Source organism: Miniopterus natalensis, chromosome 11, assembly GCF_054644295.1.
Source record: "Miniopterus natalensis isolate mMinNat1 chromosome 11, mMinNat1.hap1, whole genome shotgun sequence".
Taxonomy (NCBI): domain Eukaryota; kingdom Metazoa; phylum Chordata; class Mammalia; order Chiroptera; family Miniopteridae; genus Miniopterus; species Miniopterus natalensis.
In genome coordinates this window covers 27,786,984-27,892,404 of record NC_142091.1, presented here as the reverse complement: position 1 = coordinate 27,892,404, position 105,421 = coordinate 27,786,984, and the positions used below count along the sequence as shown (strand labels likewise).

General features: G+C 40.1%; 4 protein-coding genes and 1 pseudogene across 4 annotated transcripts in view; 3 read left to right on the top strand and 2 right to left on the bottom strand.

The window, feature by feature from the left end:
* The first annotated feature begins 6,590 nt into the window (after window positions 1-6,590).
* Window positions 6,591-15,474, top strand: LOC107532372 (tripartite motif-containing protein 43-like). Its single transcript, XM_087822156.1, is given in 6 exon segments — window positions 6,591-6,874; window positions 6,876-6,965; window positions 7,652-7,788; window positions 9,670-9,756; window positions 10,875-11,083; window positions 15,259-15,474. Coding segments are annotated over 6 exon segments (1,023 nt in total).
* Window positions 15,475-20,689: 5,215 nt separating this feature from the next.
* Window positions 20,690-21,813, bottom strand: LOC107532371 (heterogeneous nuclear ribonucleoprotein D-like pseudogene; annotated as a pseudogene).
* A 2,807-nt stretch (window positions 21,814-24,620) lies between these two features.
* LOC107532370 (upstream-binding factor 1-like protein 1) lies at window positions 24,621-45,160 on the top strand. Its single transcript, XM_087822155.1, is given in 5 exon segments — window positions 24,621-25,351; window positions 25,353-25,465; window positions 25,468-25,530; window positions 43,139-43,247; window positions 45,064-45,160. Coding segments are annotated over 5 exon segments (1,113 nt in total).
* A 3,510-nt stretch (window positions 45,161-48,670) lies between these two features.
* NAALAD2 (N-acetylated alpha-linked acidic dipeptidase 2) lies at window positions 48,671-87,477 on the top strand. The gene is made up of 19 exons (XM_016206808.2): window positions 48,671-48,752; window positions 49,432-49,543; window positions 57,438-57,624; window positions 59,834-59,935; window positions 60,865-60,990; window positions 62,983-63,169; window positions 63,755-63,848; window positions 65,061-65,159; window positions 68,890-68,975; window positions 69,235-69,354; window positions 69,458-69,540; window positions 71,487-71,550; window positions 72,419-72,486; window positions 74,439-74,530; window positions 75,554-75,644; window positions 77,059-77,323; window positions 78,498-78,579; window positions 78,677-78,769; window positions 87,092-87,477. The coding sequence occupies exons 1-19, from the start codon at window positions 48,671-48,673 to the stop codon at window positions 87,279-87,281; spliced, it is 2,223 nt and encodes a 740-aa protein (XP_016062294.2). The 3' UTR covers window positions 87,282-87,477.
* A 7,951-nt stretch (window positions 87,478-95,428) lies between these two features.
* The window catches only part of CHORDC1 (cysteine and histidine rich domain containing 1), a 21,977-nt gene continuing 11,984 nt past the window's right edge, over window positions 95,429-105,421 (bottom strand). The window contains exons 7-11 of the mRNA XM_087821613.1: window positions 102,404-102,474; window positions 101,427-101,532; window positions 98,890-99,009; window positions 98,382-98,444; window positions 95,429-98,127 (exon numbers count right to left, since the gene is read on the bottom strand). Of these exons, the coding sequence (XP_087677739.1) occupies window positions 97,981-98,127; window positions 98,382-98,444; window positions 98,890-99,009; window positions 101,427-101,532; window positions 102,404-102,474 (507 nt within the window). The 3' untranslated portion in view covers window positions 95,429-97,980. The remainder of the gene's footprint in view (window positions 98,128-98,381; window positions 98,445-98,889; window positions 99,010-101,426; window positions 101,533-102,403; window positions 102,475-105,421) is intronic.

The following is a 105,421-nucleotide window of genomic DNA, read 5'->3' as shown; positions in this document are numbered from 1 at the left end:
GAATCTACACTGACACTCTCCCGGGACCAAACTGGAATTACAACTAAAATATAGAAAAACCATCCTGAATAATCATCTGAAGACTAGCTGCAGAGCACCCTCATAACCAAGGACGTAAAGTGGAGACCGCATAGAGACTGGTAGGAAGTGTGGAGGCAAGAGAGGGCCGGCTGGGCTCCCACAGGCAGCAGCTGAAGGTCTGGAGGGAGATCTCAGCTAGGGGGGGTTCCCACTGAGAGCTCTGGGGTCTAGATCCCCAGCACCAGAACTGAGAAAGGTGCCCACATAACATCTGGCCGCGAAAAACAGCAGGATTTCTGTCTGACAGGGAGAGATGGCTGGAAATACAGGCACCCTCTTAAAGGGCCAACACACAAAAGTTTTGTGTGCAGCCACTCACCTTGGCCTCTGGCGGAGGGAGGGCAGACTGGACTAGAGCTGTGTGAGGAGAACCTAGGGGTACTGGCTCTGGGGATAGAGCTAGGAGGGCGCCCATCTGGATTCCTGTGCTGAGTCATTACCCCATACTCCAGAGGACATATTTCTCAGGCAAATCTTTACTATCCAGGCAGCTTTTGCCTGGGGGTGGCGGGGTGGAAGAAGCAATTGCCCCACCCATTGGAAAACCTCCTGCCCCACTCTGTCTACAGCCTGAATCTCATTAACAGACTCATATTAATCAGCCTGCAGGCAAAGGCGGTTCTCTGGATGCTTTGAGTCTTAGCCAGATCTGCATCTGGGCTTGGAAAAGCAGACTTGATCCTGTCCAAATGCATACAGCCCCAACAGAGAGAGCCACAAGCTATGGAACATTGTTAGCTCCAAATAGGGTACCCAAGGCCAGTCACAAACAGCGTCTGTCATTGGCCTGCATCAGAGACCATCAAAAAAGACTGGGGGTCCTAGCAGATCTACCTAATAAATAGAAACAAGCCCAAACAGGCAGCCAAAATGGGGAGACAAAAACAAGCCCCAAGTGAAAAAATAAGGGAATTCTCCAGAAGAAGAGCTAAATGAAATGGAGATAAGCAATCTATCAGATATAGAGTTCAGAATACTGATTGTAAGGATGTTCAGCAGCATGAGAAAAGATATGGAAACTATGAAAGAAGTTAAGAATGATATAGCAGAAATAAAGGATACATTGGAAGGGATAAACAGCAGATTAGAGGAAGCCAAGGATCAGTGAATTAGAAGGTAGGGTAGAAAAAAGCACTCAATCAGAGAACCAAAAAGAAAAAACAAAAAACAGGAGGACAGTCTAAGGGAGCTGTGGGACAACATGAAACATAACAATATTTGCATCGTAAGAGTGAACCAGAAGATGAAGAAAGTGAGCAAGGGTTAGAGAACCCGTTCGAAGAAATAATGGCAGAAAACTTCCCTAACCTGGTGAAGGAAAATGTCACACAAGTTTAGGAGGAACAGAGAGTCCCAAGCAAGAACTCAGAGGCCCATTCTCAGACACATCATAATTAAAATGCCAAGAATTCAAGACAAAGAGAGACTCTTAAAGGCAGCAAGAGAAATGCAAGTTGTTACCTACAAAGGAGCTCCCATAAGGCTGTCAGCTGATTTCTATAGGCCAGAAGGGAATGGCATGAAATATTCAAGGAAATGAAAAGCAAGGATCTGAAACCATGACGACTCTATCCAGGAGGCTATCATTCAAAATAGCTGGTAAAATAAAAAGCTTCCTACACAAAAAAATAGCCTAAGCGAGTTTATTACCACCAAACCAGCATTACAAGAAATGTTAGCCCGGCCAGGTGTGGCTCAGCGGTTGAGCATCGACCTAGGATCCAGGCAATCGGGGTGCGATTCCCAGTCGGGGCACATGCCCAGGTTGCTGGCTCAGTCCCCAGTCGGGGGTGTGCAGGAGGTGGCCGATGGGTGACTCTCTCGTCATTGATGTTTCTGTCTCTCTCCCTCCCTCTCCTTTTCTCTCTCTGAGATCAGTGAAGATATATTTAAAAAGAAAAAGAAATGTTAAAGGGGATGTTGTAATAAGAAGAATGCTTGGTAGAGCTTCCTTTTGAAGCCATCTGGACCATGACTTTTGTTTGCTGGGAGTTTTTTGATTACTGCTTCGATTTCATCAGTTGTTGTTGGCTTATTCAGGTTTTCTGAATTCTTCCTGATTCAGTTTTACATGGTCTTGCTCATATGTGAAATCTAATGAACAAAATAAACTGATGAACAAAATAGATCCAGAGACATAGAAGCATGGAACAGATTGATGAACCTCAGGGGGAAAGCGGGGGTGGGTGAGTGGGTGGGAAGATATTAATCAAAGAATTTATATGCATATATGCATAACCCATGGACACAGACAATAGTGTGGTGAAGGTCAGGCAGGGGCAGATTCGGGATGGAGGGGATGAATGCGGAAAAAGAAGGGGACATCTGTAATACTTTCAACAATAAAAATAAATTTAAAAAATAAGGTGAAATAAATGTTTTAATGAAAAAAAAGAAAATATGTTTACAGATTAAAAGGCAGAACATCTTCAATTACAGTGACAATAATCCCAAATCAAAATATCACTCTCTAGTTGATATGACTTTACACTAATCCTCTAATGTGATTTCAGGGAATCATATACAGTATATATATCTTAGACCAACAGTATTTCAGCCTGATAGCTTTCATTTATGCATGACTTCTACTGATTGCCTGTTCTCAATAGTTACCGGCTAAATATAAGTATTATTATTAATCCATGTTAAGAGTCTCTAGTTTAGAATTTTTCAACATCATAAATACTGATATTGGGGGCGAAGGGAGGGGCTGTCCTTAGTCTTGTAAACTGTTTATCAGAACCCATGGTCTCTCCTAACTAATGCTCATAGTAGGCTTCTAGTTGTGACAACTAAAAATGTTTCCAGACATCAATAAATACCTCTAGAAGGGGAGGAAAAGCACCCCAGTTGAAACTACTGCACTAGTTACTAGAAAAAATAAATATGAGAGATGTATAAGATCCATAAAATACTTTAGATAGGCTAACTGGTTTTTAAAATCTTACAATCTGTAGAATAATAAGGCAACAAATAACATATAAAATAGTAGAAAACTTGCTTATGAAGTTACCTCAAAAAATTAAAATGAAACTGCCTATTACCCAGCAATTCTACTTCTGGGAAAATATCCAAAGAAACGCAAAACACGAATTCAAAACAATATATGCACCCCTGTGTTCACTGCAGCATTATTTACAATAGCCAAGATTTGGAAGCAGCCCAAGTGTCCGTCAGTAGATGAGTGGATAAAATGCTGTGGTACAGCCCTGGCCCGTGTGGCTCAGTCGATTGGGCGTCAACCCTGGGTTGCCAGGTTTGATTCTTGGTCAGGACACTTATCTGGGTTACAAGGTTGATTCCCGATCCCTAGAGTGCATCCAATAAGCAACTGATCCATCTCTCTGTCTCTCTCTCACTGGGCTCCGTTCCTTCTGCTCTCTCTAAATATCAATGGGAAAAGTATCCTAGGGTGAGACTTAACAAAACAACCCCCAAAAGAGACAAAGCCAGTCAATCTGTCAAAGGAAGCACTCCTCTATGCAGAGTATATTTAAACAAACCTCAGGAAACATATTTCCAAGTTTTCAAAGACATCTGCTAAAGTCACCAACTCATAAAATAATCCTTTCTATCTTTTTGTAAGTCAAAAATAAAAGTCCTGATTATAGAAATTTAGATAGAAAAACAGCGCGTGGGGGCTGGTTTGTTGTAAAATCGGTGGCTCTTGATTAGATTGTGTTGGTAGAGAGAGATCTTTAGGGAGATTAGCAAAGGTGTGAAATGAACCCAGTCCTTAGGTTTAAAGAACTTAACGTTTCATTTTTAACATCTACATAAAGAGATCTGAAATTTAATGAAGAAATGGGAGTGGTCTTTGGAGACTCAATATAAGGCTATTCAGGGAGCCAAACTCAACCTCCTCCAGAACCAAGAGTGTTTTGGGAGCTCACCGGGCCGAGGAGACTTCCGAAAGCCACTGCTGCTACACTTAAAGGCTTGGTCGCTGGACCGGCCTCTTCCTATTTTTCCCTCCACCGAAAGCACTGGAGACCATGGATATGCTCCTTAGGTGAGTGCACAATGGCCCATGTTGAAGTTTCTGCAACTTTCCCAAAGTAAAACAAAAAAATTTCCTAATTTTAATTAATTACCAAGCTGAGTTTGTTTCTATCAAATGACATGGTTTGTCCACTTAGTTAAAATGATTCCATTTCTGTTTTGGCATCCTGTTTTGGTAAGTGTGCTGGAATTAATACAATTAACTTTAGTTTTCTTCTATAACCCTTAGTTGTTCCTGTGTATTATAAGGACTCAGAAAGTAGTGCCCAGGTATCTTATAGACTTGTACTTGGCATAGATTTAAAAACATTTTTTAGGAATATTTGATTCTATATGTAGTGTACATTACAGTCTACTCTAAATGTACATGTCTATATGCACGAGAGAGGTAACATTTATAATATATAATTAGATAAAACATTCTGTGATTTGAGAAGAATATTGTTTTATTTTTTGTTTTGTTAATCTTCACCCGAGGATATTTTTTCCATGATTTTTAGAGAGAGTGGAAGGAAGGTGGAGAGAGGGAGAGAAAACATCAGTGTGAGAGAGAGACATCGGTTGGTTGCTTCCCCCACACACCCTGACCGGAGCCAAGGATCAAACCTGCAACCGAGGTACATGCCTTTGACCCTTTGGTGTGTGGGGGGGGCAACACTCTAACCACTGAGCCACACCAGCCATGGAGAGAATCTTGTTTTAAAGTGAAGTAAATGTCTCTGGAGCAGCATGAGTTTTCTGACTTACATTTTAAAGGAGGTAGGAAATGATTGGGGCATCGGAAAAGTGGCACTTGTGAGCATATAAGAAATGTGAGAAGTTTGGGGATGACTCTAACTAGTATGGGCATGAGGACCCAGTTTTAAGCAAAATGCCCAAGAGATGAAAGAGGGAGGAGAGGTTTGGAGTATGCTAGAGAGAGGGAGGGGCAGAAGGGGGTGGGGAAAGGTGAGGCTGTGCTCCATAGAAAGAGCCATGCTGGGGCCCGGAGGTGTTGCTCAGTGGCTGAGCGCCGACCTATCAACCAGTAGGTCACGGTTAGATTCCCAGTCAGGGCAAAAGCCTGGGTTTCAGCTGGATCCCCAGGAGGGGGCGTGCAGGAGGCAGCCGATCAATGACTCTCTCATCATTGATGTTTCTCTGTCTCTTTCCCTCTCCCTTCCTCTTGCTGAAATCAATAAAAACATATTAAAAAAAAAAAAAAAAGAGCCATGCTGGGACCTCCATCCTGAGGACTGTTATATCAGATCTCAGTAGAGAATCTCAGTAGAAGATTCATCAGCTTTCCCAGTGTGTCTCCTCAGGGTCCTGGTCTCCACTGATCGGTCGGCACCAGAGGGAGGGGTTATTAGTCATTGTAGCTCATTGTAGCTGGTTCTGGTGTCAGCCATGGCTTGGCTCTGCCTGGTTTTGTAGCTTTTCTGGGCCTGGAGCTGAAACACAGCTGAGGCCTAGATGTCTTCTCCAGGGGTTAATGCTTAAGGGGGTGGTGTGCAAGGGCTTGTCGCTTTTGCCCATTGCTAGCTCTCTGCCCTGGTGACCCTCTGCACCTGGCCCAGCATTCCTGCTCTGCTCATGCCTCCGCCTACTACAATCCACCTACTGGAATATATCCAAATTACATCTTATCACAATGAAAAGAAGTATTCAATGATCATTTTTGAAGACTTTAAATATACAGCCATTCTAATTTTTGGCTGCTTTGATTAAGTGATATAGATAATAGAGGACAAATGAAACATGTTAGTATAATCATGTGAGTGGATTCTGGTTAGAATCTGATCTTTTTGACAATGTTTAGTTTCCTCTTTGTTAACTCTTAATGTATTCACGTACTGTTTTAAAAAAAAAAAAAAATAGGGGCCTTGGCCAGTGTGGCTCAGTTGGTTGGAGCATCATCCTGTGCTCCAAGATATGGCAGGTTCGATTCCCGGTCAGGGCACATACCTGGGTTACGGGGTGGATTTCTGGGGTACATGGAAGAAGCAACTGATCAATCTCTAAATAAATAAATAAATAAATAAATATAAGTTTTGGGATGTGGATTCTGATTGAGATAAAAAGGGACATCCAGGGTCAAATGCCTGACAATTACATGAAATAATGAAAATTGAAGTCAAATATCTTGAGCTAAATCAATGACTGGCATTGAGAGTTAGATGGAATTTTAGAGCATTCAGGACCCAGCACCTAGAGCTATAAATTTGGGTCAAATACCAGAAACTCAAACTATTTGGAGAAAGAAAGAACTCAACAAAACTGGGGTTCTGTTCTGTGCAGAGGAAAAGGCGACAGGAGGTGGATAGTGTTGGCCAGAAAGCCAGGCATGGTTTCCACAGGTGGTGAGAGCTTTCCTTGCGTCTGCTTTCCACTTGTGTCCTGTGCCTTATCAAACCTGTTCTGCTCCAGGCACACTGTTACTGAGTCACAACCTGAGTCAAATTTTGCTTAGATCTTTGTGTCTCCTGCGCAGAGGAATAAACTCCTGATTTTCTTCCTTGAGCAAAATGGACTCAGACAGCCCACAGAACTTCCATAAAGAACTCACCCGTGTCATCTGCCTGAGTGACCTTATAGATCCAATCAGCGCTGGCTGCGTGTGCTGGGAGAAAGTCGAAAGCCCTGCCTGTCCTCTGTGCAGGGAGCCATCGAAGCAGACAAACTTCAAAACCAGTATTCTTCTGAAAAACCTGGTGTCCACGGCCAGAAAAGCCACTCTGCGGCAACTCCTGAGCTCTGAGGAAAACAGGTGAGGATGCACAAGGAGACGAAGCAGACCCTCCGTGAAGACACTGGGGCCTGCTCGGCTGGCGCTGCTCTAGCTCTCAGGAGCACGGCGATCACAGGCACTGCCCCACAGAAGGGGCTGCTGAGCAACACGGGTAAGTGATGCCCCTGGAAGCGCTTAGAAAGCTGGGGGGTGATTAAATACTCTCTTTATGCTGACTGTGTTGGTACCTACTTCAGTCCAATAACGAAGCTGTGAGAACGCGCTGGCACAGCGGCCTTCATGGAGGTTGCATTTAATGCGGGAGTAATTAAGTTAATGACCATCATTGTTTTGATGATAGAGCACCGTGCTCAAGGCACTGGAAAGCCCTCATTCGAGAAAGCGTCTCTGGTGTAAAAACTGGAAATGCAAAAAGGATTTTCTAATGGATACGTATCTGCCAACATGGGACAAAGGAGTAGGATGAGGTATGTTGGAACCAGCAGGAGACAAGTATCACTAGCTCCAAATGTTGATGTAAGATGCCTCTATCTGAGAAGCAGTCTCCATGGCTAAGTAAAATCCTGATCAGCTTCCCTGGACAAATGACTACGTTGCATTCTGTGGTTCTACAGGCTGAAATCTTCTAAACTTTATCATTAGCGAGGCCAAACAGGGATACGTCATGACCCTTCTCTCCCTAAAGTACTTTTTATCTAACATCCCTGCATTGTCTCCATCATTTAGGGTCTGAAACCTAAATTTATTTTCTCCTCTGGTGCTAAAATTCAGTTTTCTTTGTTTTCTTGTTTTTTGCAGATGAAGCTCTCAAACCAAATGAGATCTTTATGGGAAAAGATTCAAGAAATTCAGAGATCTCAGTAAAGATGGCAGAGTATCTGCCTACTGGATGGTAAGCATGAGACCGTGTTTCCCCCTGAATCAGGCTGACACAGACCCGACGGAGAAAGGAACTGAGACCAGCGCCTGTGATGGTGAGAAGTGATAGTGCAGGAGCTAGAGAATGATATTGCTTTAAGTAAAGAAGTGAAGAAAGAAGCACTGAGATTGGAGAGAGTGTGTGACCAGGGCTTTTTATGAGACGCTGCTGAGAAGTGATAGTGCAGGAGCTAGAGAATGATATTGCTTTAAGTAAAGAAGTGAAGAAAGAAGCACTGAGATTGGAGAGAGTGTGTGACCAGGGCTTTTTATGAGACGCTGCAACTGGTTCTCCATGAGGAAGACAAAAAATACTTAGAGAGTCTTGTTAAGGAAGGGTCAAAGATGTCTGAGCAACTGGAGAAACGTCAAGCCGAAATGATCAAAAAGAAGATGAGCTTAAGAGCAATGTATGATGAGCTCATGGACATGTGTCTGAAACCAGACGTAGAGATGCTCAAGGTAGGAACTGAGCATGTGCCTGGGAATACTTTATATTATCAGAAGCCTACACCTCTGAGCTCCCCTCTTCCCTTGGTACCAATGATATATTTCTTCACCTCCTGCATCTATGGCGGAGAGTGACTCCCAGCTGGGCATAATACAGATGAGCTGCTCCTCCTAACCTAACCATGAGCAATGACGCTTTTTGCAACTGGGATTATGGAGATTCCCTATGGAACATTTTCCTTCTCAAAACCTCCTTTTGTTTCTTGCTTCACTAAACAGCAGGAAGGAAAAACGTATCCAAGAGCTTTTAATTTTGGTCTGTAAGTGGGTGATGTAGAGACATTTGGTAGAAGCTCCAATGTATTTCCTATTCTGTTGGGATATCCTTGGTTTCATTTGCCATTCATTTGGGGCATATTACCCTTGGGAACAAGCCTTAGGAAAGACCCGTATGCAGAGAGCTGAGAGCAACAGCAATGTAGTCACTACCCTTGTCTTCTCTCTTTTCACACACAGTTGTCCTGAATTCATCAGGAACATAAAAACAGATAAAATGGTGGTTACCAGAAGTGGGGGCTGGGGAGGGGGGTAAAAAGGGGAATGGGAATACAGTAAAAAATACTGTGATAAGTTTACATGGTGACAGATTATTACTAGAATTAGTGGGGTGATCACTATATATAAGGTTTAAAATGCTGAATCACTATATTGTACGCCTGAAATTAATATAACCAATAAAAGGTTGTACACCACCTATGCTTACATAACAAATAAACTTAAATTATTTGAAAAAGAATTTAGATTCTGACAATATGTTGTGTCAGGATTATCTTTAGGGGGGAAAAGGAAAATGAATTTACAACACAGTTTGCAGGTGATTAGTACTTTTCTGGACTTCCCCAAACTCAAAGACTGGTTGGCAAAATAGCCTATTTCTGAAGAAGTCTAAGCTTATCTTTTCTTTGACAGGAAGTAGGAGACAAACTGAGAAGGTGAGTTGGTTTTCAATGCTAACTGGGGCTTGTGAGGGCTGTGAAAGAGATCCAGCTACTTCTAAAATAGTGAAGACATAATTTCTCAGATTTTCTCAATTATTTCTGTGTGCATCTACTTATGCATGTTTTGCAGAATATGATTTCCTGTTCCTTTTGATCAGAAATTAGTATTTTTTTTCCTTCTGTGGCTGAAAGAGGTATGTGTTGTCAGGCTCATTGCAGACCTTTCTAGAAGTGTATGGTTTTATATTCCACAATCAATAAGAACTGAAAGTGCAAAGACTAGATTTTCTAAGAATTAAGCAATAGAGACAAGTATACCTCTGAGAAATGGGGGTGGTAGCAGGCAAAGAAGAAAAGTAAGAGATCCTTTAGAATGGCACAGCTCTACCCCATGATTGTGAACAAAAGGGTGTTCATGAAGAGTGTTCAGCTGAATCGTGACGGCACCAGAAAGATGAATTGCATCTCCCTCCTTACAGGAGTGAGCAGGAGCAGCTGCAATGCCTCGGCCTCTGCAGCCAGAGCTCCCCGCACGGCCCATCAGCGGACTGATGAACAGGCTCCGCCGCTTCCGAGGTGAGCTGCCCCATTGCTGGGACCCCCTGCGGGGTCCTTCAGTTATGATGTTTAGTGGTCATCTTCTCCTCTTTCTTCAACTTTATCTTGCAGAGGCAAATAGCCCGCAAAATGGTATATACAGTCCTACTTCGTCATGAGGTCACTCTAATATAGGAAAAGATAAAATCAAAGCTGCTGTAATGATAGATGTACCTCAGGCTTAATCGATTACTTATAAATTTGATAAGTTATATAATGAGATAAAGGACATGGGCCAAGAAAGGGCTCCTTGAGTTTTAGAAATAGCATCACATAAAATGTCAGTTGTTCATTGAGCTATAGAAAACTGGATATCAGTTCAAGATATTTCCATTTCAAATAAGTGCTGTGAATTAAAATTTTAATTTTTGCTTTCAAAATTTTTAGTAATTGGATGTATAATGTGTGTTTCAATGGATGTAGTCAGAAATAATCAGAAATGTAAAAAAAACTAAATGCAGAAGCCAAGAATTTATGAATAATAGCAATGAAATAATTTGGTGGTCAACGAGGCCGTACATAGAGCTCCATGGTAAACCTAAACCTGGAGGGTCAGTCTATCAGAAAGAGGAAGACTAAGTTCTCAGGTGGAACCAGTTATCAAAGGCAGACAATTATTAGTAAGAAATCACACGTAAGAAGGCCTTTTGGTTTCTTCTTTAATGTCAAGTTGCTTACTTAACTGGAGTATTGTCAACTGGAATATCATTGTATCCTGGCAAAGTGATCTCCGTTTATGTAGACTAAAATTATTTTTCTTCCCCAAGAAGGGGTGATAGAGGTAAGTTTTCTTGCTGTGGGCTTGGTGGCACTGCCCAGGTGTCCAGCTTTTCAGGTGTTACAAAAAGTAAGCATTCAGAAGTAGACAGGACCTTCTCCTTTATGATCTCTGATTTTTAGGAAGTGTCTTTCATTGTAACTAGATATTTGTTTCTTTGGGAGATATATGGGCCTCATTTGAATCCAATATTTTCCATTCAGAGCTGCCCTCCTAATGTTGGAATGCTCTTTTTCCAGGGACAAAGGAGACCCTTTCTCTCATAGACAACTTTATTTTTAACATTGATTTTGACTGGAATATTCTCTTTTCTTCACAGTGGACGTTTCCTTCACTTCTGAAATAACCAATCACAATATCAGGTTGTTCGACGATGTGAGAAGTCTGAGGTTTATGGGTGACAGTCCACGTGTGTCTCTGGATCCTGGAGCATCTAACTGCATTGCTGCGTGGGGAACCCAGGTCTTCACCTCTGGCAAATATTACTGGGAGCTGCATGTGGACAAGTCCTGGGACCGGGCTGTAGGGGTATGTAAGGAATCCTGGCCGCGGAAGAGTGGCACACTGACTGAATGCCAGGACACATTTCTTCTTTTATCCGTGAGGGAGGGTCATCGTCACACTCTCTGGACCACTGCCCCAGTGACTCGTCAGTACATAGAGAACCCCCTGGGCAGGGTTGGTGTGTTCCTTGATGCTGACGGAGGAAGCGTAAGCTTTGTGGATGTTGCGAAGTGTTCTCTCATTAAGCATTCTCTCGTTAAGCCGTCCCCATTTCACAGGTATCCAGATGGCACATTCGATTGCCCTTGCAGACCTGTCATTTCCCTGCCTCGCATGAGAGGGCTAAGTCGGGGCCTGACCGCGTGCCGGGATCTCTATTCTGAGGGAGCCCTTCTTAGTTGGAGCCTGTCATTGACACTTCATTGTCTTTTATGCTGCTTCTACTTTAATGTGACCTCCTTTTATTGTTACTCAATATCAGGATAATATGAAATGCAAAATTTAGTTGGTTTCATTTTTCTTGACATTAAAATCATGCCTTTTATCTAGAATATATGCTGTGGTTTTTCACCTGTTGAAGAGCTTGCTGGAGTCACATATATATATACATATATATATATATATATACACACACATATATATGTATATATATGTATATCAGTTTGCAATTTTCATACATCATTGTTAATTTATTTAAGATCGTCACCTGGGCCATGAGTGATGGACTAGGAGACAGATGAGCAGTGCAGACGTAAGCTCCCTACTATCTGTCCCTCTTTCACCATCATATAGTAACGCACTGGTTTTTGTTTTAATTGTTCTTGTCCCACACTGAATTGCAAATTCACCATTGTATTTCCTGAATGTGCTGTTTAGAAATTAATCAATGCTGATTAATAAATCAAGGTGATTTCTTAGACTACAAAAAGAGACCCAAGCTTATCAGACATTGCAATTGGCTCTGTAGCATGGAACGGGTCACCTGAGTTCACTTTGTCAATCTCTTCATTTATCATTGCTAGTAACAAGAGCTTACATTTATAGAAATCTTACCATGTGATTTTCCTATAAATATGTTCTATATCTTACATATATAGAACCTTAATCCAATATTTCTGATGAAGAAACTGAGTGATGAGAAATTTAATGATTTGAACCAAGGTAATAAGTCTCCAATGTCTGTGCTCTTACCTTTGCTATGTGCTGCCCCTCAAAACCCCACATCTCTAAGGAGAAATAATGTAGAAATTGAACCGACCTTCCAATGACTGTTGGTGAGAGTCAGATTACCTGATGCAAGGAAAAAGCTTATTCTAGGACCTAATATAGAATAAATACTAAATGAATATGTACTGCCAATATTTAAAAATTATCATTATTAATATTAGTGCGGAAATAACATTTACTTTGGTTTTCTAGTCATTTCCCTCACTCTATCTTATCAATGGCTGAGCCAGACTTTTCCTGCTGTCAGCAGTAGATGGCTAGTAGAACCTAATACAATAAAGTTCATGTAGTCCCTTACATTCACGCTCAGATGCCTTTATTCCCAGCCATATCAGCAACCGGCATTACTGCCTTTCAGTTGTTGGCCAAAAAAAAAGTTAGTTTATATTTTTCATAGAGTGTTTATTGTGCTTAAAATGAGTTGTTATGCCCTAGATATATGCAGTGCCTAATATTTGCTTTCTCATGTAAGATTTTAGGAGACACACAATGAACAGATAATTACAGTAGTCGGGTTTTGTTGCATTAGTAAATTAACCACTTGATTTATAAAGAAAAGGGCTTAATGATATTAATTGTGCCTTAGAATGAATGTATTTCAATAAAGTTGAATATCTAAGAAACTGACCGTGGTCCTTATTCCTTACCTGTCTTACAGAGTCCAACAGAAAAATCATGTTTCTTAAGAAACATTTACTTCACTTTTAAGTGAAATATTGAAATATGTAACAATATTGTTTCAAATCATTGAATGCTTATTGCTAAATATATCTCTACCAACACCATCTAATCAAGAGTCATCGATTTTGCAACAAACCAGCCCTCAAACACTGCCTATCTGAATTTCTGGACCCCAAGAACTTTTATGTTTAACTTACAAAAAGGTAGAAAGGATTATTTTATTAGTTAGTGACTTCAGCAAATGTTCAAAAACTTGGAAATATTTTACCTGTGTTTACCTTGGAAATATTTTAACTATGTTCTGTTGAAGTGCTTTATTTGTTGGTATATTTTTATATTTTAATGTAAGACTTTAATATGAGAACACCTTGGCCACTACTTTTTTTTTTTATCTTCACCCAAGGATATGTTTATTGACTTAGAGAGAGAGAGAGGAACATTGATGTGAGAAACATTGATGGATTGCCTCCGGACAAGAAATCAAACCCAAAACCTAGGTATATGCCCTGACCAGGGACCAAACTCTTGCCCTAACTTCACAAATATTAGACTCTCACTTTAAAATTGCTGCCCTGTCCTGCTGTGGCCTTGACCTCACAAATATTTTTTTAACATCTTGCTAAAGGTTAACAGTCAAAATAACCAGCTGTGTGCTCCCTGCACAAGTCAGTGAATAAAACTTTCCCATGAAACCCATCTCTTTCCAGCCTGGTGCCTACTCCCGACTCAGCTTCTTTGGAAATTACTTTGGTTTCCTTTTACTACTTAGTTTATAACTCACTGTAACAAAACAGAAACCCACAACGATAGGGAAAAATTACAAAGAAAGGGTATTTTTTAAATAAATAATTCAATCTGGACTCTGCCAAAACTTGACATTTAAATCTGGATTCATGTCTCCCCTGACATATTTCTCGCTAAACAACTTCACTGTGGGAATGCAGAGATTTTGTAAGAAATGGGAATTATTACCTGGACTCTAAACCTTTCACTATATATATATATATATCAAGTGGGTGATGTTAGTAATTTTTAAAAATAACCTTTAACTCCAAAAGCACAATTCCTCTCTCCTGGGGGCCCACAATTGTTCAAAACAAAGCCAAAGGCCTTTTTCCTCCCACTTCTTATTCAATTTTTCTAGCAGCAACTTTCCCTCAGCAAAGTACAAAAATATTATTTATCAAGAAAATATCAATTACTCCAAAATATTCCTAAATATTTCTAGTAAGGGATTTTATTTATTTATTTTTGCTTTTCTGTGTTCCAAAGAATGTCAGGGAGCAGCCTGTGATACATGGGTAATTAGAAACTCATTTAGCAAAATGTGAATATGTCTGTGCGTCCAACTTGTCTGAAGGAAAAGGCGATGGCTGGTCATCCCACCGTTCAAGGCCCTTTCGGGTACCTACCTGCAATGAGGGCCCTCACCTTCCCCGGGGAAAACTAATGGGAAATCTTCAGACACGGCTCTGGGGCCCAGGGAGAGGGGAAAGGTGAAATTTGAAGTTTCACCTTTCTCTGAACTTTTCACTGGAAACCACTGCTACCGTCTGGCTGAAACTAAGGTGGGCTGTTTGACAGCAATGATCTTATCAGACACTAAATTGGTATCTTTTCTGAGAAATCTGGGAACTTGAGGCTGAAGCAAGCTCTGGGAAGGGCTCTGGGAAAACCGGGGGTGCAGGGTGAGGGCAGCTACGAATGAACAGTGCTGGAATACTCTCGTTTCCAAACCTCAGTTTTCTCCCCTGCAGCTTGTGCTTCTCAACAAGCAACCAGAGTCCACGTTAGGGAAGCTGCTCCTTAAGGAATGTCCGTGGTGGTCCAGACCACACCGGGGCAGGCCAGGCAGAGGCCTCCATCCCATCCTGGGAGGCAAGGTAAAAGGTGTCCCCTCTGCCGCCTCCATTAAGCTCCCTTCTCAGCTGGATGGCCTTTTTTCACAGGTTAATATAGAAGAAATTATTCAAGATGATTCGAGGATCTACAAATAAAGAACTGGTGGGGTTTTTTTTCCCAATTTTAATATCTAATTAGATGATGCTGTGCTAAGATGAAGTAGGAACCTCTAGATTTTCTAGGTTTTCATTGCATACCCCATTTCACACCCACAGTTTTCCTGGAACCCTTCCCAGAGCTTGGGGACAAGGGAGAAGTGCTGGGAAGCCTGCCCCTTGCTGGTTTCTTGAAGCTCAGGAGAGCAGGGGAAGTCCAGTGGCTCTCCTAGGTTGAGGGAGAGACACATGAGAGCGGCAACTTGTTCATATTTGCCCCTCTTTTATTTGAAGGTGAAGGTACAAAATAAATCCATAGACAGAAAGCAAAGGGCTGGAACTCTGCAGAGCCAGGCTGGGGCAATGAGAGTGTCCTTCCTAGCAAGTTCAGCCCAGCCTCAGGGATTCCTAGGAGAGCAGAGGCAGGCCAGGGACATGAGGCCGGCAGCAATTTCAAGGCCTTACCAGTACTGCTCAAAGTTAGCTTTGGTTGTGAACTCCGAGCCGTGATCAGCCAAGCATCCGTCACTTCCCGATGTTTGTGAGGGTGAGGAAGGGCATTCTAGAACCGCCTGCAGGGCAGACCCTTGACCCTGGGGCTCCGCATTGTCAAGGAGTCACACCTCCTGAGAGCCAAGCTCTAGGAGGGGAAACAGCATGCCCAGCACCTCTCAGAAGGGACCCTGGTCAGCCCTCTGCCTTCCCCCCAAAGCAGGGAGCACTGGGGCAGACCCCAGCCTTTCTCCCTTACCCGCTGGGAGCCTGCCCTGTGGACCAGCTGTCTTCTTACCTACTCAGTGTTTTTTTTAAAGATGGGCTAACGTTTTTACTTAAATGTGTTTATTTTAAAAGATAGTTTTGCATCACGACACTTCATAAATCAATTTACCTTTTAAAAGTGAAATGAAAAATAAATTGAAAAAATGACAAAACTTAAAAAAAATAAAATAAATCACATACGCCATCTGACCTGAGAAAGACGCTATCAAGAGATTGAGAGGCAAGCCACAGGCTGGGAGAAAACAGCTGCAAAAGACACATCTAATAAAGGATATTATGTGAACTACACAAAGGACCCTTAAAACTCAACCACGGTAAAACAAACAACCCTATTTCTTAAAAAACGGAGCCAGCTCTGGTTCATAGAGGGGGGGTACTGCTCCCGGCCTGGGGGTCTGCAGAACACCCCCTTCTGAGGTCCCCCCTCCCCCAATTCATGAGAGGCCCGAATCCCGGGGAGAGCACGCTTTTCGTGGGGTGGGGCTTAGGAAGGAAGCCTCCCTCTCCCCTCCCCTCCCCCTCCCCTCCCTCCCCCTCCCTCCCCTCCCCCTCCCCTCCCTCCCCTCCCCCTCCCCTCCCTCCCCTCCCCCTCCCCCTCCCTCCCCTCCCTCCCCTCCCCCTCCCCTCCCTCCCCTCCCCCTCCCCCTCCCTCCCCTCCCTCCCCTCCCCCTCCCCTCCCTCCCCTCCCTCTCCCCTCTCCCCTCTCCCCTCCCCCCTCCCTCCCCTCCCCCCTCCCTCCCCTCCCCCCTCCCTCCCCTCCCCCCTCCCTCCCCTCCCCCCTCCCTCCCCTCCCCCCCTTACCAGCGCCGGCCCCTGCCCCCCCCCCCCCCCCCCCCCGCTCCCCCGGGAGGAGCTCCGTGGAGGCCGCCAAGGGGCTGCCGGGAAAGCGCAGGAGGAGCCTGTGGGGTGTCAGGAGGCGAATGGGAGCCAGGCGAGGTGGGTGAGGGGTCCGGGGAGGTGTCCGCAGAGGGCATGCGGGAGGGCTTGGCAGGACAGCAGCAGGGAGAGCGCAGCAAGAGCGGGAAGGAAGTGGAGAAATCTGCAGGAGAGGGGGGAGCCCCAGGGAGATTAAGGGGGCTGGTGGGGGAGGGGCAGGGGCGGGGTGGGGGAGGGGCAGGGGCGGGGTGGGGGAGGGGCAGGGGCGGGGTGGGGGGCAACCAAGGACGAGGCACCTCAGGGGCGAGAGTGGTTGGAGGAGAGGAGGTGGGGGGGCGAGTGCAGGGGCAGGAAGGGCGGTTTAGGGGAGCAGGGGGGGAAACAGCGCTGCGGGTCAGCCGGCTGAGGGGAGCACCAGGAGAGGCCGTGAGCGGGGAAGGGGGGACACAGGCATGGTTGGGGGGACAGCAGGCATGTATGGAGACGGGAGCAATCAGAAAGAGCAGGGAGAAAGAGCAAAAAAAAAAAATGGGCAAGAGGCCTGAACAGACAAAAATGTATATATAGGCGTCCAATAAGCGTGTGAAAAGATATCATATGTCATTAGAGGGTTACAAATTAAAATAATGAGATACGATGACAATATCTCATTGGCAGAATGAGTGGCGAAAGTATAAAACCGGGGACAGATGCTGCTGAGGGCGTGGAGGCGCAGAGACGCTCATGCAGAGTGGGAAGGCCGAGTGGAACAGCCACTTTGTAAGACAGTTTGGCTGTTTCTTAAAACTAAGCATGGCTTAACCACTAGTTTTACCCTACGATCCAGCTGTCACGCTCACTGGTATTTACCCGAAGGAGTAAAGAAACGATGTACACACATAAACCCGCACACGGGTGTGAATAGAAGATTTATTCGCAATTGCCAAAACTTGGAAGCAACCAAGACGTCCTCCAGGGGTAGGTGAATGGGTGAATCACTGTGGTGCACCCAGACGGTGGGACACTCAGTGCTAAAGAGAAATGACCAGTCAGGCCATGAACAGACCGGGAGAAACCCTAAAGGCATATTATTACGTGAGAAAAAGCCTTTCAGAAAAGACTACATACTGTACGTTGACCCTTTTTGACATTCTGAAAATGGCAAAACTATGGAGACAAGAAAAGGATCAGTGGTTGAGTGGATTTAGGGAGGAAGGAGAGAGAAAAAGGCAGACACAGAGGGTTTTTAGGACAGTGGGAATATTCTGAATGATACCATAGCGATGGGTACATGTCATTAAACATTTGTCCAAACTCTTAGAATGTACAAGGTCAGGAGTGAACTTGGTGGACTCTGGTGATGATGATGTGCCAGTGTAAGTACATGGATTGTAACAAGTCCGCCACCCTCCTGCAGGATTTGATAATGGGGGTAATGTTAATGCTAGCAAAGGGAATACTGTATATGGAGACTGTAATTTGGGCTTAATATGCTGTGAAGCTCAAATTGCTTTAAAAAACAAAGTCTGCTTAAAAGTATTATAAGAGGTCTACACATTGTGAATTTTTTAGACTAACGTTTTGTCATGTGCCTCAAAAAATAAATTATCTTTACAATTAACATTCACACTGGAATAGTTAAATATGGTAGGCCAGATTCAGTGGTTTTTTATAATCCATTTATAAAAGATGTGCTTGAAACCTGTTAACGAGGTTATAGAAGCGTGAGTTTAAGCCAATCAGAGTATTCTGTATTTCAGAATGGGATAGGCTGGAAGTGTTTTCCCAGAGCATCTGAATAATCACAGCACACAAAAAGTGGGCGTAGAAGTAGTACCCCATAATCCTCAACTATTATTTGAGTAGTGGTTTCACAGGTGGTCATTTCTGTTGAGTGGTGAGAATGGGAAAAGAGCCAGATATCAGAAATGTGTTCCCTAATGTTTGCTAAAGGAGTAACATAGATTCCTGTACTAGCAGAAACCTTATTCTTATAAGTATATGCATTTATATTTTTGTCCTTTCTATTTGCCTATATATCTCAGACTACAGAGGGTAACTAAATATCAGTGGCTATTTTCTTATTATTTTTAGAGGCAGGAGCCTCTCACCCTTGCTCGCTGTGTTTGGGCGCTGAGTGTAGGCACAGGAAATAACGTGGAGAAAATTAAGAGCTGGCCACTCCCAATCTAGGTCACCATCTCTATTTGTTTCCTAGGGATGTGATTACAAATTGCCATTCACCATGTGTCTTTAAACGATAGAAATTTATTCTCTCATAGTTCTAGAGGCTAGAAGTCTGATATCAAGGTATGGCAGAGCCGTTCTGTCTCCTAAGGCTCTAGGGGAGGATCCTTCCTTGTCTCTGCCATCTGGTGGCTCCTGGCATTCCTTGACTATGGCGGCATAATTCCAACCTAGGCTTCTCTCTCTACAAGGCCTTTTTCCTTGTGTCTCAGTGTCTTAAATCTCCATCACCATTCTCTTCTAAGGTCACTGGTAATTGGATTCAGGGTCAACAAGTCAAGGGCATGGACCTGGGTTGCAGGTTTAATCCCTGGCCCTAGTCTTTGCATGGCACTCGTGAGAGCAACCAATCGATGTGTCTCTCTCACGTCAATGTTTCTCTCCCCTCTGCCCCCCAACCTTCTATTCTCTCTAAAAATCAATGGAAAAAAATATCCTTTGGCCCTAGCCAGTTTGGCTCAGTTGTTAGTGCATCTGCTTGTGGACTGAAGGGTCCCCGGTTTGATTCTGGCCAAGGGCACATATCTTGGTTGCAAGCGCGATCCCGGCCCCAGTCTGGGTGAGTAGGGGAGGCAACCAATTGATGTTTCTCTCTCATATCAATCTCTCTCTCTCTCTCTCTCCACTCTCTCTGAAAAACAATAGAAAAAATATCTTCAGGTGAGAATTTAAAAAATAAATAGCCTGGCTGGGTGTGGCTCAGCAGTCGAGCATCGGCCTAAGATCTAGGAGATCGTGGTTCGATTCCCGGTCAGCGCACATGCCTGGGTTGCAGGCTCGATCCCCAGTCAGGGGCATACGGGAGGCAGCTGATCAATGACTCATCAGTGATGTTTCCATCTCCCTCTCTCTTCCTCTCTCTCTGAAATAAATTTTAAAATGTAAATAAATAAATAAATATATTCTTTGGTGAGGATTAACCAAAAATAATTTAGGAATTTTGTTTATTAGTGGAATTTTCCACTTAATATTTTTGAACCATGGTTGAGTTCAGGTAACTGAAACTGAGGAAAACAAAACCGTGGAGAAGGGCGAGACTACTTTATATAGATTATATATAGCTGGGAGAGACATTGTTGAGGTAAGGTTTCCTGTATGCTAGATGTTGCTTAGTAAGTTCTTTAGGATTCTTTTCTACAACTAGAATTACTGGGTCAGAGACAGGCATATTTTAGGGATCTTAATGCATATTTGCAAGCTATCCTGCACTAACCTCAAACAAGCATATCAATGGTATGTGGTAATACTCACTTCATACTTTCAGCAATATTAGATAGTATTATTTCTGATATTTGCCAGCTTCATGGTTTAATAATGATAGTTGGCTTACGTGCCTGCCTTTTTCTTACTATAATGGAAGGTCATAATTTTTTTTCACATAAGGAAGCACTTATTTGAGGTTTAATGTGAAATCATACAAATAAAATTTGTATAAACACAATCCATATTGAATCATAACAGATAGCAAAAGATAAAGTAAAAACAAAGAAAGTAATTGGCAGCTATATACAGTTGAACATAGTTGTGTCTTATATACTAGAAAGTCTTTTACAAAATGATCACCTTAGAGCCACAGAAGACCAATCTTCAGTGTCATCATGCAAGATAGATTACTTTAAGGGGGCGGGGAGAGGCAGAAGAGGGAAAAGGGGGGATAAATGGGGAGTGAAGGAGACTTGACTTGGGGTGGTGAACATATAATACAATATACAGACGATGTATTGTAGAATCGTATACCTGAAACCTTTTTATTTTATTAACCTATGTCACTCCAATAAATTAAAAAAAAAAAAAAAGATAGGTTACTTTAGCAATCGCCTCCTGTTTTCTCCAATGTCCTCCTTTAGGATGGCTGATGAGTGTTTTGGTGATTGCCACCCCCTCAAGTCGCCTTTACCATAGGTGCTCTGTTGGCCACTGTGGTCCCCATATTCCTGTCCATCTCCTTATTTCCCATAGTTATACCCCGTGTAATCATAGCCGCCAGGGCCACTGTAGTTTTGATCACCACCATAGGCCCTTCTGTAATTTCCACATCCTTGATCATTATAGTTATTAAATCCTTGGTTCCAGTTTTGGCCTTGACCTCAGTCCAACTCTCCACCAGCTGCAACACCTCTTCCTCATGTTTTGTTGTTGCTGTTGCTGCCTAGATACCTCTTTGGGTTGGGCAACTTTGATTTCATGCTTCCCAGGACCAATTTGATGATATCTGCTTTCTAACAATTTCTTTACTGGCTCCTCATCTGTATATGTGATAAAACAAAAACTTTTTTTCATTTGTTGTAGCCATAGGAAGTTCAATATTTTCAGTCTTTCCAAAGGCTCCAAAATATATATATATATTTTAAAATATATATATATATATATTTTAAAATATATCTTTATTGATTGCAGAGAGAGGAAGGGAAAGAGAGAGAGAAACATCAATGATGAGAGAGTCATTGATCGGCTGCCTCCTGCACCCCCCTGACTGGGGATTGAGCTGCAACCTGGGCATGTGCCCTGACCGGGAATCGAACCCTGATCGCCTGGCTCCTAGGTCGATGCTCAGCCGCTGAGCCACGCCAGGCAGGGCCAAAATATTCTTTAATTTGTTCTTCAGAAGTATCTGGGCTCAATCCACCTACAAAAATCTTTTTTTGCGGGGGGAGGGTCCTTCTGTTTTAAAGCTTTTGCCCTTTCACAGTCTATCAATTTGCCATCCAGTCTGTTTCTTCAGTTCCAAAACCTTATCAGCATTGGCAACATTTTTGAAAAGCACAGCTCCAAATCCTCTTAATCTTCCAGTGACTAGATCTGTTTTAATTGTGCAGTCTTCCCCAAATCGAGACAAATATTCAGTCAGATCTCTCTCGCTTGCATCCCAGCTCAAGCCTCCAATAAACATTTCATCGTCCTCTTGCTGATTCTTGCTTCTGTGGATCTTGGATCACTCTGGGAATTCCTCTGCATTGCAGTGATCATTCATGTCCTCCAGGGCAGCAGAGTTTTCTGCTGAGTAAGCTGAAGTGGGGGGTGGGGGGGTGGGGGGGATGGGAGGGTGAGGTGGGGTTGGGGGTGGTGCTGGCGAGCAATTAGTCTCAAAGCAGTGGGGCCAGCCCTTGTATGGAGCTGCATTTAAAATGGTGGTGAGAGAGGAGGTCATATTTTTTAATAATAGAAAATATGTTAAGACCATCAGAATTAAGTATTACAAGCATAAATATGCAACATTGATTTATTTAAATAATTTTTAGGTAATTAAATCATATCTATAGAATATTTTTGATCATAAATACCTATAAAACTATAAGTTATTTTAAAGGTATGTATTCGGCCATATATTTTCATAAAAATAGCTTTTCTTTTTTGGAGCAGTTCATTCTTTTTCTTTCTTTCTTTTCTTTTTTTTTTTTTTTTTTGCTGAGACATGCAGAGAAGTTTTATCTGTCACATATGTTAATATTGTATTTACTGCAGAACAGTCACAGAGAGATTAGTAGGGTTGGGGTCAGGCTAGCATCTCACACATAGTTGTTCAGTAAGGACTTGTCACTACTCACATGCCAACTTTTGTTACAGTAAACTGACAACCAGTCACTTGTTATGTAGATGCCTATTTTGGATGTGGGGCAGTTCATTCTTATTGCCAAAAATATTGCACAATATAAAAAAAAAAAAAGATGATAATTAAAAAAATTCACACCAATAAGATATTACCACAGATAAACACAAAGTGTTTAGACCTCCAAAAGTTTCCCAGTACAAATTTTGGCTATGCCTATGTCTATGAATAAGTTGAACATTCCCAAATTAGTTCATATTTACATACTGCATTATACTGTAATTATTAGAGTGTTTTATTAATTTAGGGTTTCTTGGTAATATCCCATTGTGGGATATATTCAGATAATAAATTACTTGTAAACTTACTTAGCGATAAAATTTTAGAGGTGGGAAGTTGATTTTTCTTTAAATGTCTGAAACTTGATACTATAAAAAACAGTCATCATTTCAGTCATGATATCCTGATAGCCAGTTTGAGTTTCATCAAATTGCTTTCACCAAATCATGTGTTGTTGTTTTTTACATATCCTATCTCTCTAAACACAGAACTAAGCATAGTCATTCACATTTTGATCTCAAATTCCACCTTAATCTCTAAAGACTGGGGAGAAATTGAGCAGGACTGAAACCATTTAAATAGCCATCCCGGAGACGAGAGAATTTCAAATTCTAGACCGTAGGGAAAAAACTAAAATTAACACTGAAGGGAAGGACCTATATATTCAAATACCACGTTGAAATAAAGTCAGGTGTGGTAGCAAGAATGAGAGTAGAATGTGGAAACATTTGCCATGTGGATGTTTAAAATCAATGCCAAGGATGAACCAATTACTAGGGAGGGTGAGGTTAAGTAGATTATTTCTGGACATTCCAAACGGAGTTAATCTCATCAAGGATTTGAAAGTCTGTCTTCCCTCTGGGCTTCCCCACTACAGAAACCTAGACAGGGTGGAGCTTCAGGGATACCTATATAAACCGGTCTCAAAAGCCAGATTCTTTCTGTTTGGAGGCCTTCGAAGTTGGCTGGACTGTGGAAAACTCAGGTTACAGCTGCGTTTGGGTACAAGAGCCCAGAGAACACAGAACCTCTGACCCGATGGGGTGGGCATTCCTACAAGCATCGATGAAACCAATTATGCAATCTTCAGGTGAGCACACACTTGTAGGTAAATCGAGTTCTTACTTCTTTCCTTCAAAAAAATAAATACTAATTTAACTATCGGCAGGCTTAAGACTTTCCTAAGAAAATGTACATTGCCTAGTTAATAAAAATTATGTAATTACCTTTAGTTTACTCTTTGAGCTACAGAATTTCAACCTGTTATTGTTTTGACATTTACAAATTTACATAATTATTTTTTAAATTTTCTGTTCCTTGTGCATACAAATTGTGATATCTAGAGGGAAAGTTCTAGATTTCGTGTAGTTTTATATTTGGCATGAAACCTAAAGCTTGATTGGAAAACCTTGTTGTAGAACAGTAGAAGTAAGGATGCAGAAAAGTTAACCAAATGAAATTGTAAATATTCCATAATTCTTAGTTACTCCTTGACATCTGAAGGGAGAAGCAGTATGGTTCATTAGAAAGCATTCATTTCCCTGCACTCCAGATAATCTATAAATTAGTCATTTATTCCAGATTCTAGATTCACTCATAAAAAAGACCACAGTGGAGTGCATGTCTCCTTAGCTTGTTTCATTTTCTTTCTAGCTTGTACCGTTGGTCACAGACACCTGAGCTGCACTTAGAAGGTGGCCACACTCAAGGCACTGGAGAACAAGTCCTTTCCCTTTTCCACATTTCTCTTTTCATTTTAATTTTTTGTTCTTCCCAGGGCTTTTTTCTTACATCCAGCCTTGAGTAGCCAGTTGTTGCTCTATTTAAGACAGGTCCTAGTGAGATCTGGCAAAAGGCAGGCTAGAATGAAAGGTGATGTGACGATTTTGAAAAGTGCAGATGTAGCATGTGAAAGGTAAGCATAAATTTCACGTCAGAGGTATGCAACTTTTCATTTATTTTGTTAAGGCAGTTTAATTACTTGAGGGACATATCCCAAGTGGGTTGTGATTTTCTCATTCATTTCTATTTCTCCTCAGAAATCTAGAACACACACTGCAAAACTCCCAAAATAGCTCACCTGCTAAGCCTGAAGAGTGAAGACTTTGGAGTTTCTACTGTGGTGTCTGCATAACTGGGACCTCGTAAGTGGCCCAACGTCCTAGAAATGGCATTGACTAATGGCCAAGGCCAGTGGCCCAAAGAAGACATTGTGATGTTACTGGATCTCCTGGAGAAAAATCTCCCGTCCAATGACAGCCACACGTTCAAAACAACCCAGTCATATATGGACTGGGGAAAAGTAGCTTTTAAAGGTTATTCTGGAGAAATGTGCAAACTCAAATGGTTAGAGATTTCTAATAAGTTAAGAAAGTTTCGTACTTTAACAGAATTAGTCCTGGAAGCTAAGGAACATGTTAAAAATCCTGACAAAAGCAAAAAACTCAAGAAACATCCAGACATGCCCAAGAAGCCCCTGACTGCTTACCTCCGCTTCTACAAGGAGAAGCGGCTCCTGTACTCCCAAATGCACCCCAAACTCAGGAACCAGGAGCTGACCAAGGTCCTGTCTGAGAAATACAGGGAGCTCCCAGAACAGATGAAGCTGAAATATATTCAAGATTTCCAGAGGGAGAAACAGGAGTTTGAGGAGAAAGTGGCTCAGTTTAACAAGGGCCACCCTGATCTAGCCCAGAACTCCAGGACATCTGTTGTCCCCAGAAGGAGCCCAACCAAAGGCCAAAAGAAGGTTCAGGGAAATGTGACAGACGTGAAGTCTCCCCCAGAAACCCGTTTTTCTGAGTTGAAGCTGCCTGGAGAGCCCAAGAAGCCCCCAATGCACGAATACCAGAAGTTCCACCAGGACTTGTGGGCGCGCGGGGAGCTGCGAGCCCTGCCCCCGAGGGCGCAGGGTGGAGGTTGGCAGGCGCTGGCAGCGGGTCCCCTGGGGCCAGAGGCCGCAGTCCAGGCAGCAGGCCCAGGGGCTGCAGGGACAGTGCAGGGCGGGCCTGGGCACTGGCTCAGGAGCCTGTCCCCCGAGGAGCATGCTGCCTACAGAGCGAGGACCTATGCTGAGCGTGAGCAATGGGCGTGCACGGGGCCGGGCCCCAAGGTCCTGAGGCCAGACGTGCAGCCTCCGTCAGCAAGGCCCCGCAGGAAGGGCTGGCGCGGGAGCAGGGCCCGCGGGAAGGGCTGGCGCGGGAGCAGGGCCCGCAGGAAGGGCTGGCGCGGGAGCAGGGCCCGCAGGCTCCGGGGGCAGAGGCCGCAGAGGCCGCGGGGGCCATCCTCATGCCTCACGGGGGCCAGGGGAAGAGGGAGACGCGGGGAAAGGGCAGGAGGCAGCAGCTGCCCGGGCGCCAGCAGTGAAGGTGCAGGTGAGCGTGAGGGCCGCAGCTCCGGCCCGTCTTCCTCGGGGACACCTGCCTCGGCCCTGAGCCGCTGGGACGGAGGGCTTCCCAGCGGGGCCCTGGGGCCTGTGTTAAGTCCAAGGGCTCTTCTCCCTGCCCTTTTCATTTCTCTGCTTCTCCCTTCATTTCCCCTCCTCCTCAATAGAGAGTAGAACAGGTTGGGAGGAAGGGAACTGGGACAGGGTTCTCACTCTCGGGCCCACAAGCCTGGGAGGAGAGGGTCCTGCTGGGAGGAGAACTACAAGCAGGAGCCTGTCTGGGCCCCCCTGCACCATCTGTCCCACTCCCCTGGGCACGCCACGCGGCGAAGGCTCTTGAAACAATCAGATGCCTGGGCGGCCCTGGGGCCACCCTGCGTTAGACCGAGTGTTTCTGAAGTAAGTTTTGCCTTCCTCATTTTCCGTCTGCCAGAGGTGGCCTGGGGCCACCGTGAGCCTGTGACTCCTGCATTCCCTGCAAGAACTGGACTCCTGCGCTGCGTCTGGGTGTGGGAAAGGAGTTGGCCATTCTGAAATGTGAGAGTGGGCAGAGTCATGTAGGAGGCGTATTTATATAAGCATATTTAACTCTTACACCCCTATGAGATTTCCTTACTAATTTCAAATAAAATGATGTTTCTTAACGTTAACTAATTCATTTGAATGAGCACCTCGGTAGAATAAATGCATTATAATTTGGGGCTCCGCTTCTCTAAGTAGTGTCTGCATTTGTTCTTGGCAAAGCCTAAATTCCTTGCTGTTGCTGCAGGTTCAAATGAATCTCATATTTAGCATTCGGAATTGGTGGGTGGATGGATAGATAGATACATAGACAGACATACAAAGATACATGGATAGCCATGGCTGGTGTGGCTCAGTGGTTGGAGCGTCCACCCCTACACCAAATGGTCTTGGGTTCAATTCCTGGTCAAGGGCATGTGCCTGGGTTGCAGGTTCCATCCCCAGCCCTGGTTTGGGTGTGAGCTGGAGGCAACCAATCGATGTGTCTCTCTCACATCAATGTTTCTCTCTCTCTCCCTCCCTCCCACTCCCTCCCTCCCATCCACTCTCTCTAAAAATCAATGGAAAAAATATCCTCAGGTAAGGATTAACAAAAAATAAAATAAGGTACATGGATAGATAAATGGATACCTAGAAAGATGTACACTATTCCGTTCTACTGGTCGGTCTGTGAATTCTTGTCTCGGTGCCACATTGCTTTGATTGATCTGCTTACTGATATGTTTCAAAATCTATTTAAGGCTATTGCCCTCTCATTAGATTTTTCCCCCTGTATATTCCTGGCTATTTCTATATTGTGTTCTCATGAATATAAGCATGATTAAAGTAATTGTATCATTTTTATGTGAAAGCCGTTAAGGTTTGAGTATTTAGGTAACTATATCTTAGTGAATTATTATTAAATGTTTTTCTAGATAAATAATATGTTTCAGAAAATAATGGCAGCATTAACATTTTTTATACCTCTAATCCTTTCTCTTTCTAAATGTGTTGGTTGGAATATCCAGAACGTTAAGCAGTAGCAGTGATACGTGCTTGCCTCGCTTCTCACTTTCAAACTAATGTTTAAAGGGTTTGCAACTATTGAAATTATGCTGATTAATATACATTTAAAATAAATTATAACCTACTCAGAAAATGCCTATTTATTTATAGTATTGTTTTTACTACATAATGTGTATTATTATTTAACAGATCATTTCTATCATCTGTCAATATTTTTCCTTAGATATGTTAGTATCAGGAATTGAGTTACTATGGTACCTAATATTAAACTCTCATCATATTCCAGAAATAAACTGCTTTTTATTCCATATTGACAAGATGACTAGAATTTAGGCAAATTTTCCAGCCTTTCCTATGCCGGGAATGTAACATTTACACAAAGCTCCCGGATATATTTACTACACCCACTAACTCTCTTTCATAGTCTAGATTTGAATTGATTTTCCCACAGTAATAAAACCTGAGTGGGGGCAGCAGGGTGAGGGAAATGGGACATATTAATTATTACAATAAAGCTGAAGAATTTTCCCCTCTCTCTTCCCTAGAACATTAAAAGAAAATGTATTTAGGGTAGAAGAATCAGGGAGGAAAATCTCTTAGACTGTTCCAGACACCTAGACTGGGCTAGATTAGCACTTTGCATATAATTGGAGATAAAATGAATGGTAAATACCATGGAACCACCTGGGTGCCACGATGTGTGTGGTGTCTGAAGGCCAGAGGAAGGGTGGGTGTCCCTTGTGCCAGTGAGGCTTGAACTGAGTCTCAAGAAGCAAGTGCAAGAGGGAAAATGAGATTGCAGACTGGTTCATACGTTTACCACACTTGACTGGCTCATTCGCCAGACACTCCTTTTCTTCAAGTACCAGAAACTGGTTTCCTGACTTGGCCTCTCAGTCCCTCTGCCGCTTCCCCTGTCGCAGGGATCTGCGTATTCTCATTTTAGTCTGTACACTTTCTGGCGTGACCTCACTATGCCCCATGTTTTTATCTACCATTCTTACATCAAGGAATCCCAAATGGATATCTAAGTCTATAGAGATCCACAGAAATTCATATCACAAAGTAATGATCTTATCAACATCCCCAGTACAATTTTCCTCTGGAACACCATTCTCCCAAATCCAAAACCCGCTCCTTCCTCAGGCCTACCCGTGGCATCGATCCCACCGATCACCAATGGCCCAAATCCGTTTCATTGCACATCCAGCGATGCTCCCCTCATCACCAGTACAGTGGAGGTGGCCCACCCTCCCAGCACAGTCATGAATGTAAATGAGTCCCAGGAGAGGTTTTATAGGGTCTGCCAAGCTCTAGTGGAATTTTCCTAACTACTTTGGCTAGTTATCTTCAAGCTTTGCTAGTTGCTAAATACAGAATGAGTTATAAAGATAGGAAAGTGAAGGAAAAAGTGTATGATTATAAATATGTTGACAGCTGGAAAATGGAAAATATTTTTAATTAACCTTATGTTTTGGAGCAGTTTTGGATTCACAGCAAAATTGAATGGAAGGTACAGTATATCTCCTGTCCCCACACATGCACAGCCTCCCCACTGTCGACACCCCCCGCCAGCGTGGTGTCTGTTAGACTGAGGAACCCATGTTGGCATGTCATTATCACCCAAAGTCCGTATTTTCTCTATTGATGTAGGAAAATATATTTTTTCGATGTTACTTAGATTCTTTATTCCAATGCACCAAGTTGATCCCTTCATCTATTTTTCTCTTTTTCATTGAATTTATTGGGGTGACACTGGTTAACAAAATTATACATGTTGCAGGTGCGCAATTTCACAACACATCACCTGTACACTGTATTGTGTGTTCACCACCCTGTAGGAAAATATGTTTAACACATAAAGACTTTGAATGTCATATCTTAGCTATATATATAGTGCAGACCCTTAAAAACATTTTTGTTTCCTTTTATTAAAACAAATATTAAAGCCAATTTTTAGATTTTTTTTATTGAAAAAACAGAATGCACTTAACATTCGAAACATGACTAATGCTGTTATTGTGTGTAGAGGCCTGTCTTTGCACTTGCAGCAGAATGCTAAGTGTAAATACATACATTTATTCTCTTAAGGTTCCTGGAGATTTACCAGTTTCCTACAACCTCTAGATGGCTGACATGTTATATTTATTTGGAAAATACTTTATCGGATGTGTCATTTGCTTCCCCCTTTGATGTTAAATTTACAAAATTAGGTTTAAGACATGTTTTATTTTTACTTTAAATTAACTGATCCCGGAAGTCATTTTTGCCACTAGGTGGTAGTAAGGTCTATAACCCAGGCTAGACAGTGGGGAGATACACAGAGTCATTGAGGGCTCTGCTTGTGAATTTAGAGCATGCATTTTCTAATTCATTCAGCACCTACTGTTTTCTAAACCATGTCTCATTGCATGGGATACAGACATGAAAGTTATAGTTTCTGACTTCATAGCACTCACTAGAGTCTAGCAGGGAAGATTAACCAGTCAATGTAATCAGTAAGGGGAAGCGTTATTTGGTCAAAAAAAGCACATACTGGAATTGAACAAATATACATTAAAATTCTGAATTTGCTATTACGATAGGATGACATTGGTTAAAATAATTATCTCTATCTGTTTATTCATCTATGCATTCATAAACAGGAATAAAATTTCAGTTAGGTCTGATAAAAGTAAAGATTAATCTTAATGTTTATACAATGGTTGGCTCAGTGTAGATTTATAGAAAATGTTAGGTTGAGTCTACTGGGGCTGCTATAGCAAAATATCATAGACTGGGTGGCTTATAAACAACAGAAATCTACCTTTCACAGTTCTAGAGGCTGGAAGTCTCAGACCAGGGTGCCTACATGGTTGGCTGATGGCTCTGTTCCAGGTGGCAGACTTCTTGTAGCCTCACTTGGCAGAATGGGCAAGGGATCTCTCTGAAGTTTGTGTAATAAACTGATCCCATTTCTGAGGGTTCCGCCCTCCTGACTTAAGCACTTGTCAAAGACCCTGCCTCCTAATGCCATCACAGCGGGTATTAGGCTTCAATACCTGAAGTTTGGGGCCACACAAATAATGAGATTATAGCTCTTAGCTTCTTTTAACCCTTTATTTCATCCATCTTCCATATTTCCCCTTTACTGAATTTCAACAAGAAACCATTAAGTAATACATATCAGATAGCAAGATCATTTACACTAAAACAAATGAAAGTACATTTAATGAAATTGCTCTACAATATACATGTCACAGTGACCTATAATCTTGCTGGAATTTGGTTTCAACTCTGATTGAATGCATCACTTCTGTAATTTAGAAAAGTGGTTCCATTGCTATATAGATAGATTTATATAAAATAATAAGAGATCCAGGGTACAATGGAAGCTGATAGAAGTGCAACACATTTTCTTGAAGTGTAAAAATTTTACTGAAAGAAAATTATTCCAGAGTTTGTCCTTAAACAAATAGGGATTAAGTAAGAAAAGAGGTAGTGGAAGTGGTGTTCAGACAGAGGTGACCACATGGCCAAAATGCAAAGTGAAGGTGGGGATGATACCTTGGAGAACAACTTCCCCAATCCCTTTGTCCTGGTTCTCGCAACTGCTACAAACTACTAAAAACACTGTCATTCAGGTTGGAGGCATTCTTCATTTATTCATATATTTCTAAAAATTACACTTCGGGCCCTGGCCAGTGTGGTTCAGTGGTTAGAGCGTCAGCCCACACACCAAAGGGTTGAGGGTTCAATTCCCAGTCAAGGGCATGTATCTGGGTTGCAGGTTCGATCCCTGGCCCAAGTCAGGGAGTGATCGAGAGGCAACTAAACACATCCATGTCTGCATGCCTGCCTGCCTGTCTGTCTTCCCCTCCCCCCTTCCACACACTCTAAAAGTTAGTGGAAAAAATATCCTTGGGTAAGGATTAATAACAACAAAATTACACTTGGAAATTCTGGCAATGTAAAAGAAATGTAGTGTACCTTTAGAATATTTCCAAATTTCTAAATAAAACAAAAAACTAGGATAGCAAAATCAAAATTTATGGATACTTCCTACAACAAAACCAATTGACAAGTCCCAAAATATGAACAGATGCAGACAATCAGGGATATCTAAAAGCCCATGGGGTATCAGAATCTCCTTAGGAGGAAAATGGGGGTGGGGGGCAGGACGTCTGGTGAATCTGAGAACCCCACAGTCAGCAGCAGAGATTCACTGAAAGGCATGCAGGCCAGTCTAAGAACAGCTGCTGCACTTGGGTAGGAGGCGGGCTTGCACACTGAAATACACAAGGGGCCCAGCCGGGCGTGGCTCAGCGGCTGAGCATCGACCTAGGATCCAGAAGATCGAGGTTCGATTCCTGGTCGGAGCACATGCCCGGGCTGTGGCTCGATCCCCAATGACTCTCTCATCATTGATGTTTCTGTCTCCCTCTCCCTCCTTCTCTTTTCCTCTCTCTGAAGTCAATAAAGATATACTTTTAAAAAATGTGTTGAATGAAGGAATGAATATATAATAAGCAATGTCATGTCATCCCAGGCTGGCAAGAAAATGAAAATATCTGATATCAGATCGAGTACTGGCAAAACTGTGAAGTAAATATAATTCTTAAACAGCACTGGTGAAAATTAAAATATTTAATGCTCATTTTGGGAAACATTATGTAGTAAAAATGAAGTTGTTCAGGCCCTATGAACTAGTTGTGTATCTCTCCAAGTTGTGTATCTTTGTGTTAGGCAGAATAATGGCCCCTCAAGATGTCCCCACCCTGATTTGCAGAACCTGTGGACATGTTACCTTAAATGGCAAAAGGGACTTTGCAGCTGTGATTAGGATTAAAGACCTTGAGATGGGGGAATTATCCTGAATTACCTTGGGCCCAATCTAATCACAGGAGTTCTTAAAAGCAGAGCAGCTTTCCTGGGTGCAGAAGGTCAGCGAGAAGGCGGAGTGAGGACCACTTGGTCTGCCATCTCTGGCTCTGCAGGGGGAGGAGCGGTGTCACAGGCCAGCAAAGTGACTGGACTCTAAGCTGGGAGCAGCCCTCAGCTCACGACCAGGAAGGGCTTCAGTTTTAAAACCACATGGAACTGAATTCTGCCGATGCCCCAAATGAGCGGAGGCAGATTCACCAGGGCCTCGGAAAAGGAACATGACCTACTAACACCTTGATTTCAGTCCAGTAAGAGCCCTACCAGACTTCTGACTCAAAAACCTCTAAGATAATAAATTCGTGTTATTTTAAGCCACTAAGTTTGTGGTAAATTGTTATGGCAAAAATAGGAAACAAATACAACCCTAGAAAAAGACTTGCATGCGTGGCCCTATAAAAATACAGCAGAATTTTAGGTTTGCAATGTTTAGTATAGATAAATCTGAAACAATGAGATGACAATAAAAGTCCCTGGTATATAAATTATAATGCTCATGAGATGCAACAGTATAGAAAATATGAATAAAATACATACAACAGAAGAATTTCAGGAAAATAATTTTATTTTTAAAAGACAATTACAAAAGACATAATGAATTCTATTTTTGAAAAAATATGTTTTTATTGATATTTTTAGACAGAGAGGAAGGGAGAGGGATAGAGGGATAGAAACATAGATGAGAAACACCGATCAGCTGCCTCCTGAATGCCCCCTCCTGGGAATCCGCCTGCAACCCGGGCATGTGCCCTGACCGGGAATTGAACCGGTGACCTCTTGGTTCCCAGGTCAACGCTCAGCCACTGAGCAACACCAGCCTGGCATGATGAATTCTATTTTGAATATTTAAGAACCTGCCAAATGAGCAAACTTACTTTATTAAAATATTTAGAAATAAAGGACAAAGACAGTAAAACAATAACAAAACACGTGGAACTCAATGCTCATTGTTGGGAGTGTAAAAGAAGGGGATGCAATCAGCAATGGTCACACAGGTGGCTTCAAAATCAATCATGAGGATCCAGTTCCTGAACTAGGTGGTGGGAGACTCAGGTGTTTATTATGTGGTTCTATATACATTACAAATATTTCATTATATTCTGCTATTTTTATTTAATACTTAATAAAGTAAATTGGTACGACAAAAATTTTTAAAGGCAATGCACACACATTTCAACTATTTTTGTTCCAAATTTCATAAAAATTGCATAATTATTGCCTTGGTGTATAATCAGTCTTACAATGCTTAAAACATTGATACTGAGAACAGTTCCCCTAGGTATACAGTACATTGTTTCTAGAGTAACATAACGCTCTCACCTGGTTTCCATCGCCTGGTTCTAACTTAGATTCACTCAACTCGATTAATAACTTAGAGAGGTGTCCCTAAACACTATTAGGAGAACCTGTGGCCCTGAAAACATTGTAAATGAAGCAAGATCCTCATGTACCTGTGGGTCTCCTCTCATTAGGGGAAAGAGAGAAAAAAAATTATAAATTTATTTAGTACAGTTGTGCGGTATTTATTTTATTTCGATAAAAGAGCCACAAAGTAAATTAAATCTGCAACAATAATAACTTTAGGCTTCCTCACACTAAACCTACCCCAGCTCCCAGCCCGTGGGGAATGGAAAGGTGACCTGTTTCTCAGCCTGTCCAGGATGCCACAGTCATTGCCGAGAAATCCAATCTCGGGATCTCTACCAAAGGGTTATTCCATGGGGATCAAGGTGTATGTCTCACTCACATTCGGGAGAGATTATTTGTTTGGAATCAGACAAAGTATCCCAAATATAACTGCAGTGCCACAGCCTCCCTAAAGAGCAAAATAGGACCATCAAGGATACAACAGCTGAACCCAAGTCTGAGGCTTCCCACTGCGTCGGCGGCAATAGCACAGCTGACGGCAGATCTGTGAGAATCCATCAGGACTCTCCCAGGATCCCACGTGATTTCAGCAGCAGGGCAAGGACTTTTCGCTGGAAATAACTTGCCCTATGGTAATGTCATCACTAAGTACCCAATGCTGGCTCTTTCCTTTCACCCCTCAAGGCACTGTTTTCTCCTTTCACTCACTGTTATCATTCCTATTTCTAATTATATAAAAGCATCTTCTTTATGTGTTCAAATAAACTCACACTCGTGGTGTAAACACCTCCAGCTGTGCAAGTGCAAAAACGTGAGAAAATGCCGTGTGCTTATCCACTGCGCTATTACTCCATAAACATAAAGAGGAGACAACCTTTTGGTGTGTGTATTGCCAGCCCATTTATTTTTCACATTTCTCAAGTTTTAGGTATCTTACATTCAGCATAAAATTGAGTTTGTGATTTAACTGGACGATACCCATTTTTCTTTTCATAAGAGAAATAAGTGCATTGACTTTGATTAATATGAATTTTGTTTGCTTTTATTTGGGGGTATAGTACTCTATACTATGTGTTGCATGCATATATTTGTCTTTCACTAGCTTGTTTGTATTTGTCGCTTTTGTTTTAGCGTTGAGATATTTAGGGAGGCTGGATTTTTGTTCTGGTGGCTACCTGGTCTAGCTCCCTAAAAGCACCACTTTCTTCAGACAGCAGTTACTGTCTCCAGACTGAGACATGCCTTGGGCTCTCTTTCTTCCCCTCCGGCCTCCTTCACTCTCCAGTTTGTTAAAATACTAACATTAAGTGTTTCCCTTGGTAGCAGTAAACATGCCTCCACTTCCACAAACAAACTCGTTGACTCCCAGGCATTAGCGATGGGGCAGGCGGGACGTTTATTCTACAGAATGCCTTCTCGTCCCCATTTTCTCCCACTTTTCATCATTCTCTCATCTCTACATCGTCAGAGCACCGAACCGTCACCTTCCTTTCCGTCAGCTGGATTCTGCATTTGTTTCTGTCGTCTTTGATTTGTGCTACGCTGAAGGAGGGAAGCTGTTTTGTTTTTAATATGGGAGAAAACAAACAAAAATGCATATGCCCATGGGATAGAGGGAGAGAGAGCAAATGAAAATGGATGTGTGTTCTGCACTGGGAGGGGTGACTCTAAGATAGCAGGACAGGGCGGTGGAGCACCCACAGATGGAGTTAATAGCTCTTTGCAGGAGGTGGGGCCTGCTGCCCCCAATAAAAAGCTGAACGGAATCAAGCACTGATGATATTTCACGTCCGTATGTCAAGCGGGAGCGAGGGCTTTGAGAGAGGCCTTTCAGCACTTATTTTCCCAAGAAAAATATTAGGTACTTTTTGCTGAGCCATTGTCTGCCGTCATTCAGATCTGAGAAGGGAGAATGGCCGGATTAGTAACCGGAGTCAGGAGAGCGTCCCCCGTGGAAGCGAGGCTGCCTGGTGGCTCACATTCAGGGCGCCTGGCATCCTGGAGCTGAGGGTAAGGAACCGGCTGTGCTCGGGCTTGCTGAGGTCTGACTTCGCCCCGTCCCCCGTGTCTACCTGGGCTTCTCTTTTCTTGGGCCTTGGTGTCTTTGTCCAACTTGGCTTAAAGTTGACTTCCTGAAGTTACTCCTCAGGACAGGGCTTTGTCCTGGAAGCGGTTAATTTGGGGAGCTCCATGGGGTGCAGACGACCACTCCACCTGCTGTCGCCACCCTCTCTCTCCCCTAAGGAGTCGGGACCCAGCAGCCCCTCCTGGCCTCAGTTGCTGCTCTCGGTCGGGCAGGAGTCCCTGAACTGGGGAGGGGTCAGCAACTGGATTTCTAAGTTTCACAGCTCTCAGAGCCTTTGGGGACCCTGTGTCCTCGCCTTGCGTCCTCCAGGACAGGTGGTGGTTCCCCTGGGTCTTTGTGGTTTGGCTTTATTTGCTCAGCGTGGGGCTCGCGGGGGTGCGGGGTTCATGGGGTGTGGGGCTCACGGGGGTACCTCATCCCTCCTTGCTCTGTCGGGTTTTGTGGTAGATTCACATATGTTAAAACTATGCTGCTACTACTAACGTGGCGTAGAATCACTATGGACTTGTTTAATGTACATACGATTTGAACCTGTCATTTTATTTCTAAGTTACTTAACAGAAATGCAGGACACAGCCTCCTTGTATTTTTTTTCCTTTCTGAAATACATTTTTAAGAGAGAAGATATGAGAACAACATAAATGAGCAAAAAACAAGCCCATCACCCATTAATCATAAGAAATACTGTGCAGGTGTTAAGAATGAGGGACTTAATAAAAACTGACATGGGGGTAACTACAGTAAAAAGTATCTTATACTTTTTAAATAACATCATTTCATTCGATTTAGTTTTTTTACATAATGTTGATGAGAGAGAACAAAACTGATTCCCGGCTGAGGCCACTGCCTGTGTGGAGTCTGCAGGTTCTCCCCACGTCTGCGTGGGTTTTCTCTGTCCCCCATTTCCTCCCACTTCCCAAAGGTGCGCAGGTGCGGGGAATGGGCGCTCCACTGTCCCAGTCTGAGTGGGTGCGGGTGGCTCTGAGGGAGAGGCCTCCTGCCCAGGGTTGTCTTGCTTTGCACCCTGAGCTGCAGGGAGAGGCTTCGGCCACCTGCGACCCTGAACTGGAATAAGTGGGTTAGAAAAACATTATCTTGTTTTTATTAATCTTTTTAAAATGTAGGTACTGATCACATTTCTTTCAGTTATTAATATTGGAAGAGTTTGGGATCTTTATTTTGAAGTTTGGTGCTGTTTTTGTGACCAGAAATATATCTTAGGAATTTAATTCTTGTTTATAGCCATTAGCTTGTGGTAAAGTTGGTCTTGTTAAATGTTGATTCTCTTAAAGTTGCAGTTTCCAAGAACCCATTAACAACATTTAAAAAATACTATACATGGACATACTCTCAAGCAAATGGGTGGAGGCATTCAGAAATACATGATTCTAGACTGAGTAAACGTTCAATAATTCAACTTTATGCAGTTGTATGTTCTTTGAATATTTTGTATGATAGAAGCAGGCCTTACTGTTTTTTATTTTGGTAATTAGAGAGTCACATGTAGTTGTAAGCTATAATACAGAGAAGGCACTTACGGCCTTCGCCCATTTTCTCCCAGTGGTAGCATCGTGCATAACTATGGTACATTATCACAACCTAGAGATTGACATTGATACAATCCACAGACCTTACTCAGATATCACAAGTTTTACACGTACTTATTTGTGTGTGTGTGCGCGTCTGTGCATTTATTATGTGTATGAATTCATGGAACCACCAACACAATCAGGATACAGAATATTCCATTACAAGGATCCGTTGTCCTGTCCTTCACAGCCACAGCCAACTCTCTCATTCATTCTGTTCCTAACACTCGGCAACTATTAATCTGATATCTATCTATATGATTTTGGCATTTCAAGAATTTTTAATAAATAGGATCATACAGTATGAAACATTTGGAGATTGACTTTTTAAACTCAGCATAATTCCCTTGGGACCCACTCAAGTTTTGCATGTATTTATAGTTCTTTATTTTTTTTTGCTGAGTAGAATTGCATGGTATGGTTTGTTTGACCAGTCACCCGTTGACATTTGAGTTGCTCCCAGGTTGGGGATATTATGAATACAGCCTATATGCATTCATATGTATGTTTTTGTGTGGACGTAAATCCATTTTATATTTCTAGGATAAATGCCCAAGGATTCATTTGCTGAGTCATACATTTGATAAATATTTCGTTTTGTAAGAAACTTCCATATTCTCTTCCTTGAAAGCCTTTGGTGTTGTCTGTTTTTGTCTCAGCCGTTCTGCTAGATGTACAGTGACACCTCGCCCTGGTTTCCATGTGCATTTCCCTAATGGCTGATGGTATTGAATGTATTTTCCTGTGCTCATTGAACATCTGTGTATCATTCCCAGTAAAGTGTCTATGCATGTCTTTTGCCTATTTTCTAATTAGATAGCATGTTTTTTCACTGTTAATCCTCTATGTATTCTACCTGGAAGTTCTTTGTCAGGTATGTGGTATGCGAATTATTTTCCCCAGTCCGCAATTTGCCTTTTCATCCTTTAATGGCTTTTTCACAGGGCAAAGTTTTTTATTTTGGTGAAATCTAATTTTATAAATGTTTTTACTTTTGTGGATTGTGCTTTTGTTGTCAAGCATAAAAATTACTACCTAGCCCGAGGTCCAAGGATATTTCTCCTGTTTTTTGATAAAAGTTTTATGGTTTTACATTCTCTGATCCATTTGAGTTAATTTTTGTTTTAGCTGTGAAGTTAATCAAAGCTAATTTTTGTGCCTATGGATCTAATTGTTCTAGTTGGCTATCCTGCCTCCTTTCAATTGCTTATGCATTTTTTAAAATCAGGCATATTTGTAGGGATTCTTTACTTTTAAACAACATAAAAATTTAATATTCACCTGTTATGGAATGTTAACATTTTTTAGGTGGGACAGTTCTGAAATTAGAGTAAAATACCTTCACATGTCAAATTGGTTAATATGCAGAACACTATTTCCTTTAAATATATTAAAATGAAAACAATTCAAACTACCAAAATTACCCACCTATGACTAATAAAATATATTATGTTGAATTGCTTAATTCTATGTTAGAATGAGTTCAGAAAAGCCTATTTTAACCATGAATAAGCAAAATCTTTTTGTTTTTTGTTTTTAATTCCTGAGGCTGGAATTGATGCGTTACTGCCACCTTGTGGGAAATTTTTTTCCATTACAGGATATTATGAAAAACAATGAGGGTGTGGAATCTGTGCAAAAGCTATTTCCTGTTTTCTCAATTCCTCAGACATGATGCAAATTTAGGGGCCTCTTTCTTTCTTTTTCTTTCTTTCTTTCTTTCTTTCTTTCTTTCTTTCTTTCTTTCTTTCTTTCTTTCTTTCTTTCTTTCTTTCTTTCTTAAAAACAGTTGTAGATACTTGCATCAGGGAACTATGGCATTTGTGGTAATATATTGACATATATTTGTAGTAATATGTTTGAATAGTTTAATTTGTCAAATAATTTCAGATAAATTTAATTAAAACTTAAACTACAAACCAAGCAGGCTGGGGGGTTTTTTCCTTTGAAAAATTAAAGTAGATTCTAAAAGTTGTGTAAAAGCTTTTGGCAACTACGAAGCTGGGGAGATCCCAGTGGGTCTCACTGTCCTCCTAGCCCTTCGGCCCTTCCCCTAAGCCCCTTGTGGGGACAAAAAAAAAATAAAAATTATCCCATCTTCTAACTTTTTCTGCCCAGGCTAATAAATTAAAATGAGACATATTAACAGGAGAAAATGACCACATTTAATAAATTGTATATTTGAGAGTGCCCTAAGAACACGGAGGCCCTAGGACACCCTGGGCAGCTGAGGCCTGCACTCCACCTGGAGCTAAGAAGGGGTTTTGTGGTTTGGGACGTCAAAGGGCTGGAAGTCACATGGAGGTAAAAAAGCAAATGTTTGGTAACCGTTTCCTGGGCCATCGTTAACAATGGGGCACAGAGAAGAATTGGATCAAACGCGCCTTGCTAGGTTCTCCCTTGTCTGTCCCACACTAGTTCATTTCAAACTGTAGTTTTCTGTGATGATATCTCCCCGCCTGGAGCAGGTCCTCTATCTACAGTTTTTGGGAGCAAAGGGGGAGGTCAAAGGTTTTTCCTGAGTCTGTCTTTTCTTAAAAGTAACCAGCTTAAAAATATCCCAAAGAACCATAGTCGGGGGTTGCAAACTCTGCTCCCTTCACCCTCAGTAAAATGGTTTGATTCCCAGAAAAAAAGTTATATAAAAGTTCAAAGTGTTAAAAATATTCCAATTAACCTTGAAAAACACATTTTGAAAGACTTGTACTCAGGATATCAACGTATTTTAAGAACTTGAGTCCCATTGGAGTCTATGTTTTTCTAGAGCAGTATTTCTCCAAATTAAAGTACATTTAGGTCACCTGGGTGTCTTGTCAAACTGCAGATCCTCACTGATTGAAAGGGAGGCCTGAGAGGGGTCCCAGGTAATGCTGCTGCTGACCTTTGACCAAACTTTGAGTAACAAGTTTATAAGCTAGTGGTTTGCAGCTTTAGTTACATATTCACCAGTGGAGCTCTTAATTACGCCGGTCCCTGGGACAGACAATGAATGCAGACTCCCCGGGATTAGGCTCCAGTGACTGGCATGTGTCCAGTGCCAGGTGATTCTCACATGCAGTCAGTCATTACGTGCTAAACCTGAGAGAGCCAATGTGTAAGGAGAAGCCGGCATCTATAAATTAAAAATTACGAGGGGTAGCACTGTCTCTGTCCTACTCTTGGAAATCTCAAATGAATTTCAAAGCTGGGACAAGAGGTAGAAACCAAACCAAAAAGATCCTGAAAATACCCAACACTGGGGACATCAATAGACATTTGCATGCAGCATTGACCCATAGGCCATGAGGTCAGTTTCCGCAGAATATTAAAAGTCTAACAAATAAATGGAAAGATATCCTGTTACCAGTTCAAAGTCCTTGTGCCTGATGCTGCAAAAGGCCAAAACTCAAAATGTCAGTTTGGAGTAAGGAAAGGTTTACTGATGGAGAAGGTACCAACCGAGAAGATGGAGACTTACTGGCGCCTCAAATTCATCTTAAGAAAGAACAGGGTGCAGTCTTCTTTTATGTCAAGGGAAGGGGAAAACAGGAGTGGCAAGAGGTGACTGACGACCCAAAGGGGCATTTATTTTGAGATTTACCCATGTTGCTATGTACATGAATTTGTATTGCAGAAATAATACTCATTTGAATGGATATACCATGGTTTGTTAACCATTTACTTGTTCACAAAAATCTCTGTTTTCACTTTGGGGATATAACAAATAAAACTGCTATGAACACTCATGTACAAGTCTTTGTATGGAAATATGCTTTGATTTCTCTTGAGTAACACTTTACAGTAAAATGATTGAACCATATGCTATTTCTGCATGTTGGCAGCACCCGGTTAGAGCAAATGCCCATTTCCTTAGACCCTCACTCAAATCCCTCGACCGAAGCCCAAACTTCATATGCTTTTTCTAACATACTGTTTCTGAGACACCTCATGGTTCCCCTTGGCATGTGTTTTCCTCACTGAAGGGAGTTGTAAACTCAACTTGTTTAATTATGAGCTGAAGTGCCTTTCTAGGTTTTTTTTTCTACTTCATCTAAATGGCCTAATTTATTGGCAGAAAGTTGTTTATAATATATTCTTACCCGTTGTTTACTATCTGTAGAATCTATAGTGATGCCACCTTTTGATTCCTATATTGGTAATTTGCATCCCTTCTTTTCTGATCAGTCTGACTAGAGGTTTATCAAGTTTATTGATCTTTTCAAGGACTTGGGTTTTTAAAAAATTTTCTTATTTTTGTTTTCTTTATCATTGATTTCTGCTCAGATTGTTATTTATGTGCTTCGGCTTACTTTGGGCTTAATTTCTTTCTTTTTTTTTCTTCTAGATTCTTAGGGTGAAATCTGAAGTCATTGACTTGAGACTTTTCTTCTTTTCTAATATCGAGATTTTAGTGTTATAAATTTCCCCCGTAAGGGCTGCTTTACTATCATCCCATTGATCTTGATATGTTGTGTTTTCATTTTGAGTGTAAAACACTTTGTAATTTCCCTTCATATTTTTTCTTTGAATTGTAGGTTATTTAAGAAGTCCATTATTTAGTTTTCAAATAATTGGGAATTTCTTTGTCATTGCTTTCTAATTTAATTTCATTATATTCAGAAAATATAACTTGTGTGGATTTTCATCATTTCAAAGTTGCTTTGATTACTTTTATGGCCTAGAATATGGACTATCTTGCTAAATGCACATAATTGAAAGCATCAATCGCTGCTGTTGGGTGGTATGTTCTATGTTAATTAGCTCAAGTTGGTTGATAGTATCGCTCCATCTTCTATATCTTTATTAATTTCATGCTGATTTGTTCTGTCAATTATTGATAGAGGAGTATCAAAATATTCTGTGATTGTGGATTTGTTATTTCTTCTTGCAGTTCTATTATTGATTGCCACATCTATTTTAAAGATCTTCTGTTAGTGCCTAAATGTTTACAATAATTGTGTTCTTTTGATGAATTGGCCATTCTATTCTTCTAAAGTGACCTATTTACCACAATAAAAGAATTGGAAACATTTCTTTTTACTGATACGGCAGAAAACAGTGAAATAAAAATAACAAATTTTAATAACTTTTTTACCATAACTCCAAATATAACATATAGACACTAAAAAATAAAATAGCCTACCTATTTCTGCCAATATTCTTTGCTATTAAACATACCTGCTGATACAGCAAAAACCAATCCTTAGATTATGCCTGCTCACCATGACTTCTTTCCTACGGAGATGACAAGAATGACCAGGGTAATGGTCATCTTTCCCAGTTCATTGGAGTTAAGTGCTTTTTAAATCTTTTTGAAGAAAAACTTGTGACAATGTCTATGGATGGCTTTAGTCATCCTTTGATTTTTACTATTCTTTTTTGCACATTTAAAGTTGAATTTTATTTATTCAGTTGTAGGGATGTTTATCCTATCCTGCGATAGGCAAGTTACACTCAGATGTTGGCTCCATCTTAAAGGAATTTTTCTGAACTACCTTAATGACATTCTTATTTATGGAAAGAGACTTCAGGAGGGATAAACAGAATGTCTGTGTTGGTTAGAGATTTAGTTTTGTTGTGGAAGGATGACCTGTGTTTTAGGCATGAGGACAGAGGGCTGTTAAAATGCTGTTCTCTGTGAAAGCCAGAGAGCATCCATTCAACCAGTTATTTCACATTCTTTGGACCACAGGTCCTCTTACACTGTCTCTTCTTCCCTTGACCTTTTCATCCATTTCTGTGTGCAAACCAGAGTCTGCAATAACTTCACCACTCTAAGAGCAGTGAAGGTTTCGATTATCTGAAAAACTCTTTCACGTGCTCCCTAATAGCCTCGCTTGTCTGGGTCTATGAAGGAAAAGGCATTCTGATAGCAGTGCGAGGAGCTTGGCAAGTATCCGGCAGGCTTTCTCAGGATGGTCTGAGATTGCGAGAGGAGAGGTAAGCACTGAATTCCAAACACTGCCGGGGCAGTTTAGGGAACCATAAGATTGATCTTGATTGCGGACAGAGCTTGCAGAATAGGAATGACATTGCTATGGTTGTGAATTACATTGCCCTTGGTCATTGTAGCTGGCCAAGAAGAGCTACCAGTTGATTAAAGTATCTCAGTGCACTAGAGTAAAAACATGAAATACTTCTAGTTTTTCTAATAACTGCCTCTAATTATAAATTTTGAAGAATACCTTTTTTCTACTGTTCTGCTTTGTTGGGTACCCTGGGACAGTGCAGTGGAAGAAGACATGGAACTTTCTTGGCCATTTGCCGCTTACCAATGCCTCCCTCATCTGTAGACCTGTGGACATGCTAGACTATCCCCAGGACAGCTCAGTGGCACAGGCCTCCCTTTGGGATTGTCTGGTTCTTTGTGATGTTGGTGACCGCTGCTGATGTGGTGGTTTCCTAGTCTTTATGCATTTGGTTTTCATGTGTTTCCTTCCCTCAGAGGGGGAGGCAAGATTCAAAAGCTACATCAAGTAGGTTTGGTTGCCAGCTCAAGAAGTCTGAATCTTGTTTTTAAGTTTAAGGAAAAAGCTTTGAAAGGATTTTAGTAACACCCTGATCTGGAAGAAAACTCTGCTAAGTCCAAGGTGGTCTGTACATGAGCAAGAGCGGGGCCAGAAGTCCAGAGTAGAGAGGATTGCGGCTGAGTTAGAGGAATACCGGTGAAGTAGCCGGATTCGAGGTGCATTTTGACTGCACAGCCGATAGAACTTACCGGTCGGTTGGATGCCAGGTGTGAGAGAAAACAAAGAGTGAAGGGCCAGAAGGGCACCCACATCTCCAGAGCAGACATCACAGCAACTGCAGAAGGTAGGAGAGCTTCTTGGTGCTCAACTGGGGACAAAGATGAGAACAGGAAGAAAATGATATCATTGAAGGGTCAGAACTTCGTAAGAGAATATGTAGCAAATACTGTTGGCAGAGGGAGGGCCCGGCCCACCCTTCCCCTCTGACCCCATAAGTCCCTGTGGGACTCATTTCCACTTCCCCATGAAGTGAAAACTTACCTGGTTTGAGGGAAACTGGTCTCATCAAGTGAACATAGGTGCCAGGTAAGATGGGATAGAAAAGGCGCTATTAGAAGCAAGATCAAGAATCTAGCGATTTATTCAACATCTAATAATACTGAAGGTCGGCAGGGCCTGAGGATGTAAGTGAGGCTAGAGGATGAGAGAGCTGGAAGAAAAAGCACGGGGGCCCCCTCACCCCAGCACTGTCGGGTAAAAGCCATTGCGGAAAATAGACTGAAGGCACATGTCGCTCAGGAATGAGAAATACTGAGCCAGAAACTTTGGTTTAAAGGCCGACTAGTAGAACTTCCCGGTGCCGAGTTTCCACCGGAGGGCAGTGCCATGGTACTCACATCCCGTTGGTAGGAGGGCCGGTGGGGGTCTGCTCTTTGCTTTGCACTTTAACCTGGTGGGTCTTTTCTAATTTATACATTTACTGTTGAGTAGGGTAATTGTGACATCAGAAGGAAAGCACCCAATCATGGTTTTGTGCTTTTCTCTTGAAATGTCTTCTCAATTTTATTAGTCTTTTCCCCTTTTGTCACTATCTGACCCGTTTCCCTTCTCGCCTGTTCTCTGATAGGTTATGGTATATCGCACAGTGTACTAAGATTCCAACATCTTAAGTTGGAAATGGATTTTTGGTAGTTTTTGGACCCAGGGTTTAGAAATATTCGACTGGAATATATCTGTTCTCATGAATCTCCGCCATCATAACATCAGTCGTTCACTTTTTCGGAAAGTGAACATCGCCATCCGGATGACCCGATCATTGTGTCACCTTGTGACATCATTAATGTCGATATCATGTCTGTATCCATGCAGCGAGCATCTAGGTGATCCCTCTCTTATGAAAGATAAGGCAACATTTTCAAACAAAATATGAATCTTGACACAGTTAAACAGTATTTCTTCTCTATTAAATCTTAACTATCGGTATGTGCCTTGAGAGATTTACATGTACTGCTTTACTAGGCCATACGTCGCCCTTTGTTTTCAAACCTTGCTGTGACCCATTTGATGGAATTTGAACATGGAAGTTACAAGACTGCCTCTCTCAGGAGGTGAAAAAGGGGGGAAATTATGTAAGAGCAACTTAAGTCTGTGAATGGAGAAAATAGTTCTGTCATGTTAGAGGCTCACCGAATAATGAACAGGTCAAATGAGTCAAATAGTTTTATTGGGAGGTGCATTTTCCAATACCAAAAAAAAAAAAAGTACTCTCCTATACACTTTTTAGCTTTGAAGGAAAAATTGGAAGGGGGTGACATAAAGCAACAGTGTTGCTTTGTTTAGTGTGCTTCCAGGATATCAATAATTAGAAACTGTGACAGCAGCCTTCTGTTATAAGGTTAATTAAGATGAAATAATGTTTCTGTATCTGTATTAACACAAGGCCAAAGACTACTGAACCAGCTAACTGGACTTTTACGATGGATTGGCAAGATAAAGATTGTAGATGCCACTTACTGAGGCAGCGACAACCTTCCCATTTAAGGTAATACTGTTCCTTCTTAGAACACTTTATGTTTAATTACATATTCACTATTTGCCTTCTCATTGTATTGTAGGCTTCCTAAAGGCAAGGATCAGATTCTCGGAATTTTTCAGTGTCTGGCATGCTATAGGCTTTCAATAGGTCTTGATTTAAGAATAACCTAATTCGCCCGGCCGGGTGTGGCTCAGTGGTTAAGTGTCGGCCTAGGATCCAGGAGATCAGGGGTCGATTCCCGGTCAGGGCACATGCCCGGGTTGCGGGCTGCAGCCGATCAATGACTCTCTCATCATTGATGTTTCTAGCTCTCTCTCTCCCTCTCCTTTCCTCTCTCTGAAATCAATACAGAGATATTTTAAAAAAAAAGAAGAACCTAATTCGGTGCTCTCCCTCTTGGGAGCATGCCTGTGGCCCCCCCCGCCCCTCCTCAAGGCACGTTACCTTTAGCTTTCTCACTCCCAAGCTCCGAGGGCCCTTCCTTTGCCTCTATAACTTGTTTCCTAAACCCATTTCCTCTAGGAATTACTTCTTCTACCTCTGTGATTTACCAAATAAATGTTATTAAAAAACAAACCCAATTTAAATCAGGGAAAAGTGATCAACTTGGAAAATTGTGCCAGTCAATACACTGATTTCTTCTATTAATTAAACTTTAGCCATAAAATTGAGATAAGAGTAGAAAAAAACAAATTTCACAAATAACTTAATAATTTTAATCGCTTCTTTCTAACTTTCTGCAACAAGCCTTTTTCTACAGATGATTTTGATCTGCCTTTTGAGAGAAATGTCAATAATAATGATCCTATGGGTAGCAGACAGAAAAGGCCAAGGGCCTGGAAATTAATAAATTATACAGTCAATCCTCAAAAGCTATATGTATAACACATTTTTGTGTATACTGACACAGCTAACATTTGACATTGTGGCATTGAGGAGACCCTTTTCACCCAACTGTCAAAGTAGAAACTAGGCTTTAACAACGTAGAAACATATATAATTTTTAAATGTTTTTATTGATTTCAGAGAGGAATAACCTAATTTGGTTATTAGAGGGAGAGAGGGAGGGAGAGAGAGAAACATCAATGATGAGAGTCACTGATCAGCTGCCTCCTGCATGCCCCCTGCCGGGGATCAAGCCTGCAACTCCGGCATGTGCCCTGACAGGGAATGGAACCATGACCTCCTGGATCATAAGTCGATGCTCAACCTCTGAGCAACACCAGCCCGGCAACATAGAAATATTTTGAAACCAATGAATTCACCAACCATATTTGGCTCAAAGGTAACTGTCAGGGATTCCACAAAAGTGCCAAGAGAAAAATCATCAGATATATTCATCCACAATTACAGTGCAAGAAAAAAGCAACGAGACTCTGCTGGAAACTCCTTAGGAGCAAAGTAAAGTGCCTTAACTGTAATGTTAATCTAAACTGAAAGGCCCAAGGGAGAGGCAATAAGCATTTATCTGATATCCAAAAGAATAGCTATTCAGGAAGCCCTTGATTCAGGCAGAAACCCAGATAGCGTTGGGATTAGAGGGGAAGGCCCGGGCTTTGCCTGAGGAAGGGCATGGGAATTACCTTAGTGGAAGGGAGGAATTTCTATAGGTGCGGATAAGCCAGGTTATTCTTTAGCTCTGCAGTGGCGCTGCTCGCTGTCCCAACGCCTGCTTCGCACACAGTTGTTAGGAATACAATGTTGCTCTGTCTGTTATTTTGCCCATTTGAAACATTTCAAAGTCTGAGGAGTGAGAGGGGTAAGGCTGTTCCCCTGGGATGGTGACTCCCACCCCTTTTCGAAGTGGCCGGGTTTACATACTTTCACAGCTGAGGCCATCAAGGCCTCGGAAAACGCCGCGCGGATTGGGGGTGCGACCACCGAGGCACCGGCTCTTCCCTAACCCGCTCCGGAGGCGTTTTTCCTTTGGCTGCAAAACTGCCTTTGGTTGGACACGAGGAATCCAGCCGGGAGTTGCGGGTGGATGCAGGAGCCCTAGTTACAGGGTCAAACTTTCTAAGCACTTTTTTTATTGTTGTAAAAAAAACCAACCCTCTTGTACATACTACGAAGACAAAACGCTTTTAAAGAGAAACGTGTATAAATGTGGCAGGAGGGGGGGGTGGGGGAGGGTGGCATTTGAGAACCTGCTGTCAGTTATGGGGCAGAGCACTTTCAATGGCTAATCTAATTAATTTGAACCTACGAGGCTCCAGTGAGGCGGGGAAACCCCGGTTGCCGGAGGAGAGACTGAGGATAACAGATTCGGAGGCTCGCTCAGGGAAGGGGCCACGCAAGAACGCAACCACATCAGCTCTGAGGATGGAGCCTGAAGAAACTCTGACAGCGGAGCAGCCGGGACCCCAAATGCTTCCCAAGTGTGACCGGTTAGAAATCAGGACAGAATCGGGCAGCAGGGTAATCGACAGGGAAGGAAAAGCAGGACTTAAATGCATTTCCAGCTGACACTCAGCAGTTCCTAGAAGGGGGTGGCAAAGAGGCAGGAAGGCAGAGTTGTTTTTCTTTTTCTTTTTTGGAAACGGGACGTTTTCAGAGCGCCCACCGCAGTCGGGGTTACTGTAAGCTCAACCTGTCCCTTCCCCTGCAGGGCTTTCTCTTACCCCTCGCGGCCACCCGGGGACAGCAGGAGCCAGGAGCTGCTGCGCGCAGGGTCGCGCGCCTCCCCGCAGGGGCCCGGGGGGCGGAGGCGGGGCTTCGCGGAGGGCCCGAGGGGGCCCCGCCCCGCGGGAGCCTGGATGCTGCCCGCGTCCCCGTGCCCGCGCGCGCTCTCGCGGCTCATCCGCACCCTCGAGGCTCCCGGCCGCAGCCTGCGCTCCAAGTTCAGCCGGGAGGAAGCCATGGCGAAGTCCAGGGGCCGTCTGTACCTTTGCATGTGCTTGGCCGCAGCGCTGGCGTCTTTCCTGGCGGGATTTATGGTGGGTAAGTGGCCCTGCGCCCTCCCCGAGCGAGCCCGGGGCAGCGGCTCCTCCGCGGGGAAGCTGGGCTGAGCTCAGGCTCGGCCGGGGTGGGGAACTGCCCGGGGTGTCGGCCAAACTGCAAACCGAATGGAATGCGTTTGGGCCTTCCTGTTCCAGTGTGACTGAAATCCCGATTTAGTAAGTGCTCACCGAGTGCAGGGTACTGATAAGGGCCGTTGGAAAGACCATTTCGAGTTGCCACTGTCTGCAGGGATGAAAAGCGTGGTCTCAGTTCCAAGCATTAACGAGTCAAAGCTTGGAATTAGTATGTGCAGCACTGCAAAAACTACCCTTCCCTCATCATTTATTAAATAGCTGTGGAATGCGCCCTCTGTTTCAGGCGTGTGCCAAGAATTAAATCCCTCCCCGCCCCCCCAGAACTGGATGAAGGCCTTTCCCTTAATGCCTGAGGTGAAAAGAACTTTCCTCATATAAAACTCATTTTAGTCAACTCAAAATTACATTACACAAGGCAATTGGAAGGTTCCCTGCATTTAGTATGAGTATTTCTGTAAAGCTCACCATGATCTGTTTACTAGGGGAGGGCTATTTTTGGCTTCTAGCTTTTATAAAAGTCTAAAGCAGGTATGTGTGTATGTGGTATGTGTATGTGCATATGTGAATTCTCCCCCCGCCCCCAGGCTGGTTTATTAAGCCTCTCAAAGAAACAGCCACAACACTGCGCTATCATCAAAGTGTGCGGTGGAACCTGGTATCCGAGATGAAAGCTGAAAATATTAAATCATTTCTTCGGTAAGTATGCTTTGCATTTCTGATCTTAAAAATGAAGTGTTTAAAATATTGTAGAGTGAGAGGTGTATTAAAGCTGGTTATAGTCATATGGGTAATCCTTTTTGTGTGAAGCTGCACGATGTCGCATTCATTTATGGTAGTTTAAAACGTCCCCAGGCCACTCTTAGGGTCAAATCTATTTGAATGTTGTGGGAGTCTTCCTTGCCTAACTTCATCTACAGGAAAAGTATCTGATTGCTTTATTAAGAGATGTTTCAACCTCATGTAACTTCGGGCTGCGGCTGAATGTTATTCTTTGTTCCTCAGTGCCCCGTTTAATCAGCAGTGTTATTTAAACATTGTATTCTGCCAGGAAGACTTAACTGGTTGTAAACTGTGATTTAGAGGAAAGGGGGTTAAATTTTCAGATTCTGTCTGCCACAAATTAAACCTCTCTCCCATGTTGCAGATATAAGTAACACAAGGAGGACAAAAGGAAAGCAAAAGAATCAGTGCGAGGCTACCAGTCTCTAGGCATGAAAAAGTGATGTTTGGGGGAGTGATTTTGAACTTGAAGGCAACCAGTGTGACATTTATTTCTATATTCAGGCTCTTTCAAAGGATTGTCATAAGAAATACCCCAGCTTTATTGAAGTATAATCTACATAAAATAAGTTGCTTCCCTGTAAAGCCTACCACTGGAGGGTATTGACAGGTGTATAATATACGCAACAAACCACCTCCTCAGTCTCAATATGGAAAATCTCAATACTGAAAATTTATGCCTCCCTTTGCTCCTGGCCCTAGACAATCACTGATCAGGTTTATGTCACTATGGATTCCTTTGCATTTTCTAGAATTTTATATAAATGGAACCTTACAGTCTGTGCTCTTTCGTGCCTGTCTTCGTTTACTCAGCATAATGCTTGTGGAGTTCATTTGGGTGGTTGTGTTGTGGGTGGTGGGACGGGCACTGGGTGTCTGACGGGTGGGGTGAGGCTGGCCTTGGGCTCAGCAACTTCCGTACTTGGGTTCTGGCTAGGAAAGAATTCGGAGCCAAGACTCAAACTATGAGCACATTTTTTTTGTTAAATCAGAGGTAGAAAAAGTAATTCTTAGAAGAAATTGGCTTAGGAAACAAGTTATAGAGGTAAAGGGAGGGCCCTTGGAGCTTGGGAGCGAAGAAGCTCCGGGTAAAGTGCCTGGGGGGAGGGGGGAAGGGGAAGACTTGGGCATGCTCCCTGGAGGGAGGGCGCTGGGTCCTCCCTCCTGATGGTTTTAAGCTGGGAGAGTTTAGGGGCGGTCCCAGGGGAAGATCTCATTATAGTATTCAGCAGCTTTCCAGGTCTGTCCTGTGGTCATGATCCAGTGCAGCTGGTCCTGAGGTCAGCTGTGGCTGGTTTTGTTGCTTTTCTGGGCCTGGAGCTGAAATACAACTGAGGCCTAGATGTTATCTCTAGGGAGGAAAGGTCAGGGGGTCCCAAAGGGCAGGACCTCATGCTAGGGACAGAAAGGCCACCCTGGGGGTGAGATCCCACCCTACAGTTGTCCATCGCTAGGCACCTGGGGCTTTCCACCCTGTTGACTTTCTGTACCTGGGCCGTGCCCTTGCTCTGCTCCTAACTGCCTACCACAGTTTCATGTATCAGTAGCTTATGGCTTTTTACTTCAGTCGTATCACATTGGATAAATATAGTACATGATGTGTAGATGATGGCTATTTGGGCTGTTTCTAGCTTTTTATTATTGTGAATAAAGCTGCTATGAGCACATGCTTACAAGATTTTGTGTGCACATAGGTTTTCACTTCTCTTGGACGGCTGTTTTTGGATAAGCGTATGTTTAAATTTTTAAGAAAATGCCAGACAGACTTCAAAAGGCGTTGTACCACTTCCCATTTCTACAGAGCTTGTGTGAATGTGCCAGTTGTTCCCCAGCCTGGCCAACACTTAGTATTGTTAGTTGTTTCAATCTTAACCATTCTAATGGGTGTGTAGCGTCCCACTGTGCTTTTGTTGTTTCCCTCTGAATGACAGTGACCTTGAGCACCTTTTCATAAGTCTCTCGCTATCTGTGTGTCCTCTTTGAGGAAGTGTCTGTTCAGGTCCTTTGCTCATTTTTAATTGGATTGTTTTCTTGGTGTTGAGTTATGTAAGTTCTTTATAAATTTTGGATATCGACCCCTTATTTGATGTATCATTGGCGAATATGTTCTCCCATTCAGTAGGTTGTCTTTTTATTTTGTTGATGGTTTGTTTCCTTTGCTATGCAAAAGCTTTTTAGTTTAATGTAGTCCCATTTGTTTATTTTTTTTCTTTTGTTTCCTTTACCCAAGGAGTTACATCAGAAAAAATATTGCTACTAGAAATGTCTGAGATTTTACCACCTATGTTTTCTTTAAGGGTTTTTATGTTTTCATGAGTACATCTAAGTCTTGAACACATTTTGAGTTTATTCTTATGTGTAGTGTAAGAAGGTGGCCTAGTTGTGCCCATCAGCAGATGAGCGGGTAAAAAAGCTGCGGTACATTTACACAGTGGAATACTACTCGGCTGAAAAAAGGAAGGAAACCGTACCTTCTGCCTCAGCATGGATGGACCTGGAGGGTATTATGCTAAGTGAAATAATCCAGTCAGAGAAAGACAAGTACCATATGATTTCATTCATATGTGGAATCTAATGAACAAAATAAACTAACTAACAAAAATATATACAGACTCATAGATACAGAGAACAGACGGACAACTGTCAGAGGGGAGAGGTGTTAGGGGACTGGGTGAAAAGGTAAAGGGATTAAGAAAAAAACCCAAAAAACTGACAGTATGGTGATTGCTAGAGGGAAAAGGGGGATAGATGGTGGTGGGAAGAGACTTGACTGTGGGTGATGAGCTCACGATGCCGTATGCAGACGTGTGTGATATAATCGTACACTGAAGTCTGTGGTTTTATTAGCCAGTGTCACACCAATAAATTCAATAAAGAATAATTTTAAAAATCCAGCAAAATAAACAAATACAAAGTGTACCTTCTATAGAGAGCATATAACTACCATTTGCTCTTTTACCCTTTTTATAATGTTAATTAAAGTGTGTCCGCTGTAGGCAGCAGATAGTAGCAGCTTGCTATTCTGCTCATTCTGGTAATCTGTGCCTTTAATGTATTTAGTCTGTTAACATGTAACGATTGCTGTGGTTCAGCACAGGCCTGCCACTTTGTTGTGTTCTGTTCGCTTCCTTTATGTTTGTTCCTTTACTTCTCATTTTCTGCCCCCCTTTTGGTAGTGGCAGAGTATTTAAAATTTGTATTTTACCTCAGTTTATCTTTTTGGCTATACCTCTCTTTTTTTTTAAGAAGATGCTTTCGGGATTACGTTATACATGTATAACTCTTCACTGTATTCTTAAAGTTGCTATTGTAGCACTTCACATAAAATGCAGAAAACTCACATTTCTACGTCTGTTTACCCTCTCCTCTACCATCCTTTATATTATCGCTGTCAAAATCTCATGTATAAAAGTCTGTTGTTATAAACCTGACAAAAGACTGTTATAATTTTTTATTTGAACAGTTATATGTATTGAAAGCCAATTAAGAGATAAGTATTTCTCAGATGTTTACTTCCAATGATTTTCATTTGTTTCTGAACATGTAGGTTACCCTGTGGTATTTCTATTTAATCTGAGTTACTTTCTTAAGCACTTTCTGTAATGTAGGGTCTGGCGGTGACGGTCTCGTAGTTTTCCTTTATCTGTAAAAATCCTTATTTCCCCTTAATTCTGGAAGCCTAGCGTTCCTTGATGTGGAATCTACGATGGCTGTCTTCCCGTCTCCTTTCAGAACCTTAAATGTCTTCTCGGTGCCTTCTGGCGAGTGTTGGCATCTGATGAGCCGTCTATGGTTATTTAAGTTCTATAACATGTCATTTTTGTCTTTAATTTTCAGTAATTTTACTGCCCTAGGCATAGCTTTTTTCAGATTTATTCTGCATATGGCTCTCTGTGCTTCTGGACTTTGTAAACTGTATCTTTCACTCACTTAGGAAGGTTTTGTCTGTTCTTCAGCTTTTTCCGCAGCGTCCTCTCTCCTCACCTGCCCGGAGACCTCCTTTTAACCCTAGGGTCCCCTAAGCGAAGCGGAGTGCAGGCCCTGCGCTGGTTCCTTCCCGGCTGCCCTGTGATGTGATGAGATCAGAAAACCCCACCCAGTTTCCGAGGGTGAACTGGAGCGCCCGCTGGGGAAGGGGTGAAAGCCGCTGTGCCGCTCCTAGGAAACCTGAGCTGATTCAGGATTGCGGCCCATCAGTGTCAGGAGGCGAATTCGAAATGTCTGTTTTGAGGGGCTTGTTGGGAGATAAAGGGAAAGAATCAGTAGGCAGTAGGGTGGGTGCTGCTTGAAAGAAGACTCGGTCTGTGTTTCTCATGCAATCCAGCAACAGGCCAGAGTGTCTTTTATCAGGTGAGGCTGGAAGCTTCTGTTTAAACTTGCGTAAGTTGAAAGACCAGGTAAAATGTTAGCACTGTTCTGTCCGCAGCATTTTCATGAAGTGTCCAAAAGAAATCAGCTCGAAAATTATATGAGGTGTCAGAACAAAAACTTGGTGATTCTCTTGGTCAAACGTTAAAATTTACGTCTACTCATATGGCTCTGCTTTGTTTAATGGGTAATGGAGCACAGGGGTAGATCATGCAGAATTTACGTGGTGCTCGTCCGAATGGAGTTGGCTTTTCTCTCCTTCACATCCAACTGAGTACAGAAATTGCACACCAAGAATGACAAAAATAAAGGTAGAGCAAAATACACTGAATCAGGAGCCCGGGATTTGAATGCATGAGGAGCTGTGGCCACAGTTTTCATAGCACCGAGAATGTATAGAAGGCAGTGACTTTTAGTACGAGTTTCAAAAGAGTTGTTATTTTTGAGAGAAGTAAAAGGAAAAGTATTGGAAGGAGCCAGTGGAGAGGAAGAAAGACCCCTCGCTGATCTGGCCCTGAGATGGGGGGGTGGAGATAAAACCGGTTGCAGGGGAACAGGGCCCTCTGAGGAGTTCAGTCGACATTCAGAGAAGGGGCTGGAGAGAGAATTGTCACTGACCCAGAGGTTGAGAGAGTCTGGAAAAGAGAAAGGAGAGGAGCTGAAAAGGAAAGAGGAGAGGAGAAGGGGGGAAAGAGTTGAGAGCGTCTAGGAGGGAAGGGGGGCTTCAAATTTGTGCCAAAGGGACGAGTGCAGGGGGAACGACTGGCTTTTCCTCCAGCCGCTTCCCTTGGCGGATCCTCACCTGCGGGGAAGACGCTGGAGCAGGGCCCTCTCGGCGGCCCAGGAATCTCTGGACTGGGCCGCACCCCAGTCCCAACGCCCTCCCGCTGGCAGGGGGGCGCCCGGAGGGCTCGGTGACCCTGTCCCGCCTGGTGAAATGGGAGGGACTGCAGCTGAGACACCACACGGCTCCCCTCTGCTCGAAGGAACCTAGCGAGGACACAGCTGTTGTGGCTCGTCCTCAGCATGACGGTGAATAGGTGCCACCTGGGGCCATAACGCCCCACTCGGGAGCCTGGGGAGAAATCCAGGATAAAGGAAAGGGTGTTAGCCTGCCGCCCGTTTTGAAATTTTTTTTTTTTTTTTGCATTTCTGTATTTCAGTGGGTTTTCTCAAAGATAGGAGGCAGAAGTTCATGGTTAGTTCTCAAGAAAACATTTTTTCTGATTATAAGGATTTTATCTGCTCACTGTGGAAATGAAAGTTATGAATTATATAAAGTAGAAATTAAATATTCCCAGCCTTACTGGTTTTTATCCTATGCATAAAAAATAACTTTGCTCTATAAAGACTTCAACCTTTTTTTTTTTTTTTTTTTTTACAAGTATTGTATAAGGTATTAATGCCTGTAACCTGCAGCTTTGGTTTAACGCTACAGAAAGGGAATCTTCCCCAGGAGCAGATGCCTGAGGAGCCCTGCGGGCTGGGCAGAGCCGCCGGAGGGAAGTGGGAGAGGCGGATGCGGTGAACAGGACACTGATGTTTGAGAGGACCTGTGAAAGGCGCAGGGCGGTCGCGACAGGCAAAAATGAGTGTCCGAGGGGGATACAGAGCGGAGAGGTGGCAGGGAGGGGGCGCAACGTGCAGCTGGAGGGCGGGTCATGTGGAAAAGAGCCCCACGCGCTGCTGGGCGTGCGGACTTCCATGGCGGGCGCGGGAGCCGGTGAGGGCGCCGCATTGGGATATGTGAGGGGCCCTGGCGGGGCGCAGGGCTGAGAGCACCACCTGCTGCGCCAGGCGTGCAGGTCAGGTCCCCGGTCAGGGCACAGACAGGAATCAGCCCAGAGGGGCACAAATAAGTGGGACTCTCTTTATCTCAAATCAGTCAATAGAAACATTTAAAAAAAAATATGATTGCATGAATGTTTTTAAAATAATCACCGTTTATCAAGGTCAGACAACGACTTTGAGATTCTGGCCCTGGAGATCAGCACTTACGGGATTGTGAACGAGTTACGTCAGCGCACTCTTGCCCTCATTTTCAAAATGGGAACAGTGGAAAAGGGGCTGCAAGGGTGAAATGGGAACCTGTGTGAAAGTATCTGGTCAGGTTCCTGGCACATAGGAAGTTGTCAATAAATGCTAATTTTCCTTTTTTTGGTTGTCCTACGGTGGACTTAAAAACCAATTTACAAAAGTATTATTGCTGATAATATGTTTAAAGGGAAGGGGTTTGGGAAACTTTTAAAATATTATCTCATTAACTACATTTGTGAGGTCACAAGAATGTCCCAAATCATTTAAACCCACAACCAAGAGAACATTGCCCAACTTCAGTTCAAGCCGCTATTTCTATTGTGTAACTCAACAGGCAGGAACTCAGCAGGAGGGGATATAAAAAATGCATGGACTTTATCTTTAATGAGATAAACAACTGCATACAATATAATAAAACAATTGCATAAAATATGATAAAACAGTGGACATATATGTTAAATAGTCTGCCCAGCCTGTCTCTGGCAAACATATTTTTTTTCAAAATGTCCTCACTGATGAGCAGCAAGAAGGCGCACCGCTGGCCTAGAGGCCTGTCCAGAGGTGTGCCGTTTGTCCAGGCTGCGTCTCACACCTGAGCCTCTGCTGACGGTGTGTGGTTACCATGGAATGTGTTCTTTTCCAGGGGGCACAATGTGAACACTGCAATTATTTAAAAACTGGGATGGGGCAGAAAAAGAAAATTTCCTACCTTTCTAAGGTCTTCTGGTTGGACTAATAATCAAATTAACATAAGATGATTAACAGGAGAAAATACCCAAATTTAATATACATGTGTACATGGGGTTCCATAAGCATGTGGGGCCCGAGGACAGATCGGGCAGTTGAGGCTTGTGTTCCATCTAGAGCTCAGGAGAAGGGGGGGGGGGGTGTGTGGCTTGGGACTTCAAAGGGCTGGGAGACAAGTCACATGGAGATAGAAAAGCAACTCTTTGGTAAATACACGTTTTCTGGGCCACCTTTAACAATGGGACGCAGAGAGGACTTTGATCAGATGCGTCTTACTAGGTTCTTCCTACTTAGTTCATCTCGAGCTATAGTTACCTGTGATGAGACCTCCCTTCCTGAGGCAGGTCCTGTCTAAATTCTTAGAGGCAGTTAGGGGGAAGGCCAAAAGTTTGTTTTGTTTTTCCTGAGATTTTTATTTCTTGAAAATAACCAGCGTAAAATAATCAGTACCCCAACAGGCACAATTTGGGGTGCCAAACTCTGCTCCCCCTCACTGGCATGTCTAGAAACTGGTAATGCTAACTGGGCTTTTTATAACTCTGATACAGACAGAAATGATAAGTTCATGCCTGACGCAGGAGTAATGCATCTAGGATAGTTCTTAGGCACATCAGCTGAATATAGGAGTCTTTAACTCCCCCTTATATTTTCATTTTAGTTCTTTTACAAAGCTCCCTCATCTGGCGGGAACAGAACAAAATTTACTGCTTGCCAAGGAAATCCAAACCCAGTGGAAGAAATTTGGATTGGACTCGGCCAAGTTGGTTCACTATGATGTTCTCCTGTCTTACCCCAATGAGACAAATGCCAACTACATCTCAATCATAGATGACCAAGGAATGGAGGTGATGTAGCATTGTTGGTATTTCTCATACTTTACATCTCCACCTTTTCATGCGAATTGGAATTCAGGGTCAAGTAAAAATAAAATTTTTAATAGTGCAATGGAACTCATTTTCTAGAAAAGTTAGGAAGCTGCAAACTAATTATGCAGTGTTTACTATGTGTCAGGCACAGTGCTAGGTCCTGAGGCCAGAATGAAGACTCGGCCATGCTTCCTTTGCTTAAATAAGGCGAGGGAGTCATGAGAACACATCATTTCAAATCAGCGTAGTAAGTGCTTTGAAGAGTGTGATTGGTTTGTCTACATCGAAAAGGGTCACTTGGCCCAGCGTCGACATAAAAACATCCAAACCTGTAGAGAATTTTTGTAAGAGTTTATTTGAGCCAGACTGATGGCGTATACTGGGTTGCAGCTTTTTGTGCATTTGAAATGAAGGAGGGCATGTGAGGAAGATTACATGAAGGTGTGAGCAAAGAAAGTGAGGATTGAATTACAGAATAATTAACAAAATTATGTGCTCTCTTGAGGGTGGTTATTTCAAAGGTATGTTAACCTAGAGGCACAGAAACAACGGGCAGGGTTTGAGTAAGGCAAAGATAAACCTTTTACTAAAAAGTTATATGCCTATTTTTACAAAAGACAGTTATGGAGAAATAGGTAAATGAACAGTGTATTTCAATGGAATAATAAAGTTTTTTAAAGAAACAAAAATGTTATATGTCTAGGGTGTGACTACCCACCGTGACCTGCCCAGTCAGGAGTTTATGATTAGATCACTCTGTGAGGTTACCGTCCATAGAACCCCCTTTTTTGTCCACACCACCCTGTACGTCAGAAAAGTCTTCCCGAAGGAGTTGATATGTGAGTCATGAAAGATTCTAAAGGGCGAATTACATGAAAAAGCAAAATAAGAGAATTCTAGGCAGAAGAGAAAATATTGGCAAAGCTTGGAGACATACTAGTTTAATATTATTTAGAATTCAATGATTTTCTATATTTCAAGAGTGTAAAATACAAAGTGAGCCGTGATAAGAGAGAAATCAGTATACAGTGGCTCTTGAACAACATGGGGTGAGGACCACTGACCACCAATCCGTGTATAACTAGTGACTCCTTCAAAACTTTACTAACAGCCTACTGTTGACTGGAAGCCTTACTGATAACATAAACAATGAACACATTTTGTATGTTATCTGTATTAGATACTATATTCTTACAATAAACTAGAAAAAAAAGAAAATGTTACTAAGAAAATCATGAGAAAATACATTTATAGTTTTGTACCTATTTATGGAAAAAAAAATCCACATGTAAGTGGACCTTGCAGTTCAGACCTGTGTTGTTCAAGGGTCAGCTGGATATATTTCGGGGACAGGTCGTAGAAGGGCTCATCCACTGGCCTGAGGAGCTAGGAATTCACTGTCCTAAGCAGCGGGGGGGAAAGGATGTGGCCAGAGCGGCGTTGCAGGGGGCCCGGCCGGCTGCAGGCCAGGCCTGGGCGGGGCAGGGAGGGCAAGCTGGAGGCGAAGGATGGCGAAGCCCTGAATTGGGACGTTAGGGGATCGAGGACGGGGGCAGATGGGAGAAATAGCTAGGAAGCGGCACTGGCAGGACTTGATTAGTGATCGCAGGAGGGGGGGGACAGAGTTCAGGTTGATTCCTAGGCGCCTGGGGAGGGGGGGGGGCTAGTGATGCCAATGAGAGCAGCAGGGGAAGGAGAGGCGGGCCTGGGGTGAGGGGAGATAGGTCCAGAACTGAGCGCGTTGAGTTGGGACATCCAAGCTGAAGTGCCTGCCAGGCCCCTGAATACACAAGCCCGGGAAGGGGCATCGTGAGCGCCTGAGGCACGGGTAAGGCTTTAGGAGCCAGTGGGCTGGCACGGGAAGGGAGTGTGACGTGAGGCCTGCGCGGCGCTGGGCGTGAAGCACGGGAAACGTTATTTAAATGCAGACGGAAGAAAGGGGGCCCGCAAAGGAAGCTGAGGGGAGTGGGAGTCATGAGAGGCCACCTTCCGGGCCTGTTCCTGTGCTTCAGATGGCAACGTTCCGTCACCTGGATTGCGCGCACTGATGGGCTTTGAAGACTAACAGCGATAAAGCTCTTGGTCGCTGTTGCCAGTGGATTTATCTGTTGGATTACGGAACCTAGTTTGAGGATGCTGAATCGCAGCCTGGACAGTTCCTAACGTCCTGTGTTTCCATGCTTGCCAGATCTTTAAAACCGCACACCTTGAGTCGCCCCCAGGTGGATATGAGAATGTTACCAACATCGTTCCTCCCTATAACGCGTTCTCGGCCCAGGGCGCGCCAGAGGTAAAAGAAAAAAAAGGCATTTTCTTATTCAACTCTTTTTTTTTTTTTTTTTTTAAATCCTCACTCGATATTTTTTCCACTGCTTTTCGGGGGGCGGGGGGGGGGGACGAGAGAGAAACATGAGTTGGTGGCGTCCCACACACACCCTGACAGCTGGGAGCGCGTGCTCCTGGCCGGGATGGGCCTGGGCCCTGGGCCCTTCAGTCTCGGGCCAGCGCTCTAACCAGGGAGCGGCCGGCCAGGGCTCTTGCTCTTTACAACTTTCTTTGTGATATGAAACCTATGACAAGGAATAAACCGAAGAGATTCGGAGGATCACACATGCTGGTATTTGAGGTTCAGCGCTATGTACACACTGCCTAAAAAAACAGAAAAAACACACAGAAGAACAAAAATAAATACATAAAAATCAGACCCCAGTTGAGCGTTGCCACTCTTCGAAATAACAAAGAAACTTCTGAACGTGCCTTTTAATTCAGTAAGGGCAATATCCATTTTTTATATCCAGTTTTTAGAAGCTTTTATCCTTTGTACATAGTCTGACTTTGTTACAGATTGATATGTGCAATTTTATAACTCCCACAGCAGAAGTTTTAAGATGAACACCGTGGTTGGGAATTAAACCTAGCTGGGATTTTAAGGAACTTTTATTTATGCTAGTTCCTGTCACTCAGTATCCACTGACAGTGTCTTCCAAATAGAGCACATGGTTTAAAATGTTTTGCGTGTCACCCTTTTTAAAACTTTGGAGCATACTGACATACTTTCTGACCACTTCTACAGAATTAGCATGGATCTGTTTATTAATAAGCCCAAGCCAGGAAAGATAACTTTGGATGATGTAATTTTTTTGTCTCAAACTTATTCTTGGTTTTCTCTTTAATTATAGCAATATTATGTATTGTCTTTCCTTTTGGTTTTCCCTACAGGGAGATCTTGTATATGTAAACTATGCTCGTACTGAAGATTTTTTCAAACTGGAAAGAGAAATGGGCATCAACTGCACGGGAAAGATTGTTATTGCCAGATATGGGAAAATCTTCAGAGGAAATAAAGTACTGTGTTATTTGTTTTTCTAGAGGGAAGAAGATAAGATATATTCTGAAAATGTAAATGAACATCTTACATCTCAGTTTCCAAAATTGCATATAAATATACACACACATATGCACACATACAGGGTGTCCCCCAAAAATGTATACACACTTGAACAGCTGATAGCTGTAGAGTCTATTACATTTTTTTTTTTTTTTAAATATATCTTTATTGATTTCAGGGAGAGGAAAGGAGAGGGAGAGAGAGTGAGATAGAAACATCAATGATGAGTCATTGATCGAGCCCGCAACCCAGGCATGTGCCCTGACCGGGAATCGAACCCCGATCGCCTGGATCCCAGGTCGATGCTCGACCGCTGAGCCACCCCTGGCCGGGCGAGTCTATTACATTTTGAAAATGAAATGTATTTTAATAAACATTGCCTTTATAATTAAAGTGTGTATACATTTTTTTGGAACACCCTGTATATTTTGCTATTTCTATGGTTGCACAGAAAATCGTGTTTTTATATTACCTCACATATGTAGAAAGGGAAATTATTTTCAGTAATTTTAGTATCAAAGCAATATTTGCTTTTTTAATTGAAGGAAATTTATATAAACTAAAAAAAAAATGAAAAGCTCTCCTGTATTACCTAACGTCATGGCCCAGACATAATGAATCTTCACAGCTCTTTTGAGACCTACTTCTGTGAAATATAAGTGTGAATATAAGTGTACGTCTCTATAATCATTTTCCATATATTTAACAAAGAGGGCATCAGACACTATATTGTATAACTTTATTTTTCCCCCTCAGCAATAACTCGTGTATATTCTCCCACGGTTAGGAGTATAGGACTCTAGATCCATGCAGCCTGGGTTCTGGTCTGCTCTGGGCTTCCTAGTCTCGAGGCCTCTGTGCCAGTCTTTCCTCATATATACAATGGAAATGCTAATAATAACACCGGTCTCTTAGAATTCTCATTAGGATTAAATGACTTGATGTTTGAAGCCCTTCAGATCATGACTTGTACTTAGTAATTTTTATGTAACTGTTTATTTGAACACCTGATTACTTCAGATGGCTACATACTTCACAGAATCGATAAGCAATTTTAACCATTTCCCTGTTGACAGATGCTTAGTGTGTCTTAAATTTGTTACTATTACAAATAATTCCATCGCGAGCATCTTTGTCGGTGTGCACTAGGACATTTGTGTGAAGGTGTTTTTTGTAGTGTAGATTCTTAGAAGGTGAATGGCTGAAACATGTATATTATTTCAGACTTTTGATAGGCATCATCTGATTACGGTCAAAAAAAGCTGTGACAGGCTGTACTCTCACTAACATTATATGAGAGTTTTCTGAATACTGGGATGTGGTTCAGTTGATCAAAACTGATGGTTGTCTATCTTTTGCTACAATACTTCTGGTAATGAATTCAGTATCTTACAGGGTAGATTCTCATTTATGGTCAGTTTGGATTATTAGAAAAATGTTGACGAAAACGCTGTGGGCCATTTTTCACACATTATGGCTGTTCTGCATAGAATTTTCAGTCAGTTTAGTTCCACACTGGTTATTCTATGATGTGCCAAAATTTGGAGGCTGCACAGTTAAAAGTGATTAAGACATGGTCTGGGTTCTCTTCTATAAAATGGGAACACTGACAATAACACTAATCTCTTAGAAGGCTTACCCTAGGGGAGAAAGATATTTAAAAGAGGTTTAAAAATACTTTTATCCATCCTAAAATAGAAATATGCACACACTATAGAAGAAGTACAAAGAAGGGAGACGTTCACGCATTAAGTGTGCAGTTTTAGGAACAATGGGAATGTTTCGCGGGAGTGGTAACTTGTTTGGAGTTGTGTAGAATAAATGAGAACTGTTAGGCCAAGAGAGAAATTACACTCGGGGCAGAGATAGCTGAGTAACGGCGTGGCCCAGGCGCCGCGGGCACGGATGGCCGGCCCTGCCCTCGCCTCACGGCCGCCGTTGCCCCGCAGGCCCTCAACGCCATGGCAGCCGGAGCGGCGGGCATCATCCTGTACTCGGACCCTGCGGACTACTTGGCCCCCGAGGCGCGGCCCTACCCCCACGGCTGGAACCTCCCTGGAACTGCGGCGCAGAGGGGGAACGTGCTGAACCGGAACGGTGCTGGTGACCCGCTCACCCCAGGCTACCCCGCCAAAGGTAATAACGGCCGAGCCCGTCCCAGCCCACCCGTTTTTGCAAAACTAGTACCTGCGCTTAGAGAAGGCATGCAAGCAAGCATCTGCCCAGGAACGTTAAAACGGTGTGCAGTGATAATATTTTGGATCGCTGTTGCTGGGAACTCAAAGGCACTTCCCTCGTATTACTTTAGTTTTAAACTTTGATGAGGTGTGGACGTGGAGAAGGGCGGGTCAGTTCGATTCCCTCTCCCCCTTGGGTAGAGGGGAGGTTCAGAGACAGATCCTCACACCCAAAGCGATGCTGCTCTTACCCAACCAGAACGCAAGGCTTCTGAACTGCCTGGTGGTTTTTATACTTTAGAGCATACATTTCTGTTTTCAAAAATACCAGTGAGGTGTGTTTTTCATTTTGTTATTTAATATGTAAAGTGCTGGGGACAGATCCTGCAACCCGGGCATGTGCCCTGACCGGGAATCGAACCATTTCAACTATATTATTGAACTTATGGGCATATAGCAAATCTGCAATAGTAATAAATTTTTTTTTTACACCCCTGGCTCAGATTCTTCAATTGTTTTCATTTTATGCAATTGATTTTTGCAGAGTACACCTTTAGACTTGATGTTGAAGAAGGAGTGGGAATGCCCAAAATCCCTGTACATCCCATTGGATATAATGATGCAGAAGTATTATTACGGTATAGTTTTCTCGTTGGATATGAAATTAAGATATTTTGCACCGTGTTCATTTTTTCTTCTAAAACCAGTGTAACCTAATTATTAGAAGTCTTGAATCAAAATAGCTTCTGAAGTAGGAATAACAGAGCACCCCTCCCTCACCCCCAAAATGCAGTCAGTTTAGTGCCTAAGAAAACGTTACTCTTTTGGCTACAAATGAAAAGTCTCAAAAGCAAAACTTATTTCCAAAGATAAAAATACTGATTTGAGATTTTTGAAGTAGTTGGATTTTCTTAGATATTCATTTGATATTTGTACTTTAACCTGCATTTTGAAAATATGATAATGCCCACCACTTGCTAGATGTGTGAACTTGGGCCATGTACTCAATCTTTCTCTGATTGTTTCTCTGTCTCTAAAGTGAGGTCGCAGTAATTTCTCCCTGATAGGATTATCATGCAAGTAAATAATCTAGAATATGGTAAACATTCAATTATTGTTTGCTATTATTATATGTATTCTATAATTGATGTTCCTTTTCAAATCTAACATTTTTTATTTTTTAATTTTAAAAAATTTTTATTTTATTTTTTAAAAATATATCTTTATTGATTTCAGAGAGAGGAAAGGAGAGGGAGAGAGCTAGAAACATCAATGATGAGAGAGTCATTGATCGGCTGCAGCCCGCAACCCGGGCATGTGCCCTGACCGGGAATCGAACCCTGATCGCCTGGATCCTAGGTCGACACTTAACCGCTGAGCCATGCCCGGCTGGGCAAATCTAACATTTTTAAAATGTCTATACCAATACAATTCAGTGATTGCTTTATGAATGCATATTATGTAATGAACAGCTTCTCTAGAAATTCATTTCTCCTTAGCAGAGTCATGTATTTCATATTTTTAGGACTTCTTGGGCCTACCGCATCCCTACATTATTAAAGTTGAAAGTAAGGAGGCTTCAGCTTTCCTTTTTCTCACTCTTTTCTGTGTTTTTCTCTCCTTGGCTCATATCACTAACATTAAATGTTTTCCTTATGTATCTCAGTTATGGCTCATTAGCATGTGAGCTCCACAGGGGAAGGGAGTTTTGACAGTACCTTGCACTTACTAAATGCTCAGTAAGTATTTGTTAAATGTATGAATGAACATCTCATCGTCACACTTCATGATTTTTTTCTAAGAAACTGTGATGCTCAGCATTTTCTGTGGTTTTCATTTCCTCTTGACAGCCACATGGGGGGAACAGCTCCCCCAGATGACAGCTGGAAGGGAAGTCTTAATGTGGATTACAACATCGGGCCTGGCTTCATGGGGAAAGACTCTTCCAGGTAATCTCACATTCATTTAATAGCCTGGAAACGTTTTCTGTGTTTAACGGAAAAATGTCAAGATAACGGTTCTACCAGGTATATTATGCTTATCTTCTTTTTCTCATTTCTATAATGAATAATCGATCATTTTATATCACTTAAAAGGTACTTACAGAATAATGTATAAAATTTCTCCCATTTATTTCATAAAGTCTCAAAAATGGAGACTTTTGTTACAGGTTCAACATTTTAACTTCCCTTCTCAGTTTTGCAACATTGTCCATACCACTTTCAAAATGTTATACATGTGAAACACTAACAAGGGAAAGGAGTAAAAGAGAGGAAGGGGCAACATTACTGATCACTTACTGGGTGGGCGGGTTAAGTGAGTCAAATGGGCAAGCACCAAACTAGAGTAGGCTCAATACACTGGTTATTAACACACTGTAGCACTGTGTACAGGAGGGGTGATAACAGAGGATGTGTTCATTGAGCTTAGTTTTACAGAAAGACTGAATTTTCCACTAGATCAAGGCAGGCAGGAAATGCCAACGAGAGAGATGGGCTTGACCAGAGCTGTGGAGCAGCCTGGCACGATCAGCCGTGAAGCAGTCTGATCGGCCTGAAATGCAGATAGAAAGGGCAGTGTAACTGACAAATCAGGGAAGGTAAAGCTGTTTTTATTAAACCAAAATTAGTCTCGTTTGCTAACAATTTGTTAACAGTGTGAACTTAAATTCTTAAGATTGTTTTTTAGATTCTGTAATTAAAATTTTATTACTATTCATTTTAGAGAGAGAGAGAAACATCAGTTTGTTGTTCCACTGGCTCCAGGGATTGAACCTGCAACTTTGGCATGTTAGAAGGATGCTCTAACCAACTGAGCTACCCGGCCAAGGCTAATTTTTTTTTTTTTTAATTTCAGAACTTTCAAAGTACTAGAAGTTCAATTTCCTTATTTTATGGAAATTATAGAATTTTTTACATATGTGCTTCTTTATTTCTATAACTGAATCGGAACACCTTTGCTATAAGATATTTTATTATCTAATTTTTTAATACCCTCCAAAGGAAGGAAGTCATACACAATGAAAGATAAAGGTCTTTTTCATTTACAAACAGAAACAGAGAAAGCAGGAAACATACAGGTTCAGTTCTGCAATTTTAGTTGCAGTTCAAGAGAAAACTCAGAAACATAAAAATTCTCCAGTCAAGGTATGAAAAAGCCAATCTCCTTCACCGGGGCCACAGAACCCTTAATTGATCTGAGCTCAAAATGGGCAAATACACAAGAAAATTACTAAAAAGCAGACTTGCTGTCATCTCTCACCCCAAGGAGATTTCGATAATCTAATACTCCATTCACAGAGATTACCAAGTGACAGGAGACAAAGTCAAATTCCTAGCCTTTGCTGCCACCAGAGGGGAATAACTTACCTGCCATAAGCAAACTAGAAACACAAACAAAACACAAAATCAGTAGAAAAAAAATTATATAGTCAGCAAAATTAGAATTCTGTTGCTACTTGGGATTTACTTCTGAGAGCGGAAAGAAGACATGCCTGGGTTTAAGCTGCTCGTACCTGGTCTGAGACAAATCCACTGTACACCTCATCGGGATCCAAAGTGATAAAAGACGATTTTTTTTTTTTAAAGTAAAACCATAATTCTCATGCAAATATAAAATGAACGTGTCCAAAACTGTATTTAATTAATAAGGGAACCTGAAAGGAGTCAAAACTGGTTCAAAGGAGAATTCAAAGTTGATACAAAAAATCAGCTCATCAGGAAAGCTGAAGTGAGTACTTAATAGCAGAAAAACTGATTTCTCCCACCTCGTGAGGGGGGAGTCAATTAGCATTCACTAGGCAGATTGTGCATTCCAGTGGATGTGGGTTATCTGCATTTCGATCATGTTTCTATAAGGCGATTTCTGTCTCTACAGAGTTGTAAAACTGGTTAAAGACAGTGATTGGTGGAGGTAACTGATGGATGAGCTAAGGGCCTCAGTTTCTCCTTACAGGGACATATTTACTCATTTCACAAGTATTTATTGAGCATTTATTATAGTCCAGGCACCTTTCTGGGTACTGGAAATTCAGCAGCAAACACAAAAGGCAAAAATCCCTGCCCCGTGGAGCCTGCATTCTACACTTCAGTTTATTTGGAACATGATGGGTTGGAAGTGGTAATAGGAAAAACAAGTGGGTATTTAGGCATTTCTGGGGTCAGTAGTACTAACTAGAATGACATGAAGATTAAAGATGTGGTTGAATTCCTTTGAGAATCTGAGCAGAGAGACTCTGTTCATTTTCATTAAAAATTTTTTAAATTAAAAAGATATTTTTTTTATTCCTCATTATTTTAATTTAATGTCAGAATGTCAATGCTTTGGGGTTTCTCACTACTATATATTAGGCTCCTATTCTTAGAAACACATGCTAAAAAATGTTTCTGCTTTTTCTGCTATTTTTATCAGCAGCAAAAATAAATCCTGTACTTGATGTCTTAAAATGAAAAATAACAAAACAAAAACCCATGACTAGTTTTCCCCCAAAAAATTTTTGGCTGAATACTGCCCATAAATTAAATACGCATTCAGACGCACAAGGTATTTTTGAAGGAAAAACCGGAACCTGCACTTAGCAATCTGTGGGTTTTGACAGCTCATTAGTTACTCCATTCAAAAAGGAACCGTAAGTTAGATGCCGCTGGGATCTCCCCCACCCCGCACAGATCCAGACCGACTTTGTTCCCTCGTGAAAAAGAGGCTCCACATTTTCCCATGTCGTTTTGGATTCATTTTCTTTTTTTTGCCTGAGCTTGATTGTATTTTCCCTTGAATTCTAGTTTGGTTGATTGTAATCCATGAATGAATATTTAAAAGGCCTCCCTAACTCAGAACCAACAGTGATGGCCTGGAAGCTTCCGTATAGGGTTGTCCTGTACATTTTAACAGGAGCTCCCCAAGCTCCCATTTAATAATAGAGTTTCTCATGCTGCTTACGAGCAGCGCTCAGCCAGCTCTAGAACTGATATTTTACTTCAATAATTCTGAAGCAAATTATTCAATAGCAGAAATTAATGTAAATAGACACATTAATAGTCTCATTTGCCCTTAAATACATAATGGCTGTCTTCCTATTATTTTTAAAATATATATATCTTTATTGATTTCAGAGAGAGGAAGGAAGAGGGAGGGAGAGAGAAACATCAAGGATGAGAGAGTCATTGATGGGCTGCCTCCTGCACGCCCCCGACTGGGGATCGAGCCCGCAACCCGGGCCTGTGCCCTGACCGGGAATCGAACCCCGATCGCCTGGATCCTAGGTCGATGCTCAGCCAGCCGCTGAGCCACACAGGCTGGGGCTGTCTAATGTATTTTTTAATTAAATAGAATATATTTAAAATTTTAGAATGAATACCCAAGACATGTAGAATAATAGAATATTTTGACTTTAAGTAAATATCAATATAGCTACAGGGAGGAGGAAAATTAAAATATTGACAGTTTTAAAAATTTTAGTTGAAGGTATGTGCTTAAAAAGTAAGTAAAATGTCATGTCTGCAACTGGCAAATGGTCCAACAATATCAATAATTATTTAATTTAGGTGGTGGATATATGGGAACTTATTGAACTATTATAGAATCTTCTGTACTTTTGAGATTTTTCATAATTAAACGTTGAAAGAAAGCCATGAGAAGTAATGCTCTATGGGAAGTAATGTATTCCCTTTGAAATTCTAGGAAGGTTAAAATGCATGTTCATAACACCAATAAAATTACAAGGATTTACAATGTCATCGGAACCATCAGAGGGTCTGTGGAACCTGGTGAGTCAGAATTTTTAAAACACTTTTACAAACATTAAAAAAGAGAAGATAATTTTACTCAACAGTTGATTTTTTCCCCCCCAGCTGATATAAAACAATTACATTTGGAAAAAAAAATTGTGCTCCTCTAAAAGAAGGCTGTGCCTTACAGTGTTGTTTTCCTATGGAGGAAACTACAGAGGAAGTTTAACTTAAATAACATAAATTACAGCTATTTATAATGCAAAGCTGTAGTCCTTTTGAACACACTCTGTTCCAGACAGGTATGTTATCCTGGGAGGTCATCGGGATTCCTGGGTGTTTGGAGGTATTGACCCAACCACGGGGACCGCTGTTTTACAAGAAATCGTTCAGAGTTTTGGAAAACTGATGAGTAGAGGTAAATAACGTTTCTTTGGCGGGTAGGGACAAAAAGCGACTCACTGCTTTTCCTTTACTTCTAGGCAGGTGTACCTAACTGTGTGTGTTGACAATGATTGCAGGATGGAGACCCAGGAGAACCATAGTTTTTGCCAGCTGGGACGCAGAAGAATTTGGACTCCTGGGCTCCACAGAGTGGGCCGAGGTAACCGGGGCAGAGTTCTGACCTTCTCGGTCCACAGGGCGCACGTGCATCTCGGGATGTTCACAGATAGCTTCCGTTACCTAAGGTGGTTTTAATTTGGAGAAAGACTCGAGAGAACTTGAGAAGTAGGCTTTGTTTTTATTTTCACATCAGTCTGGCAAAATGGAATAACCTCTTAAAATTGGTAAGTTCAGAAAATAGTCAAGACTGGTGAGCTGTTTCTGACAAGTGAACTGACTGACTCGTACAGATCGCAAGTTAATTTCCAAGCTTTGAAGTTTCCTTGGACTTCTAAGAAAAGATGTTTTGTTAAGATGACTTGTTTCACATTTACAGATTCCTTACAAAACTGCAACCATGTGCATCTTTTACCATTCCCAAAAGTGCCCGATCGTTGAGTATATAATTTTGTAAATTGAACTGCTTTAAGTAAACTGCCTTCCTTTAGAATTTCGAGACTTCTCCTTCAGCTATGACGGATTTTCATTCATGACTGGCTCCTGATGGTTACCCCGGAGCCTCTCCTGGGTCACCCTCTCATCCTTTCCCCTTAGCCCCCTGCGAGTAACTCTAAGTTCTTAAATGCACAAGGTAGGCTCATAATTCTTGTAAAGGCAGGTGCCCTGTGTAAACACTTATTTTCGCTCCACCATCCTCTGTTCATCTTTTGTAAGTGCAGGTTATTTTTATTACAAGCCCAGATTTTATAGAGTTGTTTCAAACATTTCTTGGCATTGGCTTTTTTGGTTCCTCAAATGCTTTCCTCCTGATTCATATTCTCTTACTTTAAAATAATATGAATCGAATCGTTATGGGGGTGAAACCACACACAGTTACATGTCTCTCCCTTACGTGTTTGATTCCACTTATATTGCAACATTTTGTTATTATATTACTATTACAAACATGCAGTTTAGAAGGTGGCTGTTTAGATGAATCAAATTTCATTAAGGTCATTGACTTTTAGAAACAATTTCATGTGAATACACATGTATATGTAAACACATGTTTTCTATAATTTTAGCAGCTTAAAATAAAGATCAAAGAAATCTAAGATATAAAATATGCTTTGCATTAACTTAAATACATGTGGGTTAAAAGACAATTTCAAGACTGTTTTAGTTTTCTACCAGACTTTTCATGGTATTCAAAGCATACTTTCTGTACATAATGAAGCAATCCTCCTTCCTAAAGGAAACCGACCCTTCATCTACCTGTCGCAGAGGCAGCCACCCTCGGGCCTGCGTGGGGAGGGCAGAGAAGGGCCGCCACCGCACAGCCTTAAATGCTGATCAGTAGAACGTTCTTATAAGGTGGTAGGCGAAGGAGAAAGGCCGCGCTCAGCATATTCCTTCCATGTGGTGTTAGTCTTTGTCTTTCCTGGGTGTATGGGTGTGTATGGGGGTGGGAGGGAGAGGGAGTCGGAGTCAGAGTCAGTCTTGTGTGTGTCCTAATGTCCTTCCTCCTCCTTTTTTTTTTTTTTTTAATCATCTCATTTAAACAATGCATAAATGAAATTTTCTATTTTCAATTTTTTTTTTCCACTTTTAAAATGGTACATTAATTTGGGTATCCTATACCAGTGGGTCTCAAACTTCCATGTGTGAAGGATGGCCAGAACACCTTTTAGAAAATACAGATTTCCAGGCCTCACTTTCAGCAATTCTTATTCAGGAGACCTGGAGTGGGACCCAGAATATGGGAGCCTCGGCCTTTCTTACTCTGGTCAGCATCAGAATATTTTTCTTTCTTGTTTTAATTCCATTAATGTTGCCAACCAAAAAGTTATCAGCATTTTTCAGAAATTATGGCAGAAAGCATAGGCATTTGATTCATAAAGTATTTACAGACCATTTTTATATTAAATTAATTGGTTTATTTTGTTTCCATTCCCACAATTGCAAATACTAAATTTTGTGCGTTAAGTAATGACTTTGCTTTGACAGGAGAATGCAAAAGCACTCCAGGAGAGAAGCATTGCTTACATCAACTCGGATTCATCCATAGAAGGTACATTCGGTTCCTAACTAAGCTATTGAGCCTGTTTCTTTAGAATATTTACCAGTTGCTGACCTTGGGTTCCTATTTAAAACTCCAGTCTTCCTATAGAGGTATTAAGAGAATTTGGCTAAAATACTTCAGAAGAAATGGTTTACAGAATATGTCAGAAGACCTACTTGGCAAAATATTTCGCACAGAAATACTTTCTGTATTGAAACAGATCTGAAGGAAGCAACAAATACAGCCCTCCTCTTGAGCCTGACATGTGACATCTGTGCCCTAGGCTTTCACTGTATTATGTCTCGATGAATGTCGGCGCATACTTACTAGCTACTGGCGTGCCCTGCTCTAATGCCTTGCTGCATACTAACTGAACAAAGGAGGAACAGATGCTGTAGCCTTACCATGGTCTCTGCCAGCTCCCCGAGAGGCGCTGTGTTAAGAACGGCCCTGGGGTGACTACGGGAGCTGCTGACCCAGCAGCTAAAGTCCCCCTGTACCTTCTGAGCAGAGTGTCTACTGCGGCTTCTCTTGCTGCTGAAGAGCTAGTTCTACCTTATTTTTAACTGAGTGATTTTTAGAAAGATAGAGGAAAGAAGGGAGGAGAGAAACATCAGTTTGCTGTTCCACTTATTTATGCATCCATTGGTTGATTCTTTATGTGCCCTGACTGGGGAATGAACCCACCACCTTGGCATATTGGGACAACACACTAACCAACTACCTGGCCAGGGCTGCACCCTATTTTTAATTCCCAGGGAGTGATGCCTTTGATTTGAAGTCTATAATAAATTATTATTAGAAAATAAAGTTAGAATTAAACATAGCCTGGAATTTCATTTGCAAGTATTAAAATACTGTTTTATTTATTTTTCAGGCAATTATACTCTCAGAGTTGACTGTACACCCCTTCTTTACCAGTTGGTGTATGACCTGACAAAAGAGGTACAGACATAGATCTGTCCAGTGTTTTCTGATGAATGGATACGTGAATAATTTCTTCTTGATTGGTGGTATACTTATTTTTACATTGGTGACAGACACAGCTGATTTGTATAAATAAGAACAAAAATCTCTAATATACTATTCATGTGACATTATAATTAAGACAGTATTGCTGGTTTCTCTGCTCTAGTCAGCTATTGTGCACACTGTTGTAAAGCAGAGGGTACATCATTCCATCCAGCAGAGGCATTCTGAAAGAACACTGAGCTGGAATGGGCAAGCCACGGTTCAGAGATTGCCTTGGCTACTTTTTCATTCATTCAATAGGTATTTATTGAGTGGTTACTAGTTATCAGGCCCTATAAAAAATTCTAGCCCAGCCGGGTGTGGCTCAGTGGTTGAGCATAGACCCAGGATCCAGGGGATGGCGGTTCGATTCCTGGTCAGGGCACATGCCCGGGTTGTGGGCCTGATCCTATCGGGGGCGTGCAGGAGGCAGCCGGTCAATGACTCTCATCATTGATGTTTCTCTCTCTCTCTCTCTCTCTCTGAAATCAATAAAGATATATTAAAAAAATAAATTCTAGCAGCAACAGTGATAAAATGGCAAGGCCACTGAATCGAAATACTTTGTAATCTAGAGAGGAGACAGACCCGTAAATGAGGAATGGTAGTTCACTGGGATACTGGATACTACATACAATGGAAAACAGTGATGGAATAGAGAACCTAAAACCCCGGGGTAGCTGGGGAAGTTGGGAAGCATCAGAGGATGTTTACAGACAAATTCAGGGCCAGTAGGGAGGAGTTGAGGGCTCTGCCCCTTTGCACAAAGGCAGATGCTCACTGATGGGCATACCAAAACTCAGTAGAAAAAGGACTCTGCATATAGGACAGTGCATATAACTGAGATGGAAAAGTCTGATCGAGGGTGTTCAGGACAAAGGGACACAGTTCTGGTTAGTGCTAGAACAGAGATGGTGTGATTCCAGAAAATGAAGAGAATTTTGCAAGGAATTTGATCCAAGGAGAATGTAAAAATCGGAGATTTCAGCTATTGGAAATTGTCAGGAGCTGAGTAGAGAGTGGGACCCAGTCAGTTGGCTGTGCCAAGACTCTTCACTGAAGACCTATGTGATGAGGGAATAAGTGACCTATGAAAGGTCGAGATGTTCAGTTGAGATGGGTACCATTCTTCCCATTCCCCCCATTCCCACAGGTGAGAAAACTAGGATTTAAAGCAAGACACCAAAGGTTACATAACGCTTCCTGAGTTGCAAAAGTAGGGTCTGCCTTGGGTGCATTTTTGAACAAAGCAGAGCTGTAAGTGAACACGCTTCACCCCACAGGTGTGATAACATGGATCTAAAATAGAGATGGTTGGACTCCACAGTCCAGTCTTCCCACCACACGGCCCTGCTTTTCTTAGGAGAAAGCAAAGTATAAGTCTGTGCATATGCTTTTAATGAGGGTAATAAAAATGTTTATGCACACAGAGGCTCTTCCTCTTTACCCACCACCCACCCTACAAAACCAGGATTTGCATTGACAACTTCAAGCTCAGCTTCACAACCTCGATCTGCTGTCCCCAAGACTCTGCTGTTCTTGTACCAAAGCAGTTTACTCTAAATACTATAGCTAATTCCCCCACCCCCACTACTTGCCACTAAAAGGAATCCAAGTTGCCAAAGTGATGCCATTGATTAAAAATATGAAACTGTAAAATTTTACTAAAATAAGCAGGCAATCTTATCCTAGGTATCTGGCAAAGTTGCCAATAGGCAGACATCATAAACAAGAATTTGGGCTGGACATTTTTCCTGCTATTTCCAAAAGCATATTTTTCGACACCAACATACAGAGTTAGAAGTTGACGTTAACATGTGGTTTTATGTTGGCATAAACTTAGTTGCTTCTGCCTCTGATTCCCAATATTTGATTTCTCTTTCCAGATCTCCAGCCCCGATGATGGTTTCGAGAGTAAATCTCTTTATGAAAGCTGGTTGGAAAAGGACCCTTCCTCTGAAAATGCCAACTTTCCTAGGTAAGTTACAATCCCCTTTGCCCTTGTTTCTCCAGGCATGCGGTTCTCGAGCGCCTCACCAGCCATTTGAGTCAAGATAGCCAGCCTTTGGTGTGCTGATCAGCCAGGACAGCCAAGTCTTTGAACCCAAACAGAGCAGAGATCTAGTTTTATAAAATTTTAATCAGTTATTTTGCCACATTATTAGGCATTATTTTGGATTCTCGTATTTTGTTCAGATATGTTTTAAATGCATTAATAAACTAACTTCAAATGATAAGGAAAAAACAAATGATTTACTTTTCAACTTATGAATGGGTATTATCAATAACCACCAAATTGTTAATCATAATACCTGTTAATCAATTTAGATTAATTTATTTAGCTCGTCTCATTCATTCAACTGTAGCTTTCCTGAATTCATTTTATATTTGTTTTATTCTTCAATACTGTTGCTAAAAGCAGATGATGGTAGCAGTTGACGGCTTCATGCCATATTCCAAATAAGTCTGTGAAAGTTTAAATGTTTCCATTATAAAGAAAATAGAAAAAAGATTTTAAAAATATCCAGTCTCAATCTTAAAAACACATCTAACAGTTTAGAAGTAACTTTTCTTCATGCATATGTAATTTTATAGTCCGCTTTTACTATTTATTACATATGCTATATATATATTATATATGTATACATGTATGTAGTGGTTTTTAAATTATATGCAAGTAACTATATTGTAATTAGATCTGTTATTTAATCTTAAATAGACTTTCTCATGGCCATTTTATTAGACCACAACTGCAGAAAATGTAGAGGCCGGCAGTCACTTGACTGCTGTCTTTGGTGGCACTGCCAAGCCCTCATTGTGGTCATTGCAGATCTGTGGGTTTATGGGTTTATCCCACCAGTATCCAACCGATGGCCCAGAAGTGTCTTGGGGGTGGTACTTTTCTTAATTCCTATAAATGTGCCATGAAGTTCCTTGCTAGTCCCATCTATTTAATGTCATTATTTATGCATTTCTCTATGTATTTATATTCTACATCTAGAATCAACAAGCTGGGATCTGGAAGTGATTTTGAAGCTTATTTTCAGAGACTTGGAATTGCTTCAGGCAGAGCCCGTTACACTAAGAACAGGGTAAGCAAGCCATGTCACGGACTGGGCCACTTAGTGCCCACCCACGTTCTTGTTGAGCGTTCTGTCCTTGCGTTGTGTGGTACAGGCTCTGGTGGACTGTGGCATGTGAAGAATTTCAGGGATAGAGACAGAGTGCACGTCCCTTTGTGGATGGACTAGACAGTAATTTGGGCTATTTTGTGCATTTTCACCGAAGCGGTAGCCGACAGGGGTCACGGCAAGGATGTAGCTGGTCATCAGTGCCGGGCAGTTCCCACCCTTTCCCCGACAGACGCTGGTGAGCAGGGTGATCCTCCTGGTCTTGCAGGTGCAGGTGGAGAGCATGCTTTGGTACAGGGGATGCTAAGCTAAGCTGCTTCACTGGAACTAGCCCCTCTCAGTCCTCGACAGCCTGCGTCCTGGCTAGGGAGAACAAGTTTCTCCATTTTCAACGTGATCCCGTTTTCTGTTCTGCACGGACTGGTTTGCCTGACTGCCGTGCAGGCACACTGGCGACACCCAAGAGCTTGGATATGCCAGCATGTACCACACTTGCCCGCCTATGCCGTGGATTATGTTGTAAACCTCACTGAACTCGGATGCCATAGATTTTAATAATTTTCACATCATAATTGCAATGTACCATCTTGCTTTTATAGAATATATAGATAGCCCTTGTGGATCTGACCAGCCAGAGTACAACTAAGAACAAAGCAAGCAAAGCAGCTGCAGAACCCACAATAAATGCACATTTGTACAGTAATACTGAAATGATGGGCTTCACCTCATCAGCGCCTGCCCACTTTTATACTATGTCATTCTGAACGTTATCTAGTTACTAAGACAATGCAGATTGAAAACAATACTAGACAGGAGAGGCTGAAACAGGTATTCCTTTTAGTGATTCTAAAAGCAGTGAGAATGACAGCCTTAGAGCAATGTAGAGACTAAGAAAATATTTGCACAGAATACCACCATGTGATAATTTGTTTTTATAATGGTACTTAATTGTGTAATACAGGTTAAATGGCATTTGGTTATGCACTGTGTGGGTGCTTAAGTACGTACGTAACCCTTCAGCTATATAGATCCCTAGCTGCTCAGAACCTTTCATTCCCAATCAATTTTAAATTGTGCTGCTTTGCAACTAGAGTATGAACTCCTTAATTTTAATGATCAGAAATACAATAAGGAAAATTTTCAAGACGACTTATTTTGAATGAAGATTACATGAATTAAAAAAAATAATGGTAAAGTTTTAAATCACTGAACATTTGGTGGTAGTGTTTTAGAGTTTACATTTTGTTCTTCATTGTGATAACTCAGGGTGCCATATGGCTGTATTTTCTGCAGTCATTTTATGTTTACGTGAAATACTGTGATTTGAGTATGTAATGTTTGTCTGTACTTGGTCTCCTCCCAACCTTTTCTTTAGAAAACAGATAAGTACAGCAGCTACCCATTATACCATACAATTTATGAGACGTTTGAAGTGGTAGAAAAGTTTTATGACCCCACATTTAAAAAACAGCTCTCTGTGGCTCAATTACGAGGGGCGCTGGTTTATGAGCTTGCAGACTCTCAAATCATTCCTTTCAATATTCAAGACTATGCAAAAGCTTTGAAAAACTATGCAACAAGTATCTACAATTTATCCAAGAAACATGAACAACAATTGAAAGATCATGGAGTATCATTTGGTAAGAAATGACTGAGCAGGTATTTTATAGAGGTTTAAGATATCTATCATCATCAATTCCATCCTAGAGTTTATCCCTGCTTCACTTATTAGTTCTGGCTTCTAGAAAAAAACTTCAGACTGTGATTTAATTTGGTATTTGTAGGCTGAATCCATTTTGCTAAGTTAGGTGCTACTAATGTTGGGTTTTCCCTATATTTCTGCCTTTAAAATATTTTTACTGTTATAGGGAAAATACAGTACACTATCACAGAAATATTGGAAAGTAGAGAAAACCAATTTCACTGCATATATTTCTTTTGATGTTTGTCTACATGGATTTTTAAAAATAGTTTTAAGCATTCTTTCCTTGTACATCTGTCCATTTTGTGGTTGTCCTACAAAACATGGGTGAAATATAGTGTAGTAGCATTGGATTTTTGTTCATATCCGGCTCTAATATTTATTCACTGTGTGACCTTGGGAAAGTTACTTAACCCCTCTGTCAGTTTTCGTACAGCAAAATGATTGCTGGGGTTCGGCTGGCTGACACACAGAAGCAATGGTGACTGACAGTGCTCTTACTGCAACCATTGTGTTACTGAGAGTCTGTGTTCTTATGTTGCATACCAAGCACTGTGTTATTCCTGGAATAAGTGTAAGGATATTTAATGCAGTCATTAAAGTCTCATGTTGGGAAGGAGAGTTTATAGAATATCTAGGGCTAAAAGGACCTTGTTTTTTATACTGAATGTACTACAGTAGGTCCTCTAATAACATTAATTCAATGTTGTTTCATTATAACAGACAAGATGCCTGTGGAGATCTTGTTTTTATCAGCTAGCCTACAATAGAACAGTTTCATTTTACGTTTCTTTCCTTCAGGTTACAGAACCAATCAGTGACGTTAAGTGAGGACTTAGTGTCCTTACTGGCAGTGTGAACTATGTATGTCCTAGGCTCTTGGAAGTTATTTCTTAAGAACCTATTTAGCTACTTTCTATTTGACACATTATTCCTGTTACAATATTTTAAGCAATTTCCATGTCTCTGCAAGAAGGCTCAGTAGAAAAATGGCTTCAATATTATTGTCATATCAACCTAGGATTCCCAACCTGGGAGGGCAGGAATGCAAACCTCTGAAATATGAAAACTTGTGCTTGCTCATTTCCCTTCTGCTTTTCTGTTTTTGAAAGATTCCTTATTTTCTGCTGTACAAAACTTCTCGGAGGCTGCTTCAGATTTCCACAGAAGACTTACGGAAGTTGATCTTAATAAGTAAGTTTCCAATGTAAAGCTCTCCCACTGTTTTAAAACCAATCTGGCTACAAACACAGGCATTCAACTCTAAATCATCCGTTTCTTGTTCTCCAAGTCCCATTGCAGTGAGAATCGTGAACGACCAGTTGATGCTCCTGGAAAGAGCATTCATCGATCCCCTTGGTTTACCAGGGAGGAAGTTCTACAGGTAAGGAAGCACCAGGTGTTCCGCTAAAGGACACTGCAAACCTCATTATCACCAAAACCCGCATACCCCAAGTCTGCTTTACACTACTGCCATCAGGTGAGTGGAAGGTAAATATACATATCAAGAGGAACATGAATAGGTTTATGCGTAACAGTGTAATTTATAATATCAGAAAAATTAATTCCGTGTTTATTGCTTTGCTGCAGATTACAGTTAGAAAGAACTCTAAGTCATAGAATCTTAAAGGGGATCTCACAGCTCATGTGGTTCAACCTTCTACATAAACTTTTCAATAGGATCTGAGATATAGGCAAACCTCATTTGATTTTCACATGTTGCCTTTTTTACAAATTGAAGATAAGACCCTCACCAGCAAAAAGACTGTAAAGCTTGCTTTATTGTGGTGGTTTGGAGATGAATTTGCACTATCTCCAAGGTATGCCTGTATGTGGTTATCCAGCCTGTTTGACTCTCCCAGTGACGGGTGCTTCCTACCTCTCGTGGAAGTCCATTCCAGGAAAAGTCTATGTAATGGGAAGTTTCCTTCCTAAGGATGTATTTCCCCCCTTTGATTCTGTTCTGTTCTCCAAAACCAAATAGAATAAAGCCAGATCTATTTTTATTTAACATTTTAGGCTCTTGTATTTCCCCTAAAGCAATAGTCTTTTTCTATCTAGATTTTTGCTAATCAATAAAAAGTATCTAAAGATAGACTAATAACAAGATTAAAATGATACATTGTAAACACTTAACTGATGGCTATTTTATTTGTATGAGACATATGAACATAAAGGTCTATGATTTTATAAAAATACAGCTATTTACTGAATGTCTCTCCGAGCTAAATCCTCTGTATACCTTAAATCTATAAGCCTATGGGGTGAAAGCAATTATAATCTCCATTTACATCTGGGGAAACCAAGGCTTAAAGAAATAATTTGCCCGAGCTAGGCTTGAAAATCCTGTGTTTAGAGCTTTCATGTACGTCATTTGATAATAGCAGTCTTCGCCATCTTCATTCAGATGTAAACACCCTAAAGGTGACTGTTCAAATTACACGTGTAAGTGAACTAGAACATAGATTTTGATTCTAGGTGCCATTTTTCCTCTGCCAAGCACCAGTATCTCCTGCAGGGGAGGTTTTATCTGCATGTGCTGCCCAGGGAACACCCCTGGATGGTTGGTTCAGGAGGCCACGGGGGGTTTGTGCTCCTAAGTCCCATAGGACTGTAACAATCCAACAGTTCTTGGGCTACCATCACCCCCAAGATACTACACACCCGTCTGAGAAAGCCTGTTTGCCTGTCCAGGACCTTTGGCTTGAGATGCAAGATAAAGTGTATTATCAAAAACATAAAACCTGTGGTGGGTGGGAGAGTAAATGCATTCAAATTCAAGTTATTTTCAACTTAAGACTTTTAAGTGTAAGTTGTCATATGTTAGCCTCAACCACAAAGCAAAAACCTACAGTAGATACATAAATAAGAAATCTAAGCTTACTACTAAGTAGTCATCATGCCAGAGAAGAGAGGGACTGCAAAACAATTAAGTGGCATTGAGTATAAGCCAATAATTACGTTGGAGAATTTAGTCCATTTACACTTAATCAAAACACAAAACAAGACCCATGTTTATGCAGCCTACAAGAGACCCACTTCAAAAGTAAGGACACACACAGGCTGAAAGTGAGGGGATGGAAAATGGAAATAGGTATACTATACAAATGGAAACAAGTAGCTGCACTTAGATGAGACAGACTTCAAGCCAAAAATGAGACAAAGAAGGGCACTCAATACAGGAGCACACGTTGAGTAGAGAAATGGACAGCATTACAATAGTAGGAGACTGTAAGACCATCTTACATAAATAGGCAGACCATCCATACAGAATCAGTAGGAAAACATTGGCCTTAAATGAACATTAGGCCAGCTGACCTAAAAGATATATATATAAAACATTCCCCCCAAAAGCAACAAAACATGGCTTTCTCAAGGATAGATCGTATATTAGGCCACAAAATAAGTTTAATACATTTAAGACTGAACTCACATCAAGCAAATTTCCCAACCATAATGATATGAAACCAGAAATCAAACAAGAGAAAACTGGAAAACTCAAATATATGGAGATTAAAAAGCATGCTACTGAACAACCTATGAAGTCAATGTAGAAATCAAAAGACAAAAAAATACCTTGAGACAAATTCAATCTTGTCAAGCTCGTTTTATGAGTCCAGCATTACCCTGATACCCAAACCAGACAAGGACAGAAGAAAAAATTTAGGTCACTACCCTGATAAACACAGGTACAAAAATCCTCCTCAGAATATTAGCAAATGAAATTCAACACATTCAAAGGATTATACACCATGATCAAGTAGGATTTATTCCAGGGATGCAGGGGTGATTCACCATATGCAAATCAGTGTGACACTCCGTATTAACAAAAGGAAGGAGAAAAAGCATTTGACAAAATTCAACATCCATTTATGATAAAAACAACTAAGTGGGTAGAGAGGGAACACATGTCAATGTAATAAAGGCCACATATGACAAGCCTGCTACCATGATACTGAATGGTGAAAAGCTGCAGGCTTTTCAGGAAAAAGACAAGGATGGCCACTTTCAGTCAGCATACCACAGAAAACCCTAAAGATGCTACCCACACCTGTTAGGAATGATAAATTCAGTAATACTGCAGGGTAAAAAAAGCAGTATACAAAAACTATCATGTTTTTATACACCAACAATGAAGTATCAAAGAAATGAAGAAAACAATCCCACTTACAACAGAAATAAATAGAATAAAACATGAGGAATAGATTTAGCGGGAGGTGAAAGACTTGTACACTGAAAATTATAAAACACATTGAGCCCTGGCCGGTGGCTCAGTTGGCTGGAGCCTCATTTGATCCACCAAAAGGTTGCAGATTTGATTTCCTGTCAGGGCACATACCTAGCTTGTTGGTCTTATCCCTGGTCAGGTGTGTGGGGGAGGGAACCAAAAGATGTTTCTCTCACACTGATGTCTCTCAAAAAAATAAAAACATCCTCCCACTGAAGATTAAAACATTGTTGAAAGAAATTGAAGATGACACAAAGAAATGGAAAGACAGTTCATGCTCACAGACTGGATTAAAATCATTTAGGTTCATATTACCTACAGCAATCTACAAAGTCAATGCAATCTTTATAAAAATCCCAATGACATTTTTCACAGAAATAGAACAAAAAATGCTCAATTTGTATGGAACCACAAAAGACCCTGAATAGCCAAAGCAATCCTGAGGGGGAAAAAAAACAAAACCAGATGAGTCACACACTCTGGTGTCAAACCATACTACGAAGATACAGCAATCAAAACAGTATGGCACTGGCAGAAAACCACAAATTGATGGAACAGAACTGAGAGCTAGAAATAAACCCCCATATATATGGACAACTAAATTATGACAAAGGCGCCGAAAATACACAATGAAAAAAGGGAAGTCTCTCCAATAATTAGTGTTGGGGAAACTAGATAACCACATGTAAAAGAATGAAACTAGGACACTATACAGAAAAATGAACTCAATGGATTAAAGACTTCAATGTAAGACCTGAAAACATAAAATACATAGAAAAAATATAGGTGCTAAGCTCTGGACATGAATCTTAGCAACGTTTTTGTGGATTTGATTCCAGTACAAGGGAAACAAAACCAAAACTAAACAAATGGGACTATGTCAAATTACAAGCTTCTATATATGGCAAAAGCAACCAACCAAACAGGGGAAGGTACTTCCTAATGAAACTTTGACAAGAGGTCAATGTTCAAAATATATAAAGAACTCGACAACAGCAAAAAACCTGAATAAGGAATGGTCAAAGGATCTAAATAGATGTTTTCCCTAAGACGACATACAGATGGCCAACAGACACATGAAATGAAGGTTAACAGTACTAATTATTAGGGAAATGGAATCAAAACAATGAGATGTTACCTCTAACCTCCAAAAGACAAGAAATGTGTTGCAGGGGATGTGGAAAAAAAGGGAAACTTGGTACATCACCGGTGGAACTGTAAATTAGTGAGTATGAAGGTATCTCAATAAATCGAAAATAGAACTATCATATGACCCAGCGATTCCGCTTCTGCAGACAAAAACACTAATTTGAAAAGATATATTATCCCTATGTGATTGCAGCGTTATTTACAATAGCCAAGATATGGAAACAACCTCCATCTAGCAATGGATGAATAAGAGTGTGTGTATACACATACACACACACACACGTAAAGGTATAGATATAAACAATGGAATATTATCCAGCCATAAAAAGAATGAAATCCTGCCATTTGCCTTATGCTAAGTGAAATACATCAGATAGAGACAATACCATATGATCTCACATGTAGAATTCAAAAAACAAAACAAAAAAGAAGCTCGTAGATATACAGAACAGACTAGTGGTTGTCAGAGGCACGGGGTGGGGATTGTGGCAAATGGGTGAACATGGTCAAAAGTTACAAACTCCCACGAACAAAATGAGTTATGAGAATGTAACATACAGCACAGTGACTAGTTAACAGTACTGTCTTTCATATTTGGAAATTGAGTAAATTAAAAAAGGCCTCATTACAAGAAAAAAAAATTTTAACTATGTACGGTGACCGGTGTTATAGAGTGTGGTGATCATTTGGTAATATATATATTGAATAATATTGTTTTATATCTGACACAATGTTTCAATTATACCTCAATAAGAAAAAACTAATTTAAAAATAGTTCATATTGCTATGTTTCAGTCTGCAATAATATGGAAATAATTTTCCCTTCAGATTGTAAGGATTATTTTATTAATTAAATATGTATGTATTACATACTCCCACTTTTCCCAATAACTCCTTTGAGAACTGTAGCTAACTATTAATCCCAGATACACAGAATTTTTCATTCCTTTAAATAAAAATTCATTTTACTTTCCCCCCCTCATCTGGAAACATAGATCAGGCTTAAAAACAAACAAAGTTTTAAAGAATGTGAGATAAAAAATTTTTAGTATATGTATTGGATTAATGCCATTTTCAAGTTCTGTTGTTTTCAAGTTCTGTTATGAACTTCAAGAAACAGTAGACTGGCAGATTTGTAGTGCAGTAAAATTTTTCTATCACTTAGAGCTGATAAATACTGGATTCAAAAATGAGTAACCTAGTGTGTACATACACATGTATTTATTATAAAATCAGTGTTGAGATTAGTAATAAATGGGTCAAGAAAAATTATACGTATTTTAAAATAAAATGTTTTTACTGTGGAATATATTTAAAACATCTTAAAATTCAGAACTGTAATATATTGAAACAATTACAATTCAAATCAGTAATATTTCCTTCAGTGTCCTTTATTGAGCACATTTTACACATTCTAACACTACTCTTGTCATTTTTTCTCTAATGAAATTTTCATAAATTGCTTTGCAAAATAAGAGTGCCTCCCAAAGATGTCTATTTCATAATACCCAGAATCTCTGAATATGTTGGGTAACAGCAAAGAGGAATTAAGGGAGCAGATGGAATTCAGGCTGCTAATCAGGTTACCTCATGATAGGAACATTTTCCTGGATTTTTGGGGTAGGCACAATCATGTAATCACGAGTCCTTAGAGAGGGAGGAAGAACAATAAGTCAGAGCGATGCCATGTGACAAGGACTCACTCTGACCTGCTCTTGCTGGTTTTGCAGATGGAAAATTGAGGGAGGCCTGTAGTAGCTAGAAAACCATAAGGAAATGGATTCTCCCTTAAAACTGCCACAAAGTATGGCCCTGCTGATACCTTAATTTCAGCCTAGGGAGAGCCATGTCAGATTTCTAACTTATAGAACTGTAAGATAAGAAAATGTTTAAAGCCCCTGTCTGTGATAAATTATTACAAGAACATTAGAAAACACACTCTGTAGAGTATTAAATAAGCTTGCTTTTCTTGTAAGCATCAAGTGAAGTAGGTATGCAGAAGTCTTTAAAAGCTGCAAAGCATTTGATCATAAATATGTGAAAGCATTTTCCTTATGTATTAAGGAAAAGTTGGGGAAAAAGGATTATAGTCTAGTCTAGATGTAGACTGTAGTCTACAATATGCTATAGTTCTTGATACCTCTTGAATTCAGGTATGTTCACTGTGGAGGGTGATGTATTTTCATGATACAGTTGTTGAGAACTAGACCAGAGTTTGAATTGTTATGGGGCCAGAAGTTTTTGGGGTCTATCATTCATGAAAGGGTATTTGGTTTGGTTAAACATTGCCCATTGTCAGATTATTTCTTTCAGCTAACTTCCTGCTTAAATATTATATAAGTGTAGTGGGTATACAGTATTATATTAGTTTCAGGTGTACAGTGATTCAATATTTATACACCTTACAATATAATCACCCCACTAATCACCACACAATGTAATCACCTGTCACTGCAAGCTTATCACAATTATTGACTACATTCCCCTTCACCACCACCCTGCCCCTTTCTGGCAACCCTCAGTTTGATCTCTGTTTCTGAGTCAGTTTTTGTTGTTTTTATGTTTGTTTTTTAAGATTCCACATATAAGTGAAACCATAAAGTATTTGTTTCTCTCTCTGACTTATTTCAGTTAGCCTAATACCCTCTAGGTCCATCCATGTTGTGCAAACTGCAAGATTCCTTGCTCTGAGGGAATTATGGAAAGGATTTAGCCTCAGAATAACAGCTAATATTCACTGAGCATTTACTCAATGTCAAGTTATATTGAGTGGTTTCCACCCAGTTTGGTTTTCACAACAATCCTTTGAGAACGGTACTATTATAAGCCCCATTTTAAAGATGAAAACACAAGCACAGGGACGTTAAGTAACCAGTGGGAGGTCAGAAGGTAAACATGATAGCCTTCTGATTTTGAAACAGGCATTTTGACTCCAAAACTCAATTCATCACTACTCCAGGCAGAGCCCATGTTATTTCAGTTCTTTTACACATACAGGACAAGTTTAGAGAAGTCAGGTAATTTGCCAAAGACCACAGGCATTAGATGCCAGGTCAATGATTCAAACGTTTGTTTGATTCCTATAATCAATACATTTTTAAAAATACACTCCCCCTTTACAGTCCAGAAGAGGACAAGTACACTAAGGAGTGCCTATGATCTGTATCTTCAATATCTCAACCCGTATGTAGGTCACGATATCAATGCTTACACAACAGTGTAGCACTGGTACTCGTTTTAGTAAGCTAGATCCATGAGGCCATAATGAGATTTAAAAGCCAGGAGTGATAAAACCTGATGTACTTGGGAAATTTAATTAACCTTCTACATTTATCTTTGATCATTATTACTGACTTGATAGAGTTCCATATTTTTTCATATAGTATTATCTCATAGTTTGAAGAAACCATAGGATTTTAGTGTTAGAAAGAATTTCTTAAAGAATGAAATACCCTCCGGTATTTCTTTCTTTTTTTTTTTTTAAAATAGATCTTTATTGATTTCAGAGAGAGGAGAGAGGGAGAGAGAGAGATAGAAACATCAATGATGAGTCATTGATCAAGCCCGAAACCCAGGCATGTGCCCTGACCGGGAATCGAACCCTGATCGCCTGGATCCTAGGTAGACGCTCAACCGCTGAGCCACGCCCGGCCGGGCGAAAGAATTTCTGATAAGACTGTTAAATATGTAGCTTGATCTCTTGAGCTACTTAGGAGACGAAGTTGGGAATCTACTGCAAAACTTTCCTTCTATATCACAACTGTGTCTGTGGGCAACCCATATATAACTGTTTTACCTTTGTGGAATAGGCTTCATTATCCTTACCATCTATGATATTTTGGGAATACAAGCTTCTTCAGTATTGCTTTTTAATGTCTGAAGAGTACTAAGAACAATTGTCATTCTTGTTGAATCTCTAAAATAGGCAACACAAAGATAAATTACTGTTTTCAATCTCCTCTCTCTTGCATTATATCCATAAAGCACACATTTTATCACTGTGGCAGTCCAGTCATTCTGACAACTAATGCACACAACGTAAAAGAACCTAGTTCCATTCCAACCCGTTACTATGGGTTGGCAACATATGACTCATGAGACAGGTCTTAGCAAATATATGTTGTTAGTTCCTTTCTTTGCTTAAAATTATACTGTTACGTACCTCAAATCAATTATATATGTCTTCATTTTGGAGTAACACAAGTGAATGCCAGAAGACAAAGCTTACTACAGTAAGATGTGATCTAATAACAAATTTTAAAAAGGCATATAAGCTATAATATATGTATACACTTTAGCTCAACCTGTCTTATGTTTTTTTCTTAATAGGCACATCATCTTTGCTCCAAGTAGGCACAACAAATATGCTGGAGAATCGTTTCCTGGGATCTATGATGCTATGTTTGACATTGAAAATAAAGCCGACCCACGTTCAGCCTGGACAGAAGTAAAGAAACACATTTCTATTGCAGCCTTTACAATTCAAGCAGCAGCAGGGACACTGAAAGTGGTGGTATAGTAAGGTCTCAGACCAGTGGCTATCCATTAAAAGTACCCAGTGGACATCTGAGGATAAAACCCATCTTTCTCTTTGATCGTTCCTTTCATGTCATGTTTGATTTTAGACTTCCACCTTGTTATCTGCAAAGAGTTTCTGCCTCAATACATTGGTGATGACGTTTTGAATTTTTAATCTAATAAAATAAAAAACTCCAGTGGTGGCAGAAAGAGACAAAGTAACTGAAAATTCTCTAAAATAAGATACAGCAAGGAACTTGAACTCTCAGACATTGCTAGTAGAAATGTAAAATGGTATAACTACTTTGGAAAACAGTTTGGCAGTTTCTTATAAAGTTAATCATACTTCATGGCTCCAAAATTCTACTTCTACGTATTTACTAGAGAAGCAAAACATGATCACAAAAAAGGCTCTCACATGCATGTTCCCAGTACCTTACAGTAAATAAGTTCAATGGATGAATGGGTAAATTTTGGTATATCCACAACGGAACACTATTTATCAGTACAAATGAAATAACTGCCAATACATGTAATATTGGCAGATGTTGAGAGAAAGAAGCCAGACACAGAAGAATACCTAGCATATGACTGTATTTATATGAAAAAGAGGCAACAGTAATCTGTGGTGTTAGAAATAAATTAGATCAGCGATTGCCTGGAGCAAGTAAGGACAGGGAAAGAGGTATAAGGAAACTTTCTGGGATGATGGGAGTTTTCTGTATCCTGATATGGGTGATGGTTACATAGGTGTATACATTTGTCAAACCTCATCAAACTGTAAACTTAAAATGTGTGAAAATTATTCCTCAATAAATGTGATTACAACTCCCTCCCCCCACCCCCAAAAAAGAAAAGGAAACCTGTATAGCACACCTTCTCTTGTAAAATCACCATGGAGTTCAAATCAGAAGGAAAAAGTGAAGAGTATACATACTTTTTAATAGCTTCACATCTACTGAATAATATGTGTAATAAAGCAAATAGTTGCTACAAATCTTCATACTCCTATAAATAAAACTGTATCAGCATGTGTAAATTTTATGCAGAGCCTAATGACTCACAATTATGAGTAAGCTGACAAAAGCTTCAACAAGCTTAGATGTTCTATTAGCCAAAATGAATTGAGAATAAAAAAATTTAAAAGGCCCTATAGGCAGGCACACTTAACTACAACAAGAAGTGACCACTCAAAGTTTGACTGCAAGGAGAAACTACCCCTGCTACTCTTGCTTGCTAACCAACAAAACAATAGGAATAATTAGTTTAGGGAAAAAATTTCCTATATATCTCAGTATTACCAGAGGGTATCTCACTGACTTTGCACAATAACAAGTGGGGATTAACACAATAACGTAACAAATAATGGGATTTGGCAAAAGTTCTGAGAAGAAAGTTAAAAGTAATAAATGCACATATATTAAGAAATTAGAGCTCAAACAATCTAACTTTATATCTCAAGGAATTAGAAAAAATAACATTAACAAAGTTAACAGAAGGAAATTACATATAAAGATCAGAGTGAAAATGAATGCAACAGAAATCAGAGAAAAATAACAAAGGTTCAATGAGACCAGAAGCTGATTTGTTAAAAAGATAAAAATTGATGAGTCTTTAGCAGGACTAAAAAAAGAAGGCTCAAAATTAGAAATGAAAAAGACAAACAACTAATACGACAGAAATACCCAGGACCACGAGAGACTATTATGAAAAATTATATGCCAACTAATTAGATACCCTAGAAGAGATGGGTAAATTTCTAGAAACACAGCCTAGCAATACTGAATCCAAAACAGAAAACCTGAACAGACTACTAATGGACAAAGAGACCGAGTCAGCAATCAAAGACCTCCCGCCACAGAAAGCTCCAGGAGAAATGGCTTCACTGAAGTCTACCAAACACTCAAAGAATTAACACCAATCTTTCTTAAACTTCCAAAACTTTGAGGAAGAAGAAATACTCCCAAACTCATTCTTTGAGGCCAGCACTGCCCTGACACCAAAGCCAGATAAGGCTACCATAAGAAAACTATAGATCAACACCCATGATGAACAGAAATACAAATTTTCTCAACAGAATATTAGCAAACCGAATTCATAAACCAAGTAAAAAGGATTATACACCATGACCAAGTGGGATTTATCCCTGTAATGCAAGGATGGTTTAACATATGCAAGTCAGTGTACATAATACATTACTAAAATGAAAGATAAAAATCACATCTCAACAGACGGGGGAGAAAACATTTGACAAAATATAACATCCTTTGATGATTAAAACCCTCAGGAGATTGGGTACAGAAGAAACATACCTCAGCATAAGACAGGCCAAAAACGACAAACCCACAGCTAACATAATATTCAAAGGAGAAAACACTGAAAGCCTTCCCTTTACAATCAGGAACAGGACAAGGATGCCCACTCTCTACCCGTATTCGGCACAGCACTGGAACGACCAGTTGCCGCAGTTAGGCAAGACGGCGAAACAAAAGGTATCCAAATGGGAAGGGAAGAAGTAAACCTGTCGCTACTTGCAGATTGTAAGATTTTGTACACAGATATTCCCAAAGACTTAACCAAAAGACTTAGACATCATCAGTGATTTCAGTACAGTTACAAGATACAAAACCAACGTACAGAATCAGTTACATTTCTTTTTTACATTTTTTTTTTATTTGACAGAGAGAGGAAGGGAGAAACATTGATTGGTTGCCTCCCATACATGCCTCCACTGGGGACTGAACCGGCCACCTTTTGGTGTACAGGATGATGCTCCAGCCAACTAAGCCATACTGGCCAGGGCTAATCAGTTACATTTCTATACACTAAAGATGAAACATCGTAAAAAGAAATAAAATGACCCTATTCACAGTAACATCAAGAACAACAAAATTCTTAGGACTAATTTTAATCAAGAAAATGAAAGATCTTCATAATGAAAACTACACGACTTTGCTGAAAAAAATCAAAGACACAAGCAAGTTGTTTACAGACTGGTAGAATTAATGCTGTTATAATGTCCATACAACCCAAAGTCATCTATATATTCTATTCAATCTCCATCAAAATACCAATGGCATTCTTCACCCAAGTAGAAAAAACAATCCTAAAATTTGTATGGAACCACAAAGGACACCAAATAACCAAAGCAATCCTGAAGAGAAAGGACAAAGCTGGAAATACCACACTTTATGCATTACAAAGCAACAGCAATAAAAATAGTATGGTACAAGCAAGATAAATGGAATAGAGTTCAGATTTAACCCCTGCTTATATAGTCAAGTAATATTTAACAAGGGAGCCAAGAACATCCACTGGGCAAAGAATAGTCTGGGAAAACTGGATAAACACATACAGAGCAATAAAATTGGACCCCTATCTTATACCATACGCAAAAACTCAAAATTAATCAAAGATTTAAACATAAGACCTCATACTATAAAAATTAGGGAAGTAGTTTCTTTACATGGGTAGTGGCAATGATTTCTTAGGTATGACAACAAAAGCACAAACAACATAAGCAAAAACCAACAAATCGGACTACATCAAAAATTAAAACTTGCATAGGAAAATAAACAATTCAAAAATTAAAAGGCAACATACAAAATGGGAGAAAATTTTTTGTAAACCATATATCTGATAAGGGGTTAATAAAAAAATATATAAAGAACTCTAAAAGTTTAATTAAAAAAACAAGCAGAATAAATAGACATTTTTCCAAAGACATTCAAATGGCCAACAGGTACATGAAAAGATACTCAGTATCACTAATCATCACGGAAATGGAAATTAAAACACGATTAGACATCACTTCACACCTGTTAGAATGGCCATTATAAAAAACACAAGACATAAGCGCTGGTGAGGATCTGGAGAAAACAGAATCCTTACACACTGTGGGTGCACTGTAAACTCGTGTGGTGCAGCCATATGGACCATCAGTATGGAGGTTTCTCAAAAAATTAAAGATAGAACCACCATATGACCCAGCAGTTCCATTTCTGGGTATTTATCTGAAGAAAATGAAAAACACTATCAAAAATATATACGCACTTCCACGTTCACTGCAGTATTATTTACAATAGCCAGGATATAGAAACTTGTGTCCACAAATACATGAAGAACATATAGTACATATATATCAGGAGAAATGAGGACATTCTGACATTTGCGACAACATGAATGAACCTTGAGCACACTATGCTGAGAGAGAGAAGTCAAAGACAAGTATAATATCACATGTGGAATTTTAAAAAGCTAAACCTGTAGAACAGAAAGTGGTGGTTACCAAGGAATGGGGGTTGGGGGACTAATACAAATCCAGAATTAATAAATAAGCCCCAGATATATCAAAGTACATGTGAGTATAATCATCAAACTTGCTGAGAGTGAACCTAATTATTCCAACTGTCAAAAAGAAAGGATAATTATATAACATGATAAAGGTGCTAATATCACTTCCATGAAAATCATATTACAATATACAAATGTTCAAACACACTGTACACCTTAAATTTACACAATGTTATAGACACACTGTACACCTTAAATTTACACAATATTATAGACACACTGTACACCTTAAATTTACACAATGTTATATGTCAGGTAAAATTTTTAAAAGGACTCTAGAAGAGGGTGCATGCTTTATCTTACACCACTGGCATGGGACCTCCTTAAGTGCTCATTAAATTTCAAAACAACACAAATGTTAAGAGAGAACATACAATAAACTTCCATGTACTCAGAACCTAGCTCAAAGAATCATCCCTCAAAAACATTAACAAAAAAATCACACCAAAAACCAAACAAACCTCTACTTTCCCCCCTCTATCCATCTGCAATCAGCTTAAACTGTTAAGCATTATTCTCCTTTCATGCCATTCCTTGGTCTATATCCTGAGATAAGGATACTTAGGAAATGGAAAATAAAAATAAATTATTTTGCTATTTGTTGCATTACCTGTTTTATTACTGACTTTAAAAATAAAATTTAAGCCCAGCTGGTGTTGCTCAGTGGTCGAGACAGACCCATGAACCAAGAGGTCACCGGTTCAATTCCTGGTCAGGGCACATGTCTGGGTTGTGGGCTCAATCCCCAGTAGGGAGCATGCAGGAGCAGCCTATTAATGTTTCTCTCTCTCTCATCAATGTTTCTATCTATCCCTCTCCATCTCTCTAAAAGGCCAATAAAAACATTTAAAAAATAGAGGGACATTTTAAAAAATCAAATTTAAATAAGCCATAAATTCCTATTATAACGCAATAATTTAGTAATTAAAAAACATAAACATGCTTAATAAAAACTGTCTAATATAAATAAAAGTTGTCAGTAGATGAGCAGATATAAAAGCTGTGGTATATTTACAAAATGTACTACTTACTTGGTAGTAAAAAAGGAGGAAATCTTACCCTTTGTGACAGCATAGATAGACATGGAAAGCGTTATGCCAAGTAAAATAAGAACAGCAAGTATCATATGATTTCACTCATATGTGGAATCTAATGAACAAAATAATCTATAAAGCAAAACAGAGACAGACCCACAGTGAGCAGGCTGGCAGCTGTGTGTGCGGATTGCTGGGGGAGGTAGAAGAGGCTATGGGGGATTAAGTGGTGATGGAAGGAGACTTGGCATGGTGAACACACAATATTGTACAGACGATGTGTGTGCAAACCTGTATAAACCAGTCAACCCAATAAATTAAAAAAAAAAGGAAAAAAACCCTAGTAAACAAAAATGCATTTGAAATGTAATATATGTATATAGTTTAGTTCAGAAATTCTAAAAATTTATTCTAAACAGGGAAGAATTGTGTGACAAAGGTGTTTACTGCTGCATTTATTAATCATAATAAAAAGTGAACTAAATATTCACCAATAGGGAAGTAATTAACTTACAGTATAACCAAGAATCATAAAACTGATAAAACATTTTTTATTCTTATAGTATGCTGTTTGAGTTATTGCTGAGTTGGAAAATATGGTGACAAAACAATGTACTGATAGCATGTAAAATGCCAACAATGCATATATTCAGGCGGATTTTTAGATGATTTTTACTTTTGATATTTTTCTGTATTGCTTGAATATATATATATATATATATATATTTAAGTATATCTCTATTGATTTCAGAAAGAGGAAAAGAGAGAGAGAGAGAGAGAGAGAGAAAAACATCAATGATGAGTCATTGATCGGCTGCCTCCTGCACGCCCCCAACTGGGGATCGAGCCCACAACCCAGGCATGTGCCCTGACCGGGAATCGAACCCCAATCACCTGGATCCCAGGTCGACGCTCAACCGCTGAGCTACACCCAGCCAGGCTTGCTAGAATTTCTTATATCAGAATATATTCTTTTTATATAAGAGCTACAATATGGCTCTTTCCATTTTTCCATAGAAAAAAGTACATGGAGTTTGGGGATGCAATCAAGTTCACAAAAACCTCTGTGTGTCCTTGCAGTTCACTAATTTTCCTGTTTGGAGGACAGATGTAAGACTCATGTATATATGCATACTTGGGCTATTTTAATATTTAAATTTTAGAAATATCAATTAATTGGCCCTCAACTTTCAGGTTTATACATAAAGATGAAATACAAGATAATTATTTTCCAATTTGAGAAAATAAGTACTGGGTTATAACTCAAAATATAAAATACAGTCTATATTGATATGATTAAAATGGGAAGAGAAAAACTTCCCAAGCACAAAAATTTTAAATTTAAGTAGATACTTGACCCTCAAGAGTATTATTTATAACCAAAACCATCCAGGCAAAGGACTACATATTTTATTTTATAAATTTATTTTCTAACAGAATATATGGAAAAAATGCGTTTCTGGTGACCAAACAGTTACTAGTTTTTCATGTCATGTGCCAATGTTTTATGGAGCCTATTAATTCAACTGACAGGCATAAGCAGTACAGGATAGTGAAGAGCACACAACACCTTTAAAGCTAGGATGCCCGAGTCTGAATTCTCTACTCCACAACTCACTCAGGACAAGTTATTCAACCTATGTACCATAAATCAGTTTCCTCTCCTGTAATATAATAATAGAACCTACCTGATAGGGTTGTCACGAGGATCAAGTTCATATTCACTGCAGTCCTTAGAACAGCGACTGGCCCATCCATCACAAGTCCTGCACATCTTGATAGTTACAAAAGCCAACCAACATTCAAGTATCATATTAGAAAGTGAGGAAAAAATGACTGGCCAAAATATAAACAAAGTTATATGCAGTCTATGAGAAGATACAGACACTGACAAATTAATCAGAGAAGTAAATAAGATATGAAGTATGGAACTGCTAACTGAAATAAGCATTATGAAGAAAAGATAAGCATTTTAAAAAGTATTGATATTCCCACCTAGCATCACTTTTTGAGGTGGGAAGTTTCCCTGTTCCAGGTTTAACCAGTACTTTTACTTAAATTATCAGTCTTAAAAATGATAATTTAATAATTCAGTCATCTGGACAGGTAACTTGGTGAAGAGTGAAAGGCAAGTTAAATTATTTTGACATGATCTTTAAAGCAACATAAAAATATTTAAGCTTGGAAGTTTCATTTCCACTTTAATAGATATTCAAGATGGTCTAGTAAATTGGAAAACTAAAAAGTCATTAATTAGCATTTAATAAAAACGTGCTGCTCAGAACTGTTCAAGGAATTCTTCCCAACTAAAGAGCTATATAAAAACTTAACATCAAATGATAGCTACACAGAAGAAAACTTGGCAAGCCCAGTATTTCCGGGATAATGCCGCACATATACAACCCCAGGTGCCTACCCTTACTTAACAAGGCAGGCCATGCAACAATTCCAGATGAGTTTAAGTTGTAAGCTACTTGGGCAGTAAGAAAGCAATAAGGTAAAAAACCGACTTCCTAACTACCTAACAGACCAATAATTAAAAGAAATTTAACACCAAATAACAAAACCTAAAAACTAGATGGATTTAGCTTCCATTTTAGCACCGAGGACAAAGATTATGATATAAGCAACAGATTCAAAACAAGTATGAGTGCTTGATCAAAGTAACTTATAATGAAACCAAAAAACCCATTAACATTCTAACAGTTACCTTCAAAGTACCTGGCTGTTACGTAGAGCACATACCCAAAGACCTCATAAATGAGCTTTTAAAAAGTTTATTGTGCGTGTATGCATGACAAGCATTTTCAGGCGGGAATGACTGATTTTTTTAAAAAAAAACAAAGGGTAGCAGAGCAATAATACAAAGTCACTTAATGTATCTGTAAGAACTCTTTAAGGTTCTCTTTACCCTTAGATGGCTGAAAAGTTATCTAAAGAAAACCAAACAAAAGAAGTTATACATAATAAAAATTAAAATCTGATATAAAATATAAACTTTAATAAAATAGATCATTACAGTCCTTTGCCATATATGGTTAGAACAGGAAGTTGTATCTTTGACCTATAAACATCTGTCCACGGTAGACTGATTTCAATTTATATTTTTAATGGTTTATAAATTCCTGGCTTAAATTATTACCAAAAGCCAGGGTAGGTCTCAAGAACTACCCTTTAACAGTGTTCCTCTAAAAACAGATGGTCAAAATTAATTTCCTACCTTCGTTAATAGACTAATTTTAGTTTTGTAAATGTTCTAGGTAAGATTTTAACATAAGGGGAAGATTAATATAGCACATAAAGAACTCTGTACTTTTGCAACACTTCTGTAAATCTAAACTTATCTAAAAATAAGGTTTAAAAGAAATAAAACCTCAACTTCTTAGGACCATACTTACTTTACACTAGCAAATGTGCTAGGCAAGAAAAGTTTCCCATCGTTAGTTCAGCTATAGAATTAGTTACCAAATATATAATAAACCCAGCTTTGACTGCTTTGCTATAGTAATTACCCTAAATGTGAGAAAGATAAAGCATATTTCTAGAGAAACAATTTAATAAAGTTGGCCATTTCTAAATTTTTTGACAGACTGAAAAAAGTAAAACATATTTTACCTAATTATAAATGTGTCTAGTGTCATTTAGGTTTTTATATGGGCAACAAATTCAGAGGTTCATGGAAATAACAGAAGTGTCACTAATGTAATCAGACTAAATACATAAGCTGTATCCAAAAGCAATAAAAAACTCAGTGCTTTGTAACTAACTCTTAGGTGTATAATCCACTTGCTTTAAATAATAGGTCAATCAAACAGAACATATTAAGATACTGTTTAGGGAAAATAGCCTCAAAGAAAACACAAAAAGAGTATATTAATCATTACCTCAAATCAAAATAAGTAGCAACTTTTCCTTAAACAATAAAGATCCACCCAATAAAGATTGTCCAAATGAACCCAGGTTCCTAAATTATAAAGTATAACTTAAAAAATTTTAAATACAATTCACTATAAACTTATATACTCTAGCTGGGTACAATTTTTACTGCCAAAAATTTCTTGCCATGGTATTTCATGAAAGCCTAGTCGACAGGTTTTTTGCAACAGAGCTAAACCATTTAATTACATAATTACATCTAATAGTTATTTGCTAAGGGTAGTAGAGTGACATATACTAACTCTTTAATTAAAATTGTACCTTTGCAAATTTTCCATTACAAAAATTCCACTCATCCCAAGGAAAAAAAACACTCAAGGGGCTTTGGAAATAATCATTTTAATCTATGTAAGCATAATTCATGCCCAAAAAATTCTCCAAGAGTTTTGGCCTTCATAATATTTTCCATTTTCTTCATAAGCTCTGAACTACCTCAAAAAGTAAGCTATCCTTTAATGTGTTTAATAAGCATAAACAATCTAATTCTGTGATACCTATTTAATAAAGTACAATATATAATCAGCACTGTATCACCTAGAATTGTCAAACTGTTCATGAAAGCTGAAAAAAAATATAAAACAATTATGCTATTTAACATGTAATACTTGTCATAAAGCAAAGCCTAAATATTTAGTTTTCTGAAACTCTAATGTATTCCCATAAGCCTTTTAATCTAGAATTTTATACAGTTTACCATCAGGAAAGCCAAATATATACTTAATTTTTCTTTATATGTAATTAAAAATTTAAGAGGATGTAGGCTATGATTCAGATACAATTTAGCCATAACACCATATCAAGACCTTATAAATAACCAGGAGATATTTAACATTATTGCTTAGTCTTATAAAATGAATTTTAACCAAATTCATACCTCTATAGTTTTAGAATTAGTCCTCCTACAGAAAGTAACCGTCCCGAGTGGAAAAAACATTGTGGAGCTTTATCTTTTAAGATTTTCAAGTATATAGAAACAGAAACTCAAGAAAAAACTAATTAAAAATTTAACATTCCACCTTGCTTTACTAATTATGGAATAATAGAGATGTGAACAAGTGTTACTTTATATTTCTCTGCTTAACATAATATTGTACTAAGAACTATTCTATGAGCTATTTTCTAGCTTCTTCAAGTATGGGACACAACTACAGTTCTATTAGTGAGAAGAAATGAATAATCAATTTTAGGTAACTCAAAAAAAAAAGGGAGGCACAAAAAGATAAACTGACTTTGGCTTTTAAGAACCTACAACCGTTGACCCTGAAACGCCAGATTCAACAACAACAACAACAGAAAAAAAGATTACAGCAGCAAGCCAACACTTCACCACACATTAAGAATTCTGAAATAGGTAATAAGTTTTTATTTCCTCTCAGTTCATTCTGTTTTATCTTCTTTTTGTTTTTCCTGGGTTTTGGTTGCAGGCAGTTCAAGGCTTGCCCACTGCATAGGTTCAGCTTTTCTCATGGTGATCTCAATCTTTGTTGCAGTCATAGTTACATAACTTCGCTTTACATCAATCACCTGCAACATATCCAAGAGAATTAAAGTAAATCTGGGTAGTTTAATTAGTCTTAGAGGAAAACACTGGTCTTACTTATGTTAATTATCAAAAACCCAAGACACTGATGCCATTTCTATACCTAGATTTCAACATTTTGGTTAGAATAACCAGAAGTCATATACCTATCTTCCATCAATTGTTAATGTATGCCTTTTATTATACAAATGGTATTTTAAATTATAAGAAAAAATTCTGCTGGATTCTTAATACTTACACCCCATAATTTCACATTTTGATGAAATTCCTTCTCTCCTTCAAATACAATGTGCACATTTAACTGAAAAGATAAAGGAAGTTGAGTAACTGATCAAATCCAAACGGAAGGTTTATGATATAAAACAATGATTATAAAAATAAGAAGATAGTGATAAAAATCATTTACGCTATTTTAACAAACTGCCAATATTGTATTTTTTATTTCAGAAAACCATTAACAGAAAAGAAAAATTAGCTTGAAGTTTTAGATTGAGAGAACTAAGTACCATATTATTTGATAAATTTTCTAAGCTACTATAGTATCTCCAGAATGCTTCACAAATAACTACTATGTAGAAATTTTCATTTAAAATAGTTTCTGTTAAAGTAATTTCAAACTATTTTTTCAAATGGGAATGTTGAAAAGATCTTACCTTAAAATCAGCTCAAATAAGAACAATATTACATCAATACAAAGAATAAATGCATAAAGACAATTTTTAGTCAGAGATATTTAGTGTACTTACCAATGTACTATTTGCTACTACTTGACTAAGTTCTGGAAGTGAATTTTTAGCATACACTGAAATGGTGACTTGACCCCCAGTTTGATGCCAGTCATGTCTACATGGAACAACTTTTTTCCCCTGCAATATAAGACAAACTTTATGAATTTACAAAGTGTTACAAAATCTCTGAAAAAGAAGAATTTGAACCATCTAAGTGAGAAAAAATTACCATGTGCAACTGAGCCCTTAACATTTGTAAGGGCAAACTTCTATAGTTGCCATCAAAAAGTATGAACAATAAACCTTATCGTGATACAAAAAATCTTTATAGTTTTATGATTTGAGAACATGCTTATTCCTTCTATTTGATTTTTTTTCTTTTAGGGCCATAGTATTAGTATACATTGAGAAAGGCAATTTGAAAACTCCTACAAAACTTTATCCAGTTTTAAAATTCTGCAATCTACCAAGTACAGTCATAAAAACATACTTTGAAGTGAGAAAGACATGTGCTTAGTGGTATAACCAGGCAACATCTCATGAACAGGAACCTTTATTTTCTATAAACTGGAATTTGGAAAAAAGTAATTGACCATTTACAACTATTTCTTATTGTTATTGAATAATTACTTTCGCATAATAATATGCAGAAAAAAGTGAGAATTTGTGAAAGTAATCTTTTGGTTAATTACTATTATGGACATAATTATCTACCAGTGGTACATTGCTGTATCAGCAACTATTTATAAGAGAGACAAATTGTGATTTGTTTTATAAATGAGGATAAATTAGTCACATAATGCAGGAACCTGTGAGGCACTATTGTTGTAAAAAACAGTATTTACATTTTGGTACAATTATACTAACTGAATTTAAATTACTTTTATCACTTACATGTTTTTGCCTTAGGCCACTGGTTTAGATGCTCAATACTTGATAAATGCATGCATTAAAAATAACAAAAATATTTCACCTGGGGTTATAGTCTGAAAACTTTTGCATATAATAGAAAACAACAGTTTAATTATTCAAACTACATCTTTCAAACTTTTGGACCTTGGAGAAAATACAGAAAGACTTCACTTTTTGCTAAAATATTCCTAGAAGTTTTGTGGTAGATGAATTATTATAATTTGAGGGATATACAGGGTGGGGGAAAAACAGGTTTACAGCTGTTCATATGGAAAATAACAATTATTAATAAATACAAAAATAAACTGTTTCACGTACTCACAACTGTAAACCTACTTTTGTCCCACCTGTATTTATAATCTCCAACCAAGTGTTATTAAAAAACAGAAAATGTGGAATACTCAAATGCAGAAGAAATGAATTCCTAAAGCAATCTGAAAATTTACAATTACTTTTTAAGTTAAAAGGCACATATACTGAAAAGGCTGACTGCCTTGGGTTTATTAGTGCCAATGCAGCACGTAAATCTAATTTAATACATTACAAACTACATTAATAATAGTTATAAACATTTATTTAGCAATAAATTGCTTGCGTTTTTACAACTTAATGGGACTTGGAGGGGAATTATTTGTGGAGCCTCAAGTCTTTTTAAAAAGCTGTCCAGGGAAGTAGAAACTGATGCTTTCTTTTTTCTGTTGATAATTTCCCTGTAGCAAGCAGAGACATTCAAAACAATTCCAACAACTCTGCAATCCTCCTTTTTGTACACCAGATGAAGTATTTGTGCATCTGTAAATGGCTGAATGAACGTTTAAGAGGCCAAAAGAGAATCAGAGGTCTAAATGATCAAATAACATAAAATGAGCAGAAAGTGATTTTTGTTAAACAAAAAGTGGGACCATGCCTGGCCTGGTGTGGCTCAGTGGTTGAGTGTTGGCCCATGGACCAGGTGGTCATGGTTTGATTCCTGGTCAGGGCACATGCCTGGGTTTTGGGCTCAATTCCCAATGAGGGGTGTGCAGCAGGCAGCCGATCGATGGTTCACTCTCATCACTGATGTTTCTCTCTCAGAAATAAATAAAAACATACTAAGAAAAGGGGGGGGGAGTGGGAACAGACCATGTAATTACAGAAAAACATGCTCTACTTTCTCCAGGCTTAAGTATTTCATAAACATCTATATACTGGCATCAATATACTGGCATCAATGATTTTATATATATACATACATATATATATTTTATTTTAAATATGTCTTTATCTATTTCAGAGAGAAGAAGGGAGAGAGAGAAACATCAATGATGAAAGAGTCATTGATTGGCTGCCTCCTGCATGCCCCCTGTTGAGGATTGACCCCGCAACCCGGGCATGTGCTCTGATCTGTGAATCAAACCTCGATCTCCTGGATCCTAAGTCAATGCTCCACTGCTGAACCATGCCAGTCAGGCACACTATAGCTATTTTGATCAAAGGGCATGCTCTGGGAGCTTGACTCAGATTAATTTTAGTTTTTAGGCCCATCAAAACTCTACTGCATGAAGGACCTTTTTTATTTTAATCTAAAGACAGCAAAATCTAAAATTTTAAAAAATGACTCAGATGAATACACCCTAAAGTGTTATCTTGAAAAGGTTACTTACAGCATCCTTAGCCGTCCACATGTGTTTCCCTGTGGTACAGCCCTCTTGGGCTAAGAAGGTATTAAAATCAGAAGTTTTTCTTCTACAACAGCTCCAGTATTTCATCCTTTAAATTATCATAGAAATATTTCAGAAATAAAATCTCACAACCAATTAAATCCAGAACTATCATAGTGAGAAGTGTGATTTAAAAAAAAATCAATCAATAAGTGTGCAACTTTAGTATCTTACAAGTGTCTAAGTTACCAAACAGTTAAAATTATCAAAAGACTAATAATTTTAAAACCAGAATGCCATTTATTACAGCAATTTTAGAGTTCCTAAAGATGCTTAAAACCACTACAAAATTATGAATCAGCTTTTCACTGATAGCTTATATTCCAGTACCTTCACGAAGCTATCAAAAAGTGATATGACCAAGGTTTTATATCCTCACTTTTTAATAACCTAGGAAAGTGAGAACATGCAAACAAACTAAAAAATAAGGTATGCACAACCTGTGAAGATCAATCCCAAAGTAGGTGAAACCCATTATTACATAGTTGAGAAAAATCTAACACTAGAAGATAAAAATTGCAGTAAAACTTTGGATTTGATTCCTGAAGAATAGTAGAAACAGAATGAAAGATTTTAAAACACTGTGTTTCTATAAACTACAGGGTAATATAGAAGAGAGGCTCTCAACTGAGGGCTGTAGGAAAGTATAACTTTTCTAACCTCTACCATAAAGTTTTAATTAGGCCCGGCCAGGAGTGGCTCAACGGTTGAGCCTCGACCTAGGATCCAGGAGATCACGGTTCAATTCCCAGTGAGGGCACATGCCCGGGTTGCGGGCTTGATCCCCAGTCAGGCGCGTGCGGGAGGCAGCTGATCAATGACTCTCTCATCATTGATGTTTCTCTCTCTCTCTCCCTTCCTCTCTCTGAAATCAATAAAGAAATAAAAAAAAAAATAAAAAGTTTTAATTAGTAAGTTACCCTTCATGGAATATAGGTACTCCAGAATGATATACACAGACTTCTTCTAGACTCTGTACACCCTGATATGTCTAAAAGAAAAAAAATAAGAAAAAATATTAGCTTCATATCTCAATGTTACATGTCAAACATATTTGTAGTACTGGTGACCTCTATGAGCTAAGAAAATGCTCAAGGAATAACATGACCTAGAAATAGTCATAAATTCACCCAGCCATTCCAATAAGAAATGATTCCTTTTTGAATATGCTTAAGTTTCAGTTCCCTATGAAAAAGGCAAATAGGAAAGTAGGCAAAAGGATGTATTAAGATGCTTTCAGACTTTTGGGTTTGGGGTCACATCCAAGCATATTCAGGTAATTAAATTTACAGAATATTAAAACCAAGAGATTAATCTCAATAGAAAAAAATAGTTACAGTATGATTTATGTGCAGAGTAAACTCTGTGTGGGCATTATGAATTGATATGGAAAATCTAGTAAGCAATTCTGGAAGTTCTAGAGTGATGATTTCTTATCCCTATGAAGGGTAAAATGAGCTGCAGACCTATATATATATCCAGGATTTGTCTGGAAGATCCGGGCCCCATTGCTGCTGTAGGTGAAGGCTCTACAGATGAATTCACAAAAAGTTATGTTAATAAAACATAAATGCAGCCAATAGTATATTTTCTCTCTACTTTGGTTTTTATTGCAACCACCTACAGAACAGAGAATAAAAGTTTGTGTATTTACATTTTTGTAAATCCAATGTATTGGGTGTATCTCCTAAAGATATACTGTAAGTACATGAAACTCAGTAAGTTAGATTCTGAATTTACCACTGTTGCCCCCAAACTTCCTCGTCTTCCCACTTTATTTGATGGCACCATATCTACTCAATCTTCCAAAGCAAAATCCTATATGTCCTCTTCGATTTCTCCTCTAACTCTACACATACGTAGTCTATCACAAAAATGTCAATTTGACTTGAAAATATCTGTTTAATTTGCTAACCTTGCTCATGATCACCAGCAGATTTTAGGCAATGAGACTATACTGACAGATTCTGATTCATGGCCTTGAAGTAAGTAGATCTCTTAAAAAGGACACAGGAAAACATTGGTCACAGAGGAAAAGATGGACAAATTGCATTTTACTAAAGGAGCCTTTGGTTATCAAAAGTCATTAAGATAGTGAAAATTTATAGTATCTGTTTCTAACAAAAAAACTTTTAGCTAAAAAAATATAAAGAATTCCAAAAGTCAATAAGAAAAAGCAAACTTAATAGAAAAACAGGTAAAAGATTTTTTGCCATTTCACAAAAATGGTACTTTTGGTATCAATATCCAAATGGCCAATAAAATTACAGAAAGGTATTCAATTTCATCATCTGGAAAGTTAAAAACACAATGGGAACACTACACACCCACCAGAATGGCTAAAATATAGAAAACTGTTATTACAAAGTGTTACCAAAGTGTAGAACAAAGGAAACCAGCCTAACACTGCCGATAGCACTGTAACTACAATGGTTTTGGAAAACTACGTGCAAGTATCTGTTAAATCCGAACATATACACTCTATAGTCCAGCAATTCCATTTCTAGTCATATCTCTAATAGAAATGTTTACATTTGTTTCAAAAGTCATGCACAAAAAGTTCATGGTAGCAACAATTCAAAAAATTTAAAGGGCAGTAGAAAGGAAAAATTGGCACAAACAACGGCATACTTTAAAGCAATGGAAATGAATAAACTGCAGCTACACGCAACAAAGATAACTAACATTTTATTAGGCAAATCAGACAGACACAAGGGTACCTGTTCTATAATTCCATTTACATTAAGTTCAAAAATTAGCAAAACTAATCCATGTTGATAGACAAATGTGGTTAGCTTTGAGAGAGGGAATAATAATAGGAGGCATAAGAAGGGCTCTGCTTTGTGAAAATCCCTTGAGCTATACACATTTGCATGTTTTTAAATGTTATATTTCAGTGAAAAAAATTTAAAAATTTTCTTTAATGGCCTCCATAACCTGAAGTCTAACTTTTGAGCATTATGAGTCTTTCAGGAAATGTCACCATCTTACCTCTTTTAATTTCAACTTCACACCAGCAAATTCTGTACCATTATTATTAACTATTTATTGTTTTCTGCATACTATTTCTACCACCTCTGCTTGGGATATCCATTTCCTTTTTGTCCATTTACAGGACTATCATTTGTTTTTCAAAATTCACCCAGAATACCTTCTTTCTGTGGATCTTTCTCTACTACCCTACCACTTGCACTGTCTCCCTTCCCCCAAGAATTAATCATTCTCTTTTATCTACTACTTCTACCTTTGTGAATACATTTTTATTTCCATTCCTAAATAAGGAAGGTGACCTCAAACTTAACATGAGGGTAAACTACAAACCTGCTCTCCCCAACCCTTCTTTCTTGGTCAATGTGTCACCACCTAGATGCCAGTGACAAAACCCCTTCCTTCACTTCCAGTTCATTAGCAAGTCCTGACAATATTTCAAAATACCATTCATTCTACATGCATTTGCCATGTGCCAGGCACTGCTCTAAGCATTCAAAATACAGCACAGAACAAAGCAAATAAAATCACTTCCTTGTAAACCTTATATAAGGAAAGGGACAGTTAGATGAAACAGAGTATTAGGAAAATAAGTAGTATGGTTGAAGGTATTAAGTGCTATGGAGAAAAAAGTAGAGAGTGGAAGTGTTGGAAGATAAGCAATTTCACAGAGGAGGTAGAAGCCTCACTGAGATGTCTGATTAATCCCATATTTAACCACTTGTCGAAAACATACCCTCCAACCCCACTGCTTGGTCTTCCACAACAGCATCCTAACTGGTTTTCCTTTTTCAAATTCCACTCCCATCCCATTTTATTTGCCACTTTGCAGTCAAAGATAGAATTTTAAAACCCCTCCTTAAAACAGATAATCGCTTCCCATTATACTTAAATAAAGCCCAAACGCCTCACTGCGGTTTGTAAGGACCTCCATGTTGCCTACCTCTCTC

What these genes read in the sequence shown, in the direction of transcription:
- NAALAD2 (XM_016206808.2), top strand. Translation starts at nt 48,671, where the DNA reads ATGGCGAAGTCCAGGGGCCGTCTGTACCTTTGCATGTGCTTGGCCGCA. An exon ending in TGGAAAACTGATGAGTAGAG is followed by an intron (nt 69,355 to 69,457) that starts GTAAATAACGTT and finishes CAATGATTGCAG; the next exon opens with GATGGAGACCCAGGAGAACC. An exon ending in ACGGAAGTTGATCTTAATAA is followed by an intron (nt 78,580 to 78,676) that starts GTAAGTTTCCAA and finishes TTGTTCTCCAAG; the next exon opens with TCCCATTGCAGTGAGAATCG.